Raw genomic sequence first — 141,482 nt, forward strand, 5'->3', positions numbered from 1 at the left:
TTTCAGTTTTTCAATGCTATATACTGTTATCCTTGGTAACTTTGGGGTAAAATATTAAGCGCATTAGGCCGAAAGAACAGTGACAAAGCCCAATGAGGAAGTTTGAAATGCTCCTGCCTAAACTAATGTGGCAATGACCCAATACATAAGGTTGAAAACATATGACCATACAAGTTCATGTGAAAACACATAATCTATAATTTATTATTAGATAATTAATATTTATCGGAGGTGAGTTGGTTACACAGCACATTTAAGAGAAAGAGTTAATAAAAATAAAAGTTCTCATTTTAGCCTTCTTTATTCTGTTTGTTTTTTACTTATTTATTTTAGTCCTCCTTAGTTTATGTTATTGCAATTACATGACTAAGACAGTAAGACTCCTGAGATTATGACACAGGGAATTAATTAAGGGGTAATTTTGTGATTTTCTTGAGGAAGAATTACACCGTTGAAGTCACATCATAACGAACAGTATTCCATTCCCGCGTAATGGCTTACTCTCTAAGCTTTCCCGTTACGGTGTATCTTAAACATGGCAGCCGTATGGTCCTTCACAATTTGAACCGTCTATCTATTCTGACGCGCAACCGTCTTTAAATATCAACCGTTAAAAACATATTCAAAATGAGCAGGAGAGAATTCGAGCCTTTTAATTGGCGCTGCTATTTGCCGTTTAAAATATGAACACTTTCTCTCCCATTCCAAAAGCTGATTCCCTTTCTATATTTTATCATCCCGGTACAATCAATAATATTCAGATTCGCTTATTGTGGTTGCATAATCGAATCTGTTACTATACAAAAATTGAAATTCTCTGATCGCTTTTCATTTCATTTCACGGTGGAACTGCATCGAATCCTTTTATGTCGCATCCAGTACTTTTTGGATTTCTATAAATACCTCAAAACATAAGAGCTGAAGTTTGCGCTGCGATCGAAACATAAATTTCGGTATGCTTTCCTTCTCTAATCATCAATATCTGGGGTATTTTGATTCATGATTAAACTTTGTTGTTGAGTTTTATTTTGATTATGTCTGCAAAACAAATATCTCTGTCATCTACATAAATATATGGTAAAATTTTGAGATGTATATCATTGCTTAATTCGGTTATACTCTTGTTAGTGAATAGAACGCCTTATTGGATTTTGATTTTGGAGGCAGGTTTCTCTTTGTACGATCCAGCGTCATACTTTGGGCAGCTACACCTTGATTCGATATGGGTTATACCAGCAATGTATGTTGCTGCTCCATTTTTTTTTTAACATGGTTATTCGTGGTCTGATTATATCTGGTTTCTTAACTATTTTACCAGTATTCTCCTACTAGAATCTAGTGGATTGACGTTATTATTGCATTTATTTATCTCTAATCTTATATCTTTTGTGATAATACAGGGTTCTGATGAAAATAATCAGCAAACTGATATTGGTATGTTGATGCTTTTGCTTGGAAAGTTTGTTGCTTGGTTCTATATAGTTGTTTCTTTAATTATGACAGTGATGGTTTTGGCATGGGTTAGGTTAGGTCAGGCACATATATTGGAAACTTAATCTACTCTCAAGATATAGATATTCTGGTCTGGTAATTCAGTTGGAAACTTGTAGGCTTGGTATATTCATGTTTGTGCGATACTGTTACTTGTTGTTGTTGAAAGCTCAAAATGTCCAGGATTAAAGAAGGAACTCGATGATAAGAGCAATATTTTATTAGCTTGCTGCTGTCATTCACTAAAGTGTGTCAATGTATTTCAACAGGATTTGTGGCTAACATTCCAGCTTTAAGAATACAATCTTTCAATTTAAGAGACAGTAGATAACTGGCTGAGAAGCTTAGATGATCCACATTTCTGTGTCACATCTATATTGATATTGAGAGTAAAACATATGATACATCAAAAGCTGCCAGATTAGATACACAATATGAGATTTGTGTTCTGGAGAAAAATAAATGATCTTTGTTTAATACTTGTTATGCTTTCGGATTTAATTTCAGGTGCAGTACTCCACAATGGACGTGAAATTCTTCTTCAGGTAAATTGGATAATGGTGGCCTGTCTTAATTTGTACAGAGAACATGAATGCTTTTGCAGATCCAATATATCTCTTCCTAAAATCTGACTAAAGATCCAGCTTGTGGATTATGGTTATATCAGAAGGGCATGATTATGTAAAAGTGTTCATACCATATCTCAAATTCAACTGCTGAATCCTGGATATAAGTGTAAGTGTCAAGTGTTCAGATCTGGCTGAAAATTTTCTCAACAGGGTTTTAACTGGGAGTCTCATAAACATGATTGGTGGAGAAATTTAGAAAGGAAAGTTCCTGACATTGCAAAATCTGGGTTTACATCTGTATGGTTACCACCAGCAACTCATTCCTTCTCCCCCGAAGGTTAGTGAGAAATGATTTCTTTGTGGTTTAAGTTAATGCTTGACCTATTTTTGTTTCTCTCTTTTACCTCTCTGTTTTCCCCTATGATAGGTTACTTACCACAGAACCTCTATTCCCTTAATTCTTCATATGGTTCTGAGCACCTTCTCAAATCTTTACTACAAAAAATGAAGCAGAGCAAAGTTAGGGCAATGGCTGACATAGTTATCAATCATCGTATTGGTACTGTCCAAGGTCATGGAGGAAAGTATAACCGTTATGATGGTATTCCATTAGCGTGGAGTGAGCATGCAGTTACATCTTGCACAGGTGGTTTGGTAAGGATGCTCGTAATAGGTTTATTTTTGTAACTCCATGATGCCTCATGTTTGGTCTTTGTGATGCATAAAACATCATTTGCCTATTTATTGTTCATAAGTTAGAAATTAGGCTAATTCACTTACTGTGAATAATATATATGAAAGGTTGCTGCAGAAATAGCTTTGGCCTCCAGATGATGCACGTGAAATTAAGTGCAAACTTTTTTTCCTATTAGTTTGAACTTTTTACCTCTTAACTTAAAGACCTTGCTTATGACTGATACGATGACGGAGTCATTACAACTATTTCCTAAAACAATGTCATGCATGACCTCTTAGTTTGCTGATGGGACTCAGAACTTCTGTGTTTTGCTTTCCTCTCTTTTTGGAAAATCATTGGCTAAATGGTCTCACCCATATGATTGGACTGTTTCAACATTTTTATTGCGTCTCATATTTACTTTTCTTATACTCTCTCCCCACCTATGTCCTTTTGTTTATGCTGTACTATTGTGAATAGGATGGGTGATCAGGGTAGTTATGTTTACCACTTTACATGACTTGGCCATAAATTTACATCTGACTTTTGCATATTATATTCTAGGGCAATAGAAGCACTGGGGACAACTTTCATGGCGTTCCAAATATTGATCATAGCCAGCATTTTGTACGGAAAGACATTATAGGATGGCTGAAGTGGGTGCGTAACACAGTTGGTTTCCAAGATTTCCGTTTTGATTTTGCACGAGGGTAATGTTATTCGGAACCTGTAAATTGCTGTTTGTTTTTTGTTTTTAATTACAGCTTCATATTTATGTTTCCACAATGCTCTGATTAGTTACTCAGCTAAATATGTAAAAGAATACATTGAAGGAGCAAAGCCCATGTTTTGTGTTGGGGAATACTGGGATTCTTGCAACTATAATGGTCAAGGCTTGGACTATAACCAAGGTATGCATCATTTATGTTTATCTTGCACCAAAAGGAGTATGTACTTCTTGGGACAGAGTCAGTTGAATTCTGGACTGAAATGTGATGATATATTTACATTTGAGAAATTGCATTTATAGAACTTTGTGCTATGTAAGTTGGATTCCTGCCGGGGAAGATTGGATCTTCTACTAATAGAAGCCCTGCTTCCTTGCGTAGCGAAGAAAATTACTCAACCATAGAAATTTTTTGCATAAACTAAATGGAGTATTAGAATATCCACTGTGCACTGTTCTTCACTTCACATACTTCTTTCTAGGAGATTTGGTGCTGATATTGATCTCTTGATCTGTAAATTCCATCTGCTGGATCTAATTTTTCACCATGACTTATCATGGCTCAGTTCAGTGTTAGTGCTTTATTTCTTCTTTCTTCTATTTAAAGATCACAAAAGATCTCAAATTTAGCTGCAAGCGAACTGTTTTATCATAAATATGTAGTCTATTGGTTAGTTTATGTCTGTTTCCATTTGTTCACAAAGCTCATTTGCAGATAGCCATAGACAACGGATTATCAATTGGATTGATGGAACTGGACAGCTTTCTGCTGCATTTGACTTCACCACAAAGGGAATTCTTCAGGTATTTTCCAAGGGACAATTTATATGTAGAATTACATAGAAAGGCATAGCAAACATTTCAAGCAATGTTCCTACCAGTCTCCTAAGAATAATTTTTTGTAATGTTTGCTGCCACATGGACTTACGCTCCTATGGAAAGCCAATAATCTGCTGATGCTTATTCATGATTGTCATGTAGGAAGCTGTTAAGGGGCAATTCTGGCGTCTGCGTGATTCTCAAGGGAAGCCCCCAGGTGTAATGGGATGGTGGCCTTCAAGGGCTGTCACATTCCTTGATAACCATGATACAGGCTCAACACAGGTACCACAAATTTGTTGGCATGCTTTTAGTAGACTCTGATGTTGCTTATTTGCATTCACTGCATATTTGCAAGGCAAAATAACCCAATTTCTGTGGTTCCCGCCTCTTTCTAGTTTGCAAGGGTGAATGACTAGAAATACCCACTGAAGTCAATACTTAACTGATTCTCTTTGCGTGAGTGGTTTAGGTTGGGACTAGCCACGGCATGAATTGTGGCATTCTATGTCCTAACAGTTGATATGAAAGCTGTGGCGAGTTAAAGTTTAATTGAAATTTTTCCTTCTCTAAACTTTTGTCTTTTTAATTGGTAAAAATTTGAACCTAAGGTCTACACTTTTCTTAAGTAAATACAAACAGGGGAGATTTGGATGGAATTTTGGGTCAACTATGAACTGATTCTTGACCATTTTAAATTCTTAATCTAAACTCTCTCTCATCTTTTAAAATAGGTTTGATATGTATTTGTAATGGAGGATCAATTATTTTTTATATCAAGCTTTTTGTGCTTTAAATAAGAATATAAAGTCAACTTACTCTATAATTGCATCTTTTTTGCAGGCCCATTGGCCGTTCCCCTCGAATCATATCATGGAGGTACATGACATTCTTGTCTTCATGTAATTTGTTGGTAAAAGTTTGAATGGTATTCATTCCAAGGATTTGTCTCAAGTATAGTTTTTGTATCTCATCATAAGGCTGGTAGAAATATACCGTGCCAAATTACGGTTTGGTACTTACATATTTTCTGTCGTTTATTTACTTCTTTCGAAAAACTAATTGTCATATTCATCCCAATAAGCATCAATTGCACATTGAAAATAATTTCTTAAGTAAAATTATTAACACCTCGTCTCTGTATTTTCCTGCAGGGTTACACATACATACTCACACATCCAGGGATCCCAACAGTGTTTTATGACCATTTTTATGATTGGGGTGACCCCATTCACGACCAAATTGTTAAATTGGTATGCTGCAGAGCTTTGTTCGTCAATAAAATCTATCTTATGAGATAAAATTCTCTCGTAATATTTCTTAAACTTGGATGTAGATGAACGTTCGTCGGCATCAAGGAATCCACTCTCGATCATCTATTAAGATTCTGGAGGCCCAACCAAATCTTTACTCAGCAATAATTGGGGAGAAATTGTGCATGAAGATTGGCGATGGTTCATGGTGCCCTGCTGGCAAAGAATGGACACTAGCCACTTCTGGTCACAGATATGCAGTATGGCAAAAATAAGTGTTCCTTACCCAGGTTTATTATTATTATTAATTATTTTTCCCTTTTCCCTAAATATGTTCTTTGTGGTGATGTTACGCATTCAGGATGGGGCTGAATGCTCCCAACCAGTAGTCATGTTGTATTAATAAAGCTTCACTCCAATTTCCTATGGAACATTCATATTGATGAGTTTATGGTGCCAATTAATTGCAACGATGTCAGGACCATGGATAGAGGGGCTCACTTATACGACTATATTTAATTAAAAGACCCTACAAATGACAGGTAATAACCAAATTAGAGAGACGTACATAAGATTTTTGTGATCAAGCAATTATGGGTTTGTCAAAATTATGTCTCTCTCCAGGTGTATTTGGTATATCTTTTAATTTTCTGGTTTGGTTATAAAGGCAGCAGACTACCATTCAAGGCAAAACAAAAAAGTTGCTTCATATAAAGTCTTTTACCTCATAAACTATATTACTAATACATGTTGAAGTTAAATACCAGGAGAAAAGTAGACCTTTTTACTCTATAGTCAAAGCAGCTCATACAAACTATTTAAAGCACAGTTCAATCAAATAATGAAGGGCATTTAGATTTACTGTGTTAACATATTGATGATCAAGTGATTTATGGATTATGATATGAAGCGGGGCCTAAAAATTTGAAGGGTTTGATTGGCAATAATGGATATGACATGAACAGTTGCATGGCATGACACATTTGAAAATGCTGATTCAGGGTAATTGACAGAGAGAGAGTCATCACATGGCAGTAGAGCTGGAAAAGAGAGTCTCCCATCACCATCATAACAATCTTCGTCGGTCTCATCATTTGTGTTTTGAAACTCAGAACAAAACAAATACAAAAACACCTTCTCCTTCCCCTACGCCCTATGGATTCATATCATTCTTTGATTATTTAAATTTAAAAACTTTTTGGTCTGAGAGATGCTCGATCTTCTCTTGATCTCTGATTATTCTCTTGACAAACATTACATTACATGATCAAGATCCGATCTTCTCTCTCACGTGACTCACACTGCATTAAAATTTTAAAATATACAAACACAGTTACACTTGGCTGGTTGAAAGAGTTACAAACTTACAATCTTTCTTTTCGATCATCCTTTTCTTATTCTAAACTTCAATCATCATCCTTCTTTACCTTTATCTGCTGTCCCTTCTTGCCAGTGGCCTCTCTCTCTGTCTGTCACACTCACACTAACTCAATTATCTTTCTCTCTCTTGGGTCAAAACTCTTCTTTTTCTTTCTGTTTGTTTTCTATTTTGTGGTCAAAACCTCCTAGTTTTGAACTTACTCTCAGTTGTGGTCCGAAGGCGTAGCAGCAGCTGTTTTAGGTCTTTGCTTGTGATCTGCAGTTTTACCCAGATGCTTCATAAGATTCTATAACACAAAGGCAATGCATTTTAAGACGATGGATGGAATTGATTTGCTCATTTTTTAGGGTTTCGTTGCTTACTTCTTTAACCCTCATCATTAACGAAATTAAACAATACAATTTATTTGAAATGAAACTAAAAAGGAAGATTTAATGATGAGGTGCATGAGAGAGTTGGTCCGCATGCACAAAAAGTGAGAGTGCATGTTGGCTACAGCCATGATCATGAATGCATGGCGGCATTTATGCAATTCTTATTATACTCAACAACGGTAATTACCATTAATTAATTAAATATATACAGGTTGAAACTGTTAACTATAGCTTTTTGTTACTGTCAAGAAGTAGATGAGGGTTACACCTTGCACCATCTATCAACGGTTTTATTGATCACAAATATTAATTGGTGGTGTATCACTTTATTTTTCTCGTGTCACCACCTGTCTGCCACCACTACTACCCTTCAGAAATTCACTTATGTTAACAGTAAAAAGATTTCCATATCGAAGAAGATTAATGTCTCATTTCAGTTATCCAAAGAGTATTTATACGTTTTCTTTTTCCCAAAAGAAATTTATTTATTTCTTAGTAAATGTTAGCACAGAAATCTGCACCTACTAGAGCGATCCGATCAACCTTAGCGAGATTAGAATTGGTGTATGCGTGATTACGGATAACCAACAATGAATAGATAATGAATGCAGTAAAGTAAATGGCAAAAAAGATTTTAAAGTTGTTTGGCGAGATGAACTTTTGAGCCTACGTTCACTATTTTTTGTATTTGCTGTGAGAGTTTACAATAGTAATTCTAGGAATATTTTCCAACCCCTTCCTCGCCATTTGAGGGGGTTTATATACAAAGTTTGTACAAATGAAAGAGCGAAAATAAAGGGATTACAATTAAATTGAAATGCAACTTTGATATTCTCGCGGGTGATGTGATTGCACAAAGATTGTTGTCAATCTTATCATTCCCGAGATATCTGTGATCTGAAGTTATCTAGGAATTGGTTGAACGATCACTCGGATTATTCGCGACTAGCTTGTGCTGGGTTGAGCTATAGTTCGACGAGCTTATGCTAGGTCGGACAATCATGGAGTCGAGTTGGTTCTGGATCGAACTATATCCTTGCGATGCTCTGAGCTTGGTGGAAAAATCACACACAACATCTGTCCTGTAGTGTTCGATGCTCGTTTTGGGCTTTAAAAACTATCACTCGATTTGATATCAAGCTTGGCATCATCAGTAGGTCTCCAGACGCAAGTTCGGTCAAGCTTCAAGGGTCAAACCCATGCCCAGTCGATGTACTCCACATTTGGATCTTCTCTCTCCTGTGATACTTGACAAACATGGAATATGAATGGCTAGGACAATTATGTAAATTCCACGTGGTCATGCTGCATTAAATGCGACAACCTTTGGCAGTCACATTTCGTCGCCCATGGGCTACTACAGCTATCCACGTGCGAAGTTAAGGTAACGTGCGGCGACAGTTATAATTACAACAGTCAGATGGTTTGTCGCCCCTCGCAGTTGGTTGACCCGTGGCCATGACTAAGGGCTAGGATTGCTCGATAAATGGAGGGTTGAGATTCACTATAGATCCACGACTATGATCGAACCCAACCTTTTCGTTTCCCATGCAAGCTACTATAAAAACCAATGAAGTCGTTAGAAACTCACTCAACTTGTGAAAATTCTTTGACGTCTTTTGCTTATTCTGTTGCTGCTTTATCATCTCACGGTGCTTTTTCTGACAAATTCTTCCCATTCTCTTATTCTAGTAAGGCTTCTTTCCGTCTCTTTAGTTGCTTTCTCTGTTTTTGCGGCTAAGGGTGGCCATTATCGTGGCCACATTGAACCTTCTAAGGATTTACTAGGGTTTTTAAGCGTATCTCTGATGGTCTTGGGTTTAAGGAGGGTTTAACGCGGTGGCCGCCAAAATCCTAGATAAGTCACTTGCATTTGTCATCTGGCGCGAACTATCTCAGGTGCCTGAACTGAAAGCAAAGTGTGGATAGGTCGTTGAGTCTTTTGAGCTCTAACACATGTTCGCTTCTATTTCAAGTACCCAAAAGCGAGCTTTAATTATGTCTTCGTCCAGCAATCACATGATTGATAGCATGTTTGATTCACCCGCGGGTTCAGTAATCCTCAAGGGTATAATCCCCGAGGTTTCCAAGGAAATCGTCTAGCCAGACGACAAATGCACGTGACCTCAGTACAGTTGGTTCAATCCAAGCGGGCTCCAGTTCATAGGTTGTGGAAGGAACCACGATCCTCGATTAATGTCGAGGACCTAAAGCGCATAAGAGAGACTTATGCGCCGCAACTCAATTTGATGGTTCTCGGGGATTCTTCTCGGAAGAATCCCCCACCCAAATGGGTGGCAATCTTTGAGACCCTCTTCGCCTGAAATTGCTACAAGTACAGCAAAGAGAACTATTGTCAAGAACTGATGGAGTTCGCTTTAAGTCTTTTGTACCACCTTTTGGCATCCCCTACCATTGTGACTGCAAAGCAGCAGCACTTTGCTAGGTCACAAACCTGGTGCAGCTCCATCAAGTCATTGAAATTGTCAAGGTTTTCGCTAAGGTCTCCTCTCCCATCAAACTTACTCTCTGGCGCCCTGAATCCCTATGGAAGCGAGACTTGGCGAACCTCCTCTATGAAGGGGGAACTCATTATTTCTTTGGTCGCAACGTTCTGGCAGGCCCTTGGATCGTCAAACATTTTCTGCACACGATCCAAGTCTTCATTGTGATTGCCTTGGCTGGCTCTATTCAACCTTACCTCGAGCAAGTGAGTTTGCAAATCTGTCACTTGTGAACCCCCTGCATTATGCACATTGATGCGCGAGGTTGAATCATAATGGCTTGGTTGATAGATGCTATCATGCTCATCAATGCATTGCTCATGATGTTAGTTATAATCGGAACATCGATCATTGCCAAATTGGCGCAAATTTCTCGTCTTGCTAGCTTGCGAGGATTAAGCTTGTCTTGGGTGTGGGTTAAGGCCAGCACGTTGATCCTATGGATTTCGCCAAGTAGGTCAAGCATCTTGTGGGCAACCATTACCTTCACTTTCACCCACTGGTTGTTTCCCTGGCCGCCTCTCGGGGTTAGTTCGCTCGTGTGACTCATGCTCATGAGCGGAGGGCACCCTTTGATGTCGGGGGTGTTGGTCGCCCCTTGGAGCTGATGAGCCATACTGGTCCTCGACTGAAGTCTGACCAGTCAGGGTGGAATCAGTGAAGCACGACTAGTCAAGGTTATGGGCAATTGGTTATTGATTTCTCAACTCAGCCACGTTTTGTTGCATCGCATGTGCAACCATAGTTCTAATCATCTCCACCAGTTGGCCGTTTTCGGGGTTTGACATTCCTGCCCTCTGGTCATTTGTGGCATGCTGAGATGGTAGCAATGGTGGTTGACGCCTAGCGGCATCCTGTTGCACCTCCTGATGGGTGGTTTCCACATCGTCATGGTTTCTGGTGGTGGTTTTTTATCTTGTACGCACCATCGTGGGCCTGAAGTGGTTAGATCATTGTGGTTGTTTGACAGAATTTCTGAGATGTTGGCGGAGGCCCTCCTTTTAGCGCCAAAATGTTGATACAGAAATCGGCACCAACTAAAGCGATCTGATTGACCTTGGCAGGATCGAAACTGATGTGTGCGTGATTACGGATAACCAACAATGAATAGATAATGAATGCAATAAAGTAAATGGCAAAAAGGATTTTAAAGTGGTTCGGCAAGATGAACTCTTGAGCCTATGTCCGCTATTCTTTGTATTAACTGTGAGAGCTTACAATAGTAATTCTAGGAATATTTTTCAACCCCTTCCTCATTGTTTGAGGGGGTTTATATACAGAGTTTGTATAAAGGAAATAGCGAAAATAAAAGGATTACAATTAAATTGAAATGCAACTCCGATATTCTCGTGATTGGGCTCTGTGATTGCATAAATATTACTGTCAATCTGATCATTCCTGAGATATCTAGGATCTAAAGTTATCTGGGAATTGGTTGAACGATCACTCGGATTGTTTGCGACTAGTTTGTGCTGGGTTGAGCTATAGCTCGATAAGCTTATATTGGGTCGGACAATCGGTGGAGTCGAGCTGGTTTTCAATCGAACTATATCCTTGTGATATTCCAAGCTTGGTGGAAAAATCACACACAATAGTAAAGAATAAGGTTTTCTTTTAAATGTTATTTCTCAGTAATGCTAAACTATTGTCTATTGGATGAGTGGGTTTAATTAATGGATATGCAGGGATTGGATTATATTAAGAGATACGATGGTAATTAAATGCTGCTCAAGTCGAAACAATGGCAGTGATTCTGTCCGTCTGAGCAGCACCACGAACCATCATTGGCATATCTTTTATATAAAGTAGGAAACGCAATAATATTAAGTAAAGCTTTTGAAGCATTACGTGAGAGAGCAGCAGATCCACTTGAACCCCAATACCTAGCAATCATGAAAAAGGGTGGAGTTCCATGCATCGAGCTGTGCAATTAACAAAAGTCTCACCCACCTGTAGGTGATAAGTGATAACTCTTTCAGGCCTGCCCTCTCATTCTAAAGTTTGAACCACTAGTCAACCCCATTCAAACCCTTCATTAATGGTGTCCTTTGTTGAAGGATTATGAACCAAAACATAAATGCCAATGAAACTAAATATAATTAGTTTTTTTTTTATGTCCTTTGTTAATTATTAAAAAAAAAAAAAAAACATTGTCCCCACCATTGCACTCAAAAAAGCTCTTTCAGAAAGAAAACAAAAGTGTTCAAGGATAATAAAAGTTGACATTGAAGGTGCACAGAGGACAGGGAACAAAGCGCATGAACTTTTTTTCAGAGCTAGCTTAGATTGAGCCATTGAGGCATTAACAAAAAGAATGGAAAAGTTACTTCTGTATCTCATGTCAAATTTTAGATATGACGCTAGATTACAGTTGGATTTCTAATGGTGTTTCAGTAGAGGAGGTTCAACTAATAATTATCCTAGATTTCTTTTAAATCCTGCTCCTTTTTCCCTACAAAAAAAATCAATGGTAAAAGCAACTGGAATACTTCAAATATAGTGTTTAAGACTTCGTCGTTTCTGGCAAACTGGCAAAATCATTTCATTTCTCTTTACTAATTATCCAACGTCTTGTGAGTTGTGAATCTAATTACTTTTACCAGGACTCTCTCTCTCTCTCTGATATCAAAACGCACATTTATTCTTACCGGCCAAATTGCTATTTTTAACATTTTATTGTACCAATGATTCAATCATGGCTCTGACAGTTCTCACCATGACAACTGTTATGAACCTAAATGGACTAATGAGACGTACCGACGTATAGAGTTTAGAGAAGAAATCAAGTGTAACTTCATTGTGGGATCCTGATGCTCATAAGTCATATCTTCTGTGATGTTTTCAAACTTTAAACTGTACAATTAATTGGGTTTGGTTGGAGGTAGCTTTGAAGCAATAAATAAATTGGAGTATATGGGTTGTCTCATAAATACAGCATGTAGAAGTAAAGAGTTTGATCTAATTAATACTGTTGGGGGAAGTAGCTGGTGAATACTTTAATATTTTACTGAGAAGAGAAAGGGTGTGAAAAAGAAGAGTCGTCTCAAGATTTGAGGAGCATAGGTTGTGGGAGTGATGAGTGCGACGCATCAGTCGACAAAAGGGAAGATTTCATTTTTCTTTCTCCAAGTAATTTCTTTTTTGGTGTGTTTGTTTCTTCGTTTTTTGGGATGAAAATGGTACTCCAAATTCAGATTTTCAATCAAAACGGAAAAGTGATTTAATTAAAAAGGTTTGATTAAGCAGTATAATATTTCAAAGGATTGACCTATGCTTTTACCTTTTAATCTCATTTTCAACATGCCCTAATAGGTCAAAAAGCATTTTGGTTTGAATTTTGAAGCTTCTTCAACAGGAGCGGCGGTTTACCTTACCTAGGATTCCACACTTAGTGCTGCAATTTATTAGTAGGACCCATTAATGGGAATTAAATTGGCTCCTGCTTGGTGCTCACTTCAATTCTTAATACCCCACTTGGCAAAATCTGATTCAAGTGAGTAGTGAGTAGTGACCACCCAGATAGGGAAAATGAACCGTTGAGACGTTGAGTATACATTTGCTTCCATACCAGATGGTTACCATTGAAGATCAAGCTCTATATTTGCTTCCATATCATGCTGCAATCAGATTGGAGTTAGCTAGAAGATGCCATAGTGCTTAAAGACAATTGTACTAGTGATAAAATTTCCTAATGGTGAGACAAATTTTCAGATGTCCCGTCACTTCTATATTAAAGTATTCACTGTTCCCTCATTTATTTTGATAATGTCAACTTCCTGCCCATATAAAGAACCAGATGGTTAACGAAAAACCTAACTTTTACATAAATATTTTTACTGTTGTATTTAGAATCTTTTGTTTCACTCTTCTCACTCTCATTACTGCTCATGCAAAGCAGAAATTAGTTCACAGATAAGCTTAACGTAATCAGTGATGAAAGAATGAAAGAATTATTGAGATAGAATAATGTATTTGTGACTGTCTTCAAATGCTTTATGATTTCAAAACCCGTTTATTCAAGAGATGAAGTCATTTTGTCACGTTAAGAACGCGAGCAGATTAAAGGTTATTGCTTTTTCATGGTGCGAGGTGCAAGCCACATCGACTCAGAGAGAGAGAAGAGACGGTGACCAGACCACTCTTATCCTCTAATAGAAAAGATAAGTGTTACCGTCCCATTGATTTTATCGTCACTGCTTAAATGAGTTTTTGACTAGAGTGAAAAGCAATTATTCTAAAAATTGACGGTTAGTGAACCAACTATAATTGGGTTGTTGTTACAGCTAATTCCCTGTTTTAATCAGACGGATACCATTACTCACCCAACCAACTCAACGATCCAGATGAATAATGAATTGATGATAGCTTTGACCCCTAGTCATCTATCTGTCTCACAACAATGGCAGCGGTAGGTAAGGTAGCATCAAAAAGTTGAAAGCCAAAACAAAACTTAATTAGTTTCCTTGGTTAACCAGATTAATCAATCCCCTTTCTTTTTCTTCATATGCAGAGAGATAGAGAGAGTGTGGTGTGCGTGAGTGTGTTTCGTGAGAAACGAGGGAGGAACGCAAGAAAAGACTGAAGAAGAGGTGGTGGGTTTTCATCAGAAACGAGGGATATTGAAGAATAACTATGATGATTCTTTGATCCTCCTTCTGAAATATATATATAGGCAGCCTCCGTTCCCAATAGGAATGATATGTTCTATCTTATCCGATTTTATTTGTCCGTCTTTTCCACTCTGAAACAAACCGTCACTCCCTCTCTTTTAATTAATTACGCCCATGACCCATCGCAACTCTCTCTTTCTCTCACTCGCTTATTTACTGTTGTCTATTCATCTTCACATCTTAAATAGAACCCATCTGTCCTCTTTCCACTATCCTTATTTGTTATCTACTCTCTTCCTCGCCTCTTCTTTATGTGAGTTCGTTTATGGTGTGCTTCACAACGACAGTTCTTGGTTTCATGCGGGTTTAACAAAGGGCTTCTTACAGAGTTTATTGGCATTCTGTCCACCTCCCATCAATTGAAAAACATTCTCTCTCTTGGAGGTGGGCATACTGCCAACTGAGCTCTGTTGGTTTCTCTTTGTAAAACCCTCGTGATTTTTCCCTCCAGCTTTTCTCTGATGTTCTTCGATAAAGGTCAAGGTAAAGAGCACGCATATCCCATGATTGTCTTCATCTTTTCTTCCTTTATAATTTGTCTTATTTTCTTTGTGATGAATGATCATGCAGGTGGCTGTTCCTGGCTTTCCTGGTTATCTACTAGATGACCTCAACTTTACTAGTTGTTTTTCCGGAGGAAAAAAGAAAAAGAGCTAACAAAAATTATCACTTTTATCAGTACTTTCGTCTTTTTCATTTGTTTTTTTCTTTTTTCTCAGGGTTAGGAAGTAAACAACACGGTGAACAACTTTTTATTACTTGGGCAAGCGGTGGATCGCATAATATTGCTAATTTGAAACCCTAGTTTTTTCACTTTACTTTTCAATTGTCAAGTTTTCCACCAAGCAGTACTTGGAAGCTTCTCTTCTTCCCTTTCGAATTTCCGATCTAGGGTTTCCATCAGTCTTCTGTTTCGATCCTTTTTTCCTCATATCTAGGGCTTTAGTCCGAAAGATCTGTGAGGTTGAGAGATTAATCTTTATTCTGTACTTCATAGTACATTTAACGGAGAGGGAGAAAGAAAAAGAAAAGAGAAAACTTCTGTCAGAACTCATGAGGCCTAAATGATATCTCCATTGAAGAACTCTGAAACCAGATTTCGTGTTACTGTAAATAAATCTACATATTTGTGTAAATTGTGCACAATTAAAGGAAATAGATTTTTGGCTTCATGGCTTCATGCATGACTGCCACCATCTCTACCATGCCAGTCGTTTTATTAATTAATTAATTAATTAATTAACCCTTTTGTTTAGGGCAGCCCTAGTACTGAATACGTTTCTACACACTCCCAACTCATCTACGTAGCCTCATGATTGAAAACTGGCAATGCTATTAACAATGTTCAAACCTTGTCCTACTCGCACTTTATAGTGCATGGTTATTAATCTCCAACGAATTCTCTAGAAATTTCCACGAAACACCATGTTGTTGGGTCGTGAGCTCACGAACTCTTACGGCGAGTGGATGAGATTAGGTTTGGCGCCATTAAGGCGGCCCCACTGGGTACATCATGGGTTGAGCCCCAGCCCCATTGGGGTCCCTGATTAGTTGCGCTTGCTATTATTTCGTTGGAGTCAAATAGTCAACAGCATTTTGAACTTTCTCAAGTGTACGACTCAAGCTAGAACCAGAAGAATAAAGGAATGCCTTTTAATTCTCCGCTGCACTGTTTTCAAGTAGAAAAATGTATCATTACCCAGAAACGAAAAAAGGAAAAAAAAAAAAACAGAAAGAAACCATGAAAATCAAGAATAATCAAGAATAAGGATTGCTTTTGTATAATTTGTCTTTATAACACTAGCATTGTTGTTGTGGTTAATCCTCATTTCATAACAGAGGAAGGCATGGCCGAGTCTGGAACGTCACTCTTCATTCATTAAGACGAAGAAGCAAAAGGTTTACCAGAGTTGAGAATGAAACAGTAGTTAATGAAGTTGAGATTAGGTGAGTTATTATAGTTCAAGAATTTGTAAGAGATGGTGCTCATATACCTAGTTAGAGAACATCTTTCTAAGTTGTCTTCAAGAAATTAATCTCTTTTCCAACAGAGAAGCGCGTTAAAGCAAAATTAGCAATGGCTTATGAACCTCAGATAAATAATAATAAACGACGAAATTAGTGGAAGAAGTGAATTACGAAAGTTCTAGAAAGTGGGAGACTATCAGCTGATTAAGGGAAATCAACTCCTCTTCCACGGTTAATTTCACCAACTATAGTAATTAAGCCCTTCCTAAGTCATTAGATGAATGAAGAGATAAGCAATTCGTGAATATCTCCATGCACTGTCCAGAAAAGAATAAGAATGAAAGAAGTGAGAAGTAATGACAATGAGAAGCTACACACGACATGAATAAGTAATGGCTCCTTTTAAGCTTTATCTTCTACATAGCCTAAATATGAAGAGGCATTTATAAAAAAGACAGCCTTCTTCTTCATCCTAAAATTCACATGCATGCGTGGACAAATCCCCACAGGAAACCATGGCTTAAACTCTAGGCTCTGGCTCTTATACGGGACTCAAAAAATGACTGAAGGTGTTTTGGGTTCACTTGTTCTACCAGTTTTAATTAGGGATGGGCACGGGCCCCGACACCTGTCTCTGGCCCTGGCCCTGGCCCGAAAGCCCAAGGAGATTCTCCGGTCTCAGTCCGTAGCCTGAATGGGAAATTTGGACAATCCCCGTTTGGGGTTTTGCATTATAATTTTTTTTTATTTATAACGATAAAAAAAATTATAATGATTTATTGTAATAAAGAAAAATATCAAAATTATAATTATGATAGATTATACATATATGTAATTATATTATATATCAATGATATAATATTATGTATTGTTGTATTAAATAACAAATATTAACATATGATATTATGATTACGGATGATAGCATATTATATATAATATATAATTTTTGTTTTATAATATATTATGTATAATGTATAATATATAATATATTATAATAAATTCAAAATAAATTATACCATAGATATTATAATGTCTTAGTAATATTATAAATAATACATAACATTATACATAATGTATTACATATGATTCATTATACATATATATTATAATAAATTCTAAATAAATAACTACCATAATATAACAAGGGCAATTAGTTAATGAAATTGAAATAATGAAATTTATAATGATTTATTGATTTATTATAATCAATCAAAATATCAAATGATACATTATACAAGTATAACATATATAATGTATAATATATAACTTTTGTTTCACAGCATTAAATATATATGTATATATATATATTGTACAGGGTGGGGAGAGACCAATCTCGTCCTCGAAACCGCAATCGGGGACTGATTTTCAGCCCAGGCCCAATCCAAACCCCGAATAATTTGGGAAAACTTTGTCCCGTCTGGGGCAGGTCCGGACGGGTCCTCGTAGGGGCGGCTATTATGCCCATCCGTAGTTTTAATTATCTTGATCAAGGTCAACTCGATAATATCTCGGCAAATAAAACACAGATTCAAAATTTTAAGTTGTATCTTAATATTTTAAATATTTAAAAATGGGTTTGATATATAATTTTAAAATTTGTTTTCAAATTAAAAACTGAAAAATTCTGAAAACAATTTTCAATCATTTTCTAAATTTACATTAATTTTTAGGATTGTATTCAGAAACTCTTTTTTAAAACAATTATATTCATCTTTACCAAACAAGTTTTCATAAGATTTATTATATCTCTTATTTTCAAAAAAGAAGAAAAAAAAGGTATTTAAAGTATATATACAACGGACCCTAAAATTTTCGTTTAATTTGATCATACGGTTATTTAGATTTTAAATTGTTGAGTACTGTAGTTATGAAGCTGAAATATGAAACTCCTCGTGAACAGGAGCAAATCCTTGGAGTAAAGCTCTTGCTTTATCTCGATTGAACCACATTCTGTTAGGACTTTTCGAAATCAATCATCTATTTCTATGCAATGTGCTTTTTGCTGGATGTCATCCATCATATTACCCATTTCTGAAGGTGTTTTGGGTTGAACTTGAACCCAATTGAGTATCAAGTCAGTATTATTAAAGGTGGGTATTTTTGTCCAGTCGGCCGCATCATAACAAGGACAACAGATAAAAAGAGGCTGCGAATTCAAGTGCTATTCTATGATAGTGACAGAGCATCATTCTGGTTGGTCATGGTCTAAGAACAATCAGTAACTATATATACACTGTTTTATAATTTCCTAATTAAATGAAGTTGCTTTGAACACTACTTGAATAATGTTGAACGATCAATTTTATGCATTCTGTTTATAGTTTCAAAGGAATACATCGATCTATTCACCCGTTACCTCCCATAACTAGTCTCATGGAGAAAGTTACACATAACAATGGCCGGAACTACCAGTTAATTACAGCCAAAGATTGCCAGGAAAGTGCTGCTAAGCTGAAACAATGATTTGCCACTACCATTCATCGGTAATTAGAGACAGTCAATACCAGCTAACAATTAACCCAGAAAAAAAAAATGAAATAGAAGATACTAAGGTATCGTTTAGACACGAAGTACAGAATAAAGGAATATATACACCATCCTCCTTACTAGCCTTTACTACTTAACAGGCTCACAAAACCAGCTAAAGGAATTAAGTAATCTGAATTACCTCAGAAGCATTAACAGGTCATGTTCTTTACTCAGAATTAGAAAGTTAGCTTTTCTAATGCCTCGTCAAGTGGATCTCTTGGATTTCTCTTCTTTAGAGAGTGGCGCAACCCTCCACCAGGGCTTCTAATCATTTGCCTGGGAGAGTCTAATCCTAGTTTTCGAAATGGAGAGGTAGAAGGACTCTGTTGAATTAATAACGGGCTAGCTGATATTCCCTTTCGTGTGGGAACACTGCTGAGCCTTCCTTGGTCATATAGAGATGTAGACTCTGCTGCTGCACGTACACGTTGTTTTGTGGCATCATCCACATATAGGAGATCATCAATTCTAGCCATTATGTTGAAGGCTAAGCTCTCCATCACCCTAGAATAGCTCTCAAGGATTGATTGCCCTACATCCTGCATCACAGATGAAAAGATTTACAAACAGTTTTTCCCTGTTTCATTTAGCATACAACTGGTTTCTCTTTCTCTCTCACACACACGAGGGCTTAAACACAAGCATAAATGTCAGTTTCTGCATCTGAGCAATAGATGCTCTATTTGAATCATATATTTTTGGGTATACCCTCCTTGGCTCACAATATATCAACATATAATAAGGAAAATAAGCTAAATAAATTATCAGTTCAGATATGAAGATTAAACCTTCTAACACTTCAGTTTAGATATAAAGACAAACAACATGTTAGTTCTGGAGTAAAGAATAAATAGATAAAAGTCCTGGGTCTCAGCCATCTCTCCTCTAACAAAATAATGTTGCAAGCACAGTCAAGCGACGTCCAAGGCCTGGCACCAGGTCAGTTCAACTACCAGTATATCAGGACCCTGGACAGTTCAGCCAGCAAGAATTGCCAGGACCATCTACCTATTATTCAGCTAATGTACCAAGGCATCATATAGATCACATCCTTCAAATTCTACAAACATATAAATTAATCCATTCAAAATTCACTGGTTCAGATGTGCCACTACTTGTCTATTCTGGGATCAATATGAAATCAAATAAGTTTCAGTTGTGCATAATGTGATGATTCTTAATGTCGAAAGAAGAGTGTAAGTGCTAAATGAGGAAGTGGGAACAGTTTTGATGGGAATATACCTTGTTATATTGAATCTTGGTCATATCCAAAGAAGTCTGTGGGAGGTTAGGGAATCTTAGTCTCAAGTTCTGTAGTATGGTCTCAGCCCGATGTGCTAGAAGCTTACTTCGTTCTATGTCACCAACAAAGCTTTTGACCTTACCACCCCACCTACCAGACTTTCCATGAACTAAACGCCTTTTCTGGTACTTCTGTCTCCAAATATGCACAGAAGCCTCAATTCTGTTAGCTACTTCCAAAGTAGTATATTCTGATGACATCTCTAAGTATCCAAGAAGACTCTCTGGGGAAAACTGATCAGCAGTTATGTAATTATACATAATCTCACCTAAGCAATCTTTTCCACTCTGACAAATTTAGAAACCATAATAAATATTTATTAGGATAATAAATTATTGAAATGAAGAGACAAGAAAATAAACAAAATTGCTAGAGTAATAACATTTTTGGGAAAGGGGGGAAAGCTGAAATTCATAATAAATCAATGTGTGTCGATGGTAACAGATTTACTTACCCTCAAGATGCATACACCCTAAATAAGAAGATGCAACACTATGAATAGCAAATTCATAGTGTAATAAAGTAGCTGACAGAAGTGATTAGACAATTAAAAGACAGTAACTTATCAAAAAACAATTTAAAGCTTTCTTTGCCTCTCAATAACAAATGTTGAGCAGAAAACTAACCCACGACTTTGTGTGATGAATGGTGAAATAAATATGAAGAGATTAGCATTCTACATTCTTCTCCTCATACAAGTACTTATCAATTTTTACCAAACCAAGCACTTCACAATAAAAAATTGCATATGCCTATGAAACAGAGAAACTTATTCACTAATGGAGAAAAAGAAACGTTTTCCAAACAAGTTATGACCAATTCAAAAAATATAGGCTCTAGATACAGGAAAAACAGACTACTGCAAAGCACTTAGAAGCTGATATAGTGACAAAAGTTCTTTGCAATTCTATGGGGAAATATTTCACCTAGATGACCAATGGGAGAGAGAACATAGAGGTCCAATAACAAGCGCACATTTCTAAGAAAAGACAATGAGTGTATAGGTACTTTAGCAGTGACTATTGCAACATTGATTTTAGTTTAATCTTGTTTCCATCCAAGTTCATCCTGATGCAGAGCATCCAGTAAGCCCATATCATCTACTAGGGGCATGTGAAATCTCCCTTTTTGTTAGATTTGAATCCAATTATTGGAATGGGCAAAATAATTAACCAACTGCAGTCAAAGCCAAAGACTATTTTGTTCACTACAAAACTTCCACATCACTTGCCTACCAGGGCCCTAGTTCTCAAGACCACGACATTATTTAAACCTCCTTGTGGACCAGCCTATGCGAGTGAATGTACCATGAAATTATCCTTCATTTTAGGTCTCTTCTACAGTGACAAGCAGCAGATTAACTACTTTGACAGTATTCGATATGTTCAAATAATTTTTTTCAGCTGACAGTAGCAATCATCCAATTTTTAAACAAAAGCATACGTGTGCATTAGTGAGAATATAACACATTAATTTTTAACATTGTCATCAATTGCTTACTACTATCTATTTCCGATTTATCATACATAACAAAATCCCCATACCTTGGGCAAGCTCTCCAAGTAAGAGTTTGGGATTTCCATTTCAGCCAACACACTGCTATTGATTGCCATGGCAGCCTTAAGTATCTGATTTGTGCACTCCCTACACTGCTGTAATCTCTTCCTCATATTCTCAGACAACCCATCAGGAGGAACCTTAGGGAAAGGGAGCCACCACTTTTCTTCCTGCATAATTGAAGGCCTCCCAGATGACGAAGACAAAGGACATGTTTCAGTGCCATTGGCACCAGCAACAATTATCCCACGGTCGACATAACAAAACTCAGAATCTGTAAACCCATCAAGAATGCTAATTAGCATGGCATCAAGTTTCTTGAGGGCAGGAAGGTTTACGTAAAGATCGGAGCGTGGGCGCGTCACCATGACTTCAAATGTCCCACCACCTGGAAATTCTTGCAATGATGGAATAAGCTCCACTATTGAGTCACTTACACATAAAAGCCATTCCATTTCTCGGAGCCACATCAACTTCTTCTGCAGTGCTAGCGGCTCTAACTTCCACAATTCTCCAAACACAGAAGCTGCGATATTTAACCCATTATTAACATATTCAATTATGACCACTCTAAATCCCCTTAATTTGTCCCATATAATCAGGAATATTAGTTTATTAGATATAATGTGAGTGAATTTTTGCCTGTTGGGAATTAAACAGGTAAAAGGAAAAAGAAATTAAAATCTTAATTTGCTACCCTTTCCAACATATTTTGGCAATAACAGAATAAACTTGAACGTAAAAGTAAAGAAACAAAATCTAACAAGATGAAGAGCAATAACTAACCAGAAAGGTTGGTAATGGCATTGGAGATGGCGAGAGCTGTGCAAACTCCCTTTCCCCCTCCAGACATATCTTCTCCAAGCAGAAGTTTAGCAAAACGTTCTTTCATTAGTTCAACTTCTGCAACAGCATGAACCCGTCAGAATACACTTTAAATGTCCACGAAAAGGAATACAAAAGCAATGGTGAATGTGTGGGAAAGAATTTTCACTTTACGAGTCGTTTTGTGTCACTTGATACACATTACTTTCTTTGGCAAGAGTAATACACACACAAAAATCAAGGGTAAGGAGTGGTTAGCTTAAAGATTAACTGAGTTTCAGCCAATGAATATGCCCAGTCAAATTAAGTTTTCCGCTTTCGTAGCAACTGAAAAACAGAATATTATAACAGAAAATCGTGGGAGTTAACATTGATGTTCAATTCTTTTTCTACCTTTGTACAGCAACCAAACAGAACCTTAAGGAATCATAACAGTAAAGATAAAGAAAGGAAAAGATCCAAAGCAAAAAAATACATAACAAATGCCTGTAACTCAAAAAGGACAACTCACTAGATAAGTCAGTATCCGTTTTCTGCATCTTGGTCACGGGAATGACGACGTGTCTAGAACCTACCACCGGCAACATGATCGGAACCGGAGCTGAAGTACCGGTATAATTAGTATCCTCTGTTTCCACGAGTGAGGAAGAAGCCAAAGAAGTCAAAAAAGTGGAAGCGCCTTCGTTGTCATCCAAATGCCGACGTGAAAAGTCACTACTCGAACTCTCTGATTCACTCACGTCTGCACTCAAACTGTAGCTCTCGAACCGCTCACTCATTTCATCGAACTCGTCCTCCGACGAAACACTCTCCATCGATCAAGATCAAATAATACTATCTTCTCACACAATTTTTTATGCGGCGATGAATGATTATACTGAACAAATGAAGTGCAGAGTGATGAGAAAAAGAAAAGAAAAAAAGTGTATAAAAGCTTTCAGTGACTCAGTTTTTGCTCTCCACTCTCTCTCATATTCATGTGAGTGTGGGTTGCACAATATTGCCGTTGGCTTTGTGTAACAGTAGTCCCCACCACCGAGACACAGGAAGTTTTCTTTATAATTGCGCGGGGTTAAATGTCCACATGGAGATATGGAGTGTGACAAGCACGCACAGATTTCTGGTGAAGAATTGGACACGCACGCGCTGAGTTACGTTATTTGGTGTAATATAATATCCGTGTCAGCTTAGGTCAAAATGTTAATGCTACTTATACTGTTTAGGTTTGTATTGCAGTATTGGATGATTTCATTATTGTCGATATAAATGGTGCTGCCCTTCTATCAATCTGTCTGCTATTAGAAGGAAGTACCTTAGCCCAACATCGCTTTAAGTAAACGACTTTTTCTCACCCTCGTACTGGTCATGGTCTAATGATATTTTTTTCACCCGAAACGTTTTTAAAGTAATTCTAGTAATGGTATGTTACTCACGTCTACTAACCATCTTATTATCCTTTATAATATAACGTATATGGTATATAAGCTAGTACGAGTACTATATATAATTTTAACAAAGGTAGTAAAACGTTAGTAAAACTCGTGAGTAAACAATATTTTTGTTTTTGTTATATTTATTTAGTAATTTTTGTTAAATACAGTATTCATTGTGAAAAAAAAACAATAATACTATGTGCACTAACCATTTTATACTAATCCAAATACTAACGTTGAAAATTTAATTTTTTTGGAAGAATTTCAAATTTCAATGTTATATAGATTGGTACAAATAGTTGTGCACTAGCATTACCAAAAAAAATATCATTCTTATTTTTTCTTATTCTCTTCTTAGCCATCATGTCCAAAACCACCATCCACGGATTAGGCATGATCTAGCTCAATTCTGCATTACATAACCCGACACTCCATCAAACTCCTCACACCACACCATACCCCTCTCACTCTCACACCGATGCACCCTCCAATCACCTTGATGGCCACTATCCTTTTAGTGATTCCATCTTCAACCAGATTCGGATCGATTTTACCACCAAAATACCCTACCACCACTATTTGAACCCAATCCTCTCCTCAACAAAACCCATACACCCTGGCTATCCCTAGTCGTTGTTTGCTCCATGAACGCACTTGCCCCGCAGACATTCGCATTTTGCAACACCAAAAGTTGTTTGGAGTTGGTTTGACAGGAGATGGAGAGATTGTTGTGTGTATTGAGAAGTGTTGAATGGGTTGAGTTTGCAAGTGAATTTTCAGGTTTTTTCCCATCAACTTCCCGCAGCTTCCAAACCCAAGTGCACACCACCTGCTCGACAATTTGCCCTAACCAAAACCTAGGCCTCACAAACAACACTATCCCACTTGCTCGACCATTTGTCCCAACTAACCTTATCCACCATTTCAACCTCCGACCTCTCTTCAAAACCCCTCAACCCCAATACTTGATTATCATTGTTTTCTACATGAATCACCGCCCTCCTTCGTCTTCCTCTTTTTCAGCAAAGCAGAATTTTAAATTTTGATTTTTTATGCAAAATGTTAATTGATCATCTGTCCTAAAAACTTTTGAACTAGAGTTGGGCAGGGACTGGTCCCTTGCGACCCAGGCCTGGGCCCATTTGGAACTGGTCTCTCATGGGCCTGGGACGGTCCCAGGCCCGTGAGAAAAACCAGGACTCGGACCAGGCCTTGGCCTGGTCAGGACTGGTCCCATGGGCCTAGGACCGGTCCCATATTTTCCCCCTCATTTTTTTATATTTGGGGGCAAAACTAAATTTTATAGGGGGTTTTTAGTATTTTTTAGGGGTTGATTAGTATGTTTCTAAAAATTTAATTAATTTTAAAAAAATAAAAATAGTAATTTAATTTAATTTTAACATAAGTATATTCACATTCACACATTCAGCTTCACAAATAAACAATTAATAATTTTTTTAATAAATTATTCATCTTCATTCATCGTCAACACTAGTTACATTATTCAAATCTGTATCCAAAGAGTTCGAGTAGTTCGGGATCTTCAGGGTGCTGTTGTAGTCTTCTTTCTGCATGACTCCAATCCGAAACAGTTATACTTTAATCATCTCATGGTTAAAGACATCTTCTGTCTTCAACACACGACCACTCGGTGAAAATGTTGACTCGGATGCAATTGTAGAAACCGGCACAGATAAAATGTCACGTGCCATTTGGGATAATGGGGAATTGACTTTTTGTTGGTCCCACCATTGAAGAATATCCTGTCAAGTTGCTCCTTCATCGTCATAAAGGTCAAGTCCACATGTAGGTAGGAGTCATCTCATTTGGTTTAGTATGTACGAGTGGAGCTCTGCCACGTCCCACATACGCCCACTTGCTCGATCCTTTAGGGGGGGTACATCAAGGTCCGATCGCCTCTCCTAGACGTTCCACTTCCACTTCCACTTTTACCATTGTATTTGTTCTCATATAAAGAAAAAAACATGTCAATTTGTGCTTAAAGTCAGTCAAATAAGACGTACAATCAGTCCTAAATAATGACCTAACTCAGTAATTACACCGTAACTACGGATAATAAACCTAGGATCTAGAAAAAGGCCTAATCCATATAAGAATGGAATTCTAACCAATGTCTCTTATATTTCTTCTCCATACTTGAAACAATTTCACTTAAAATGTTATCATATCTATATTGATCAAAAGTTTTAGCAATTTGAACTAAATATCTAACACTAAATTAGTAGTTGGTATATAATACACAATGTATTTGTAGCTTGGGAACGCTCCGGAGCACAGGGCAACCCCGACGGCAGCACCATCCCCGCCTGCGGCGCCCACTCAACTAGGAACTGTCCCCCTCCTTAAGGGTTTTTCTTCGCCTCCCCACCACTCGAACAAGACCAAGAGGCTAAAGTATTTGGGAAGCATGGTGAGTACCATCAGGCTAGCTAGCTGATGTGTACTCACCATGCTTCCCAAATGACTTTAGCCCCTTGGTCTTGGGTTCGAGTGGTGGGGGAGGCGAGAATAAATCCCTTAAGGGGGGGGACAGTTCCTAGTGAGTGGGGCCGCCGGGGCTGTGTGCCGAATCCGGGGTTGCCACAATCATAAAAAATTTTAAGAAATGAATAACAAAGTTTACAAACCGCCCAATCATTATAGTTGACAACTTCCTCTGGATAGTTCTTCTGGTTGACGAAATCTGTAATTTGTTTCGCGGTTGGCAAAGCTTTTTCCAACATCAAGTAGGTAAAGTTCTAACGGATAGGCATGTCTGTACATAACTTAAAAGGTCGAACCGGTGGGTCCTCTTGCTTACAATATTTAACGTACTCCTACCATCTTTTATTGCTATCGCTGACGATAAATCCGATAGCTCTATACACCCTCTCCATCTTTGAATGTATAGCATCTAAACCTACTTTAACTATCAAATTGATGATGTGACAAGCACATCTCTGGTGATAAAATTTGCCTTCACCAAGCGGATCCAATTTCTTTTCAAATAAAGATATTGCCACGGTGTTAGCAGCTGCATTATCAAGCGTTAGTGCTACAACTCTATCAGTTAATAAATATTCTTGCAAAACTTCAAGAATGTAAAATAAATAGTTTCAGCACTATGTTTTTCATATAATGGTTTAAAACCTATCAATTTTTATTGTAAACCCCAATTATGATCTAAGAAATGTACTGTAACAGTTAAAAAATTGGTTTTTGATCTAAAAGCCCATATGTCTGATGTAAGTGCAATAGATATATTCCTAAAATTTTGAAATTCGTTTTTAAGTTTATTATTTATTTGTTATAAAGTTTATAGTATATCATTCTACTCGTAGTTCTACTGACAGGGGTATATGTTGGACAAAATGCAGTTTTAACCATATTAACAAAAAAGAATTTTCAGATAAACAAATGGGAGAGTCCGTAGCAACTATATATCTTACTATTTCCTCTCGTGCAACAGTGTATTGTATTGCCATGTTGAGAGAGTTGAGGATTGTGGATTAAATTAAATTGAATTTGAATTTGTCTACCTAATCCGCTTGAAGATGCATTTATTTGGGGATGCTTCTTCTCTACGTGTCGTCGCATCGCGAAGTCCCTTCTCAGCCCCAATAATGGTTCCACATAAATTACATATCCCACACGATTTTCCCCCTCCCATTTGTCTTTGGCCGTTTTGATTTGGTAAAGTATCGCCAGACATCGGACACGACCTCTTTGATGGTCGGGGGGTTGGGCTATGTCCGTGCCCGTTGACTCGCAGCTCACATGTGTTTGACTACACCTCGTCTCGACCGAATATGGTTGTGGAATTACAGCTGCATCTCTGGAGGAAATGGTGAAAATGGATTGAAGACTTCAATTTTTTTCATGGATGGAACGTAAAACTCATTTGGGGAAGACATATAAATTTATGATAAAATAATAAATAATTAAGATGAAAAGAAATTAAATAATAATATGAAATTATGATGATATTGAAAAATAGGAAAAAAATTGAAAATATAAATAAATTATAAATATAAATTGAATGAGAAATTGATTGGAGATTTAGAGTAGAGAGATTGAGAGAATGAAAGAATGAGAGATTGATTGGTGTAAAAAAAATTAAAGGTTTTAGGGTTATTTATAGTGTAGTTGTGGGGGCGAAAATGAAAAAAAAAACTTATAATTATATAAATATAACCGTTGGTGTCAGTTGACCGTTGGTAGCCAATGGTTATAAAAATTTTTATAACCGTTTTTTTTTTTTTTTTAATAAATTTAGTAAAATTTCATGTTAGTCCTTATAATTTATACTTATTTTAGGGGGTTTAATATAATTTTACAAAGGACTAAAATGATAAAAGGTAAAAAAAATTTGGGCCCAGGCCCGGGCCTTGGAGGAGGGCCCAGTGGAGGGCCCGGGCCCTCCTCCTTAGGCCTGGTCCCAAAAGGACCGGTCCTGCCAAGGACTGGTCCTAGGAACGGTTTTTTGAGCTGGGCTTTTGGGCCCGGTCCCAAATGTCCAGCTCTACTTTTGACCATCCTGCCTTTACTTTTAACCATCCTGGCCTTTTTTACAACAAAATTTACTAATGAATTTGTGTTGTGAGTAGTAAAGTTGTATTTTGAAATTTTTTTACTTGGTAAAATTTGGGTCTTGGAATTCGAGTATGGCTGGTGTGAGAGTTGCTTAAAGTTAAGAGCAAACGACCTTTTCCCACTTGAAAAATGACTTAATGACATTTTTCTACCTTTAGACTTTTTAAATACCACTTTAATACCCAAAGCACAATTCCGTCGATAAATTTCATTATGAAGAAGGATAGAATGATCAAAAGTCTGTTATAAATAAGGACATGATGGTCAAAAGAGCGGAATCAATCAAAATCTGGCTTGAAAAGAGACTAAGAAAGAGCAGCGCAAATTAGCAACATCATAGCCGGCGATTTTTGCCTTTTCCCATCCGATTCCGGTATCCAAAATCACTTTCAAGACTACCTATAGACTCTTCAGAACCTCATCTATAAAACCACACCTCTTTTCCCCTCCATATCTCATTTTTTCATCGGTTTTTGCTTTTTTTCCTTCCCTTAATCGCCACTTCCAAACCTAATTCTAGCCAACTTCGACCACCAAAGTCAAATCTATCATCGCCAAAAGACTCACCAGCCTCTCTACTACAAAACCCTAATAAGCCGAACCACACTCACTCACTGTTTGCCGTCAGCCAACCCTAGGGTTTCTTTTCGTTCTTTTTATGTTTGGGTTGCAAATGTTTTTTTTTTTATTTTTTATTTTTGGGAGTAGTTTTGGTGAAATTGGTGATTTCTTTGGAGTGTTAGAGGTGTTTGGTGTTTTGTTGAGAGTTTTCTCAACCGTTTTCACTTTCTCATAGGGTTATTCCACCTTTTTAAGCTAGGTGATTGCCAAGTGTCTGTGAAATAACTCCAACCATCCAAATACACGTTAGAGCACGGGCAGTTGGAAAATAGACAAAAGGCCAACGACAATTGCCAACAACCACAATGGAGATTAAGATGGGAAGAGAAGGAAGAGTAAAGGGTTTTTTTCGTCTTCACAATGAATATCAGTGTTTTAAATAAACTGTTAACGAATTGTATTATTTGGATATTAAAATAGTAATTTAAAAGTATGAGGGTGGCAAGTGGCATTAAACCATTTTTCGGGTGGGGAAAGTCGTTTACTCTAAAGTTAAGTGGTGATCTTGCCAGCCCACATGGCCCAAGCGGAGAGCGTAACAATTGGGACAAATTAATTAGAGAATCTTTGAAAATTACATTAGTTAAATTTTGGTGGTGCATATATTCAAATGATGACGCAGTTAGAAAGATACATGTTGCAATTCCAAAAAGCATGGCGACACAAATGACGACATCTGAAGGCCACAACCCACAAGCTCAACCGAAGAACAAGCCCAATCCAATCGTCGAAGAAACGGCGTGACCATGTACTTATACTCTCGCCACACGTGGTGTTTTAGTACTTTTCTACCACGATTTAACCACTGCCGCTTCCTTCAGGCACACGCAGCATTAAGCCCTTTATATTTGCCTCTTGAACGCAGCAAGCCCAAACCTAATTTTAAATTATTGTCATCAAGTCGTGCAATTATGGGCTCACTTTCTGCCATTGGCGAACGCTTGCAGTATCCGCCTGTTCGTAGAGATGAGTCTGTGGTCGATGATTACCATGGAGTTAAGATTGCTGATCCTTATCGATGGTAATTAACTGCAAAAATTCAACCTGCGAATGAATCTAATTTGAGCGAAATTGTTTTTGTTGGCCATTTCTTCTTATTCAATTTTACTTTGTTGTTTTGTTATGGATAGGCTTGAAGATCCAGATGCCGAAGAAGTAAAAGATTTTGTACAAAAGCAGGTGAAGTTGACGGACTCGGTGCTTGAGAAATGTGAATTAAGGGGAAAGTTTCACGAGAAGATGTCGAAGTTACTTGATCACCCACGCTACGACGCACCGGCTAAGCGAGCGAATAAGTATTTTTATTCCCATAATAGTGGACTTCAAGCGCAAAATGTGCTTTATGTTCAGGATAGTTTAGATGGAGAACCAAAGGTTTTGCTTGATCCAAATACGCTTAGTGAGGATGGAACGATTGCATTGTCCCAGATTGGGGTTAGTGAGGATGCTAAATATTTGGCATACTCGCTTAGTTCGAGTGGCAGTGATTGGACCAGTATCAAAGTAATGCGAATTGAGGATCAAAATGAAGAGCCTGATACTTTGTCTTGGGTCAGTTCGTTGCATTCATGTTTTTTAGATTTTCTAAATTGAGAATTAATTGATTTATGGCTTATGAATTGTATTGCTTTGTTGTTACAGGTTAAGTTTTCAGGTATTAACTGGACTCATGATAGCAAAGGTTTTTTCTACTCCCGCTACCCGGCTCCCAAGTAAGTGGTTAACATCTACTTATTTTATACGACGTACTTTTATCAGTTTATTTGAACCCAAAATTGGGGACTACTGTCTCGAAACTTACTGAGTACTGAGGAAACATGTGGGATGTCATTTGATCCATCTCTTGCGCTGTATACTTTGAAACAACTTACGGAAACTTAGTTGATTTTGATTTGTTTTATTATAATCATAATAGTTCGGAAGGAAAATTTTGGGAAAGTTTTAAATCATTAGAAAAGCTAATATGTGCCATTTGTCTGTAAATTCATGAATCAAATTTCTTACGTTTATCTTTTTATTTGAAGATCTAATTATGTAATGGTAATTTTATTCTGTAGAGAGGGAGAAGTAGATGCTGGGACCGAGACTGATGCTAACCTTTATCATGAGCTTTACTATCATTTCTTGGGAACTGAACAATCAGAAGATATTTTATGCTGGAGAGATCCTGAAAACCCCAAGTATACATTTTCAGGCAATGTTACGGAAGATGGGAAGGTAATCATCTTTTAATTAATTTAACCTCAAGATCTAGTTTGGATAGATAATGGTGTTTTGGATTACGTTCTTTTTTCTTTTTTTCCTTCTCTTTTCTACCCATGGCTTAAGGATTGTCCTTGAAATCTGTAAATTCAAACTGAAAGGTAAGGTCTGAGCTATCTGTTTCACTGTATGATTGTGTTCCTTGCGGCAATTCTATCCGTACGGATTCTCACTCTTACGAAAACATTGCAATGCTTCATTAATAATATCTTGATTATTGGATATTGTAATGATGTCTATGTTCTTGAAAATATGCAGTAGTGTTGACTTTTTAAGGTGCAAGTTGATCCGTTGCCTGTATAAAATTTATTTCTTTATTGTGAGTAATGAGGTTTCTTTTCTGTAGGAAGGTCTATGAAAGTTTATTGTTTGCATGTCTGAAAAAGGTCTAAATAGATTGGTTTTTATGGAAATTGAAAGTTTTGTATGGAATTCTTGCAAGTTGACTCTAATTTTATGTTCTTTTTTTGGTAGTATCTTCTCCTGTATATAACTGAGAGTTGTGACCCAGTCAACAAGCTATATTACTGTGACTTGTCTACTCTGCCGGGAGGCCTTGAGGGTTACAAGAAAACATCTGGCCTTCTCCCATTTGTTAAGCTTATTGATGGGTTTGATGCAGAGTATACAGCATTTGCAAATGACGAAAGTGTGTTTACTTTTCTCACAAATAAAGATGCTCCAAAATACAAATTAGTTAGAGTTGATCTCAAGGAACCAGGTACTTGGTCTGATGTTGTCCCAGAAGCTGAGAAAGATGTGCTTTCATCGGCTTGTGCTGCTAATGGAAATCAAATAATTGTGAGTTACTTAAGTGATGTGAAGTATGTTCTGCAGATAAGGGACTTGAAAACTGGTTCCTTCCTGCATCCATTACCAATTGATATTGGCACAGTTTATGACATATCTGCACGTCGTGAAGACAGTATGATTTTCATTCATTTTAGTGGCTTCCTCACTCCTGGCATCATATATCAATGTAACTTAGCTGAAGAGTCTCCGAAACTGAAGGTATTTCGTGAAATTAATGTTCATGGATTTGATCGCTCAGACTTCCATGTTGATCAGGTGGGTGATTGTTGATCTTTTACTCTTAGTGTGCCTCACTCTATAATTTGGTTGTTGTGCTTTTAGTATAATTTTGTTTTGTGCCACTTTTTTTGCTTTTGTTATGGACCTTTGTAAAAGATAGCATTTCCTTAAATAGTTGTCTAAGCTTCTATAACCTTCTTGCCAAACTCCATCTGTCTGATTGGGCATTTTTGTTTCCAGGTTTTCTATCCAAGTAAGGATGGTACCAAGATACCAATGTTCATTGTATCCAGAAAAAATATTACTTTAGATGGATCACACCCATGTTTGTTATATGGATATGGTGGATTTAACATTAGTCTCACACCCTCATTTAGTGTCGGTCGTACTGTGCTCACAAGACATCTTGGTGTTGTATTCTGCCTTGCCAACATTCGTGGTGGTGGAGAATATGGGGAAGAATGGCACAAAGCTGCCCAGCTTGCAAAAAAACAGAATTGCTTTGATGACTTCATTTCTGCTGCTGAGTACCTCATATCTGCTGGTTATACACAGCCCAAAAAGTTGTGTATTGAAGGGGGAAGCAATGGGGGGCTTCTTATTGGGGCTTGTATAAATCAGGTAAACTTTTTAGTTGTTTGGTTGTAAATTATGCTTGTATCTTTTGTCTTTGTCAAACTGAATTCATAAATTGCATAGCTAACCTTGTTAATTGCAGAGACCTGATCTTTTTGGTTGTGCTCTGCCCCTTGTTGGTGTGATGGACATGCTGCGGTTTCACAAATTTACCATAGGTTAGTTTAATTATTTGGCTTCTGCTATGCAACATTTTTTATTTTAGCATCATATTTATTGATGAAGACTTGCTTTGTAGGTCATGCATGGACTTCCGAATTTGGTTGTTCGGAAAAGGAGGAAGAGTTCCAATGGCTAATCAAGTGAGTAGCAGATGCTAAAAACATGATTTAATGTTGCTATTGATCACAAAGTATCAATTTGATCATAGTTCAGATTTATGTGTTTTAGATGAATTGTATGTTAAAAAATATTTAACCAAAATCTAAGCATTGCAGCTTAGCTCTTATCCTCATTATATCAGGCCTCTAGAAGTAACTAGTGTCTGACATACATTTTGAATGACAGTACAACTGTACTATCTGTTGGTGAATATTAATTTCTTTGATCTACCTAGGCACGGAAAGCTTTCTGAAAGTATACTTAAGATTTTATTTATAACAATTTTTCAAGTTAATAACATTTCCCGTCACCTTTTATTTCATTCTCTACCGAATGAGTGCCTTCTTGCACTAGAGAAGTATTAGATATTAGATTCTCTACCGAATGAGTGTCTTCTCAAACTAGAGGACCATTAGATGTTTAGATTGGGAGTCTAATTTTAGTATGTGTATTTCCTTTTCTCAAGGTATTCGCCATTACATAATGTCAGAAGACCATGGGAACAGCACCCGGATCAACTTTGCCAATACCCACCTACCATGCTGTTGACTGCCGATCATGATGACCGAGTAGTGCCACTGCACACATTGAAATATTTGGCGGTGAGTCCTTGATCATTAATATTATGTTTGTTTTATTTGTCATATTTTATTTGCTTTGATTTCTGTACTGCAAAAGAAATTGTCAACAACTTTTTAGCATTTTTGTGAGTGTGCAACTCCTCTATGCACTATCTGTCGAATGTCACATACCTTTCAACATTTCACATTTCTGTTAACACTGTGAGGAGACAAGTGCCTTTTTTGGATGTCATTAAAAATCAAACTAAGATCCTTGTCACCACAATAGTTACCCTGTGTAGCCATTGTGAATTTGGACATCACCGTGTCTAGTCCTCTCTCATGCTTCCCATTTTTTTTTTCCAACAGACAATGCAATATGTTCTGTGCACGAGCTTGGAGAATAGCCCTCAGACCAACCCAATTATTGGTCGCATCGAGTGTAAAGCTGGACATGGAGCAGGACGTCCAACACAGAAAATTGTAACCATTTCTTTTATGATTACTTGAGATTTGAGTCCTATATATATATTTTGTTTCAAGTATTTACCTTGACTTTCCTACTGCAGATCGATGAAGCAGCGGATCGATACGGCTTCATGGCAAAGATGTTAGGTGCTTCTTGGATTGAGTAGCTGATGTTGTTGCCACGCAAAACGAAGTTGTTATTGTTTAGTAAATAATTAAATGTCTAAATTGGACGAATCAACAACTTTTTATTTATTTATTTTTCTCTATATTCTTATTTATTGTTGAGTATACAAATAGAGTAGTCATCACATGTCGACACAATTTTAAAACTTCCTATTTATTCATTGAAGCATGAGAAGACAAGTTTGACCTGAAATTTGAACCCGTGCCATTACTCCCTTGGTTAAACAAGTTTTCTGATTTACCCCATGATAAATTTTTTATTTTTTATTTTTTGATGATTGGGGTGTTTGGGTAGTTTTAATGTGTCTTAACTAATCTTTAATATGGTAGGTGATTATTTTGTAAGACTCGAATACAAAACCTTTGAGTAATTTACTCATATAATTGAAGTTTTGCCATTTGGCCACAAGTCAAATGGTTACACCATATGTATGGAATATACACATTGATGTGCATTGATTACGTTTAAGATAGTTTACGGATTAAATTGTCAACGTTTCGTCCATTAAAAATTGTTAAAAACTATTGGAAAACTTGTACGCTTCGTTTAGTTTAGTTTTGGGAAAACTATTATTAATATTCTAAAAAAAGTTAAACAGTAAAATGTCATTATTTCCAAAATATTATTCTATATTTTTCAATTTCTTTTAAACTTCCTAAATTTGTTAATTTAACTAAACATCTCCAAATTTTTTTTTTTAGAAATTGCTAAAATACTCCGACCACCCTCCGGCGGTGGTGGCCGACTGTCCGTATTTAATAGGTGGGTTGGGGGTGTTTTTGTTAACTTTTAATATTTTATTATAGGGGTATTTAGTAAATAAACAAACATAGGAGATATTTTTATTAATTTCCAAATCCTACATTATAATACCCGCCCAATTTAACTTTTTTCAAAAGATTATTCTAAAAACTATCAGAATAATGAACCAAATGGAGCCATAATTTTTATTATTACCTAGCACTATTCTTCCCCTTGTTACTTTGAATAAATTATTCTGATGCCTGCATTCGTACCTTCATTTACTATGTTTGCAACTCTGATATCATATGCTATGAGTAGGGGTGAACGGTTTTAGGTACCTTGCGTTTTTCAGGAGAATCAGAATCGAAACCCCACAATGCAGGTTCCCAAAAAAGGAATCAGAATCGGAACCATACAGTACAAGTTCTTAAATTTAAGGAACAAGAACCTGAAATGCAGGTTTTAGGTTCCGATTCATTTCCCGGGTATCCTGTAAAAAATTAATTACCCCCTATCAGTTTAAAAAATGACAAAAATACCTTAGAAGTTTACAAATACACACCTAACAAATTTTGATTACTCATTCATTTGTGTCCAATGTGACTCATAAATTCTCTAATCTCTAGGCAACACTTGAATTTAATCAATTCATCACAATTCACATAAAATTCCTCAATCAAAACCAAAATACAAACAATTTATTAAATTAATTAAACAATCATACTATAAATTTATAATTTAATATTGTAATTAATTAAATTTCTAATCATTTAACTAAGTGTTGTGCTAATGTTTATAATGTAATATTATAATTAATTAAATTTCTAATTATTTAATTAAACATTGTGTTAATGTAATAAATTACTAAATGTCATTACTAATTAAGCAATCATTTAATTATGTAATGTTATAATTAATTATGTGATCATACTATTATGTAATGTTATAATGAATTAAATAATCATACTATAAATTTTTAATATAATATTATAATTATTTAAATTTCTAATCATTTAATTAAATATTGTACCAATGTTTATAATAAAACGTTATAATTAATTAAGTAATTACTTAATTATAATATAATATTATAATTGATTAACTAATCATTTAACTAGTAATATATTAATATTTATCAATTTATCATATATAATTAATTAATTACAGATATACTTAGAATTTGATAATTGAAGTAAATATATTATTATTCAATCAAATATATTATTTTATTTGAAAATAATTCTTTTAATAACATTAAAACACTTTTAATTGGTCATAATTCTAATTATACACTTAATTAATCAAAATTTTAATATTAATATATTAAAGTTTTTTATATGATGTAGTTTATATGTAATAAATATAATTGTACATTTATTTAATTAAGTTATTGTAAAAATTTAACTTTTTTTATTTTAAATTTTATATATATAAATTACAATAAATCTCCTATTCTTTATAGATATTTTATTTCAACCTAAGTTTCAAAATAGGTTGTAAACCGGATATTCGCTGCAAATTCCAAGCTAGATACCCACTTTAGGTTATCGGATATGGTGTGGCACTAGCTATGTGTGCATGACGATGTGTGCATGACGACAGTGAGATGACAAAAACAAAGTTATCAGATATGGTGTGGCAGTGGCAGTGGCAGTGGCACTAGCTGGGATAAGCTAAGGATTCAATTCTAAAATGGAATAAAGAACTCTTGACAGTTACATTACTCCAATGATACGGTAGCTTGAAAAGAAAGTAACCAAGATTCCACAAGCAAATGGCGACATAAACATGAAATAGCACAAAATGACGACATTTTAAACCCACGTAATCAACCTAAGTTATGAGCATGTCCTCATACTCTCAACACCCATGGGCTTTTAGTAATTTTTTCCGTTTTACGCGCTGGCGCTGCTTTAAATACAAGACCAAACCTCATTTGAAGTTTATTTTAAATTTACTCCATACATAATACATTTCAACAACAAAACCATGGGTTCCCTTTCTGTTATTGACGAACCTTTGCAGTATCCGGTTGCTCGTAGAGACGACTCTGTTATCGATGATTATCATGGAATCCAGATTCCTGATCCTTATCGATGGTAATCTAATAATTGCACATTTTGAATTTACTTTGACCGAAATTGTTTCTGTTGACCGTTTCCTTTCATTCAATATCAATTTGATGTTTTTGTATAATGGATATAGGCTTGAAGATCCTGACGCCGACGAAGTAAAAGACTTTGTACAAAAGCAGGTGAAATTGACAGAATCGGTGCTTGAGAAATGTGAAGTTAGGGAGAAGTTACGTGAGAAGATGACCGAGTTACTTGATCACCCTCGCTTCAACGCGCCGATGAAGCGACGAAATAGGTATTTTTATACGCAAAATAGTGGACTTCAAGCACAAAATGTGCTTTATGTTCAAGATGGTTTGGATGGAGAAGCAGAGGTTTTACTTGATCCAAACAGCCTCAGTGAGGATGGAACAGTTTCATTGTCCACTTTTTCAGTTAGCGAGGATGCTAAGTACTTGGCGTATGCGCTTAGTTTGAGTGGAAGCGATTGGCAGAAAATTCAAGTAATGCGAATCGAGGATAAAAAAGACGAGTCTGATACTTTATCTTGGGTCAGTTTATTACATTCATTTTTTTTTTTTTTTTTTTAATAAATGATGATTTATGCCTCATGATTCCTGCACTGTGCTGTTACAGGTTAAGTTTTCATATATTAGTTGGACTCATGATAACAAAGGATTTTTCTACAGCCGTTACCCAGCTCCCAGGTGAGTGATCACTGATCACCATCTGCATATTTTTAATACAATTTTTTTTTTTAATTTTTTAATTTTTTTTATTGTGGATTTAAAATTGAGCGCTAGCGTGGAGCTTACTTGAAAGTAAACGTTTCCGATGTTGGATATAATTCCTTGTAGGTGCCTCGAGGAGATTAGAATCTCCAGATTTTCTAGCGGGAAAAGAGTGTCATATCACCAAAGATGTTTGAAACAACTTAGGAGAACTTTATCGCTTTGATTTGTTTTATTATATTAGTAAAAATTCGGAAGGAAAATTATTAGAAAGGCTGATATTGAAGTTTCAGCTGTAAATTCATCAGAGAAACTTCTTGAATATTTCGTGAATTTTGAACTCCTGTAATAATTTTGAATTTGTTTTGGCGAGATGAATCCGTTTGTTACGTTTATTTTTTATTTTTGTTTTAAAATTTTGATTTCTGTAGAGAGGGAGAAAATATAGATGCTGGGACCGAGACTGATTCTAATTTATATCACGAGCTTTACTATCATTTCCTGGGTACTAATCAGTCGGAAGATATTTTATGCTGGAGAGATCCTGATAACCCCAAGTACAGGTTTTATGGCAGCGTTACAGAAGATGGGCAGGTAATTTGCTATTGATCAATTTTACATCAATGCCTGTTTAAGATAGATAATGGGTGTTAGATCAGCGGCCATTTTCTTCATATTCTTGGTTTAAGGGTTTGTCCTTAGAAACTGTAACTTCAGACAAAAAAATAAAGTCTGCGCTGCATTTTCTTTATATCACTGTGTTCCTTGCAAATATTCTATCCCCTTAGTATGAAATCTCTCTTTTTATACTACTACAATATTATTGGAATTCTAAATTAATCATAGTCTGGTTGTTGGAAATTGATTTGAAAAGGACCTTTAAATGGCAATTTGGTGGAGATTATAAAGATAATACTAATGCATTTATTCTATGTTCTACAAAATGCAAAGTAGCATTGAATTTGTAAGGTGAAAATTTTATTTCTGTATGTATAGTAGCAATTTGAGTAATTATTTTGAAGAACATAATAAGGATGAACGTTTGGTTGAGGTACGGCAATATAAATGTTCATTGCTTTTATGTCCCCAAAAAGTCTATTTTGATTTATTACTATGAAAAATGCAAGTTACACTTGTAATTCTTATGCAAGTTAACTCTTTTTTTTATGTTTCTTGTAGTATGTTCTCCTGAATATAGTTGAGACTTGTGACCCAGTGAACAAACTATACTACTGTGACATGTCTGCTTTGCCAGAAGGCCTTGATGGTTATAGGAAAAGAACTGGCCTTCTCCCATTCGTTAAGCTTATTGATGGATTTGATGCAGAGTATAGACCGATTGCGAATGATGAAACTGTGTTTACTTTTCTCACTAATAAGGATGCTCCAAAATATAAGTTAGTACGTGTAGATCTCAAGGAGCCAAGAAGTTGGTCTGATGTTGTCCCAGAGGCCGAGAAAGATGTGCTTGTATGGGCACGTGCTGCTAATGGTAGTCAAATGATTGTGAGTTACTTGAGTGATGTGAAGTATATTCTGCAGATAAGAGACTTGAATACCGGTTTTATGCAACATCAATTACCAATAGATATCGGCACAATCTTAGGATTATCAGCACGGCGTAATGACAATAATGTTTTTATTCATTTCAGTAGTTTCCTTACCCCAGGTATCATATATCAATGCAACTTAGAAGCAGAGGTTCCAAATATGAAGATATTTCGTGAAATTAGTGTACCTGGATTTGATCGGTCAGGCTTCAATGTTGATCAGGTAAGTGACTGTTGCTGATCTGTTAACACTTTGATGCTCACTCATTATTTGTTTCCTTCTAGTTAATGTTGACTTATTTTCCTGCTTTTTTCATTGATTCTTTATTAGAGATATCATTTCCTTTGAAGCAGATGTAACCTTCTTGCAAATTGCATCTGTTTGATTGGGAGTTTTCATTTCCAGGTTTTTTATCCAAGTAAGGATGGTACCAGGATACCAATGTTCATTGTATCCAGAAAAGATATTGCTCTAGATGGATCACACCCATGTTTGTTATTTGGTTATGGCGGATTTAACGTTAGTCTCACACCCTTCTTTAGTGTCATTCGTACTATACTCACAAGGCATCTTGGTGTTGTATTCTGCCTTGCCAACATTCGTGGTGGTGGAGAATATGGGAAGGAATGGCACAAAGCCGCCAAGCTTGCTAAAAAACAGACTTGCTTTGATGACTTCATTTCTGCTGCTGAGTACCTCATATCTGCTGGTTATACTCAGACCAAAAAGTTGTGTATTGAAGGGGGAAGCAATGGCGGGCTTCTTATCGGGGCTTGCATAAATCAGGTGGACTATTTGCTTTATTGTAATTTTTGGTTTTATTGTACTGAGTTCATAAATTGCATACCTAACTTTGTTTGGTCGCAGAGACCTGATCTTTTTGGTTGTGCTCTGCCCCTGGTTGGTGTGATGGACATGCTGCGGTTCCACAAGTTCACCATTGGTTAGTCTTAGTTATTTGGCTTTTGCTGTGCAGCATTTTTCTGTTTTAGTATCATGCAAGTATTGATTAAAAGCTACTTTGTAGGCCATACATGGACTTCTGAATTTGGTTGTTCTGAGAAGGAGGAAGACTTCCAGTGGCTAATCAAGTGAGAATTCAAGCAGTCCCATGTCTGAAAATTTATATTTCTGCTATAGATATTGTAGCTTTATAAAGATTGGTAAAACTTTTCATTTATAAGGATAGTAGCTTACCTCTTATCACCATTAAAATGGCTTGGATTATGTCTAACGTTCATATGTTTATTTCCTTCTCTTAAGGTACTCGCCACTACATAACGTTAGAAGACCATGGGAAGCACGCCCTGAATCTGATCAATCTTGCCAATGCCAGTACCCACCTACCATGCTTTTGACTGCTGATCATGATGATCGGGTAGTACCGCTGCACACGTTGAAATTATTAGCGGTAAGATGATAATTGTTAGCAGTATGTAAGTCTAGGTTTTCTATTAATCCAATGCGATAGATGATCTCTCCTGCTGATAATTTGCTTTCAGACAATGCAATATGTTCTGTGCACAAGCTTGGAGAATAGCCCTCAGACCAACCCAATTGTTGGACGCATCGAGTGTAAGGCTGGACATGGAGCAGGACGTCCCACACAGAAAATCGTAAACAACCATTTATTCTCTTGTCTAATTGAGTTCCTTCATTGTTGTATTTCCAATATTTACCTTGAACTTTCCTACTGCAGATCGAGGAAGCAGCTGATCGTTATAGCTTCATGGCAAAGATGTTAGGTGCTTCTTGGATTGAGTAGTTGAGTTTATTGCCACGCCAGAAAACGGGAGTTCCTACCGTTAATAAAATTATCTAATGTCTAATCTAATCGTACACGTATCACAATTTTTGTTTCTGTTTTTTCTTCCTTATGATCGATCACTAAGAATACAAATTAGACTAGTTACTACTTACTATGATCACAGGTCATGATTTTAAACATCCTTTTTTAAATACAGAATTAGAATACGGGTTTTATTGCCAATTGAATCTGTGCCGATGGTACTTACCTAGCTAAACTTGTATGTGAAATTTGCTAAAGCTTAAACCAATAATTCTAGCAAGATGTCTTAATGTCAGGTATCAACATAAACAAAAGCCATCTGACTGTATAATTGCTACCAACTAAAAAGAAATCTTGCCTAAAGTAATATGCAAAGATAATACAGTTTAGATACATTGGCTTTTCGGGGAAAATATGAGAAAACTAGGTCGCAAAAATAGGAAGGGCAGAAGATAACTTGATTATTCTTTTTTCTATATACAGTAAAACCTTTCTATAATGATACCCTATATAGGAATAAACTCTACATAGTCATAAAAAATTCTAGTCTTAATTTAGGATAATTATAAATAAAAATAAACTCCACATTGTAATAAGTTATAATTTTTCTAATTCCCTGTCTAAAGGAAAATTATCTCCATATAGTAATAATTATCTGTATATTACCAAAAAATATATGTTATATTACATTAAAGGTTTAAGATGAAATAAAATATTTGTTTAAAATTGTTTCGGACAATGATTTATATTTTAAAGTTGTTATCACATCTTTTACCTTACTAGTATATAATAACTTGCTCACATGGACACCTTCTTGTTGAAACCAAAATATTTTTAGCTTCTTAAACATGTTTAGAGCTTTATGACACGAAACTTCTTGTATTTCTGTACTATCATCCTTATGATTATTTCCTTTATCTTTTTGTCTAATTATAGCAATGATTTCTTCTTCGGTTAAAGCATACACGATTTGTTGCTCATTTAGATGATCAAAGAAGACATTAATATCCATTTGATTAGCGTAGTGAAATTGTCGAATCTGATCACTCAATTTTGCAATGACTCTTTTATTTTCCTCACCCATTTCATTTGTAACTTGCAATTTATCGAAATCAGGGGTTCTAATTTTGCAATGCTTAAAACCATTAGAAATTGTCTGTGGTTTCACATTAATTGACCATGCATCAACTGCATTTATAGTTCCATTAATGACACTTATCTTTGCTGGTTCCAAGACATGGTCTTCTATCCATTTCAAAAGTATGCAATTGAAGCGCTAAATTGAAATCCTAATATTGTACTACTAAAATATGAATTCAAAAATAAGAAATCAAAACTATAATTTTTGTAACTACACTTCCATTAAGTTATAACCTCCTTATAGTAATAAAATTAGTTAGTCCCACCATTATGACTATAGAAAGGTTTTACTGTATATAGATTGCTTCAAGAAATAGATAAGAACCTTTTACCATTTCAAGGCGTTAAATGCAAAGGCTGTGCGAAACTGATTTTGGAGCCCATGTTCACCTCATTCAGTCAGGAAACAATCCATTTTCACTTCTGTAACATCGAGTTGCAGTATCTCTGCTCTGCATCCCAGAATTGATCCAACACTGAAAGACAGGGAAAAAGGTCCAAATAATTAGAATTTCTCTGCTGATGTGAACATTATAATCACCAACAAATTTGATGCTCATATAGTCGTCATACAAGCAGAATACAGAATGATATGGGTAATATAACGCCGAAAAGGAAAAGAGAAAAAAACAACAATATAATTCAAACATTTTTTCAACTGATAAAATTTATTTTATCCATACCTTGGAGTGGTGCGCCCAAGATCCCCGTGAACAAATTCCTTAATATATGTTCCAGCCTGCAATTCAAATATCATCATTACTATTTCACCAGATATAGACTTACTTCAGTTTTTAGCACAGAAAGTACAAAATAGTCGAAGGCCTTCTATCTGTTTTGCCCTTTAACTAAAGTTCCTACTAGTATTATGCTTTAACAAAATGACTCATATTCTGTTACATGGGGATTGCATCAAAAAGCATGACTGTCAAGTTTGCAGCCATTTCCAGCTATCACAAAACTTGATATTTCTTTACCAGTCTCAGGGTTATCAACATTGTTTCTATCACACGTGCCAAGGATTGAAACCAAATGCCAAAATCATTAATTCATCAAATAGCTTTGCGTACATAAATTCAGTGACTAGATATAATGGTACACAGATAGAAATATAAAAAATATTACCTGAGTACACAGATGCAAAAGAAAATACTGAGAGCTTCCAGCAATCTTCTTGATTTTCATCCTAAAATTAAACATATAAGCTAAAATTATTCTAAACTGGTAAACCTCTACAGAGCTATAATATTGCAATTCTACATGATTGAAGAGGCTCAAACCAATGTATAATCTTTTCACGTTCTAATGGACTGCGACGGTGTAGCACTCTTATCGGGGTCCTCTGCAAAATTTGCTGCAGCACGACCAAAAAATGATTTGAGTTTTAATAAACAAATTACTTGCCAAAGCAGCAAACCCAATGTTTTTTATATAAAAAACTACTTGATGGAAACCCCATGAAAATAGACTGAATATCAGTATAGAGCCGCCTCGGGATCTTTCGCAATTGAACTTAGACTAAAATTGTATATATACTTTTCTTTATTGAACAGAACACGGCTGGCACCTCCCACAATAATAAGATGTTATTCAAAAAGCATGATAAATATCAAAACAGGAGTCATGTTAAATACCATAGACACACTATGCTATCATAGGAAAGTGGCAAACGAAAATTGTATAACAACTCACCATTTCCTTGAGAGAAGATAAAGTCTGCAAGTCTTCATCCTGAAGAGGGCGAGATATCCAAACTAATGCAGCATATTGCTTCTGCAGAACAATGGTCTTAAGTCAGCTTATTCAATAAATTCACAATTCAGAGAGACAATGAAAAGATGAACTACTACATTTAATTATAAAGGACAAATAACCTGCTTCTCTGCTTCTCCTTCACGCATCAGGTCCCAACCCTGACTACCTACTGCTTTAAGATTTTTCACCTTAACCTGCATCAGAAAGTAACTTGTCCAGTGAATGATGCTCACTGATAGCCAGAAGGGAAAGGAAAATCATCACAAACTTGGAATTGAACTTACTAATTTATTTTCCAAGTTATTTATCTTTGCTTCAATTTCTTTCACAAACAACTCAGATGGGACTTGGCGTGCATTTTGTACCTCAACCAGGAAAGGCCTACCTGAACCTAACATTCGAACCTGGAAGAGTAATTCCCTTGATCAGAACAAAATTTACTGATTTCAAACAAACATTAGTAAAGTAGAACTTCAGTACATCTATATCTTCTCTACCAGCTGCATGGAACTTGTAATTGTCACCCTGACACATAGGAAGAATGCTACCACCTATTATCTCCTGCGGAATAAGTGCTTAAAAAGTTAGCTTATCAACCTCATTTAACATGATATTGACCATCAGTAGTAGTAGATATACCTCAATAGATGCTTCTCCCATTCTTTCCTCATCAATGATCCAGCGTGTTTGACTCACATTTCTTGAGTACTGCAATACCAAAGAACAAAAGTAGATCTAAAGAAAGAGAAAATAGAATTGCAACACCAGGAGCATTATGTGTCTGCATACTCTAAGTTCAAATTTGGCATAAGAAATCTTCTTTGCATGTTAAATACAGTTCTAAACATACTATACTGTGATTTTGTATATATGAGATGTACAATTGTGAGAATAACATTCCTTATTCACATTCAAATTCACATGCATAGTGCTAGAAACAAGCATGAGGAGGTCATGGCATGTAAATCTTATAGAAGAACAACTGAATACCTTCAGGTATCTTCCACCAAAGAAGATAGGAGTCCTGCTGCAAAGACACTCCAGGCAGCAAGGTTCATTGACCTGGAGAGGTAGAAGGACCAAAACCTTAAAAACACTATGATATCAAACCCAATGAACAGCCAAATAAGCAACAGTCATCCAGAACACAACAATTTTTTATCAATAAAAATAACATAAATTGTTGCAATCAAACTTTCATTCATCCACTAATCTCAAAATGCCCACTGCCACATGAATTTCTTCGCACATAAGCTCAAAAGAGCAGCATTTTGAAATTTCCTTTCTAAAAATCATACCGGAATATTAATACTTAAAAGAGTTTGGCAACCATTGATTACAACAATGATAATCTTCAAGTTTCAAGACAAATCAAACTGGTGAAACATTGGCAATCAGACAAATCTTATCCAAGCAGAGAAACTGTAGGCTGAGACATGGAAAGATTTACCTTTTCTGGCAGGAAATCATAGGTGTTAGAAGATTCACCATCTTGCAAGCCATTAGAGGATCTTTCAGAGGCTGCATTTGCTTCAATAGTAGCACAAACAGAACTTTCAACACCATCAACCACTGACTCATGTTTGACAGTGTCCAAGCTGTTCTCAGTACCTAAATCACCAAATGAAAGCACATGGGTGTCAGAACTCTGAAATCAATTGACTCTCTTTACATGAAGAGATGGGATCATCAGGTTGTTCTGCTTTTTTCTTTAAATTTTCCTTTATCAATTAACTTAAATTAAATTAGTCAGAAATATAACTGTTAACTCTAACTGGCTAATTTTTCTTTTTATGCTAAGTGTCAATAATAAATTAATTTATAAACATTTAGTTTTTTGAAAGACATAACAGTGATGAACATATTCCAATTCAAAACCTATTGATATTATGTAATGTATCTATGATAAGTATTAGGTTCGCATGGTAAAATCCTTTTATAAAGTAAAACCTTAAAGACGTATAACCAGGAACTTTCTTTCATTCAGCACCTTTTAGTCTCACAGGGATAACCACTTCTGCTAAAATTAAGGAAGAATCTAAATCTAAATCACTTTGCTGCTGCTTTTAGTAGTCAGTTTATAACCACTACCTCCATCACACCTTATAGTTTGAATTCTGTAGGCCTACTTACACAAGAGAGCAAATTAAGACTATCATTCATATGCATGCATGAGATGAGGAGGGGGAAACCTGAGCAGCCAACTTCTCAACCCTGGCTCCCATCATAGAATCCATAAAACATTAACTAGTTTTTCAAATTTTGCACACATTGCACTATAAAAGGTCTGAATTTCTACGACAGATAAAATCTAAATGCTGAACATTTTTTTCCCACCTCAAACTAATATCTTTCTCTCTTCTGATATGTAAGAAATTGTTAACTTAGAAATACAGTGCAACAAGCTATGGGTCTTGTATCATATAATGACCATGACCTCTAAAGGCAAGGGAAGATAATAGTCATAAAACAGGACCAAAGGCAGCAAGACGGCATGTAGTAACTATAGACTTCAGAAAGACAAAACATATTTTAATTTCTGCAAAAACAACGTGACTTGCCTGTTTTCCTTCTTTTGCAGCCCTCGTTTTTCTCCACAGAACTCTGAACCATTTTTGATGCCTTTGCATTAGTGTATGTCAAACGGATTCGGAAAGAGCTTTGGCAGCATTTAACATCCTGCAAGACTTCAATTTAATGAAGGATTATTGGGAAAGATCTATTTAAATTTCTATACTTTTGTATAACACAGAAATGTTTGTCTATAGTTTAAACAAGTCCACCTCTTTCCAAACTATTTGTTCAGTCACTTATCTTAACATTTTACATAATATAATAACTTGTAATAGTTTATAAATTAATTATGTGATCATACTATTATGTAATGTTATAATGAATTAAATAATCATACTATAAATCTTAATTTAATATTATAATTATTTAAATTTCTAACGTTTAATTAACATTGTATTAATGTTTATAATAAATGATATAATTAATTAAGTAATTACTAATTATAATAATATTATAATTGATTATAATCATTTAACTGGTAATGTATTAATTCTTATCAATTTATCATATATAATTAATTAATTACAATTATTACGCTGTACTTAGAATTTGATAATTGAAGTAAATATATTATTATTCAATCAAATTGTTATTTTATTTGAAAATAATTCTTTTAATAACATTAAAACACTTTAATTGCGCATAATTCTAATTATACACTTAATTAATCAAATTTAATGTTAATATTATAAAGTTTCAATATGATGTAGTTTATACGTATAACATAAGTATAATTACACATTTATTTAATTAGGTTATTGTAAAATTTTAAATTGTTTCATTTTAATATTTTTACGTGTCCCGTTCTTCACAAGTATTTTTATTTTAGTAGGTTCCAAACAGGATATTCGTGAAATTCCAACTGATACCCACGTAGGTTATCGATATGGTGTGGCCCTACTGTGTGTGCATGACGATGTGTGCATGACGACGGTGAGATGACAAAAACAAAGTTTCAGATATGGTGTGGCAGCAGTGGCACTAGCTGGGATAAGCTAAGGATCCAATTCTAAAATGAAATAAAGAACTCTTGACAGTTACATTACTCCAATGATACGGTATGTTGAAAGAAGTAACCAGATTCCACAAGCAAATGGCGACATAAACATGAAATAGCACAAATGACGACATTTTAAACCCACGTAATCAACCTGTTTATGGACATGTCCTCATACTCTCAACACCCATGGGCTTTTAGTAATTTTTTCCGTTTTACGCGCTGGCGCTGCTTTAAATACAAGACCAAACCTCATTTGAAGTTTATTTTAAATTTACTCCATACATAATGCATTTCAACAACAAAACCATGGGTTCCCTTTCTGTTATTGACGAACCTTTGCAGTATCCGGTTGCTCGTAGAGACGACTCTGTTTCGATGATTATCATGGAATCCAGATTCCTGACCTTATCGATGGTAATCTATAATTGCACATTTTGATTTACTTTGACCGAAATTGTTTCTGTTGACCGTTTCCTTTCATTCAATATCAATTGATGTTTTTGTATAAGGATATAGGCTTGAAGATCCTGACGCCGACGAAGTAAAAGACTTTGTGCAAAAGCAGGTGAAATTGACAGAATCGGTGCTTGAGAAATGTGAAGTAAGGGAGAAGTTACGTGAGAAGATGACCGAGTTACTTGATCACCCTCGCTTCAACGCCCGATGAAGCGAGAAATAGGTATTTTTTATACGCAAAATAGTGGACTTCAAGCACAAAATGTGCTTTATGTTCAAGATGGTTTGGATGGAGAGCAAAGGTTTTACTTGATCCAAACAGCCTCAGTGAGGATGGAACAGTTTCATTGTCCACTTTTTCAGTTAGCGAGGATGCTATACTTGGCGTATGCGCTTAGTTTGATGTGAAGCGATTGGCAAAAATTCAAGTAATGCGAATCGAGGATAAAAAGACGATTCTGATACTTTATCTTGGGTCAGTTTATTACATTCTTTTTTTTTTTTTTTTTTTAATAAATGATGATTTATGCCTCATGATTCCTGCACTGTGCTGTTACAGGTTAAGTTTTCATATATTAGTTGGACTCATGATAACAAAGGATTTTTCTACAGCCGTTACCCGCTCCCAGGTGAGTGATCACTGATCACCATCTGCATATTTTTATTACAATTTTTTTTTATTGTGGATTTAAATTGAGCGCTACCGTGAGCTTACTTGAAAGAACGTTTCCATGTTGGTATAATTCCTTGTAGGTGCCTCGAGGAGATTAGAATCTCCAGATTTTCTAGCGGAAAAAAGTGTCATATGATATCACCAAGATGTTTGAAACAACTTAGAGAACTTTATCCTTTGATTTGTTTTATTATATAGTAAAAATTCGGAAGGAAATTATTAGAAAGGCTGATATTGAAGTTCCACTGTAAATTCACAAAGAAACTTCTGAATATTTCGTGAATTTTGAACTCCGTAATAATTTTGAATTTGTTTTGGCGAGATGAATCCGTTTGTTACGTTTATTTTTTATTTTTGTTTTGAAATTGATTATGAGATGTATTTATTCTGTAGAGGGGAGAAATATAGATGCTGGACCGAGACTGATTCAATTTATATCACAGCTTTACTATCATTTCCTGGGTACTAATCAGTCGAAGATATTTTATGCTGGAGAGATCTGATAACCCCAAGTACAGGTTTATGGCAGCGTTACAGAAGATGGGCAGTATTTGCTATTGATCAATTTTACATAAATGCCTGTTTAGATAGTAATGGGTGTTAGATCAGTGGCCATTTTCTTCATATCTTGGTTTAAGGGTTGTCCTTAGAACTGTAACTTCAGACAAAAAAATAAAGTCTGCGCTGCATTTTCTTATATCATTGTGTTCCTTGCAAATATTCTATCCCCTTAGTATGAATCTCTCTTTTTATACTACTACATAATATTGGAATTCTAAATTAATCATAGTCTGGTTTTGGAAATTGATTTGAAAGGCCCTTTAAGGCAATTTGTGGAGATTATAAAGATAATCTAATGCATTTATTCTATGTTCTACAAAATGCAAAGTAGCATTGAATTTGTAAGGTGAAATTTTATTTCTGTGTATTAGCAATTTGAGTAATTATTTTGAAGAACATAATAAGGATGAACGTTTGGTTGAGGTACGGCAATATAAATGTTCATTGCTTTTATGTCCCCAAAAGTCTATTTTGATTTATTACTATGAAAATGCAAGTTACACTTGTATTTCTTAGCAAGTTACCTTTTTTTTATGTTTCTTGTAGTATGTTCTCCTGATATAGTTGAGACTTGTGACCCGTGAACAAACTATACTACTGTGACTGTCTGCTTTGCCAGAAGGCCTTGATGGTTATAGGAAAAGAACTGGCCTTCTCCCATTCGTTAAGCTTATTGAGGATTTGATGCAGAGTATAGACGTTGCGAATGATGAAACTGTGTTTACTTTTCTCACTAATAAGGATGCTCCAAATATAAGTTAGTGTGTAGATCTCAAGGACCAGAAGTTGGTCTGATGTTGTCCCAGAGGCCGAGAAAGTTGTGCTTGTATGGGCACGTGCTGCTAATGGTAGTCAAATGATTGTGAGTTACTTGAGTGATGTGAAGTATTCTGCAGATAAGAGACTTGAATACCGGTTTTATGCAACATCAATTACCAATAGATATCGGCACAATCTTAGGATTATCAGCACGGCGAATGACATAATGTTTTTATTCATTTCATAGTTTCCTTACCCCAGGTATCATATATCAATGCAACTTAGAAGCAGAGGTTCCAAATATGAAGATATTTCGTGAAATTAGTGTACCTGGATTTGATCGTCAGGCTTCAATGTTGATCAGGTAAGTGACTGTTGCTGATCTGTTACACTTTGATGCTCACTCATTAGTTGTTTCCTTCTGTTAATGTTGACTTATTTCCTGCTTTTTTCATTGATTCTTTATTAGAGATCATCTTTGAAGCAGATAACCTTCTTGCAAATTGCATCTGTTTGATTGGGAGTTTTCATTTCCAGGTTTTTTATCCAAGTAAGGATGGTACCAGGATACCAATGTTCATTGTTCCAGAAAGAATATGCTCTAGATGGATCACACCCATGTTTGTTATTTGGTTATGGCGGTTTAACGTTAGTCTCACACCCTTCTTTAGTGTCATTCGTACTATACTCACAAGCATCTTGGTGTTGTATTCTGCCTTGCCAACATTCGTGGTGGTGGAGAATATGGGAAGGAATGGCACAAAGCCGCCAAGCTTGCTAAAAAACAGACTTGCTTTGATGACTTCTTTCTGCTGCCGAGTACCTCATATCTGCTGTTTATACTCAGACCAAAAAGTTGTGTATTGAAGGGGGAGCAATGGCGGGCTTCTTATCGGGGCTTGCATAATCAGGTGACTATTTGCTTATTGTAATTTTTGGTTTTATTGTACTGATTCTAAATTCATACCTAACTTTGTTTGGTCGCAGAGACCTGATCTTTTTGGTTGTGCTCTGCCCCTGGTTGGGTGATGGACATGCTGCGGTTCCACAAGTTCACCATTGGTTAGTCTTAGTTATTTGGCTTTTGCTGTGCAGCATTTTCTGTTTTAGTATCATGCAAGTATTGATTAAAAGCTACTTTGTAGGCCATACATGGACTTCTGAATTTGGTTGTTCTGAGAAGGAGGAAGACTTCCAGTGGCTACTAAGTGAGATACAACATCCCATTTCTGAAAATTTATATTTCTGCTATAGATATTGTAGCTTTATAAAGATTGGTAAACTTTTCATTTATAAGATAGTGCTTACCTCTTATCACCATTAAAATGGCTTGGATTAGTCTAACGTTCATATGTTTATTTCCTTCTCTTAAGGTACTCGCCACTATAACGTTAAAGACCATGGAAGCACGCCCGGATCTGCTCAATCTTGCCAATGCCAGTACCCACCTACCATGCTTTTGACTGCTGATCATGATGATCGGGTAGTACCGCTGCACACGTTGAAATTATTAGCGGTAAGATGATAATTGTTACAGTATAAGTCTGGTTTCTATTAATCCAATGCGAAGATGATCTCTCCTGCTGATAATTTGCTTTCAGACAATGCAATATGTTCTGTGCACAAGCTTGGAGAATAGCCCTCAGACCAACCCATTGTTGGACGCATCGAGTGAAGGCTGGACATGGAGCAGGACGTCCCACACAGAAAATCGTAAACAACCATTTATTCCTTGTCTAATTGAGTTCCTTCATTGTTATATTCCAATATTACCTTGGACTTTCCTACTGCAGATCGAGGAAGCAGCTGATCGTTATAGCTTCATGGCAAAGATGTTAGGTGCTTCTTGGATTGAGTAGTAGATTATTGCCACGCCAGAAAACGGGAGTTCCTACCTTTAATAAATTATCTAATGTCTAATCTAATCGTACACGTATCACAATTTTTGTTTCTGTTTTTTCTTCCTTATGATCGATCACTAAGAATACAAATTAGACTAGTTACTACTTACTATCACAGGTCATGATTTAAACATCCTTTTTAAATAAGAATTAGAAAGGGTTTATTTGCCAATTGAATCTGTGCCGATGGTACTTACCTAGCTAAACTTGTATGTGAAATTTGCTAAAGCTTAAACCAATAATTCAGCAAGATGTCTTATTGTCAGTATCAACATAAACAAAAGCCATCGACTGTAAATTGCTTCCAACTAAAAAAAAATCTTGCCTAAAGTAATATGCAAGGATAATACAGTTTAGATACATTGGCTTTTGGGGGAAAATGAGAAACTAGGTCGAAAAAAAGAGGCAAAATAACTTGATTATCTTTTTTCTACTACAATAGAACATTTCTATAGAGATACTCTATATAGGAATAAACTCTACATAGTCATAAAAAATTCTAGTCTAATTTGAAATATTATAAAAATAAACTCCATATTGTAATGTTATAATTTTTCTAATTCCCGTCTTAAGGAAATTCCTACATAATAATAATTATCTGTATATTACCAAAAAATATAGTTATATTACATTAAATGTTTAAGATGAAATAAATATTTTCTAAATTGTTTGGGACAATGATTTATATTTTAAAGTTGTTATCAATCTTTTACCTTACTAGTATAATAACTTGCTAGCATGGACACCTTTTTGTTGAAACCAAAATATTTTAGCTTCTTAACATGTTTGGAGCTTTATGGCACGAAACTTCTTGTATTTCTGTACTATCACTCTTTATGATTATTTCTTTTATCTTTCTCTAATTTAGCAATGATTTTCTTCTTCGATTAAAGCATACACGATTTGTTGCTCTTAGATGATCAGGAAGACATTATATCTATCCGATTAGTGTAGTGAATTGTCGAATCTGATCACTCATTTTACAATCTATTCTATTTCTTTGCTACATATTTGCAATAACTCTTTATTTTCCTCGTCTCTTCATTTGTAACTTGCAATTATCGAAATCAGGGGTCCTAATTTGCATGGAAATTATCTGTGTTCACATCAATTGACATGTATAACTGATTTTTAGTTTCATTAATAACACTTATCTTTGTTGGTTCCAAGACTGCCTCTATCCATTTCAAAAGTAGCAATTGAAGCGCTGAATTAAAATCCTAATACTACTAAATATGATTGAATTCAATATTATACACTAAACATGAATTAAAATAAAAAATTAAACTATAATTTTTATAACTACACTTCCATTAAGTTTAAACTTCCTTATAATATAAATTAGTTAGCCTACCATTATACTATAGAAAGTTTTACTTTATATAATTGCTTCAAGAAATAATAAGAACCTTTTCCATTTCAAGGCGTTAAATGCAAAGGCTGTGCGAAACTGATTTTGGAGCCCTGTTCACCTCATTCAGTCAGGAAACAATCCATTTTCACTTCGTAACATCGAGTTGCAGTATCTCTGCTCTGCATCCCAGAATTGATCCAACCTGAAAGACGGGGAAAAAGGTCCAAATAATTAGAATTTCTCTGCTGATTGAACATTATAATCACACAAATTTGATGCTCATATAGTCGTCATACAACAGAATACAGAATGAGGGTAATATAACGCCGAAAGGAAAGAGAAAAAAACAACAATATAATTCAAACATTTTTTCAACTGATAAAATTATTAATCCATACCTTGGAGTGGTGCGCCCAAGATCCCCGTGAACAAATTCCTTAATATATGTTCCACCTGCAATTCAAATATCATCATTACTATTTCACCAGATAGACTTACTTCAGTTTTTAGCACAGAAAGTACAAAATATTCGAAGGCCTTCTATCTGTTTTGCCCTTTAACTAAAGTTCCTACTAGTATTATGCTTTAACAAAATGATCTCTACTCTGTTACATGGGATTGCATCAAAAAGCATGACTGTCAAGTTTGCACATTTCCAGCTATCACAAAACTTGATATTTCTTTACCAGTCTCAGGGTTATCAACATTGTTTCTATCACACGTGCCAAGGATTGAAACCAATGCCAAATCATTATTCATCAAATAGCTTTGCGTACATAAATCAGTGACTAGATATAAGGGTACACAGATAGAAATAAAAAAAATTACCTGAGTACACAGATGCAAAGAAAATACTGAGAGCTCCAGCAATTCTCGTTTTTCATCCTAAAATTAAACATATAAGCTAAAATTATTCTAAACTGGTAAACCACTCCAGAGCTATAATATTGCAATCTACATGATTGAAGAGGCTCAAACCAATGTATAATCTTTCACGTTCTAATGGACTGCGACGGTGTAGCACCCCTTATCGGGGTCCTCTGCAAAATTTGCTGCAGAGACCAAAAAATGATTTGAGTTTTAATAAACAAATTACTTGCCAAGCAGAAAACCCAATGTTTTTTATATAAAAAACTACTTGATGGAAACCCCATGAAAATAGCTGAATACAGCATAAGAGCCGCCCGGATCTTTCGCAATTGAACTTAGACTAAATTGTATATATACTTTTCTTTATTGAACAGAACAGGCTGGCACCCCCCACAATAAAAAGATGTTATTCAAAAAGCATGATAAATATCAAAACAGGAGTCATGTTAAATACCATAGACACACTATCTATCATAGGAAAGTGGCAACGAAAATTGTATAACAACTCACCATTTCCTTGAGAGAAGATAAAGTCTGCAAGTCTTCATCCTGAAGAGGCGAATATCCAAACTAATGCGCATATTGCTTCTGCAGAACAATGGTCTTAAGTCAGCTTATTCAATAAATTCACAATTCAGAGAGACAATGAAAAGATGACTACTACATTTATTAAAAGGACAAATAACCTGCTTCTCTGCTTCTCCTTCACGCATCAGTCCCAACCCTGACTACCTACTGCTTTAAGATTTTTCACCTTAACCTGCATCAGAAAGTACCTTGTCCGTGAATGATGCTCACTGATAGCCAGAAGGGAAAGGAAAATCATCACAAACTTGGAATTGAACTTACTAATTTATTTTCCAAGTTATTTATCTTTGCTTCAATTTCTTTCACAAACAACTCAATGGGACTTGGCGTGCATTTTGTCCTCAGTACCTAGGCACGGAAAGCTTTCTGAAAGTATACTTAAGATTTTATTTATAACAATTTTTCAAGTAAATAACATTTCCCGTCACCTTTTATTTCATTCTCTACCGAATGAGTGCCTTCTTGCACTAGAGAAGTATTAGATATTAGATTCTCTACCGAATGAGTGTCTTCTCAAACTAGAGGACCATTAGATGTTTAGATTGGGAGTCTAATTTTAGTATGTGTATTTCCTTTTCTCAAGGTATTCGCCATTACATAATGTCAGAAGACCATGGGAACAGCACCCGGATCAACTTTGCCAATACCCACCTACCATGCTGTTGACTGCCGATCATGATGACCGAGTAGTGCCACTGCACACATTGAAATATTTGGCGGTGAGTCCTTGATCATTAATATTATGTTTGTCTTGTTTGTCATATTTTATTTGCTTTGATTTCTGTACTGCAAAAGAAATTGTCAACAACTGTTTAGCATTTTTGTGAGTGTGCAACTCCTTTATGCACTATCTGTCGAATGTCATATACCTTTCAACATTTCACATTTCTGTTAACACTGTGAGGAGACAAGTGCTTTTTTTGGATGTCATTAAAAATCAAACTAAGATCCTTGTCACCACAATAGTTACCCTGTGTAGCCATTGTGAATTTGGACATCACCGTGTCTAGTCCTCTCTCATGCTTCCCATTTTTTTTTTCCAACAGACAATGCAATATGTTCTGTGCACGAGCTTGGAGAATAGCCCTCAGACCAACCCAATTATTGGTCGCATCGAGTGTAAAGCTGGACATGGAGCAGGACGTCCAACACAGAAAATTGTAACCATTTCTTTTATGATTACTTGAGATTTGAGTCCTATATATATATTTTGTTTCAAGTATTTACCTTGACTTTCCTACTGCAGATCGATGAAGCAGCGGATCGATACGGCTTCATGGCAAAGATGTTAGGTGCTTCTTGGATTGAGTAGCTGATGTTGTTGCCACGCAAAACGAAGTTGTTATTGTTTAGTAAATAATTAAATGTCTAAATTGGACGAATCAACAACTTTTTATTTATTTATTTTTCTCTATATTCTTATTTATTGTTGAGTATACAAATAGAGTAGTCATCACATGTCGACACAATTTTAAACTTCCGATTATTAATTGAAGCATTAGAAGACAAGTTTTACCTGAAATGTGAACCCGTACCATTACTCCCTTGGTTAAACAAGTTTGCTGATTTAACCCATGATAAATATTTTATTTTCTTTTTTGATAATTGGGTTGTTCGGATAGCTTGTAAACTCCTCAACTAATTTTTAATATGATAAGTGATTATTTTGCGAGACTTGAATATAAAACCTTTGAGTAACCCGTCCATATAGTTGAAGTTTTGTCATTTGACCACAAGTCCAGTGGTTACACCATATGTATGGATTATGCACATTGATGTGCGTTGATTATGTTTACGATAGTTTACGGATTAAATTGTTAACATTTCGTCCATTAAAAATTGTTAAAACCTATTGGAAAACTTGTAATTTGTATTATTACCCAGCACTACTCTTCCCCTTGTTACTTCGAATAAATTATTCTGATTTCGTTGATGCCTGCATTCGTACCTTCATTTACTGTGTTTGCAACTCTGGTATCATATGCTATGAGTAGGGGTAAGCAGTTTCAGGTACCTTGTATTTTTCAAGAGAACTATAATCAAAACCGCACAATACAGGTTCCCAAAAAAAGGAATCGGAATCGTACAGTACATGTTCTTAAATTCAAGGAACATGAACCTAAAATGCAAGTTTTAGGTTCCGATTCCTTTCCTGGGTACCCTGTAAAAAATCAATTACCCCTATTGGTTTTAAAAATGACAAAAAAATACCTTAAAAGTTTACAAATACACCCCTAACAAATTTTGATTACTCATTTATTTGTGTCCAATGTGACTTATAAATCCTCTAATCTCTAGGCAACACTTGAATACAATCAATTCATCACAATTCACATAAAATTCCTCAATCAAAACCAAAACACAAACAATTAATTAAATTAATTAAACAATCATACTACAAATCTATAATTTAATATTATAATTAATTTAATTTCTAATAATTTAATTTAGTATTGTACTAATATTTATAATGGAATATTATAATTAATTAATAATCATACTATAAATCTATAATGTAATGTTATAATTAATTAAAGTTTTAATCATTTAATTAAATAATGTACTAATATAGTAAATTACTAATGTTTATAATGTAATGTTATAAATTTATAATTAATTAAGTAATAATTTAATTATGTAATGTTATAATTAATTAAGTTATTATAATATAATGTAATGTTGTAATTAATTAAGTTATCATACTATAAATTTATAATGTAATATTATAATTAATTAAATTTCTAATTATTTAATTAAACACTGTACTAACGTAGTAAATTACTGATGTTTATAATATAATGTCATTATTAATTAAGTAATCATTTAATTATGTAATGTTATAATTAATTATGTGATCATATTATTATGTAATGTTATAATGAATTAAATAATCATACTATAAATCTTTAATTTAATATTATAATTATTTAAATTTCTAACCGTTTAATTAAACATTGTATTAATGTTTATAATAGAATGATATAATTAATTAAGTAATTACCTAATTATAATATAATATTATAATTGATTAAGTAATCATTTAACTGGTAATGTATTAATGCTTATCAATTTATCATATATAATTAATTAATTACTAATTTATTACGGCTGTACTTAGAATTTGATAATTGAAGTAAATATATTATTATTCAATCAAATATGTTATTTTATTCGAAAATAATTCTTTTAATAACATTAAAACACTTTTAATTGCTCATAATTCTAATTATACACTTAATTAATGAAAACTTTAATGTTAATATATTAAAGTTTTCAATATGATGTAGTTTATACGTAATAACTAATAAGTATAATTACACATTTATTTAATTAGGTTATTGTAAAATTTTAAATTGTTTCATTTTAAATATTTTTACGTGTCCCGTTCTTCACAAGTATTTTATTTTAGTGTAGGTTCCAAACAGGATATTCGCTGAAAATTCCAAACTGGATACCCACGGTAGGTTATCAGATATGGTGTGGCACTAGCTGTGTGTGCATGACGATGTGTGCATGACGACTGTGAGATGACAAAAACAAAGTTATCAGATATGGTGTGGCAGTGGCACTAGCTGGGATAAGCTAAGGATCCAATTCTAAAATGAAATAAAGAACTCTTGACAGTTACATTACTCCAATGATACGGTAGCTTGAAAAGAAAGTAACCAAGATTCCACAAGCAAATGGCGACATAAACATGAAATAGCACAAAATGACGACATTTTAAACCCACGTAATCAACCTAAGTTATGAGCATGTCCTCATACTCTCAACACCCATGGGCTTTTAGTAATTTTTTCCGTTTTACGCGCTGGCGCTGCTTTAAATACAAGACCAAACCTCATTTGAAGTTTATTTTAAATTTACTCCATACATAATGCATTTCAACAACAAAACCATGGGTTCCCTTTCTGTTATTGACGAACCTTTGCAGTATCCGGTTGCTCGTAGAGACGACTCTGTTGTCGATGATTATCATGGAATCCAGATTCCTGATCCTTATCGATGGTAATCTAATAATTGCACATTTTGAATTTACTTTGACCGAAATTGTTTCTGTTGACCGTTTCCTTTCATTCAATATCAATTTGATGTTTTTGTATAACGGATATAGGCTTGAAGATCCTGACGCCGACGAAGTAAAAGACTTTGTGCAAAAGCAGGTGAAATTGACAGAATCGGTGCTTGAGAAATGTGAAGTAAGGGAGAAGTTACGTGAGAAGATGACCGAGTTACTTGATCACCCTCGCTTCAACGCGCCGATGAAGCGACGAAATAGGTATTTTTATACGCAAAATAGTGGACTTCAAGCACAAAATGTGCTTTATGTTCAAGATGGTTTGGATGGAGAAGCAAAGGTTTTACTTGATCCAAACAGCCTCAGTGAGGATGGAACAGTTTCATTGTCCACTTTTTCAGTTATCGAGATCTAATTTTTGGCTTATGCGCTTAGTTTGAGTGAAGCGATTGGCAGAAAATTCAAGTAATGCGAATCGAGGATAAAAAAGACGAGTCTGATACTTTATCTTGGTCAGTTTATTACATTCATTTTTTTTTTTTGTTTTTTTTTAATAATGATGATTTATGCCTCATGATTCCTGCACTGTGCTGTTACAGGTTAAGTTTTCATATATTAGTTGGACTCATGATACAAAGGATTTTTCTACAGCCGTTACCCAGCTCCCAGGTGAGTGATCACTGATCACCATCTGCATATTTTTAATACAATTTTTTTTTTAATTGTGGATTTAAACTTGAGCGCTACGTGGAGCTACTTGAAAGTAAACGTTTCCGATGTTGGATATAATTCCTTGTAGGTGCCTCGAGGAGATTAGAATCTCCAGATTTTCTAGCGGGAAAAAGTGTCATATTCACCAAAGATGTTTGAAACAACTTAGGAGAACTTATCGCTTTGATTTGTTTATATATATAGTAAAATTCGGAAGGAAAATTATTAGAAAGGCTGATATTGAAGTTTCAGCTGTAAATTCACAGAGAAACTTCTTGAATATTTCGTGAATTTTGAACTCCGTAATAATTTTGAATTTGTTTTGGCGAGATGAATCCGTTTTGTACGTTTATTTTTATTTTGTGTTTTGAATTTTGATTATGACGATTATTTTCTGTAGAGAGGGAGAAAATATAGATGCTGGGACCGAGACTGATTCAATTTATATCACGAGCTTTACTATCATTTCCTGGGTACTAATCAGTCAGAAGATATTTATGCTGGAGAGATCCTGATAACCCCAAGTACAGGTTTATGGGAGCGTTACAGAAGATGGGCAGGTAATTTGCTATTATCAATTTTACATCAATGCCTGTTTAAGATAGGTAATGGGTGTTAGATCAGGGCCATTTTCTTCATATTCTTGGTTTAAGGGTTGTCCTTAGAAACTGTAACTTCAGACAAAAAAATAAAGTCTGCGCTGCATTTTCTTTATATCATGTGTTCCTTGCAAATATTCTATCCCTTAGTATGAAATTCTCTTTTTATACTACTACATAATATTGGAATTCTAAATTAATCATAGTCTGGTTATTGGAAATTGATTTGAAAGGACCTTTAAGTGCAATTTGGTGGAGATTATAAAGATAATACTAATGCATTTATTCTATGTTCTACAAAATGCAAAGTAGCATTGAATTTGTAAGGTGCAAATTTTATTTCTGTAGTATAGTAGCAATTTGAGTAATTATTTTGAAGAACATAATAAGGATGAACGTTTGGTTGAGGTACGGCAATATAAATGTTCATTGCTTTTATGTCCCCAAAAAGTCTATTTTGATTTTACTATGAAAATGCAAGTTACACTTGTATTCTTAGCAAGTTAACTTTTTTTTTTTATGTTTCTTGTAGTATGTTCTCTGAATATAGTTGAGACTGTGACCCAGTGAACAAACTATACTACTGTGACATGTCTGCTTTGCCAGAAGGCCTTGATGTTATAGGAAAAGAACTGGCCTTCTCCCATTCGTTAAGCTTATTGACGGATTTGATGCAGAGTATAGACCGATTGCGAATGATGAAACTGTGTTTACTTTCTCACTAATAAGGATGCTCCAAAATATAGTTAGTACGTGTAGATCTCAAGGAGCCAAGAGTGGTCTGATGTTGTCCCAGAGGCCGAGAAAGATGTGCTTGTATGGGCACGTGCTGCTAATGGTAGTCAAATGATTGTGAGTTACTTGAGTGATGTGAAGTATATTCTGCAGATAAGAGACTTGAATACCGGTTTTATGCAACATCAATTACCAATAGATATCGGCACAATCTTAGGATTATCAGCACGGCGTAATGACAGTAATGTTTTTATCATTTCAGTAGCTTCCTTACCCCAGGTATCATATATCAATGCAACTTAGAAGCAGAGGTTCCAAATATGAAGATATTTCGTGAAATTAGTGTACCTGGATTTGATCGGTCAGGCTTCAATGTTGATCAGGTAAGTGACTGTTGCTGATCTGTTCACACTTTGATGCTCACTCATTAGTGTTTCCTTCTAGTTAATGTTGACTTATTTTCCTGCTTTTTTCATTGATTCTTTATTAGAGATATCATTCCTTTGAAGCAGATGTAACCTCTTGCAAATTGCATCTGTTTGATTGGGAGTTTCATTTCCAGGTTTTTTATCCAAGTAAGGATGGTACCAGGATACCAATGTTCATTGTATCCAGAAAAGATATTGCTCTAGATGGATCACACCCAGTTTGTTATTTGTTATGGCGGATTTAACATTAGTCTCACACCCTTCTTTAGTGTCATTCGTACTATACTCACAAGGCATCTTGGTGTTGTATTCTGCCTTGCCAACATTCGTGGTGGTGGAGAATATGGGAAGGAATGGCACAAAGCCGCCAAGCTTGCTAAAAACAGACTTGCTTTGATGACTTCATTTCTGCTGCCGAGTACCTCATATCTGCTGGTTATACTCAGACCAAAAGTTGTGTATTGAAGGGGGAAGCAATGGCGGGCTTCTTATCGGGGCTTGCATAAATCAGGTGGACTATTTCTTATTGTAATTTTGGTTTTATTGTACTGAATTCATAAATTGCATACCTAACTTTGTTTGGTCGCAGAGACCTGATCTTTTGGTTGTGCTCTGCCCCTGGTTGTGGTGATGGACATGCTGCGGTTCCACAAGTTCACCATTGGTTAGTCTTAGTTATTTGGCTTTTGCTGTGCAGCATTTTACTGTTTAGTATCATGCAAGTATTGATTAAAAGCTACTTTGTAGGCCATACATGGACTTCTGAATTTGGTTGTTCTGAGAAGGAGGAAGACTTCCAGTGGCTAATCAAGTGAGAATCAAGCAGTCCCATTCTGAAAATTATATTTCTGCTATAGATATTGTAGCTTTATAAGATTGGTAAAACTTTTCATTTATAAGGATAGTGCTTACCTCTTATCACCTTAAAATGGCTTGGATTATGTCTAACGTTCATATGTTTATTTCCTTCTCTTAAGGTACTCGCCACTAAATAACGTTACAAGACCATGGGAAGCACGCCCGGATCTGCCAATCTTGCCAATGCCAGTACCCACCTACCATGCTTTTGACTGCTGATCATGATGATCGGGTAGTACCGCTGCACACGTTGAAATTATTAGCGGTAAGATGATAATTGTTAACAGTATATAATCTTGGTTGTCTATTAATCCAATGCGATAGATGATCTCTCCTGCTGATAATTTGCTTTCAGACAATGCAATATGTTCTGTGCACAAGCTTGGAGAATAGCCCTCAGACCAACCCAATTGTTGGACGCATCGAGTGCAAGGCTGGACATGGAGCAGGACGTCCCACACAGAAAATCGTAAACAACCATTTATTCTCTTGTCTAATTGAGTTCCTTCATTGTTGTATTTCCAATATTTACCTTGAACTTTCCTACTGCAGATCGAGGAAGCAGCTGATCGTTATAGCTTCATGGCAAAGATGTTAGGTGCTTCTTGGATTGAGTAGTTGAGGTTATTGCCACGCCAGAAAACGGGAGTTCCTACCGTTAATGAAATTATCTAATGTCTAATCTAATCGTACACGTATCACAATTTTTGTTTCTGTTTTTTCTTCCTTATGATCGATCACTAAGAATACAAATTAGACTAGTTACTACTTACTATGATCACAGGTCATGATTTTAAACATCCTTTTTTAAATACAGAATTAGAATACGGGTTTTATTGCCAATTGAATCTGTGCCGATGGTACTTACCTAGCTAAACTTGTATGTGAAATTTGCTAAAGCTTAAACCAATAATTCTAGCAAGATGTCTTATTGTCAGGTATCAACATAAACAAAAGCCATCAGACTGTAAAATTGCTTCCAACTAAAAAACAAATCTTGCCTAAAGTAATATGCAAGGATAATACAGTTTAGATACATTGGCTTTTGGGGGAAAATATGAGAAAACTAGGTCGAAAAAAACGAAGGGCAAAATATAACTTGATTATTCTTTTTTCTACCTACAATAGAACATTTCTATAGAGATACTCTATATAGGAATAAACTCTACATAGTCATAAAAAATTCTAGTCCTAATTTGAAATAATTATAAATAAGAATAAACTCCATATTGTAATAAGTTATAATTTTTCTAATTCTCCGTCTTAAGGAAAATTGCCTTCACATAATAATAATTATCTGTATATTACCAAAAAATATATGTTATATTACATTAAATGTTTAAGATGAAATAAAATATTTATCTAAAGTTGTTTGGGACAATGATTTATATTTTAAAGTTGTTATCATATCTTTTACCTTACTAGTATGTAATAACTTGCTAGCATGGACACCTTTTTGTTGAAACCAAAATATTTTCAGCTTCTTAAGCATGTTTGGAGCTTTATGGCACGAAACTTATTGTATTTCTGTACTATCATCTTTATGATTATTTCTTTTATCTTCTTCTCTAATTGTAGCAATGATTTCTTCTTCGATTAAAGCATACACGATTTGTTGCTCATTTAGATGATCGAGGAAGACATTAATATCTATCCGATTAGTGTAGTGAAATTGTCGAATCTGATCACTCAATTTTACAATAACTATTCTATTTTCTTTTCGAATCTAATCACTCAATTTTGCAATAACTCTTTTATTTTCCTCGTCTACTTCATTTGTAACTTGCAATTCATCGAAATCAGGGGTCCTAATTTTGCAATGGAAATTATCTGTGGCTTCACATCAATTGATCATGTATTAACTGAATTTTATAGTTTCATTAATAACACTTATCTTTGTTGGTTCCAAGACATGGCCATCTATCCATTTCAAAAGTAAGCAATTGAAGCGCTGAATTAAAATCCTAATACTACTAAAATATGAATTGAAATCCTAATATTATACTACTAAAACATGAATTAAAAAATAAAAAATTAAAACTATAATTTTTATAACTACACTTCCATTAAGTTATAACTTCCTTATAATAATAAAATTAGTTAGCCCTACCATTATTACTATAGAAATGTTTTACTTTATATAAATTGCTTCAAGAAATAGATAAGAACCTTTTTCCATTTCAAGGCGTTAAATGCAAAGGCTGTGCGAAACTGATTTTGGAGCCCATGTTCACCTCATTCAGTCAGGAAACAATCCATTTTCACTTCAGTAACATCGAGTTGCAGTATCTCTGCTCTGCATCCCAGAATTGATCCAACGCTGAAAGACGGGGAAAAAGGTCCAAATAATTAGAATTTCTCTGCTGATGTGAACATTATAATCAGCAACAAATTTGATGCTCATATAGTCGTCATACAAGCAGAATACAGAATGATACGGGTAATATAACGCCGAAAAGGAAAAGAGAAAAAAACAACAATATAATTCAAACATTTTTTCAACTGATAAAATTTATTTAATCCATACCTTGGAGTGGTGCGCCCAAGATCCCCGTGAACAAATTCCTTAATATATGTTCCAGCCTGCAATTCAAATATCATCATTACTATTTCACCAGATATAGACTTACTTCAGTTTTTAGCACAGAAAGTACAAAATAGTCGAAGGCCTTCTATCTGTTTTGCCCTTTAACTAAAGTTCCTACTAGTATTATGCTTTAACAAAATGACTCATATTCTGTTACATGGGGATTGCATCAAAAAGCATGACTGTCAAGTTTGCAGCCATTTCCAGCTATCACAAAACTTGATATTTCTTTACCAGTCTCAGGGTTATCAACATTGTTTCTATCACAAGTGCCAAGGATTGAAACCAAATGCCAAATTCATTGATTCATCAAATAGCTTTGCGTACATAAATTCAGTGACTAGATATAATGGTACAAAGAAAGAAATATAAAAAATATTACCTGAGTACACAGATGCAAAAGAAAATACTGAGAGCTTCCAGCAATCTTCTTGATTTTCATCCTAAAATTAAACATATAAGCTAAAATTATTCTAAACTGGTAAACCGCTACAGAGCTATAATATTGCAATTCTACATGATTGAAGAGGCTCAAACCAATGTATAATCTTTTCACGTTCTAATGGACTGCGACGGTGTAGCACTCTTATCGGGGTCCTCTGCAAAATTTGCTGCAGCACGACCAAAAAATGATTTGAGTTTTAATAAACAAATTACTTGCCAAAGCAGCAAACCCAATGTTTTTTATATAAAAAACTACTTGATGGAAACCCCATGAAAATAGGCTGAATATCAGCATAGAGCCGCCCCGGGATCTTTCGCAATTGAACTTAGACTAAAATTGTATATATACTTTTCTTTATTGAACAGAACAAGGCTGGCACCTCCCACAATAAAAAGATGTTATTCAAAAAGCATGATAAATATCAAAACAGGAGTCATGTTAAATACCATAGACACACTATGCTATCATAGGAAAGTGGCAAACGAAAATTGTATAACAACTCACCATTTCCTTGAGAGAAGATAAAGTCTGCAAGTCTTCATCCTGAAGAGGGCGAGATATCCAAACTAATGCAGCATATTGCTTCTGCAGAACAATGGTCTTAAGTCAGCTTATTCAATAAATTCACAATTCAGAGAGACAATGAAAAGATGAACTACTACATTTAATTATAAAGGACAAATAACCTGCTTCTCTGCTTCTCCTTCACGCATCAGGTCCCAACCCTGACTACCTACTGCTTTAAGATTTTTCACCTTAACCTGCATCAGAAAGTAACTTGTCCAGTGAATGATGCTCACTGATAGCCAGAAGGGAAAGGAAAATCATCACAAACTTGGAATTGAACTTACTAATTTATTTTCCAAGTTATTTATCTTTGCTTCAATTTCTTTCACAAACAACTCAGATGGGACTTGGCGTGCATTTTGTACCTCAACCAGGAAAGGCCTACCTGAACCTAACATTCGAACCTGGAAGAGTAATTCCCTTGATCAGAACAAAATTTACTGATTTCAAACAAACATTAGTAAAGTAGAACTTCAGTACATCTATATCTTCTCTACCAGCTGCATGGAACTTGTAATTGTCACCCTGACACATAGGAAGAATGCTACCACCTATTATCTCCTGTGGAATAAGTGCTTAAAACGTTAGCTTATCAACCTCATTTAACATGATATTGACCATCAGTAGTAGTAGATATACCTCAATAGATGCTTCTCCCATTCTTTCCTCATCAATGATCCAGCGTGTTTGACTCACATTTCTTGAGTACTGCAATACCAAAGAACAAAAGTAGATCTAAAGAAAGAGAAAATAGAATTGCAACACCAGGAGCATTATGTGTCTGCATACTCTAAGTTCAAATTTGGCATAAGAAATCTTCTTTGCATGTTAAATACAGTTCTAAACATACTATACTGTGATTTTGTATATATGAGATGTACAATTGTGAGAATAACATTCCTTATTCACATTCAAATTCACATGCATAGTGCTAGAAACAAGCATGAGGAGGTCATGGCATGTAAATCTTATAGAAGAACAACTGAATACCTTCAGGTATCTTCCACCAAAGAAGATAGGAGTCCTGCTGCAAAGACACTCCAGGCAGCAAGGTTCATTGACCTGGAGAGGTAGAAGGACCAAAACCTTAAAAACACTATGATATCAAACCCAATGAACAGCCAAATAAGCAACAGTCATCCAGAACACAACAATTTTTTATCAATAAAAATAACATAAATTGTTGCAATCAAACTTTCATTCATCCACTAATCTCAAAATGCCCACTGCCACATGAATTTCTTCGCACATAAGCTCAAAAGAGCAGCATTTTGAAATTTCCTTTCTAAAAATCATACCGGAATATTAATACTTAAAAGAGTTTGGCAACCATTGATTACAACAATGATAATCTTCAAGTTTCAAGACAAATCAAACTGGTGAAACATTGGCAATCAGACAAATCTTATCCAAGCAGAGAAACTGTAGGCTGAGACATGGAAAGATTTACCTTTTCTGGCAGGAAATCATAGGTGTTAGAAGATTCACCATCTTGCAAGCCATTAGAGGATCTTTCAGAGGCTGCATTTGCTTCAATAGTAGCACAAACAGAACTTTCAACACCATCAACCACTGACTCATGTTTGACAGTGTCCAAGCTGTTCTCAGTACCTAAATCACCAAATGAAAGCACATGGGTGTCAGAACTCTGAAATCAATTGACTCTCTTTACATGAAGAGATGGGATCATCAGGTTGTTCTGCTTTTTTCTTTAAATTTTCCTTTATCAATTAACTTAAATTAAATTAGTCAGAAATATAACTGTTAACTCTAACTGGCTAATTTTTCTTTTTATGCTAAGTGTCAATAATAAATTAATTTATAAACATTTAGTTTTTTGAAAGACATAACAGTGATGAACATATTCCAATTCAAAACCTATTGATATTATGTAATGTATCTATGATAAGTATTAGGTTCGCATGGTAAAATCCTTTTATAAAGTAAAACCTTAAAGACGTATAACCAGGAACTTTCTTTCATTCAGCACCTTTTAGTCTCACAGGGATAACCACTTCTGCTAAAATTAAGGAAGAATCTAAATCTAAATCACTTTGCTGCTGCTTTTAGTAGTCAGTTTATAACCACTACCTCCATCACACCTTATAGTTTGAATTCTGTAGGCCTACTTACACAAGAGAGCAAATTAAGACTATCATTCATATGCATGCATGAGATGAGGAGGGGGAAACCTGAGCAGCCAACTTCTCAACCCTGGCTCCCATCATAGAATCCATAAAACATTAACTAGTTTTTCAAATTTTGCACACATTGCACTATAAAAGGTCTGAATTTCTACGACAGATAAAATCTAAATGCTGAACATTTTTTTCCCACCTCAAACTAATATCTTTCTCTCTTCTGATATGTAAGAAATTGTTAACTTAGAAATACAGTGCAACAAGCTATGGGTCTTGTATCATATAATGACCATGACCTCTAAAGGCAAGGGAAGATAATAGTCATAAAACAGGACCAAAGGCAGCAAGACGGCATGTAGTAACTATAGACTTCAGAAAGACAAAACATATTTTAATTTCTGCAAAAACAACGTGACTTGCCTGTTTTCCTTCTTTTGCAGCCCTCGTTTTTCTCCACAGAACTCTGAACCATTTTTGATGCCTTTGCATTAGTGTATGTCAAACGGATTCGGAAAGAGCTTTGGCAGCATTTAACATCCTGCAAGACTTCAATTTAATGAAGGATTATTGGGAAAGATCTATTTAAATTTCTATACTTTTGTATAACACAGAAATGTTTGTCTATAGTTTAAACAAGTCCACCTCTTTCCAAACTATTTGTTCAGTCACTTATCTTAACATTTTACATAATATAATAACTTGTAATAGTTAGAAATAGAAGTAATGATTTGAACAAGTGACATATACGTGCAAATCAACGAATGCAATATATAATTACCAAATGTTTGAAGAGGGTCTGAATAAGCAAATTTTAAGGCATCCTTTACAGAAATGCCCTCAGATATTGACTTTTCTTGGAACCAAAGTTCAGATCCATACTTCTTCTCACATACAACCTATAAATTTACAAAAAGAAAATATATTCCCAAGTTGTTGGTAGATAACATTGTATATTATGGTCAGAAAGAAACCTAAACGACTGAACAAGAACACAAATCTTGCAATAGATACTGCATTTAAGAACTCGTATATGTTAATTCACCAAATGCACACAAAAAAAATTTATAAGACCTGTAAATAACAACAAAATCAATCTTACCAGACCATGTTTTCATTCTCCAAAATTATAGGAGGTATCGACACTTCAAGAGAAAAACTATCAATCTGATGACCTTCTTTCTTTACTAAGTCAGAAATTGTTACAGCCAAATCTTTAGCATTCTCCATTTTCACAACATTGCTTTGTTGTCGCAATGAGCGAACTGCAGGATGCCTAAACAAATTCGGCAGATTTCGGTCAACATCCACCGTAATTTGTCTGATCAGCAGATTCTCCAAGAATATTACGCAAGACTGATCGTTGTGAATTTGATGAATAAGCAGGTAAGAGAATTCCAAATAGCCGAAAAATGCATCTCTACACACCTGCAACATAACCAATATTTTCAACATTTGACAAAAAGTTAATCAATTTCAATTATGAATAACGACCTTTAGAAATTGACTTTCAGTTACTTGTCAAATTACAACATGAGCAAGGACAGACCACCTCAATGAATATAACAGAGAAAAAGAAAACTAGAGATCAAAAGAAAAGTGATGGTTAGTTATATAAGTTCACGGACCTATTGCACAACAAGTCCTTTACGGCGTCAGCAGGCAAGGACTGAAGGCGTCGCTGAGAGAAGCTTTCACTCTTCATCGCGCTCCTCGTCGACGGAGATAACATGCGACGCCTCCTGGCCGTCGCTAACTTGCGCGTTCGACATTTCAAAACAACTCTCCACTTCGGTGATGGCGGCAGTCTCTCGCTAACAGTTTAACTCTTTAGTCTACTAAGGTAGCGGCGTAGCGCAGCGGAAAAAACTATCAGGTATATAAATAGAACACGGTAGCTTTGTCTTTACGCCTATGACAATCAAATTTATGGTTAAATGCTTTTTTTTCCCCCGTTTTGTAAGTGGAGCAACTGGCCTCCAAATCTTTCTTAAAATTAACGGAATATGAATGAAGTACTACAGTAACTACAGGAAGCTCAAAATAGATCTTTCTCTTTCGGTGCAATTTTTGTGTTGATTATATAGTATATTCAAGATGCTCTTAGACACTTCAAGAGAAGAACCATCAATTTGATGAACTTCTGTTGAGTCAACAGTTGTTACAGCCAAATATTTAGCATTCTCCTTTTTCACCAACATTTCTTTGTCGTCGCAATGAGTGAAATGCAGAATGCCTAAACAAATTTGGCATAAGTTTGACTCAACCTCCCTACCATATTTGTCTGATTCAGCTGAGTGGGTATGTGAATTCCAAATAGCCGAAAAATGCTTCTCATATCATACTCACCTTCAACATAACCAAATATTTTACAACACTTTCGTAAATAGTTAATTTGTTTGTCAAATTACAAAGCTGTGAAAGGGCAGACCGGTCACCAACTCAATTGAATTTAACAGAGAAAAAGAAAAAAAACCTAGGAATCAAAAGAATATGCTATGGTTGGTTGTATGTGCACAGACAAGTCCTTTACGGGCGTCAGTAGCCAAAGGACCGAACGGCGTCGCTGAGAAGCTTCATCTATTCAGCTTCACCAGTGACGTGGTGCTCCTTGTCAACGGAGATAACATGCCACGCCGACTGGCTGTTGCTAACTTGCGCGTTCGACATTTCAAAAGAACTCCACATTTTCAGTAATGGCGGCAGTCACTCGCTAACAGTTAACTCTAGACTACTGGAGTAAATGGCGTATGCAGAAACTATTATGTGTATGTATAGAACACGGTAGTTTTGTCTTTGTAAGTAAACTGACGTTTCAAATTGTTTCATACAGTAAATACCATTTATGTGATATGAAGCTCCTCAATCAATGGCTATAAAATTTACACAGTAAGGACTCCTAAAATGCCTTATTAGATAAGTTATTTCTCTGTAACAACAGCAACTAGATAAATTATTTAGATAATATAAAGAGAGCCCATGATGACCATATAAATTACAGTGACGAAGCTAAACGGTGGAGATCTACGTAGCCAGAAAGCACCGTTCGGTTACGTTCTTTAACCTTCACCTGATAAATAACCCTGCAGATTACAACACTAATCTCAGTTATCTGCTAATTGCACACTTATTAAATGCCAAATAATGAATTCATGCTCTCAACAACCACAGGCAAAGAAATTCTACCTCAAACCTTCAATCCACATCTCCGTAATCAAAGTTTCACCAGGGTAAACATGCAAAAGGAATCGGCCTGATATACTTTTCACCATGTTTGGATCCCCTCTACAAATACATTTGATGATTGCCCGAACTGCAAACCCAAGTGTGCACAGCCCATGCAATATTGGCCGAGAGAATCTTCATCACATGAGACATAAAAGAATCAGATCAACATAAAGATCCATGATATGGTAAACAAAATTTTGTGAAGAAATGCAGGCTTTAGCGTCACCACAACATTGGAACAAGCTACACGCCAAATTCAATTTTTTTTTTAAAAGTATACAGGGACATTTCAATTCCACAGAAGTTTAATCATGGAACCAGTAAAGGACAGAAACTAAAAATTGATCAATGAAGATTGTAATAATCGTTGTTTGACCAAAGCAAAAACATTGCATGGTGCTTAGCTCAAAAGACAGAAACAGACAAGATTTAGAATGACTACATAATCCGGTCCAGTAATGAGATAAATCAGTTTTCCACAAATACTAACCCTGCAACTTTTGCAATTTCAGGATCTGAATGCAGAGGATTATAATCACCAGATAGTCTATATAGCAATGCCTGCAGAAACAGTGACAAAGGTTCAATTTTTAAACTTCAAATGCAAAAGCATCCCACATACCCCCAAAGACTCAAAGTCGACTTTACTACAACTCATCTATTGTTTAAGCTACTCATCCATCCAAGTGAATCTCTTATAATAACAAGAAATTAAGCATATATTATCACGAACAAGAATTTAAGACAAGTGCTAAGTGATCAACCTTCTATACAAATAAATGAGAGAACACAGTTAAAAAGATCAAGACGTAAGACAAGTGGTCTAACACTTGATTTGACGAGCCAAGAAATATGGTAACACTGTCAAAAACTAGAAAACTGATGAGCTTTAGCATCCCTCTTCACGTTTCCAAATTTCATACTATACCTGATGAGCTTTAGCATATCAATTAAAATAAACAGTGGCCCAAATTAAGGAACATTCCATCACAAATTTCTAATCCAGAAATATTATGAATTCCATACTACGTGCCTGAGATGGTTGGGTACAATCCTCAAATACTGCAAAAGGTTGACCTTTTGGGATTTTCGCAGCTGAAGCCTGGTTGGTTGGATAGTTTGAGTAGGAAAAAGGTTGAGATGATTTTGAGAAGCCCCCAGCACCCCGCAAAAAAGCAGTCATCCTGCAGAGTAATACCTTAGCTGAGTAAGGAGCATGGGCACGATTAGATGAGACAGTTCCAAAAAGAACTTACCGATTCATGAATAATAGTTCACCAGATTCTGAATGAAAACATTTGGTTTCAATCTCAATAATAGCGGCTTTACCTGAAAATAAATCAACACAGGAAATAGAAAAACATCAAAATCGTGTCCATAATGCATCATTATCTCCCTCCTCTCTTTCCCTTCTTCATATACACATACAAACTAAAAAAATTGAGGAAACTTTGAAAGCCCCAGAAAATCACCTTTTTGTAAGCTTTACCTATATACTAATTTCATAAGACGGCAACAACATTCAAACCAAAATTTCCATCAAGGAGATGGGGTATTTCAAAAATTTCAAAAAAAAAAGAAAAAAAAAAAAACACTTTTGGTTGAGATAGCAATACAACCAACTTATCTGTACTAACTATAGGTTTAGTTAAAAACCACTCTGACATTCACCAAATACTCCCTTTATTTAAGTATATAAACTTGACAACACAAGTTGTTTAGTTGTAGTACCCTTATCATGCAATCCTGCAATACAAGCTTCAGTACGTACCTGCATCAATAATATAATTAATCAGAAAATTTATATCACACAAAAAAGAGAAGAATAAAAATGATAAACAATCAAAAAATGCTTCTGGTGAGAACCCTTACGGAAGCACTACAAGGCAATGGCTTGTATATTTCTATGTATTGTTGTCCATGCAGCAGAAGCCGTGGATCATATCTGGTATATTGCAACATAGAGTCAACAATTATCAAAACACCGGCAAAAAAAGTATGATTTTGTTCTTATGATATATTAACGCATTATGAGAAATAACATAGAAGACACAATGACTTAAAAAAATTCATGAAAACTAAATAAGCTTACTCCAATCCTGGAAGATGCAGACCACCTGTAGAGCTCATTCTAATTGAAAAAAGAGCAGAAAATGTTGGCAAGACCTACAAAATTGGGAGATACAATAGTAGATCAATAACTTGCCATCAGACAACAAAATTTATAGCCTTCCAGCATTGAGCACAAGCGCATAGAATTGGCAAAAATGGGAAACTTCATTTTAGTTTCCACAAATAGTATACACAGAGGCCATATTTGATTGTAGATTTAGGACTGATGGCTCATTGCTCAAAAGACCGGCAAGCAAATAAACCAATTCGTAATAAAAAAAAAAATTAAAAAAAAAAAAAATAGAATAAACTATAAAGTATACTTGGATGAACTGCTGCCCGTTTTCATGGTAAACATATTTGAGCTCATCGGCATCTACAGCATCCTTTCCACAAGCACCAACACCCAAGGCATAGATCACTGCATCTCTGTTCGCGAAAAGATGTATCATTAACATGACTAATTACAAACTAGGCTTCAAACGCCTATATGAACCAGAAAACTATTGTAGTACTGAATAAAAGTAATGGCACAAATAAGTCATAGGAAAGATTCAGCTTTTGTGGGCTTTGTACCTTTCAGTGTAAGTGTAAGTACTCTGCAATCCGTTGCATCCATGTATATGCAACAAACAAACGATAACAAACATTAAACAGAAATCCTCCATAAAATCTTAATTTATATATTCAATCTTCATTCCTCCTTAGTCAGCTTTCAAGAAATGGATTAAAGCACGATATATTCGATATGAATAAAAAACCATAACAAATGGAGAGAAAAAAAAAATACCTCAGGAAATTTATGAGAAACGAAGAGCTGTGGATCGAACTCTGAACTATTCGCCATCAAAGTTATTGAAGATTGATTCCTGCAGAAAGGACAGTTGAAAACTGGGAATCCCGTTATAGAAATTCAAAAGGAGAATCAAAGGTTTACCAGTACCAATTATTGGGAATCACCAAAAAGTGATAGAAAGAAATTGGATAAGTTTGAAAACAGATAATGATTTAAGGCATGGGCTGGCTGAAGACGGGAGTTACTGCTAGTAAGAGGAACTCTCTCGTTAAGGTACCATCTTTTATTCAATTTGGTTGTGTGTCTTGAAAAGTCAATCCATCACATAAACTTGCAAAACTTGGCGTTTAGTTGCTGCGTTTTTGTTTTTTTTTTAATTAGAGTCCACAGCTGGTGTTTTAACTAATTTTCGAGGTTTATTTCATATTTTACAAATTTAACAAATCAAGTAAATTACAATGTGATAAAGAGTTATTTTGCAGGACTCGAAAATTGCTGCCTATTGCCTACACAGACACCTTATTAAAAAGAAATCATAGATTTAGGTTAAATTTTTACTGTACTAATTTATAGTTTTTTATGAATTACAATTTAATAATTTAAAATGCAGTTCCAAAGTTAAAAAGTAGTAAAGTTGGATGAGAAATAATTCTCTTTAAGTCAATAGATCATCGTCGGTCGGTTCAGACCTCCACACCGTTCTCAGCCCATGAACTCAGAAAACAAAAATTATTTTATATTTTAGATTCAAGACTCTAGAAGAAGTAAACAGCCAAGTTTTAAGCATTGGCCATACCTATGAAAATTCCTGAATAACCACGTTATACGACAAAAGGTTTTCTTGTTTTGCTTGTCCTACCGAAACTGTTAGCGAGAATTTTACTTGCCGATGTTACGGTTTTTGGATAGAGACAAAGGAGCTCACAAATATGACAACAACTGAAAAAAATAAAGAATGATATTACTTTATTAATTGAATTTCGTAAAAACCCACCGATCAAGCCCAGACAGAGGATAATGAGGTAGCAGATAAATAAGATAATCAGGCAGTAACGAGGCAATTTGCATTTGGTGAAAATATAATAACATATCAATGGAGCATTGAAGAATTTGTCAAATCCAAAATTGCAGATCTACTCCAACTTCAACTTCAGAAAGTCTATTTCAAAATGTTGACAACCACCCTGATAACTTTTCAACCAAAAACTAAAACAGACAAAAAGTTTCTTCAATTCTCCAACTTAACCCCATTAAAATCCATCCTAGAAATACAATACTCGATCACACATCAAGAACCAAAAGTAGATGCACATTACAACAGATGTCCTTCTCGCTAAATAATCAGTCATCTTTACATTCTATCTTCTCTCCTCCTTGGGGCACAAGTGATGATTTCATCAACTCTAAGAATCATCTCAGCAGCCTCAGTTGCTGAGAGCAGAACAGCCTGCTTGACTTTGAATGCTTCGGAGATCCCCAACTCAGCCATGTCTCCAACCTGTCATTATTTCAGAAAATGGACAGCAACCAAAGTAAGGATTAAAGACTAATAATCAAGAACTGCTGAACTTGTAAATTGTAATAAGGATTTGAGTATCAAACGGTTGACAAAATCCATAACCAACAGCAAGTAGAAACTCAACACATGGACATAATTGGGTTGGCAATAATAAAACAAATTTTCCTCATTAACTCCTGTTTCGTTAGCTACCCCATCAATCAAGCTGATATTTCCAGATCATGGTAGGCATAAACTTCTTTATAGTAACATTTCTATAAACAATGTCTTTTTTCCTACATTATGAGCTCCAAACTCACTTTCTGTGAGAATGTCATAGTCAACCCAAACCCTTAAATTTTTGGATGATACTGATTAACAAAGAAAGAGAATGTCATAGTCCAGGTAGACAATGTCCAAGAAAGTGTCATACTATTCACAAAAGTCCCACAAGTGCAGTGTCCTTAAAAAAATTGCATACACCCCAAAGCATATTAAATTTAAACTACTTTGATTATGCTACTCACAGATCCAGTTATAACATCAATCCCTGCAGTGCATCCCTCTTTTTGGTGCTCTGCACGGAGCTGAGCTATCAACTCAGCACTGTCTAGACCAGCATTGTCAGCAATGGTTGATGGAATAGCTATAAGTGCCCGTGAAAAAGCATCAATGGCATGAGACTTCTTCCCAGGAGTCTTCCTTGCCAGCTCATCCACTTCCTTTGCCATCAACATCTCAGGCCATCCACCTCCGAGTAAAACCCTGCTGTCATTGACTGTCTGGGATAGCACACATAAGGCATCATGCAGAGATCTCTCAGCCTCATCAAGCACATGATGACTGCCAAAAAATAAAAATAAAAAAACTCAGGCTCCAATTTCCAGCATGAAATGTTAAGAAAAAGACAATACATATTAAGGATTTAGGAATTCTTATAATAGAATACAGCCATCCCAAAAAATAAAATAAAATAAAAAGGAGATATAACAAAGTGCCACTAGGTTAGTTGCACATTACAAAACATTTGACACAAGCAGATCATCCCAATCATCAGATTTAGTCAATGGTTGACAAAACGCTTGAAAGCAATCACAAACATGCACAAAAGATGTTTTTCACACATTTTACTAGCTTCACAGTAAAATAGGAAGAACATGATTTTATCAAATTACAGCCATTTTCAGCTTAATTCCCTGAGAAAAAAAACTATTTCCATGTCAGCTAAAATGGATATGGAACTTTCCGAATTATTTTTTGCAACATAAAGATTGCCATCTAAGAATGAGGTTTTTAACAGCGGACTTACAAGAGAAGCAAATATCTTATATCAGAGTACTTCAGTAAGTAAAACATTTACGGAAGAAAGAAGCCAATGGTGAATTTCACAACACATGATAAAAGACACATGCATACAATAAAAAAAGAGAGAGACAAAACAAGTGAAACAAAGTGCAAACTTATCTAATGACATGTGCATACACANGCGGACTTACAAGAGAAGCAAATATCTTATATCAGAGTACTTCAGTAAGTAAAACATTTATGGAAGAAAGAAGCCAATAGTGAATTTCACAACACATGATAAAAGACACATGCATACAATAAAAAAAGAGAGAGACAAAACAAGTGAAACAAAGTGCAAACTTATCTAATGACATGTGCATACACATAATATAGATCATTGCAGAAAAAAAATGCAAAAAATGAAACCTCATAAGCATGGAAAGACTACAAAAATATATGTTGAGATAATGTACCTTGAACCTCTCAATACTATGGTACAAGCCTGACCCATTTCAACACCAGAAAAGTGGATCAACTTGTCATCACCAATCATGATTTCCTCAATGAGCTTGCAGTGCCCAAGCTTAACTGACTCTGGATTGTCAAAGGTTGATGCAATTTCACCACCAGTTACTAGAGCCAGGCGCTCTATACCATCAAAATCAGCATGCTCAATTGCAAGTATACCAGCATCTGCAAAGAGTTCCTCTGGGAAATTGTAAATCAGCTGCCTATTAACAAAGCAGTTAATCCCATGACCTATTATCTTCTGCACCTTTTCTCTCATCTTTTGTTTCTCAGCACCTTCTATCTCAGCTGCCCTGGCCATTGAATCAACACGAACACGTGCCCCGTAAATCTTCACTTTATCTGTATCCATTGCAGTATTTGCCACCAATATCTTTGCATTTTCTATGCGTTTTGGTTGTCCAATGCCTATTTTCTTGTCAAGAATGAATCTGAAAGAGCAGATACTTCCACATTAAAATTAATAAGAGATCTACTAGCTGTTATGCAGAAATTCATGCAATGAATGAAATTACACCAAGGCATGCACATTTAAATGGTTTAAACTAGCTGTATCTATTGACACTATTTGATTTAGTAAAGCAAGTCAAACTTTAAACCATATTCATTAAAAAATCAAATAGGATCAGAGTAAGTTACACAAGATTTGCAGCATATATGCGAAATTCATTCAATTTCTAACCATATAACAACAGAGTCATAAGCTTTTTTAGTTTTTGTTCAGTTAGATCTGAGACTTATACCAGCTGCACAAAGTAATTATAAGTTTATGTATCCCACCCTTCATCTAGAAAGGAATCCTTAAGTGATCCTCCAGGCTTCTTGATAATTTGGATGGACTCTAAGTTTGTGCTGCCCTGAAATTTACAGCATCATTGTTAGATCAAATTAATATAATATAGATTTAAAAGAAAAGATCATACATGAAAATCTCTTCTAATAAAAGGTACATACAAAATAGTAATGAGCCAGTCCACAGTATGTAAAATAATTCATTGCGTCCAAAGTACATCATTAACTATAGTGGGGATAGGCACATTTTCGGGGTGGAAGCAAATAAAAGTACGAATGAAAATTGTCATTTTTTTTTATTCTTATTATTATAAGAAACAAAAATATCTATTATGATTTAAAATTGTAAACCAAATAATTTATTGGTTTGGGACACATGACACACAGGCATGTCATAACAAGAACTAAGCTTACATTATATCAAACCAAACAAATTTGTTTATCAGAAACGTTTTTCAGGCACTTGTATTCTCAATTAGTGCCACAAATGGCATGGAAGCATTTAAGAAAATGCTAAAATAAAAAATAAGATGTGTGCATGCATGTGTATGCATACAACACAAGTATGTATGTGTATCACCCTATTAGAACATCTCAAATTAAGCAATCAAGAGCAAGAAGATATTACTTAGCTTCAATTACAAGTGACTGACAAAACCAAACACCGGCAGGACATTTCAACTGAACCTTATTATGCAAATTACAATTACCTTAAGCCTCATAACAGCATCAACAGCCAATTGTGCAAAATGTTCCTTGTCCTGCGAGAGAATTTTGGAACTCAAAGTAGTCATTGCAATCTTCATCAAGTCTGATTTGAATTTTTCTGCATTATCCAGTATCGTCAAGCATTATGCACAAAATACATTAAAACTTTTAGCCATCATCAGCTAATGAGGACCTTCATAATATTTTGACAACAGAAATAACACCTAAAGAATCTAATCTCATGCACAATAAACATCTAGAAAAGTCCACACCAACAAGTAGACAGAAAAAAAGGAAAAAGGTAAATCAGCGTGAAACAAATGGCTTCTATGGCAAATAACCATTCATGAGTGAATATGTACATGCAGCACACACAAAGTCATCACCTGCATCCTCTTTATTATCCATGACCTTCCGCAACAAAGCATCACGAGCACATTCAGCGGCCATTCGGAACCCTACATAAAAAAAAATAATAATAATAAATAAATAAATATCAACATGAATACCTTGGAAAACAACCACAAATTATTTGCAATACAAAAAGCAAGATACACTGTTAATTCATGAGGAATGAATATTTGAAAAAGAAAACACAACACTTATTTGACCACATACAGTTAGTAAATATCATTATTTGACCTTATGTTAACAGAATGTTGAAAAAAAAAAAAAAAAAAATTTACTTCAATAAAAACATGTATAATAAACTTTACTAGAAGACCGAAAAGAATAAGCAGTTGACAATAAAAGCCTAGTGAAAACCTGATATAATAGTCATTGGGTGAATCTTAGCAGCCACCAGCTTTTCGGCCTCCCTTAGAAGCTCCCCAGCCAAAACGACAACAGAAGTTGTCCCATCACCAACTTCATCATCTTGAACTTTCGAAATGTCTGACTCTCGAGTTAAGGATTATTATTCAAAAAAGGAAGAAAATAATTCATATTAAGAGCCATAAGTAACAATTCCACAGGTATAGCAAATTGCAAAAGAGTTTTCTCAGATATATGCCTATACAGTATCCATAATCTTTCCAAAATAAAATAGAATAAAGAAACTCAACCCCCCATCAGGGCAAAAAATACTGTAGTTAGGATACCAATAAGCACTTTAGCCGCTGGGTTGTCAATATGTAGAGACTTAAGTATAGTGGCCCCATCATTTGTAACAGTGACTGCACGTCCTCTGCCTGTTGATTGTAAAATTTTATCCTGCACAGATAATTTATCAGCAAGAAGGTAAATAATTTGAGTAAAGGATAAGAGCAACTACTGTAGCATTCTAGTTTGCAGCACAGCAAGGCAGTAAGAGAGCTTACCATTCCTTTTGGCCCTAAGGTTGTCTTAACCAAGTCAGCAATTGCCATAGCACCAACGAATGATGCCTGGAGAAAACATAAATATGACCAATCATGAGAGCACAATGGAAAAGCAGGTAAAATTTAATCATCATTTTAGATAGATTTAGCTCTTTGTAACAAAACAGCAGTATCCACAACAGCCAAAATGCAATATCAGAGTTGTTAAACTCAGTAACAGCGCCATTAGAAAAGTTTAAACAGGTGGATATTAATATCTAAATAAAACTCGAATATTCATTACTTAAAACCCTAATATCCAAAGACTCACCATTCTGGCACGCTCTCCTTTCTCTTCACTGGCTTCATCTTTAAAAATCCTCTCGACCTAATAAGACATTCACAAAGTATATTATAAACAGATTTAAATAAAATTCAAACCGAAAAGTTCTCAGCAACCAACATACCGCCATCTAAAATAAACTGAAACCAAGATGCTCAAATAACACCCTGAAACAAGCAAATCGCGAACACAAATATCGTAAGCTAAGAACCACAACTAATCGGATCTTAAATACTTATGTAAATATACGAACATGTAACAGAAATGCATAGAAACAAAAAATATAATAAACAGTGCTAGGTTACCATTTTCCTCATTTTTTTTAATATTTCAAAAATAACATAAAGAAACCTTAAATGTTCAACTGTGAGATAAGAACTGAAACTCAACGAAACCCTAACAAGCGAGAGATGAGTAAGTTGTTACCTGATCTTAAAGATAGAGACGATCGACTGCTAGGTTTTACTACTTAAATCCCTTCCCACCAAAAATACGAGTTAAAGAGTGAGCAAGCGTGACTGCGTTATTAGGCTTTGGTCTCTAAAAGAACTATTATGATATGGTGTGTAGTGTGTATCGTAGTCTATGAGCTTTAGCTTTAATATTCACCTGATGTATTGACTTTATAAGTTAACAGTAATACTATACTTACCAACCCAAATACCGATTTTTACATACCGACCCAACTATCCAACAACCTAAATCTCAAAATTTGACTCAATTCACATGAGTCAGTATGTCAAATCGGTAATTGGGTCGGTAAGTCTAGCATTACTGATAAGTTAAAGGTCATCAACATTATGACTTGGAGTACCGACCGTTGGATTTAATTGGAACAAACAGTATAAACTATAATATCCTTATCTATTCTCCACAATTTCCTCGTATTTGTTTACCACCGAAGTCTCCCGAATTCAATGGAATGTACGTAAAAGCTAATAGCTTAATAGAGGATCAATTTTTTTTTTTTACCAAGTACTAAAAAATGTTTTGATCAAGGAATTGGCTTGAACTATTTATTGTTCTGTATTTTTCCTAAAATATTCATGATATAAAGTTTCAATAATTAACTTAATTTTAATTAAACTTGGGCATTCCGTACATTGATATTAATAAACGGGTCTGGATAGAATCACCTATATACATAATACATCACAACTTCAAATGTCATAGCAGCTCACCAATTAAGTGGGACAAATACAACTTCTGGCAGATATTAAACTTTTGTCAAGCTGTAATTTGGAGATTAAAGGCCTGTACTAACTCACACTTCATTTATTCAGGGCCGGCCCAAGGGTAGGTAGGTGAGGCAACTGCCTAGAGCTCCCCAAAAAAAAGCCTAAAAAAGAGGCCCAAATTTTTTTTAAATAGATTTATAGTAATATCGTTAGACCTAAAAAAGTTTATAATTTTTTATCCAAACCGGTTCAAAGGACCCCAAAAAAGCCAAAAAGGCCGAAATTCATTATAATTTTTTTACATAAATTTAAAAAAAAAAATCATGTTTCATATTTTTCATTCACACCCCCAAATTAATTAAACTAGTTATTTAAATGTCAAAAATTTCAAAATACCCATTCAATCCCTAAAATGATGAAAACATTGCATCTCCAACCCTCTACACCGCCATAGTGTCGCTGTCGGCGTTAAAGTGATGATTTCGGTTAATTTTCTCACCAAAATCGACCGGATTCATCACCTAATCATTTCCGAAACGTTTTTCTAGCCTTGACAACCCCCAATTTGGTCGATTTTTGCTGATTTTCGCAACCCATTTTCATTCTTCACGGCGTGCAGCAACCATTTCCAGCACGCATCTGCTGTCGTTGACCTTCCCCGACACCACCATCTTCGTTCCCTCAGCCCCCTCCCCATCTCTCGCCCTTACAAGAAAGATTAGATAATTTGACTATATTATCAATTCAAAAAGACTTGGTTTTTAAACTTGAATATAAAAATTTAATTAGTGATTTTACTTCTCAAAAGGTAAGAAAATTAATTTTAAATAATTTTTTAATATATGCTTATATTATTAAAAGACCTCAAAGTAACTCTTGTCTAGGGTCACAAATGTTCTAGAAACGACCGGCATTTATTAACTAGCAAAGATGGAAGAAGTAAAATATTATTCAAACATTTCTCATAAATGATTCTAACTTAGTTTCTTACATGAGGCTTCCATTTAATATGTTATTTTATCCTTATGTTCTATTTTCTCTCTGTTTCTCATACCAAAACACTGTATTGTGCAATGTAATCCAGGGCTCATTTTCAGTTGAATACATTCAATCACGTTTCTCCCATCAATTATAATACCAGAGCTTCAATTCAATATTTTGTAATGGTGTTAATTGTGGCAATTGCTTACTGAAGACGCCTGAGAGGGAAATAGCGGCCTCTGGTTTCATTTTAAAACAGTCAAAGAGTATTAATGATGAGAAAACCCATTAAGATGGGAGAGTACGTAGGGAAATAATGAAAGATCTGAAACATTGTGTAAAGAAATGATTAGCAAATGCACTATAATTTGATGATATTAGAAAGCATGAGCCAAACTTGATAGACTGGAGACCTGATTCATATATTTTAATATAATGGTATACAAGCTTCAACAACAATAACAATAACAGTAATGACAACCTTAATGGAAAAAGAATATGACCTCGAGCTGGGGTCATTTAGAGTTCTAATCATACATTACTTGCTTCTCACTTCAAATAAGCATAAATAACGAATTAAATATAAAGATTAGAAGGAAATCTCTACTCTAATCCACCCCAAGCTGGACAAGTTTTGCCTACTCGCAAGTGGATCCCATTATTTTATGCTAATTTAGAGAGGCCTTGTGTGTCGACCAGCTGCTTTTCCGCACAGAAGTGCATTCTTTGGAATTGGGAATTCATCTCTGAGTGAAGTCGATGACGTGTAAACACGCAAGTAAAATTGCTGTCCAAGGTACTGTCGAGCCCAAAACTCTGACCTCATGTTCCACATTCCTACATTGTCCAGTGCTATATAAATAGCAGTCCATGACTTGGGATACACCTGCATAATTAAACATTTAAAGTTACATTATCGGTTCATTTACAGTTGATTAATTTTGATTTTTAATCAACATTGTTATGTTACCTGAACAGTGCTGCGTGAAACTGCATCACGGAGATTGTATTGGTTTCTACTATTCGATGTCCACTGCCCTCCATCCATACTGCATAACAGTTCACAAAAGTTTTGATATCAAGAAATGAATCAGAAACCAAGCCTGTGGAAAGTGGAGTTCCTGGATTGTAAATGTATATTTATGTGCTTACCCAACAACCCAGAAAGAGTAGCCATCAAGGTGATAGCTCTGGATAATGTCCTCATCATTTTGGAAGACAAATTCAACAAAAGCCCTATAGTCAACTCGCATAACAGCTGTGTCTAGATAAATTCCTCCACCAGTAGGACTGTAAGAGATACTTCCAACACGGAAGACTCCATCGATTTTGAAGTAGTCAGCAAGCTTTAGGGGAGTGTCTGGAGCAACGTAGGAAACACTATTAAGTGCATATCTCTGCTTGCCATTAACTTGTCCAGCCGAACTTGAAATCTTGATAGTTTTGGTAGTGTTTATGAGACCATAGTGGTATGAGCCTTGTGGGTTAGGCCTTGGTCCACTTGCTGTAAGATTAGTCCTGAAATGAATCGTACAGAAATAGGTTGATATATGTCAACATTTTGCTAGCACAATAACGTACCATCTAGATATATTGGAGCAGGAAATACCTTATAGAGCGGGCTTGGTTGAGAGACCAGTCAATTTGGACGGTTGGTCCACCTGGGGGATCGCCTGAAACTGGGCCAGCAGAGTTACTGTAGTGAAGAACGCCAGTGGTGGTGAGGACTTGGGAGGTAAAGCGGCTAGAGACAACAATATAATAGTCCTGTCCAGGCTGATCAGCTGTAATTAATACTGAGTATGATTGGCCCACATGAACATCAAGCGAGGAGTAGGTGGTTTGGAGTGTGTGGGTTCCCTCAACTTCTACCAATTTCATTTTATGGTTTTGAATGCGGAAGTTGAGTGAATTTTGCAGTCCAACATTTGATATTCTGAGCCTGTAAGTTTTCCCTGTGGTGGATAATACAGTTAATTATCTATGACAAATATGAGAAGATTAATTTGGGTTTAACCATTGGATATATACCTTGCTCAACAGTTAAAGAGTAACCTTTCGGTCCACGTCCATTTATAAGAATTCCATCAGGGAAAGGTAGCTTATTTCCCCGGTCTAGAATGCTCTTCAAGCCCTGCACATCCACGTATAAAAATTCATTATCCGTGCAATTAGATTTGGCCTCAATAAGATAAAACGTGATTCAAATAAACAGTAAGGAATCCATTTTATAACATTGTTCGCAAATGGGGTTAGAAAATCATGAAACTTGTTTATACAGATGTCCGGTTTTGTAAGCTTCCATCAACCAACACACGCTGGCCCCAAGGCAAATGACAAGCCGTATGCATAAATAGATGACTTAATGCTTTTAAAAAGTATCGTGTTTCCTTTTGATTAATAATAATGAATAAAGTAGATGCTATTGTGACACAGAGACAGCAAAACTGGGACCAAACCCTATGGATAATTGGGACATATGCTCTGAAAGAAATTAAATCAAAAGGCCAAAACAGTAGTTATCCGGCACCCATACCGATGGAGCCATCTAATAAATGTTGATCTCATGGACTCTTGCTAGTTAATATGATACCTAGATTTAAGAGTCCAGAAATTTGACTTTATCATGATCTTGATTATGCTCAAGTGACTTAAAAATCTTCTAATCCAAAACTTTTTTTTTTTTTTTTTTTTTTTTAATCATTGATCATGGTGCAGACAAATCAAAAGACTCAAAACCAATTAATTTAAACGTGAGAAATAATCAATGATATGGATGGGACTGTTGTTTAGAATGTGCCTTCTTTACTCCAATTCATTCCAACCCCATCACTTAATAATTGTGCGTGGTGGACTCACAACCCAACAAAAAGTAAGGTTGAGAGATCCAACTCGCCTTAAACAGCTGACAGCTGTAAGCCACGAATAGTCAAAGGCTATCCTTTCGTTACCGACACAGCGACACTAACACATTATTTTATCAATTTCCCTTTACCAATTTTGGACCTCCATCAAATATTTTTCACACCACAAAATTAAGGGTGGGCCATAAGGCCCCATACCATATTTGAAAGACACTTCAATTTAGAAGAGCACAATGCAAGAACAAAAATAACGGGTGATTAGTGATTAGTAATATATTATTACCGTGTGATTTTTCTTGTACCAATCTCCAATAAGTACAGTATAATCGCCGGCAGGATCCGGGAAGGGTACTGGAATTCTGGGACGGCTAAGGATCCTTATCCCTCCGAAACCACCAGCAGCCTTGTGGAATGCAAGTGAAGGGAAGTAGTAAAAACTCCCAATTTGATCCTTCACTTGAAGAATGTATGTGAAGTTTTTCCCCGGAGGAATAGGACAAGTTGTTCCATTTACACCATCTTCGAAAGAATTCCTCCTCTGCTGAATTCCACTCCTGTAATAAATTTCAATTAGAAAAAGGAATTAAAAATACGTAGTAAAATCTTCAACTTCTCGAGGGCCAAAAATTTAATATTAATAGTGACCATTTTAATTGAGCACATGATCCTGTTTGGCCCGGGACTCCCGGCTAAAACTGAGTGAGCTGGATGCGGCATTACCTGCCTTAAACGAAGTGGCACCGGCACTGGCACATGATAGTTGACTATAATAAAACAACAATTAAGTCTCCATCCTCCTTCCCCTTTCTTTTAACTGATTCACTAAATTTTCTAGAGTGGAAGACAGCTACTAACTTGAAATGGACCACAACACAACCACAATGATGTAAATTAGTTAGATTATACATAACAGTATTTCATTATTTCTAATAATTAGTTTACTGTTTACCTATCACCATTAGTCGTTATCGTTAAACAATGGTTCAGTTCGTCCCAACAGGTGACATTAAAAAAACTCTGTATAATTCTTTTAATCCGAATATCTCGATCCAAACAGCCAGATCTAAGCACCATCACATTTTACGAAGAGAAAGAGAGAGGGGGCCCAGAAAGGTGATGTAAGCGTAATCAGAGCTGTCAGACATTCTTTAATGGTAAATCTAAATTCTCTGGTATTTTTTAGAAGAAAAATACGGATAATGGAAACAAACATGAGCGTATTATTGTACTGTTGTGCACCTCAACTCACGAAAACATATACCCATATATGCAATGTACTTAATAAGGAATGAATAGCGTAGATTTGTCTTTTAGGGAGACACATTGTGGGTAATCTTTAGTCACGGGAGAAACAAGCTAAAAGAGAGATGCTATTATTACCAGGAAATGAGAAAAGGCTCCTTGAGACTGTTGAAGACGTTGATAATAAGATTGTCATTTGTAACAGAGTGGATATCTGGGCCTGGGAATTGCCCGTTTATCAGTATACCCTGCAACACACGAGTACCATTGCGGCCATTAGATCGAACGAAGCCAATCCAGATCAACAAATTGATAAAAAAAAAAAATTAGTCAAAAATAATTAATAATTGGATTGTAAGCACAAACCTGTTGACGTACACCAAGCGGATAGATGTCTCCGTAAGTAACATTCCAGTTGAAGAACCTGTAAGGATCGTCAGCCTTGACAATGGCAAAAAGAGAAACGGTGAGACACAACAAGGCGCAAACTGAACTTTTCACCGCCAAATTAAGCGGCATTTTGAGGAAAGTAAAAACTATTGTTGTTTAGTGGAGACGAAATGGTAGAGACTAGAGACAGAGAGGAGGGAGAGAGAGAGAGAGGTTAGGAAAGAAGAATATGTAAGTGAATGATGACTGATGGCACGTATTTAAGTGCGGTACAGAAGAAATGCGTGTAAGGAGTTAAAACAAACGAATAAAAAAAAAAAGAGGGAAAATCAGAAGGAAAGTGAGAGAAAATTAGAAAAAGAAAGAAAATGAGTGTCGGTGGTGGGGTCTTAGATCATCTCACTATTTAGTATTTTAGCTGACTCGGTGTGTTTTTTTTTTTTTTCTTTTTTTTTTTTTCGTTTATGCTTTGTCTCCCACATGGGTTTTGTAGTACCTGTTGCAGTTGCGGCCTGTGACTGTGACCAAGCTAAGGCGAAGAGTGCTGAGTGCATGTGACGAATTTTAACACGTAGGTCCCTCGACTCACTATCCTTTTCCACTTCACTGGCGCAGTTTTGAATAATCCAAGCCATTGTTTGGTGCTTTTACGTTATACAAATACAAATACTACTCTTACTTACCTGAGTTATGTATTGCCTACAAATGGGAACTCACTTAAGTTTTGGACATAAATGGCCATCAAGTTGTTTGTTAGTGAGAATCTAAATTCTTACTCATGTATAGCTATGTGGATCATGCTGACACATGATTTCTTGCGACAAACTTGTTTAAATGGGGTTGTTAGGGCATCCACAATGGTGCTTTTTAATTTAAATAATATTTTTATTTATTTTTAAATATAAAGAACAAAATTTTTATTAAAATCCAATAGACTTTTTAAAGTTTAGGAGAGAAAATATGTTTTTTCAATAAAAAAACTTAATAGGAGAGATAAATCATAAATAAAATACATAAAAACTTATAATTTATTATTGAAAATTATGATAGAGAGTAAAATTTGACTCTCTAAATGTAGAGAGTCAAACTCACTCTTTAATTTATATTTAAAGAATAAAGAGTTTATTGGACTCTTATTTCTATAGATAAACTCTTTATAATAAAAAACAGTCATTTAGAGCATCTCCAAATTACTCTTTATATGACCTAAACTCTTTATTATAAAGAGTATATCCATAAAAACAAGAATCAACATGCTCTTTATCTTTAAAATATAAAATAGAGAGTGAGTTTGGCTCTCCACATTTAGAAAGTCAAAGTTCACTCTCTATCATAATTTTAATTAATAAACTACAAGTTCTTATACATTTTATTTATTAATTCTCTCTCTCATTAAATCTCTTTCTTAAAAAAATATATTTTCTCTCATAAAATTTAAAGAGTCTATTGGATTTGAATAAAAATTTTGTTCTTTATATTTAAAAATCAATGAAAATGTTCTTTATTTATATAAAAGATGCTCTTTAGAATAAATAATACTATTAAAGACGCTTTGAGCTTTGAAGGAATACAAATTAACTTACGGATATGCCATTAGTGCTTTTTCCATATGGGGTTAAGTGGGTTGTCAAAATATTGTTGTGGATGATGTGGGTATATTATTTTGTTGATTATTTATGTGACTGTAAATGTCATTTATTTCAGAAAGGTGTATCTCCTTGCCTTTGGTTTAAGCCTTTTTGTTCTGAAAAGTTGTACTGAAGAGAGATATGTTTTCATTATTTTTGGAAGTGAATTCTACGATTAGTTGGAGGTTATAAATGATGAATCCACAGAAATGGCGATGAATGTGGTATTTGAAGTATAGAAAAAGAATGGAAAATTAGGAAAAGGAGATGAAGAGCCATCCTCACGCATTACAATGTATTGAAAAAGCACATGCAGGATTTGATTGGTTTCGTGACATTTTGGCTTTGATCCACGATGCACAAGATGCCACATGAGTGTGAGGGATATATTCCCCTATTAATATTTTAATTTAATTTATTGGAACTTCGATGTTAAAATGTGAAAAATAAGAATAAGAAAATAAATTACACGCAGGACTCATCATTAAAATTTTGGCATTATTTGTTAACCTTGGTATTCAACTGGTTGACTCATTAACAGGGCGAAGAAATGGCGCCATTGTTTCTATTGTGCCAAAATTTAAACTAATACAGTATATATGCAAATTGCAATCACAATATACTATAAAGTAGACTCTATGGCTCACAACAGAAACTATCACATTCATATATTATAACCCAAATAGAAGGGTAATGTTAGCCTTACTCACTCCTCTATTCACTTCTCTTATTCACCTTTGTAAATATAAAGCATAATAAGGGTAGCATAAGTATAGTACGGATACCATATGTCATTTTAACAAATGTGAGTAAAAGAAGTGAGTAAAGAGAGTGAATAAGACTAACATTTTTTCAAATAGAATGCTTCATTGTTTACATGGTAATTACCTAGGTCCACAATCTTAAACAGTGTTTTTTTTTTTTTTTAATCGAAAGTGTTTGAACCAATCTGCGTGTACCTACTCTCCAACAACCGATAAAAATCAAACTTTTAATTAATACAAGAGTCCTTATCATTCTATCCAATCACCCAAGTGCCAAGGGTGGTTAGCAATCTTGAGCGTCCATGAATTGAAACTGATGAGCTGTGAGCCTGTGACGTTCAAATAAATTAGTCCTACTCTTTGATCATTATTTCATTTAATGAGCTCGTATTTTCATCTAAAATGATTAGACAAAAAAAAATCACCACCATACTCATCAAGCTGTCTCCTTTTTGTTTTGTCGTCATTTTGGAACGACCAAAGCTTTCTTTTGCAAGCTAGAACCATCCAGTCAAATGTCTCATGAGACCCATTTCACACCATCTCCAATCTCCATAACCCTTTAGACCCAAATGTCTTTGTCATTATGAGTGGAATCCAGCCAACACGGCAAGGGTTTAGAACTGAGACTAGAGATTAAAGTATTTAATTGGGAATATTAGTTACGGATCCTATAATCTTGACAACACAAAACTAATGGGATAAAATATCCAAGTGGTCAGAAGGGAATTGAAACCATTGACTTTTACTACTGAGCCCAACTCTTAGGTAAGGTGAATGGCTCAAATTAAATCCATGGAGCTGCAATTTTACTATTTTAATGACATAAATCCCAACGAATGTAACTTGCCGGTGGATTTAATTATTCTAAACTTTATTCAATGAATGTAACTTGCCGGTGGCAGCCATTAGATGTCATGGGTTGCCGAGCAGCGTCCCCACATTGAACTGTTTTGAGTCTTTACAGCACGTGCCATCATTGCAAACTAACATATTGAAGATTTGTCGTCTGATTCAAAAACAGCCTTAGTTTGGAGCCATATTACCTGCAACGCGGCACTTCGAATGGATGGCTGCCCGCCTGCCCCACTAATACAATGCTTTGTTTACGCGCCTTGAAATTAAAATTTCAAAAGCAATGCAACCTAAAACAAATGAAATGATAATTTGCGGCAGGTGTCAAGTTTAATACAAAAAAGTCTGCTGGTTAGTAGGGTCAATCATCCGCAATTGATGACCATGTTACACTCAAACCGTACAGGCAAGAGACTAGTAATCACATAATTGAGGTTTAGACAGCTCTTGAAGATAATTTTAATCACAATAGCACACCTGCAGGAATAGGCAACTCAATGTAGTTGTCAACACCAATTGAAGCTTTCATATTCCTGTCTTTATCTTATGTTACCCACATCATCATTCTATCTATGCCCCAAAAATTTTTCGATTCATTGACAAAGAATGACATAATATTCCTTTCTCATGAAATGAACACCATTTTTGTGACAACAGTAGATATACACACAGCAACAATTCACTAAACCTGAGCAAGTTTAAAACAACGCAAACACTAGTGACAGGTTTACCGCATCAATCTAAATGTTATAGACAATTATAAGTGGTGTGCTTAGAACAGTAAAATCATCCTTATAAAACTTAGATACCTTTGACACAGGTAAAAGAAAACTTACAAGCTTTAATCTATTAACCGTTCATAATAAAAGAATGGCTGAAAAATCCAGTACATGAACATTAGAGAGCCACTTGTCAAAACAGTTATTCGTGACTCTACATCCTATATTCATATTATTTTTGGAAATCTGTAAGATATCTAAAGCTTGTTTATAATCCAGCAAAGACTAGATGAGGTTAAAATGAAAACGTCAAACCGGTTATTTGTTGACCAGTCACTATGAAGAGGGATTTTATAGATCTCGCCCATCCCAATTTTGAATTTCTTCTCACCACATCAGTCAACCCCACTGGGCAAGATTGAGGTTGAGTATTAGCATCAGAAATAAAAATATGATTGAATGTTGTTCATCATCCAATCAGCCTGAGTACACTATAATCAATTATTCAATTAGTCAAAATCTTGCACAAGAGTCTCGTCAAGTAGGCAGGTAGTGCAGCAGACAGAAGAAAATTCCAGATGTGTCTCTAAGTTCATGTTGAAATCAACATTGGTCTAACAAAGGCAATAAACCAGCTATAGGGTTTATAGACCAAAATAAAAAATGGGTTTAAGAGTTCACCACAACAACCATTTAGTACCAAATCAAAATTATAAAAAGCAACAAAAGAACAGAAACCCTAAAATGCTCAACACAAACAAAACCATGATGCATAAGAAGCTCAAGACGGACTAATGACAATAGCATTATACAGTCAGAAAACCTATTCATTCATCTTATTTCTGATTTTTTTTTCATAAAACAGATTTTAGATAGACATTACCCCAAATGTTTCGGAGAATTACCAACTGACCAAACCAATATCGGAAATAAGTTTTACATCAAAACTTAAAACAGAAAATACATGTAAAAATCTTATACCTTTGTTTAGTTCAAAAGACGAAATAGGCAAAGGGACAGGGAGATTAGCTCCCCTGTTTGGTAGGAAATAAATAACATGAGAAAATGTACCCAGAGACCAACAAAACACAATCCTTCCACATATGAGAAATACGGATAACTGTAATTTACGCTTTATACTGATCGTAAATTAATATAATTTTTAATGTTTTCTCTGAAAGGGATACCAAAGAAATGGAAGGGACAACTTCTTCTCATATATAACCAAACGTACAGTAAACTTTCCTTTTTCCTCAGAATCTCAATACTTTCTTATCCTCCAATGACTGAGTGTAAATCTCTTCATACACAATCGTCAAACATTTCCTACTAATTTTCATCCCTCCAAGAACCCAAGCCCCAAAATAGAACAAGGAACGGGGTACTATTGAAATGACAATAGGGAGCACGAAACAGATACGAAATCATCAAAGCAGTTGATCAGTTCATACAAATTTGGTTTGTTTTAGTCCATATCACAATAGCAAGTTAAAAAATAACAACAACCAGGCGTATATCACTTCAAACGGTCACAAAACAAAACTCCTTCATTGCTAAACTCAAATAATAATAAAAACTCTAAAATCCATCTCTAGTTAATATAAAATTACATGAAACCACAAAATGACTCACAAATCTCTCCATTTGAATCAATTTTCCTCGCCGAAGAGAAGGCGCAGACGAGAAGCGAAACGGCTGGTCGATTCGAGAGAGGCTTCGTGGAGGAGGCTGCTCTTAATGTTGTTCATTCGATGAGTTAGGGATTCTTGCTCCTCTTTAAGAGCTGAAGTGTCCTCTTCAAGTTCATGGAGGTAATACTTCTGGCCCAATGATCTGAGGCTCAACAACAATATTCCGGACATCGCGAATAACTGGATGAAGCTGTGTTTGTGTTTTATTGCATTTTTTATAAATGGTAGTGATTTTTTAGGGTTTGGGCCCTTTGGGGCGGTGCTCCTGGGATTTGGCGGCGTACGCCATGATGAACGAGTGCGGGGGTGCCAAAATGACCGAAGTAGTATATTACCGAAACTAACGAGAAAATTTAGGTGCCCGTGTCCCCCAAGTATGTATTTAAGAAAATGGTCTTGAACTGTTCATCAAAATTTTATAATTTAAAGAGTTGATGTGGTATAGTTAGGATTATTAAACACGTAAAATGGGGTAAAATAAAAAGATAAACATTTGTGGGCCACAAACTATTCACGTCGCTTAATCGAAATTCATCAGTTGAAAACGTGATTTATTAACGAAAGGGAGACGCGATTTTTTTCCGATCCAACACCAATTGATTTGCACCCTAAATCAATTTCTTGAACCCTAAACCGATACAGTCGCGATTTTCGGCGATATAGTCGCGATTTTCGATCGATTTGTTGAACCCTAAATCGTTTTCTTCAACTATAAACGGAATCTGCGCGATTTCCGGCGATACAGCCCATATTTCCAATCCAAACTACAAATTTTCACACCAATTCAATCCAAAACCATGGCTGACTCACAATGACGCACAAACCCAACGCCACTTCGAATCCTAGATTCCGTGGTGCAAGCAGTTCAATGGCTACTCCGTGGATCTCTGACCATTGAAGGTGGTCCACACGTGAGGAGACGTCGCGGCACAAGAACAGAGGGAAGAACCAGCAAAGGGGTCTGAAGACGGAAGTCAGGCGAGAATTCAGCCCAGAAGGGGATCTCCGAGAGAATGCAGGCCAGGAGGTGGATCCGGCGATAATTCGGGCAGGAGGAGTCGCCGGAGGATCCAGGCACGAGGAGAAGGCCGGCGAAGATAGGGTACGTAATTTGGGAATCTTGCTTGTAATTTCGCTTAAGCGATCATTTGTATCCTTAAGCGATTATTCTGTTTTACTCGTGATCGCACAATGATCGCTTAAGCGATAAAAATGATCGCTTAGCGATTTGAGATCTGGGCAGATGATTCTGCCCGACCAAAGATCGCTTAGAGATCATGAGTGTTTACTCTTGGTCGCTTAAGGATCTTAGGTCTGGGCAGAATCACAATTAAGAGTTCTCAGTTAACTTTTGGTCGCTTAAGCGATCTTGCATGAGACAGTAAAGATCTCTTAGCGATCCGAGATCGCTTAAGCGACTACAGTGGTTTTGGTTTATTTTTGTTGATAACATTTTATTTATATCGATTGTGCAGATGGCGGACCGTAAGCTATGAGAGTACGTTGGAGCAAGTGAGAAGGTACCCTACTTCCCTGCAAGGTGACGGTGAGGTCGAGCTGGGAGGTTTTTGACAGAATAAGGGCCATTTTAGCTAAATAGGCACGTGAAAGAGATTTTGGTGACACTTGTTTCGGTCAGTTTTTAAGAATCGGAAAAAAAGTGGAAAAAGTCTTTTGGGGGCAGGGAGTTTACATGTTGATGCACTCAGTAAATGCAAGAAAAAAAATGAAATGTGGTTCGTGGTGGAGGGAAAGCCACTACGGTTTGGTATGATGGAGTATGCGTTGGTGACGGGCTTAGGATACGGGAAAGTGCCAACTAAGGCGGAGGCAGACGCAGTAAGGAAGAGTGCGGAGCCATAAACGTTTGTAAAAAGGTTTTGAAAGGGGCAAAGTCTATTACAGGAAAAGTTTTAGAGAAGGGCTATCTACAGTTCGGTTTAGTATGCAGAGAAGATAAAAGTGTGCTTGATATTGTTTTTACATTCTATCTTATTGGCTGGTGACTCAACAAAAGCTATTAGAAAGATTGGTTGCTGTTTGTAACGCCTTGGAGTTCTTTAATTCTTATCCGTGGACGATATCATTTGAGCGAACCATCAAGACCTGAAAAAACCAGACATGGCGTTAAAGCATGCCGAATGGGGCGGAAGGCTAAACCAAGCACGTATAATTTGTTTGGCTTCCATGGGCAATGCTGTAAATATAATAGCTCTATGTTATATTTTTATAATATGTGTGTTTGAATAATGACATGGACTGTTTTTTACAATGTAGGCTTGGATGTACGAGGCCATCCCTGTCTTCGCTAAGCGGGGGGGAGGAGCAACAATGTGAATGTGCACAACAAAATTTCCTAGGATGTTGCGGTGGCATGTCGAGAGCTGTAACCATTCGGATTATGGCCATTAGAGATTAGATTCAAGCAGCTGGGGTAAGATTGAAGGATTAAGCTTTGAATATGCAGTTGCTTTTTTATTTTGCTTCAATCTGATTGATTTTTATTTCTTATTGCAGGAGTCGTCCGTCCCTTTTTGACCCCTATTGGGTGAAGCGGAAGAGGACTATGTCACATCTTTCAGCAATGGAGATGAAACGGATGAACAGATAGACCGCCTGATGCGGGACCTAAAAGGGGTCACGCATGTGATGGCAGTTGCAGGGCCATTGCTTGACATGTCGTTGATGTTGAGATAATGAAGCTCGGGGGGCCGAGGATGAGGAGGAGAAGAGGAGGAAGAGGTTCGTATGCCTCACAAACCGGTACAACAAGTACCGCTTTGCTGAGACATCGGCGTAGGGAGAATGAGGTTGTTGACCTCATAAATGACCTTTTGAGAGTTTTACAATAGCCGTTTATGCAAAGCTTGAAAGATGGAAGAAACAATGAAAGGTGGAGAAGAAAGTGGATAAGGTGGGAGGGAAAGTAGCTACAATGGGGACGAAGTTGGTACAATGGAGGAGGAAGTTGGTGGAGAATTAAAGGCGTTGAAGTGCAAACTGGTTGAAAAGAGAAGCCGAAAGAGCAATTTGTGAAATCGCCTACATGGTAGTGACACAGGTAAAGAGAAGAAATGAGAGAAACAAATGGAGGAACACCAGAAAGAGAGGAGTTTGAGGAGGTTGGTGGTGGAAGTGGGCGGTGATAATGGAGGAGGGGGAGTGGGAGGCGAAGGAAGCGGGGATGTAAAATTGGAGGAAGGGAGGAAGTGGGGAAGGGAAATTGGACTCAATGTCGATTTGTAAGGCTAATAAGGAAGGAAAAAACTCTTTTATGCCTATTACAATGGATCGGGATTTGATGGCCATAAAAGTGTAAGACAGGGGATTATCCCCGGGAATGGTTTCAGAAGTTGTTGACGATCGAACGGGCTTAGGACTCGGTGATTTATTTTCACTTAATTTTCCTTATTTTTGCCTGTGTTTTCCATACTTATCTTGTTGTTTTTATTTGATGTAGCACATCGATGAGATATTGGCACTGATGAGGCTACGACAGACTAGTGATGTGACTGTTGTATCCCGACAGTGTTATCACAGATGTGGCGTTTGGGCAAACGTTTGTTTCAGCATATCGGTCTTTAATTAAAAATGCCGTTGCTAGTGGTGTAGCAAAAGAACCGAAGCGAAAACGATTGGCCCACCACAGTCGGATTGCATCCCTGTGATTTCCGTTTGATGATAGGATTATGCATTACGTAAGGGGATCACCCAAATATGGCCACGATTGGGCCTTTGTTAAAGAGTGTACTGCATCATCCTCGTCAACAGATGCATTGGATAGCAGTCGTTGTGCATCTAGAGGAGGGGTGTCTGAAGACCTTGACTGCAACCCAACCATTTGTCGAGACAAGCATTGGAGGTCGAGTTGGAGCCACTGTCTAGGTTGTTCCTGCGGCTGTTGCGTGACAGCGGGATGTTTGGGCAGTTGGGTGATCAGGTACTAACCGGAAAGTGGCGAATTCAGCGCTCTACCTGCCCAATAAATGAGTCAAGGTAAATTTTGTTTAAAACTAACTTACTAATACAATTGTTCTATAAGTTTATTATAATGCTAATGTCTTCTTCCTATTGTAGCGCTGAATGTGGGGCATATGCCCTGAAATTATTCAGTTCGATGACCAATAGCCCGATGGACACTGAATGACGAAACAATGGAGAATTTCGAGCGCTGGGCTGTCGACTGCTTCCATGGGCAGATGGATCCGTTTTGAGTGACCAGAACCCAATCAAAGGTATGAAAGATGGACGCTGAATTGTGTAGTTTATGTGATGTTGTGTTCATACTTGGGTTTTTTGAGTTAGTTTATGTGATACCTGTTATAATTATCAATAAGGTGTATATACATGTTCTTTCAATGGTGTTTTGATGTTTACTTTGTGTCAACTGCTTATTTAATTTGTTCTCATGGCTTGGCTATTTTCTAATTCATGCCTTTCTCATATTATGGTGTTTTACACTGCAGGTCACTAAGATGGAATGGTCAATCTCCACAAAGTCGCCGAGGCACCATATTAGCCGCCCTTGTAGATATCATCTTGAATTTGTTGATGCTAGTGCAGAGCCAGAAAGCATCGGGAAGAATGATGTCGTGGGCATCTTTTCAAGCATGGACTGCCCTGATACCATTCACTGTGGATTCAAACTGTTTGCATCAAAAACTAATTATAAATAATTTACTATGTATGGTGTGATCATTGAAGAATTGGATCTGATATTTGGGATATATTTTTGTTTGCATATAAGATAATTCATCAGCGTTTCAATTTACTAGTATGGTTTGTCCATATAAGATCATGGTCTTTAGTAATAATCGCTTAAGCGATACGAAAGGTCACTTAAGCGACATAGTCTGGGCAGATGTCATTCTGCCTCGGAAAAGAGCTTAAGCGTCATAAATCGCTTAAGCGATCATGCGTATTTTAGTAATATCGCTTAAGCGATACGAAAGTCGCTTAACCGATCATAGTCTGGCAGATGTCATTCTGCCTCGAAAAGATCGCTTAAGCGATCAAAATTGCTTAAGCGGTCATGCGTATTTTAGTAATAATCGCTTAAACGACAAAAGGTCGCTTAAGCGATCATAGTCTGGGCAGATGTCATTCTGCCTCGGAAAAGATCGCTTAAGCATCATAAATCGCTTAAGCGATCATCGTATTTTAGTAATAATCGCTTAAGCGATACAAAGGCGCTTAAGCGATCATAGCCTGGCAGATGTCCGTTATTACATTTATATTAAACATATAGTTCCTTTACACGTCAGTATGAAACCTATAGGTTACGATTCGTTCAGAGCACCTGTTCCGTTATTACATTTATATCAAACATATAGTTCCTTACACGTCAGTATGAAACCTATAGGGTTTACGATCGTTCAGAGCACTTGTTCCGTTTTACATTTATATCAAACATATTTTCCTTTACACGTCAGTATGAAACCTATAGTTTTACGATTCGTTCAGAGCACCTGTTTCCGTATTTACATTTATACAACATATGGTTCCTTACACGTCTAGAAACCTATAGGGTTTACGATTCGTTCAGAGCACTTGTTCCGTTATTACATTTATCAACATATAGTTCCTTTACACGTCAGTATGAAACCTATAGGTTTACGATCGTTCAAGCACTTGTTCCGTTATTACATTTATATCAAACATATAGTTCCTTTACACGTCAGTATGAAACCTATAGGGTTTACGATTTTTCGAGCACTTTTTCCGTTATTACATAATATCAAACATATAGTTCCTTTACACGTCAGTATAAACCTATAGGTTTAGCATTCGTTCAGAGCACTTGTTCCGTTATTACATTTATATCAAACATATAGTTCCTTTACACGTCAGTATGAAACCTATAGGGTTTACGATTCGTTCAGAGCACTTGTTCCGTTATTACTTATATCAAACATATAGTTCCTTTACACGTCAGTATGAAACATAGGGTTTACGATTCGTTCAGAGCACCTGTTCCGTTATTACATTTATATCAAACATATGGTTCCTTTACACTCAGTAATAAACCTATAAGGGTTTACGAATCGTTCAGAGCACTTGTTCCGTTATACATTTATATCAAACATATAGTCCTTTACACGTCAGTATGAAACCTATAGGGTTTACGATTCGTCAGAGACTTGTTCCGTTATTACATTTATATCAACATATAGCTCCTTTACACGTCAGTATGAAACCTATAGGTTTTTACGATTCTTCAAGCACCTGTTCCGTATTACATTTATATCAACATATGGTTCCTTTACACATCAGTATGAAACCTATAAGGGTTTACGAATCGTTCAGAGCACTTGTTCCGTTATTACATTTATATCAAACATATGGTTCCTTTACACTCAGTATGAAACCTATAGGGTTTACGATTCGTTCAGAGCACTTGTTCCGTTATTACATTTATATCAAACATATAGTTCCTTTACACTTCAGTATGAAACCTATAGGGTTTACGATTCGTTCAAGCACTTGTTCCGTTATTACTTTTATCAAACATAGGGTTTACGATCGTTCAGCATATTTTTATATTGGTTTGCTTAATTATTTAGGAAATATTAGTATATTTTTTAATTTTCGACCCATTAGTGAATTAATTTCATTAATACCAAGAAAAGTTTAAAAATTAACAAAAACACCCCCACCCACCCAACTTCCCAGATTCTAGCTACCGCCGACAGCAACGAACGACCAATGGCCGGTAATGGCCAGTTGTGACCTTTTCCGGCCATATCCACCGTCATGGACTTTCAATGAATGTCCGACTTTGACGGTCAACGACGCCAAATGTTGGCCATCGTTGACCGCACACGACGGCCATATATTTGGCTGTTACAGACGGCAAGCTCTGGAATTTTTCGTTCGTCTACGCCAGTTTTGGCGGATCGTGGGCTTTTCCGGCCACATCCGTGGTCGATCTGGCCGAAAAGGCTATATGAGGGCCCTATCGGCCAGATCCGACCACTGTGCATCGAAACGCCCTTTCCCGGTCAGATTCCGGCTCCGGTGGCAAGAATCTGTCACCATGGGTAGGTGGGGGTGTATCTGTTAATTTTAAAACCTTTTGCAGAAGAATCGGTTAAGCGATACAATGGATCGCTTAAGCGTCATGTGATTGGCAGAAGCAAATCTGCCCAGGTCCATGATCGCTTAAGCGATCAGTGTATCGCTTAAGGAATATTGCCTTTTCCCCTGGTCGATTAAGCGATCGTGGATCGCTTAAGCGATCAGCACCTGGGCAGAATCAATCAGTCCAGGTGCACGATCGCTTAAGCATCCTTATCGCTTAGCGATCCTTCTGCGAAAACACTTTGTCGCTTAAGCGATACACTTAGTCGCTTAAGCGATCGTGGGCAAATATAACATTTGCATCTTTTCTCCTAAATTTTGACAAACTAAAATTACCAACACGTATTAATTCCATACTTTTTCCTCAATTTGACAGCCTAATTCCAAACTAAATCACCAACAAATATTTAGACCATGTAATAAGAATACACAATTAAAGGTTTTTATTAAGGTAACAATAAAATTTAAACATCAATAATTTCATCCTTCTTCGAATCGACCCTAATTACTTCTGGCAACTGCTTCTCTTGTGACCAGTTGCTTGCAAATTGAGCACTTATTCATCTTCCGGGGAACCTCAAAGGCTGATGGAATACGCTTAACCCTTTTTCTCCCCTTTGGTGTCTTCTTCAATGGCGGCTGGAGGATATGTCAGCCCCCTCTGGCGGCACTCCCCACTGCTCTTCTGAGGCACCGGATATACGTTTCTGAATATGCTAGCATGTAGTGATCTGTCATATAGAAAGGGGAGCAAAGTTCCATGTAATTCTTGAACCAAAATCCGGCTTCCGTTGGTGTTTCAGTGCTGCTAGTGCATGAGGACAAGGTAAATGTTGTGTCAAGCACTTTACAGCTGCAAGTTTTTGTAACAAGGTTAACTAGGGCATCCGGACCATAGCCGCGCCAAGTAAACTCTTGAGCATTAAGAGATAGGCAAACAGTGCATTGACAGTTCCTATGTTCTCGCAATATTTTTCAGCTGACGGACAAGGGTTGTAGTAAAATATCTGACTCCATACGACGCTCATGGAACCACCGCGACAGTGTCCTTTGGATTGCATCAAAAGTGCAACTATTGGAAACTCTCTTTCTATTAACAACTTCGAATTTATGGACTCAGCTAGGTTCGTGGTCATGACATCAAACTTCTTCCAGGAAAGTAAGCTCTACTCCATCTCTCGAAACCAACATCATGCTCAGTATCTTAGCAACTCTAACATCCTTGATTCGGATTGCTGGAAGTGTTCCTCGAACTCATCAACCCGATAAGCTTTTGCTGCCATGTAGTATGTCTGAAGGAGGCCAGCACACTTAAACTTTTGTTTTATGTTCTCACCAAGGTGCCTCATACAGATCCGTGATGTGCTTGACGGTAAATAGTGGCAATCCCCTTCTTATAGTTGTGCTCTATCGGATATTATGCACAACTCGTCACTGTCAGGCACTATCGTACGTAACTGCTGAAAAAACCAAGTCCATGACTCGTCATTCTCAGATCAACCACACACCATGCAACAGGATATGTGTGATTCTCGCTGTCCTGTGTAGTGGCCACCAACAATGTACCTCCATACTTTCCCGTTAGAAACAACCATCAACAGCCAACACCTTTCTCATGTTTACAAACCCCTTATAGCAGCACCATAAGCAACAAAAAAATTTTAAACATCATATTCCTTGTCCACTCAAAGCCGTCTTGCTACCTTGGTTTGTCAACTCAAGCATATACGGTACGCTTCTAATACTGCGTACCCGTGCTCCGGCGTGCCCCTCACAAAATCTTGTGCATGTTGTCTACCTTTCCAGCATTTCCAGTATAACAGCACATCCCAACTCTGTGCGCAGAAGTCTCTGAATGTTTAGAGAGATAGACCTTTCCCTTCGACGAACCGACTTTGACAAATTGTCCAATAACAGTCGCGACGCTTGTCGATGCTCACCGAAATATGTCCCAACCACATGTGTGCTCACGGGTATATTGCTAAGAATAAACTTTTCCGACTCCGCCAACCTTCTACAATAAACCCGCCACTTGCACTTCGGTCACGACATGCAACCGTCACAGCCAATGAATTTGACTTTTTGGTGATGAACTCAAAATTACCTTTCACAGCAACAGTTTTAGCTTCCTCACCACTTCCTCTTTGTTGTCAAATAAATACCCTATGCGCAAGTCCGATCCATCCGTAAAGACAGAGCTGATCCACTACTCCCTCCAATTGCCCCCTTTGAACCTGCATAAACGACCATAGTTCTCTTCCTCACAATCACGCCTTCTGCATAATCTTTATTTAGGAATCTCTACATCTGTGGGAACATCTACGGGGTCCTCCTCCTCAACATTTTCATTCTGCCCCCCATCACCAACCCTTCTAGAGTGTCCTTCTCACCCCCAATTCACCGCTACTCTTGATTTTTCAGCTAACAAATCAATGGCCTCGTAGTTCAAATTACAACGCAGCAAACTCCCGCCTACATCCTCGTTACCCCTTCCTTGGAACCAACTTCCACGGTTTTTCACATAAGAAACCCTTAAAATCGGCCTCGAACCACTATCGCCATATCAATCATAATAAGTTCACACTTTCATCCGACTTTATACAGCAGAGGTACCTTATAATTTTCAGGAGCTCTGCTTAAACATACTTCACAACTATATCACTACGCGAGCAACCAAATTACCTCTTCTAATTTTTCATCAATCAACTCATCAAAACTAACCTCTGTGCTCACAGCAATTGGCATAACTTCTTTGCTCTTCCCAATCCACTTCCACCTACTTTCTTCCTCACCCACTCACCAAAATATTCAACACCCAAAACAACTTTTCCCATGTATAATAATAGCCAACTACCTGTAATGCAAGAAAACACATATTTCTAAATGATGTACTAAGGGTTCAAATATTTAAAAAGAATCTCACATTCGCATATTTGGTCTGATGTATCGCTTGAACGATCATGGTTATTTTACTGGATCGCTTAAGCATACAGTGATCGCTTAAGCGATTCAGTATAATAACCTTGATCGCTTAAGCGATCTTATGCGATTTACTGATCGCTTAAGCGATCTGCTCCATACAACAGACTTTAACAGGATCGCTTAAGCGATCTTATGCCACATACCTGATCGCTTAAGCGTCTATCTGCTGCATTACCAGACCTACCGAATCGCTTAACGTACACCGGATCGCTTAAGCGATCCATCGTGCCCAGAACACATTTTCAGTCATCTCCACCTACAATCGATCCATCATACCCAGAATAATACCCACAACAAATTTTCAACAAATTCACTCCTTTCAACCACATTACATCAAACACAACCAACAACCTAAACAACTAAATCAAAATCATAACCCAACCCCATCCATTATTAATCTTTGTAAATCTAAATATAAAATGTAAAAAGAGATACACTACTTAGGCGAAATGTCAGGAGGAGGAGGAGGGGATCTTTGCCGGAGAAGATGTTAATGGTGAGGAGAAGAAAGTGTTAATGGCGGAGGAACAAGAAGATATAGAGGATGAAGAAGAAGAAGAGTACAGAAGGAGGAAGAAAAAGATGCAGAGGAGAAGAAGATGTTGACGACGCCAGAGAAGAGAAAAGATGCAGGTAGAGATGCTTAATGCGGGAGGAAGAGAAGGTTTTTGGGTTTATTTGCAACAATTTCGGGTTTGTGGAAATATAGATAATTTTGAAAAGATTCATTAATCCTAATTAAGCACTATTACCCTTAATCAATAATATGGCTATTTAGTTAACATTTCAAAACTTGATAGCCTTTTAATTAAATGTAAACTTCAAATGTCTTTTTAATAACTTCCCCCGAAACTAACAGTCTACTTAATTGGACTCAGATGTTTATGTGGCAACATCAGAACCATCAATATATATATATATATCCGTTTGGATCGGGAGTATATAAGATAAGAGTAATGCTACAGTTACCAAAAGATGTGCACCGAATTTGTGCACCGAATAACGTAACACAATCCTAACCATTTATTCATTATCAGTTAATATTAATCAACGGTCAAGATTTTGCCACGTCATTCGGTGCACAGATTCGATGTGTATTTTCGGTGACTCTATCATTTTCCATAAGATAATGGGGCCATCTTTGTTTATTTTGTAAAATTTCGATGTTTGATTTGCAAATAATGAAATATTACGGTAATCTTTTATTACAAATAGTGTTTACTGTTGGTAATATGAGAATAATCTTATTACCTTGTTAAGAGCTGTTATTAAAACATTACTTGGATAATCTGATTTTTCTACCTATTTTACTCTTGATTAAAAATCATTTCTAATACAATTGCTTTCAAATATCTACCAAATAACAATTAACCCAATCCCTCTACATTTGAAAAATTAGTTAAAACACCCTAACCACAAAAAAGTTTAAAAGTTAACAAAATACCCCTAACCACCCAAGACCACCGTCGGTTGTGACTCACCACCACTGACCACTGACGTCATAGATTTGTGGCCGTGAAATGGCCATAGATTTGGTTGTTTTTCAACCATGGACATTTTCAGCTTTGTCGACGCACGATCGACCATATACGACCAGTTGTGACCATTCTATCGACAGTCAAAGGCAACCGGAGGTGGTGGTTGGTTGCCGACAGTGGCTTGGGATGGGTGGATGTGATTTTACTACAAATTAAAGTTTTATATGATTGGAGTATTTTAACAAAATTTCAAATATAGGGAGTTAAAAAAATTATTCAAAAAATAATAATAATAAATACTATTATATTAATATTTAAAAAAGACAGCAATTTAATAATCTACTCCCTCCGTTCCGAAATAAAAGTCGTTTTAAGCAGTTACACACTTTTTAATAAACTAATTTTTTAATGTAAATTTTTTTTCTCTCTCCTATTGTATCTCTTTTTAGCTCCTCCCTTGAAAGTGCCATGGGAAATGCAATGAAAAAAAAAAGCAATGATAGGAAAATTATGTTAAATGGCGTTTGAAAGAGAGAGAGAGAGAGAGAGGAGATGTCATAGACAAGATAACGACACTTAATTTGAAAAAAATTTAAACCCTCAAAACTCATTTATTAAAAAACAGAGACAGTATATAACATTCCCACCCATTTATCTTTCCAACTAAACATATTATTCACCAATTTATTCGAACCAACCAAACACATTTTCTAAACATTCTCAATGATCTTCAAGGTGATCTTTCTTTCTATTAATATAATATTCTCCTATAATAAAACATTATATGATCCAAATGCCCCTAAGAAATAAAAATTTGACAGTTGTGGAAATTGCAATCCAAAAAATAGCAGCCAAACATCCATAAGATTACATTGATTATGCAACAAGAATCGTCTATATAATTTATAAATACTGTTAAGTCTGTTATTTAACTGGCAATGCTGCTGAGAAATTGTTTGAGAGGCTGCTTCTCTATGTGAATTCCTCTCAGCTTCGTCCAAGACAAATCTCGTTTACATATCTTTTGTTTACTGCTGCTGCTGTCATTCAACTCAGCAAAAGAATATTTAAGTGAATTTCTCTAATTCGCTAGTTCATTTCCTTAATGTTATTGCTCTTCCTTGTCCTGGTAAACCAATTCCGTGCAATTAGTAATGGCATTATAGGAGGTGACGCATATGTTTGCCATCAGAAATCCAATGTTCCACACTGTTTGCTCTCTATACTCTTTGCTCCGCTAGTTTGTTTCGCGTCCTTTTTACGATCATTATTGAGGCCTTTATTCCGTCCTATGCCCAACTTAGGCAAACCTCGATTCAGTCCCTCCAGCAGGACGCAAGCTTTACACCATTTCTGTGCATGAAGCAGAAATGCAATGATAAGAATCATGGTCACAGAAACCTTGTGCATATAATCAGAAACATGGTTGTATTGCTAGAAATGCTTTAGTTAATCAGTGTACTTAATCATTCATTGTGCTGTATCAATTGCCTGTTCAAAATCTTCATACAGATAGAAGGCTTACCTGGCTAGAAATGTAGCCACAGCGTTCACAGGTACCCTGCTCTGGCATTTTTGTTGAAGTGGCTATTCTGAAATTCTCTCCTGATTTAATGATGTCAAGTATGGCCCTGGGCCTGCATTCAGAATCCATTAAATAGTGGTAACATTTAATATAGCTTATACGAGGTTTATTTGGAAAAAATTCAAACAAATTTGCTTCACTTTGTGTCAACTGAATCACCTTATTCTCTCCAAATCTTTAATGAACTCACGAGCAAAACCACGATAAGCATTTGGAGAATATATGCCTGCAATTACAATAACAGAACTTTAAAGAGATAAGGGACCAGTAAAACAACAAAATTTGTAGATTAAAGGTTAGAGGGAAAAAAATATTAAATGGGAATAAGAAATGAACAATTACATTCGGTAGAGAAGTAGTCTAGCCTCTTGAAATAAGCATACGTGAACATCTGGTTAAGGATTCACAGCTATTGCAGTAAATAGTACATGTCAATATATGCAAATCAAATAAGTCCACAAAAACCAAGCATTGCAACAAGAAGGATATATTACAATCTCCTTCTCATACGTGTACTTAAAAGGTTTGCATCTTGGAATTGGTCCATCTTCACCAGTTGTTATTGATGTACATCTACTCAATCTACACAAACACAGCCTGAACTTAGTTCCATGAAAAGGAAAGGATAAAACTGAAAGATAACCTCATTAAACAATTTGTTACCTAGCAATATCACCTCGTAAGATGTTCAAGAGAACTGTTTCTGCAATATCATCTGCATTATGTCCAGTAGCCAGCTTGTCCACTTCCAACAAAGAAGCACCTCGATCGAGGGCCTATAAAACATTGATCAATTAATCAAGTCATTCTATCCTAACCCTAAGATGACTAAAAAACTGCCAGAAGTGGTTAACTACACGTACAGCTGGTACCTAGTCTTAAGACAAAGACTCCTTAAGACAGAAATAAAGTGAGTAGTTTTGCATTTGTCTCAGAAATCAGAATCCTATGATTCAGTAAATTCTCTGTTATTTGATAAAATCCTTTTTAGCTGTATCATCTGAAAGGAGCAGGAGAGAGAAGAAATCCTCGAGTCCATTTCTTTAGAAGAGATGGAAATCAGAAAGACCATCAATTTTAGCCCCCATAGATTGCTGTTGGAGATGTTTTCTAAAATTCTACAATTTTCAATCTATAAATGTTTTGCAGCAGCCAAAGAGCTCTAACAAGAACATTTCCCCACATATACATTAAGGCAAACAACATAAAAAATATCTCCTAAAGCACAGAGATTAAAAAAGAAAACATATACCAATTTTACAAATCAAAATGATAGTGATTGTTTTGAAGAATTCCAATCTCAACCAATGAAGGGAAGGCAGCTCAAAATCTATAATGCCTATAACTTGCCAGAAGCAACAGCTATGGTAGAATTGTCAATAATAAGAAAAATAAAAAGCTGGTTTATATTATTTTAGAGAATATAATCCCTATACCTGACGACGGAAAACACCACAGAACGTGCAGTTATTCTTTAAACCAATCATCTTCACTATTTCATCCATTGTCCATCCATATAAATCCTTGTAAGAAACAATCCTTAGTGGCAGGCCATACTGGGGAGAGAGGGAAAAAAAAAAAAAGTGAGAGATAATATAAACGCATGAAGAAAATAATAAAACAAAGAGAAGCATAGAGTGATCTTATTGAATTTTTTTTCTTACAAATTCATAAGTCATAATTAGAAGAAACAATTCTTTAACGAAAGAAAAACATGAAAAATTTTGCACTTGGTCCTGATATGGTTTTGCTCATATGAGATAAAGAAAAAATCTGACCTGCATTTCATTTCTTTTGACAGTCTCCAGTGAGTCATCCCTGTAACCTGTAATGCCCTCATCAACTGACAAGAGGAAGAGGTCCAATCCGTAGTTGTGGCGCCGATTCAGCTCTGACAGTACATAAGCAAGAACGGTAGAATCTGCAGCAAACAGAAGCGGGAATGATGGTTAAAAGGGCAGCAGATGATTCAAAAGAGTTTAATACTTCAAATAATAATAATAATAAAAAGCATTCACCTTTTCCACCAGATGCGCCAATGGCAATACGCTCACCGGGCTTGAATAGCTGGTTGTCTACAATCACTTGGTGAATCTCCTCCTCAAAAACCTCATAGAAACACTCCCTGCATATCTTTACAAACCAAAAACTATGCTGGTAATTGCATCATAATAATAACAACAATAAAGTATTACGAAGATTATCATAACAAGGCAGCCCAATCCACTTTCTAAATTATTACAATCAAACTAATTTGAAATTTCATTTTTGAATTATAATTCATTAGTTTGAGGTGAGAAAATTTAAAAAAAAAAAAAATAGCACAGCTTTAACGGGAAACAAACAGGGGATAGAAAGAAAAAGTAAAGTTACCTGTTCTAGGGTTTTAGGTCTCTTCAGAGCAGCCCTTCTCTGGTTACAGATACAACAAAGGCGACCCCCAGCCTTTCTCAGCTTCGTGTCGGCTTCATCCATACCGAGTCCAAAGTCTTTAGCAGTAAAACTAACGGCACAGTGATATGAAATCGTTCCTCTAGGCCCGAATTGTTGTTGGCGGTGGAGATCCAAAGGCGGGCAATAGATTTTTACTTGTTTTAATTGTTGTTATTGGTGGTATTAATTAACATAATTGTCCGTATAATTTACCCTTTTTTTTTTTTTCTTAACTTTGACTGTCCGGAGTCTCTACTAATTTATGTTATTAATTCTCGATAAAATAATCTACACTGATGTCTGTTTTCATAAATTTTCTCTTACAATTTTAATGTTATAACTTGTAATTATCAATCATAATTTATCAGATGAAACCTATATAAAATCTATTATGAGCTGTTTAAGAAAAAATTTATAAAATGAAATTATGAGTGTAACCTCTCCTTCTCAAAAAAGACTAACACAAACCCTACTTACATCGCTAATGCTCAAATAAAAATACCGAACCTGAAACATGTTTCTCCTTATAATTTACCCGAGCTTGTAAAAATACAAGCTGGGCTTAAGTTATGATTTAGATTTACTATTTTCTTCCTGATGCTTATAATATATACCCCAATCTTAATATCCAATTATAACAAGTTTATTTGAATTTTTTTCTTTTTACTTTTTATTAATTGAGGATTATAACCAGGTTATTTGTTAAATCTCATTTAATAAAAATTTGTCCTTCTTGATTTCATCTGATGTGAACAAAACAAGTTTATATGATCGAAGCTCCCACAAGGACAAGGAACTTGTTATGTGTAAGTCAAGCAAACTCAAATCTTATTCTATTAAAGCGTAACTAGAAAAGAGAGATCATGTATGCCAAAACAAATTTGATTTTACTTGAAGCAAACTCAAATGTTATAGAATGTATTAATAAAAAAAAACAATAAATTGCTACAAAATGTGAAAAGTTATATACTCAATATGCAAATGAGCTATATTTTACGGGCCAATCAAGCCCCAAACCTAATTTTGTACAAGAATTTTTCAAAATATTTCCGTGTATCAGAAGAGGTACACGGTCTACAACACATAATGAAACCATTATCCCTTTCAACAACCAAAAAAAAAAAAAATAATAATAATTTAGCATTTGTCCCGGCAAGAGTCACCCTGAAGCCGTTGATGTATATCCTGCCGTAGGATCTCGATATATTCCTGCATGAGACCAAAGTTAGGAAAAAAAAAAAAAAAAAAAAAACTGTTAAGCTCCAGAACATCACAGTAACGATGAAATTTAAAGTGAATCATTGTGTGTGATACTTACATGTGCAAGACCTTCGTCACTGCACAACTCATCCACAAGGTCTCCAGGTATAGCTCCATTTTGCTGCAACACACTAGCATTCTCAACAACAGCACGGAAAACTTCTTCAGGAGGATCACAGTGTTCAATCCTCTGCGCCACTTGTTGAATTCCAATCTAGACACAGAAGCAGTTGAAACACAAACTTAGTAATTGAAAATACGTAATTCTTCTTCAGGATACACTTATAACATTCAACTCAAAAATTACAAGGATCACAATATTGGGAAAACAGCTTTAATTTCAAAACTAATTAGAGAAATTAAAAAAACGAGCCAAAAGATTAATGATTGAGGCCGAATACATGCATAGAATATGTACAAGAATGTAGGAAATGCTACAAAATCCTATGTTGCAGAGTTTTTATTATTTTATCCATTAGTAGGGTATACAAACCTCAAAGTTTTGATTATCTGAGTTGTCCACTCCAGTTGACCTCTCACCATGCTGAGCAGTAGAAAGCGGCTGATGGGCAGCAGACCCACGACCTAGAGCTTCAGAAACAACAGGCATCATCTGTTGGACCATCCTTGACAAATCAATGCCACCACCCTGCCCTCCTACTAATCCTGAAAACATGTTTCCAAGATCCTGGCCATCAATCTGCTGAGCAATTTGATTGACAGTACTCATGATTTGGGGGCTCTGAGTGAGCTGTTGCAACATATTTCTCAAGACATCTGGAGAACCAACCCCAGTTTCCTCTGAAAACCCTGACAATAAACCATTAATCTCAGGGCTACTTAGAACCTGAGACATGGCACTGGATGTGTCAAGTTGGCCATCGGTACTGGATGTGTCAAGTTGGCCATCGGTATCTTTCCCTCCTAACTGTCCACTCTCCTTGATCCTACCAACCAGGGGTAATTGACCAGAGGATGGGTCATTTGTATCTGTCCTACTCATTCCAGAGCTAGAAGGTGCGAGAGATCGCAAAAGCTGTTGGCCAAGAGCTCTAGAAGTATTCTGATCGAGAGGAGCACTGCTTGTTCCTCCATCACCACTCTTGACCGGCGTCTTTGAAGGCTTGAATCGCTTCTGATCACATCAAAAACACAGAATTATGAACAACCAGTTCAAAGAGGACAATTAAGAAAAGAAATTAGGAAGGAGAACATTTATAAACAGAAGTGCATGACAGATATAAACAACATAATATGGGAGTGTACAGCTAAAAATACGTCTCCAAAAGAACGGGAAAATGAATCAAACAGTCATCTGGCACAATCAAGAACATCCAGCCGAACAGAAAATACCAAATACATATTTGAGTAACATCTATTCATGCTTGCAAATGTATTGAGGATTTTCTCAGGATCTTATCCTGCATAAGGACCTAAGTGCATTTTCAAAGTGTATATTCCAATAAAGACCAGCAACAAAATGTCATACCACCTTGCGCTCTAGACCACCCAGCCCCAATCCAAGTGGGACAGTTTCAGCACCCTCCGGAAGGCATTGCTTTTCACTGGATCCAGAAGCATTTTCTGAAGTGTCTTCCAACTTCACTTCATTTAGAGAGCTTGAAGAGCCTTCTGCTGAACAAGTTGGTCCATCTTTTGTGATCAAGACACTCCATGCATCTTCATTATTCCTTACTTGATGGCATTCAGGTTGAACCTATTATCATTATTAGCATTGGTCAGAAGTAAACACAAAATTACTTCCATAAGAATCCTACATTGTATACCAAGCATACCTTCTGACCTTCACTTTCAGGAATGACCCCAGCCTGGGAAACACTAAGTTCACCAACTCTGTTTACTGGCATGCTATGAGGCTGCTCATTGCCAACATCATTACCTGTATTGTTTCCACCAGATACGTTCTGCACGGTTGACTCCCCTTCACCTGCAAACAGAAAGACCAGCATTGAGAACCATACAATCATTATAAAACTTATCATTATAACAATCATTTAAAGCATTTCATGTTGACCTACCCGATGAAACCTGGTTTTCTCCTTGCATGTTACCTACCAAATTTCTAATTTGCGAATTGACTTCATTAATAACTGAGGATAGCAAGACAGAGTTCGCAGGTTGCGGAGATACAGAAAATCCTAAACCAGGTTGTGTTCCAGTGGAAATTGCAATGCCAGCAGGACGTGATGGGACAGCTGCTGCAATGACGTTCCTGACAGGTAACATCCTCAATGGAACTGGACCAGATGAATCAGCAGAACCAGTATTATTGCTGCGTTCACCCTGCACTCCATCCCCGTTACTTCCCCTAGTACCAACAGCTGAAACAACAGGTGCCAATGCGGTGCCTGATAACAGACAATGTCAGATTCCTTAAAAGTAAAAAAAGCTGGTTAAGTCTAACCTCTACCTACCAGCATGTATATGAATATTTATGTTCCTTGGGGCATTTCCTACACCAACAGGACCAAGACTTGGAGTATTAGAAGGAGCAGAACCACCAAAGAGAGAACTCGTTTGAAGAGGAAAAGGCTGCAACAAAAACACAAAATCCATGCATGGTTAGGAAAACATGAAAGATAGATCCATGACTTAAAAACTACAAAATAAAGAGACAGTGACACAGGAGAACTTATAATTTATCCACAGCCAAAAGCATCTATTCAAGTCCATCGTTTAAAAAATACATTGTGAAGAAACATAAAACATCTAATGCCTTCCTCAATGTAAGACACAATTACTACGTGTGAATAATATGAACCATGCCGGTGTGAGTATGACACCCACATATGCCGTCAACAATTAGCCTCAAACGCAATATGTAGTAACAAGGTATATAATACCAAACACTTATTGACAAACCTGAACCATTATAGGATTGGGCCCTGATGGAGATATATAAACTGCAGGTCCAGCATTGACAGAAGATTCAGCCTGCGAGTTGCATAAAACAAGAGTCAAGATTTTTTATTCACAGACTGAATCAGAGGCAGAGAGAGGATTAGGCAGAGAGAGGATTATAACATACAGGAGATTGTCCCATACGCAGTGTTAGAATCACACGACCAAGCTCTAAAAGAAGAGAACCTAAATGTTGCATCGCAAGGCCTACTTGTGCAGATTCTGCCTGAATTTGCCCCCTAATAGTTGGATCTGAAGAAGCTCCCTCTTGTTCCAAGCGTCCTGCAATATGCTACAAAATTGCAGCAGATTATAAATAACACTTAATCAGATAGTAAAGTTGACCCAAAAACAGAAAAAGATAAAGATAAATTCATGTTTATGGAACTTCATATCCAACTATATGCTATTGCATTAAATCTTGATCCTAATTACAGTAAGACAGGTATCCTAACAACAATTGCTTAATAAGGCATTCATTTCCCCTAATCTGAACCATTCACAACTACAAGTAAAATCAATAAATTATTACAATCAGAGAAAGTAAAAAGAAAGTTGATACAACTAACTTATTAAGAAATACACTACCAAGATAGCAGCATCAAAATAACAGATTTAAACACAGAATGCAATGAGTAAAAAATACAATCACCAAAGTGAAAAAGTTTCAGAGAGAGAACAACTTCATTCAAAATGAACTGTAAGAAACAGTCTATTGGCTAAACTAACATAAAAGCATAGAAACAAACAAAACTGAATTTCAAACACAGATAAAATTCCACACAGAAATAAAAGGTGAAGAAAAGAAAAAGATAATGGAAGTGTTCTTGAAAAAGTATTTACAGATAGTGCTGCAGTAGTATGACCACTGAGAAGCCTCTGAGCATGCCGCAAAATAATGCTCAACGCTTCAGGTGTTGGCAACCCCCGTCCATTGGACGGAAGTTCTACTCTGGGTATACCTTCATCGCTTGTTGAAGATGTATTCGGTTGATAACCTACATATTGCAGAGCTGGTTATCACAGGCAGTTATTTTCAAGCCCAAAAGTAAAAAGATAATAACTTCTGTGTCATTACCATTTTGAGACAGCGTCTGCTCCATGCAGTTCATAAACTCGGAGAGAGTATTTAAAGAATCAGGAATTGGCTGAAACCCAAAATGGAAAGCATATTTAGAAAATAATGAGTGCCGATCACAAGTAAAACAAGAACAAGCAAATAATTTTCCTACCGTATGAAGTGAAGGAATCGGCACAGCTGCTGCAGTCAGGGGAATTTGAACAACCTGAGGTGATGATAGAAATGGTTGACCAGATGCCTGTCCAGATTGTGATCCTAATTGGCTTTGATTACCAACATTGCCCCTTATCCCATCTGTTTCATTTCCTTGTGGGGGCTGACCCAATGTATTTGACTGCAAATAATAAAAACAATGATTTAGCAGCACCTAAATCATGTTTATATAAAAGATTCGATATTTTTTTCTTTTAAGCAATTCTATTCGTACATGCTGTATGCTCAGTTCCCTTTACAGATCATTTCCCTCATTTCTGAAGGAATTTTCTGTAAAAATTTGTGAATTGGACAAAGTCAGAACCATGAAAGATATATTTTAGAATTAAAGAAAACACACAGACGATAAGCTGGCTCGGCTTCAGCAGGAGTCAATGTAGCCGAACATGATAGCCACAAGTGATTTGCAAATAAGATCATTCATTGAACCACAAACACTGCTAAATTAGGTATTCTTGGTTTAAGTACAAAGTCACTATAGAACTTTACACTAGAGCAAAACATAGAAAAAATACATGTGAAGACATGGGGTTTCTGACAATCCATAAAGCAGTTTCTTGTGCATGTCTTTACATTTCCAGAATATTTAACATGAAAAGAAAAGACAACTATATATATATATATATATATGACTCCAACAGCTACCCCCAATTAAGAGAATAAGAAAAATTGTACCTATCTCCAAATAAATAAACTGAGATCGTAAAATATATATTGTGTGTGTATGATGGAAATTTTCACAGACATGCATGACTTACCAAACCAGAGAATTGTACGCCATTATTACTGCCATTATTTGAGGACTGGCCACCTACTCCAAGAGAATTCATAACAGCCCCAATAACCTACAAGTAATATAACAAACGAGTAAATGCTTCTGGCAATAGCAACAAAATAATCCTACCCTTTTTTCCTTAGGGTAGCTATCCAGTTAAAAAACTCAAACAAAAACAGATTAAACCCACAAAATAAATAACAATAATACCCAAAAAAAAAAAAGAAAAACGAACCCGAGATAGGTCTGGAACAATGCCTTCACCTTGATCCCCAACATTGAAAGTACCAAGAACTACACTGTGTGAGATTTGCCCAACTCGGTTACGAGGGACACCAGCATTGACATCATTGCCTGCCAATTTAAAAAGAAAACAATAACTAATCAATTTATAGTAATCATTGTTGCTCTGGAAACTGCAGAAGCAACCCAGCGAATCAATACCTCGATTACCACTATTTCCATTTGTCTCCCCAGAGCTTGTATCAGATGAAGGCTGTGACTGAGTTGGCTGCCTTACAACCAAATGCAATGTATGCCCATTCTCCACATCTAAAAACAGTCAAAGGGTCCACAGTACAGCATGACCAGATGCATGGGCTTAGATGAATAAATAATCATATAAGAATTGAGAAAGATCAAAAAGAAAAAAAGGAAGAACCTAAAATAAAAAGAACATGGTGACATATAAGAAAACATGACAAAAATAAGGACAACTTCAAAGAAAAAAAATTAGAATCACATAAATTAGAGGATACGATATTCAGAAAGGGGGTGATCATCCTTTAACACCTTGCCCCTGAAAATCAGTCGTTGCTGACCAACTGGGACACCAATATCATTAGCTAGTTTCTCCTTGAATGATGAAACTGGCATCTGAAATTATTCAGAATGACACAACTAAGAAAACTGCTCAATGCAACACAATTTTTCTTTAAAAAAAATATATAGATAAGCATAATGTGCTAGTAAATTTCATTAACTTAAGCAGACCATTACATTAGGAACCATAGTAATATGACATGAAACCAAAAAAAGAACAAGAAAGACTTTACTTACATTTTTGTCCACCTGAAAACTATAAATCTGAGAATCTAATGTCTTGATATTGATCTCTACCATTGAATCCGAACTTTCCCCAGAAACATTGCTTGTACTAGGACCCTCACTGAGATGCTGATCCGCCATAATATTTCAGCCAATAAAGCTCAGACACAAATTCCTGTGCAAGTTCAAAGCCATGATTTATAAGTAAAAGAATTCATTTTTGTAAAATGTATGGGACTACCTATATTAAACTGCTCAAACACTTGCAGCCAAGAGCTACTTGTGTGCCCCAATTTATTTGAGCAGCTGTGATAACTTACTGCCCGGCAGTTTTTAAGCCAACCAGCTCAGCCATCAGCGAGTAGAAAGATATAGACACTCGATGACATACTAAATACTACAAAGATCACTGCAACCTATACTACGTGTGTACTTAATCATCTTTAGCAACTCAGCCCAACAAAATGTGTCATGAAAAGACATACAATTAACGCTTAGATTCAGTAGCAATTAATCGGCAGTCCACGAGATAAGCATCAACACAAATATTAACTCCAGAAAGTAAATAAGTGGTTTTCATTTCTTACTATATGAGTGATGACCAGAGTTAAATTTCTTCATTATACACGATATTTATGTATCTCATTGTAACTGTAACTCTGTAAGCGGTATATGTCATGGCACATAATTACAGAATCATAGAACATGACAACAGACAAATAACCTTAAAAGGAAAGGAGGATGCAAAGCAGCACAAAAGGTTTTAAAATGCCATGTCAAAATTTCCACATTAGTAAATGGTTATTCTTTCTCGTCTTAAATTGCAACAAAACAAAAGCCACACTCTACATTTTCTTTAAATGGAAATTTTGCGATCGATGCACTTATTCCCACCAAACATAGGTTATGGAGCAACTAGGCATTCGATTAGCCTAGACAAAGTTGAAGCCATCCGGCAACTCAAACCGAACATAAACATCATAATGAATATTCTATATCCCAACATACTACATTCTATAATTATCTTTCCAGAGACATATATATAAAGTTTAAAATCTTGTCCAACTAATCTCATGCCTCGACATCCGTTCCTCTTTCACCAAAATTTAAATCAAGGGAGTAGGCGAATACACAGAACCGTGCTTTAACTTCACTTGTTTAATTTATTCAATATTTTACTCTTTGAATTGCCAGTGGAGTTTGTCAAACCTAACATTGCTCAAATCTGAAAACACACTTCCTTGACAGTTTCGTCGATGCAAAACGTGGCAGATCGCAAACAATTACAACTCTCACAGATATATATAACATATACATATTACTATCGCCGATTAAAATTAATGAAATAAAATAAAAAAATCAGATAAAATCAATATCCACTCGATCAAAACTATCAGTCAAGATGCTAAAGTAGACTACAGATATCAAAACAGTTCTGCTTAGACTTTGCATGAACAAACTGCCAACGTATTCAATCAACAAAAACACAAGGCACCAAAATTTCACGGGGCCAAAACTTGGAGGAATATGAAACCGACCTTATAGGTGCAGGAAACCTGAAATTCGAGAGTCGAAGATGCGAGCGGCGAGTGTGTTGAATAGAGTTTGAAATCGTCGATGGATTGGCTTAGGTTTCGAGGAATGCCTTTGAGAGTAAGTAAGGATGTGCCTTTTTGGGTTCAAGAACACGAGTCGTACAAGCTGAGCCGAGTCAAGGTAATTTAGCTGTCATGAATTATACAAATGTACCACTTGAGCCGAAGAATCTAGAATGAGCAGGAAATGAGTTGTTCACATGGCTCTGCAAGGGAAATAAACTTAACGACGCCGTTTATTCTCGGTTTTGTTTTTAGGGTTGGGTTTTATCCATAAATGGGGCCTGTCAATGTCGAGCGTAACAGAAGTTCTCGTAGTACACCCACATAATTTCTGTATAAACCCTTCCTATGTAAGTTAACAAATTTCTTAAATAAATCACTGATATAAATTGATGTTTAATAATATGATAAATAATTTTAAATTTTATATATATATATATATATATTATTTAAATTAAAGTAGAAAACATGCCAAACATGTAACGCTATATTAATAATATAGGAAATGATTTGTTTAATTAATTAGTGTACAGAATTTTACTCTTATGACAGAGTGGAAGGTTTAGAAATAATTAGGGAGTAACTAGAAGCCTTGTGACAAAACTCTTTTTCTGGTCACTTAATGAGCCCAAACCAATAAACCATTTACTCAAGTGGGTTTAAACATTTTATACCATATACCCTTACAAGGAACACTTTAGTTGAGAAATGTTAGATGTAAAGACTCTTATAAAGAGTTTTTGTACAAGATTCCACATCACTAGTTTCCACATCACTGTCCTCTCTCTTTAGTCTTTTCTCTCTTTTTTTTTCCTTCTTTTTTTCATTTGTCTCAAACTTTTCTCTGTTTTGCAGGTCTTTTAAAAAAGAAAAAAAAAAACCTAATTTTTGTTTTCCTTTATGATTCATTTTTTAAATTTTTTTCTCACCATTCTTATCTCCTCTATCTTCTTTCTCTCCCGTCTCTTCTTCTATTTCTTTTTGCTTTTTTTTTTTTTCCTTATATTTTCTCATGGAAAATTCCCTCTCTAAATTTTTCCTACATTATGCTTCACATTTTCTTGGAAAATTCCATCTCTAAACAAACAATATAATGTTAGTAAGCAAGTTTGTTCATAACCAAATTCAAACTCTTTAATCATGGAAATACATCCCCCAAAAACCCAGGATTAGTCGTTGAAACATTAGCAAAGTTTGCTGAAAACTTCTGCAAGGTCGTTGCATTTGTTAAACTCACAGGAATCTCTCAAGACTCAACCCAACAGGAGTTGGGATAGGCCCACCCTGTTAGTTCTTCATCACCTCAAGTATAATCAGTGATGCGGTGGGAGAGTTCTTTTCATGCCCAGTGAACCGATTTGGATCTTGGTGATCCGATTCTCTCTTCCATCTCTACACTCAGCTTTTCTACATTGTTTGTTTAGTGATAATGTGAACTAGAATGTAGAAAAAAATTAGAGAGGGAATTTTCCATGAGAAAATATAAGGGGAAATAAAAGAAGGGAAAAAGGAAAAAGAAAAAAGAAATAGAAGGAGAGGAAGAAAAGACGGGAGAGAAAGAAGACAGAGGAGATAAGGAAGTGGGCTTAAACATTTTAGACCCAGATAAGGAACACTACTTTGGATATGAAGTGGATTTAAACATTTTATACCATTGACCCAGAGAAGGAACACTATCTTGGATATCAGAGTTGGGACTTTTTTTTTTGGCCAAACGACATACACATACCCAAGGTTTGGAGAAACAACAGACAGGTACCCAAAAGGTTTCAAAAAGACAAATTGATACCTTTTGTTATTGAAAAGAGTAAAATACCCTTAAAATAATATTAGTCTATTTTTTTAATTACATTTAAACCCCTTAAGTTTATTAATTTCATCAAATACCCCTAGAAAAGGTTTAAAAATTAACAAAAACACCTCTACCTACCCATACTTGCCAGATTCTGAGGGCCACCGCTGGTGGTTGCCGGAATCTGTCACAACGGTCTACGTCACACCGTAAATGACCGATAATTCACTGACCTAGCCTTTTTAGGCCAGATCCACAGTGGATCTGGCCGGAAAAGGCCAGATCTGACGTGAAAAGGCCAGATCTGGCCGGAAATTGACGGCCAAAGAAATGGCCGTCGTTGTCTGTCAACGATGGCCAATTGGCCATCGTTGACAGACAACGACGGCCATTTCTTTGGCCGTCAATTTCCGGCCAAATCTGGCCTTTTCCGGCCAGATCTGGCCTTTTCACGTCAGATCTGGCCGTTTCCGGCCAGATCCACTGTGGATCTGGCCGGAAAAGGTCATATCAACGCCTTACCCACCAGATCCGACCAATCTGTGGTGTAACACAACTTTCCGGCAGATTCCGGAGGTGGCGGCCGGAATCTGGCACGGCTAGTGGTGGGGGTGTTTTTGTCATTTTACAAAAATTTTATGTATTGGGGTATTTAGTTAAATTATCAAACCTAGGGGGTTTTTAAAATATTTACAAAACTAAAATATCAATTTTTAAGGGTATTTTAGTCTTTCTATTAACAAAAGGTACCAATTTGTCTTTTTGAAACTTTTGGGTACCAGTCTGTCGTTTCTCCAAACCTTGGGTATGTGTATGTCGTTTGGCCTTTTTTTTTTTATTCAATTGGGGTGTCCGGGCGGGGGTCTACCGAATATCATACTACAAATCTAATGGAACATAAGACCTCTCAGTAATCTACCGAAGTGAGTGACGTCTTACCATCCGGTTACAATGGTAGTTGTTGACTAGACCAGTTATTTGTTATTAGATTGGATGAAATTTAATTTAATTTAACATTATCATATGTTTTATGTTTAGTAAAATATCGGATTAAATAAAATTGAAAAGATTTGATTAATCTTTTTCGATTTTTTCCAATGAAATATTGTCGTCGAAGGCGTCTCCATCTACACCTTTGGGTAAATTACTAAAAGGTCTGAAGAAACTCATAGCCGCCAATTTATACTTTCCAATCCCTCAACCAAATGAAACCAAAGCGATTCTTTATTGGGAGGTTCACATATAAGTATTTAATATCCCACTAATGAAATTTATCAATCATTAAATTGAAGCGATTACATATCATATTATATAAAAGTTTTGTATGGTTACAAGTAATTTTAATATTAAACTTCTAATTTTTAATCACACTCGAATATCAAGTAACTTAACAGTGATTAGGGTAATCTTTCCCCTTATGGTTGGATGATAAACTCTTTAGTCATTGAGATAAACTATAGTGTTATATACAGAGGTTTTGTGTTTGAGTCTGAATGGTAAATTCTTTAGTCATTGGCCTAAACTATACCTAAGGGTTGAAGCCCTTTAGTTAAGGGTGATTGGTTTCGGGTACTTAACATTTTTTTAAGGAACCGAAACTGGCTGATTATTAAGATTTAGAATTGGAACTCAAACCGGTCAGTTCCGTTTCTTAGAAATCTGGAAATAGAACCTAAAACATAGTTTCTGGTTTCGGTTTTGGGTACATGAGTAAATTTCAATTACCTCATTTTTTTATATGACAAATACACCCCAAAAAATTACAAATACACCCTCAATAGTTTACAAAAATTATAATTTAGTCCCGATTCTTATATGGGTATTGTTAGAGTAGATGCCATTGTTAGAGTAGATGCCCTAGAGCCAATCAATTATTGTAGAATTGACTCTTTGTAATAATATTCATTAATCAATAAAAAACATTTTATTCTATATCGCGTAAATCATTATTATTGCAATATGTATTGATATATGTCCTTAGAATGGTAGAACCGTGACGAGAGTATCAAGTGTTTCAAATCTTGATAGTGAGAACCTTATGAGCACATATGATGGTAATTCTAGAAATGTCCGTAGCCCCAGTACTATTCTGAAGTAAGGGCACAGATAATACGGTAAGACTATCATAGTGTTGAACGACCCTGTCGAAAGGTAGTGACTGATCTCGCTTGTCAAGGTTGTTTGGTGATAACCTGGTGCAACACATGGGTGCTTGCTGTAGGCGAATACACCGCAGCAAGTTCACTGGACTGACCCACCAGAGGATTCCATATGGATGGTAACCCCAATGTCTATGGAACAAATCCTCTAACGAATGATTGTGTATGCGATCCTTAGACTTGAGATCACCAGAGCGCCTTGTGCACCGATTGGTGCAGTTTGACACTAGCCTAATGCAGTTCTATTCATAGCTGTCAATACGGTGGTGATTGGCTGCATCAAGGAGTGTATCAAGACTATGGTGGATAGACAAATGATTCATCACTCCCGGGTACGGGATAAGTTATCTCACGGCGCAATTTAGTATATGACAATGACACTAAAGCTGTTGCCACAGTGGGATTGAGTTGTTGCTTTATCCAGTTTACAATACATGTCATTGGTCCAGAAACTGAATACATAATATCGAGAGTAACCGAAGGTTGACACTATTTCTATGCCTTCGTCTCGTCGAGATAATGTATGATGAAAGGATCAAATTGTACGGTAACCATATCGTTGACAGGTAGCTACTTTGCTGAATCCGAATCTATCGGGTGGTCATGATGTCTTGCTAGGGGCCAATCTTGGTCTGTGTATTAGTGAGACGATTAATTGGTGTTAATCACGATATTATACAGTACCAGTATGATGAGGAGCCTATGGGTCACACACATAGAAGATAATTTAAGATTCAAGAAGTAAGAATGGTGTTTTCGTCTTTTTAGGCGAAAGGGTATTTTGGTAATTTTACAGTGTAATTAAATTTGCTGAGGTAGTAGTCTTTTATTTAATTTGTTAGAAAAATTAAATAATTGAAATTACATTTAAGTATGTGTTAGCATATATTTAAATAAATTATCATTATTGTTAAATGTTAATATATATATATTAATTGATTTTAATTGAGATAATGATGAATTAAAATAAATATCTAATTAGGAGTGTTTAAAAATATGGAGTGTTTGGGTTAGAGCCCAAGCCTATTCCATATGGGAATATGACAATTAAATTTTACTATAAAAGAAAAAGATTATTTGTAAAAGGTAAGAGTGAATTCATTCAACTCATTTTTCAGTGTAAAAGAGAAAACACACAGCCCCTTCTCCTCTCTCTCCCACGCCAAACTTGGCTTTGATTGAAAATCAAAATACTCTTCATTTCTTCTTGTTTCTTAAGGCTAAAGAGGGATGTAGCAAATTCCTCCTTAGTTCCTTGCGAATTACGATTATCTTCTTGTGGACTATGTTGGTTCGATCTTACACTTGGGTCGATAGCAAAATATATTCAAAAAAAACTTGGAGGAGCCTCCAAACGTGCATATGATTTCTTAAACTCTAGATTAATTTTTTACAGATTCTTGTTTGGTATAAGCTATAAAATTGTACCCTGATCTTGGTTCTATGGAACGATTCTTGTTATTATTGTTTTTGTTTTTCATTGCCTCAATGGATTGTTTCCTAATAGGTATTCGGACCTCGGTTTCGGTTCTTGTTTTGATTCCCAGTTCTAGCATTATACAAACCAGAACCGAATCTGAAAACTCCCAATTTCAATCTTCCAGAACCGGTGGGTGGATATTTGTTGGTTTCGATTTTACCTTTTACCTATACTCATTCCTACGCTTTAGTAACAGGATAGGCACTTACCACACTCACCTCAATTATTAAAAAAACAATAATTAGAATCTCCAAGCATGTGAATTGTACTTAATAAGATTCCTATAAATATTTTATGTTAATCATGGATCACGTATGTCATATTTTATGCAAATATGAGTGTGAGGCGAGAAAAATATCTTAATCTATCTATCTATCAAAGTGTATATTTATATTTAAATAATACTATACTCATAAATACTTTTATACATATTGATTTATAATGGATCAACTTATATCGTCCAATAGTTTAATAATGAATCCCGTATCGTAAATTGTCATATAAGGCTAGTAAAAGGTGTTACTGAGATATGTTTGTGATGACAGGGTTATTGTTTATATTTACACGAAATCATTTATTGGAATATCAAATCAATCAAATCAATGGTTTTATATTTTACATGAAATATTTATTTTATAATCTTATCATGAGATATAAAGTAACTCCAACGCAAGACTTACGTTGGGCATAGGGAATTAGGGATAAACAGGCTGGTGTGGTGATCATGAGCCATGATTATTGTCGTTGATTAACTTCTACATAATTCCATATTAGCCAGGATTAGCTTTCTCATCCACTGTTTTGAAGTGATAAACGTCTGAATATAAGAGAGTCAATACACCATAAATGCCTCCACCAATACATAGTAGACATTGTATTATTAATAAGCGAAATCGTCCTAGTCGCTTTAACAAAAACATTTGAATAAACAACTACCCACCTGACCTCTCCCTGATTTGGCAGGTAACATTGAATTTCTGAACGTATGTTATAGAGTCATATGATTATTCAAATCCATACGTCAGCATGCAGATTCTTGTAATTTGACGATACACAGCCACCACGCACAAAAGACAAAAACTCACGGTAGCCAAAGTTGTACACTTGCTTATTGACAGCGACTTAACAAGTGTCTTCCCCAACTGGGTAAACAATTATTAAAGATAACTACCCTTTAAAATTCACCCAGAGGTTGCAGCCATGGAAGAAGCAAGCAACCGCCGTTGACTTGTATATAATACAAGTTTCTATACTATAATAATTTTGATCAATAAGGTTATTAAAAGGGTAGTTAAAAGGAGACGTGATCTGATGATAATCAATAGGTGGAGCCGGCGAGGCATTGAAGTCAATAAAAAAAAAATGCTGATATAGTCCTCTTAGTTTGGCGGTCAGATTCACGTATTGAATAAAAAAAAAAACTCAAGTTGTCTCGTTTCTCCCTGCAACAGTTATCGCCATTGTCAGTTGCCAAAGAGGAAGCTAAGAGATCTCTATTTCTCTACTTTACGGCATGGATAGCGACAATTTGTCACGTACAACCGCAGGGAAGCCGATTCGATGCAGAGGTAGTTTTCATACTATCAGTTATATATTAGTGTTTTTCATATTTGTTTTCAAGACTACGAATTTGGCGTGCATTTTCATTTTATCCTCTCCTTATTAAAAAAAAAAAAAAAAAAAAATTGCAGCTGCCATTGCTCGCGTGCCAGGGGAGCCTCTAGTAATAGAAGAGATTCTAGTGGACCCGCCAAGTTCCCATGAAGTTCGGATTCGAATCATCTGTACAGGTCTCTGTTACAGCGATATTACTTTCTGGAAAATGAAGGTATCCCATTAAACACTTCACATTGTCTTTACTTCTTTCATGTTCTTATTTTTAATACGTTTTTTTTTTTTTTTTTCTCCTTTTGGCTTGAAGGATTATCCTGCTGTTTTTCCAAGAATTCTTGGTCATGAGGCCATCGGGTAAGACTGATATCTTTCATTTTCTTTTGGATTTGATTTCAATAGAAAAGAGCTCCTTTTCTGGTTTATTTTTTGGAAACCTTTCCATTAAAGGATTCAACTGGATTTACAATTTCGAGTTGTGAACAGAGTTGACTTTTGATTTATTAGCAGTTTCCAATGGCTTTTCAAAATATTGTTTCGATTTTGTTCTTTTCAGGAATTCTTAATATCACAATTAAGTATACCGTATAATCATGAATGAGTTAATTATTGAGTTTGTTGTTACGAAATGAACGTATGAGGGATCAAGATAAGCTGATATGTTGTCTAATCAATCGATGTTTGTTTTGCAGGAAGGTGGAAAGTGTGGGGGAGAATGTAAATGAAGTAGCAGAAGGAGATATTGTGATACCATATTTTCTAGCAGATTGTAGTGAATGTGTAGATTGCAAATCAAAGAAGAGCAACCTATGTTCAAAATTCCCCTTCAAGGTTTCTCCTTGGATGGCTAGATCCGAGACAAGCAGATTCACAGATCTCAAGGGACAAACTTTACATCATTTTTTATTTGTTTCAAGTTTTAGTGAGTATACTGTGGTAGACATTGCTAATTTTGTAAAAATTGACCCCGAGATCCCTCCAAATATGGCATGCCTCCTAAGTTGTGGAGTATCAACAGGTACTATTCACTGACTCTCATGTATTTGAAAATGTCACTGACAGTTTATGCTTGGAGTATGCTACTTTCTCATGTAATATTATAACTTCTGATAGCTTTTCTGTTCTCTCTTTTTTGGCTGTTGTGAGATCTCTGTTTTCTGCTGTTTTCAATTCTTCCATGATTCAATCAAATTTGGAATTGCCTTGGTCCATTGGTACCTCAGCTGCTTTATTGGAATTCTTTTAAAATTCTCAATGATCTCTTGAAAATTTAATTCTAGTTGGAAAAAAAGCACTTATTTTTGGTTTTTATATGCATGTTTATAAGTATACTGGTTGTTTGAATATGATAATATGTCTGCTCTGTGGGCTCTTTGACAGCTGAACCTACGAAAATTCCCTTATCACATTTTAAGGGATAATTTTCTTTCCATCTTTCTTGTGATGTAAGTAACATTCATCTAGCCAACTTCTGATCAAATCAAAGTTTATTGAATGCACTTTGTTGAAAGCTCTGTATTAAAGCTGTATGAATAGTGGGATTCCAGCATTTACTGTAGTTTGGGTTTTGTAGGGGTTGGAGCTGCTTGGAGAACAGCAAACGTGGAGGCTGGATCAACTGTTGTCATATTTGGGCTGGGATCAATTGGATTAGCTGTATGATTTAGTAGATTTTTCTGTTATAATATTCCTCATATCTGGCAATTCAAATATGGCACACTGATGGAAAAAGGCTTATAGATATATTTCGGTATTTAGGTTGCAGAGGGAGCAAGACTATGTGTTGCTACTAGAATTATTGGTGTCGACTTGATTCCAGAGAAATTTGAAATCGGTGAGTGAAATTTATATGCAGTTTTTGACTTAGGTTTTGGAGAATTGAGTATACTTTAAGTGATGAATGAATTGGACATGCTTACATATGATCTCAACCATTTTATTAACTGACAATTAATTTCTTGTGTGCTGGTTGACTTTATCTTTTCTCATCGATGTAGGAAAAAAGTTTGGAGTCACAGAATTTGTTAATGCTAAAAGTTGTGGGGATAAATCAGTAAGCCAGGTCTTCCTCTTAATCCATGATCTCTCTTTGTACTTCTGATTTTCAGTCAGAGCATTCATTGCCATGACAATGTATATCCTTTTGTCGATTAGATCTTGTGCTTCAAGTGGTTCTTCATAATATTTATTAAGGGAATATATTATGATTATCTAAGAGATCATCAAAAGTGGTTTTATGAAGTTGATCTTGAGTTTCACAGAAATGTTGAGATATAACTATTTTTACTCATGTTAAGCTGTGGTTTTTAATCAATTTGAGCAGGTAATCAATGAGATGACAGATGGAGGTGCAGATTACTGCTTTGAGTGTGTTGGTTCTTCATCCTTGGTGCAAGAAGCATATGCTTGCTGCCGAAAGGTCTGCCTCTTCACTCACTCACTCTCTCTCTCTCTTGCTCACAAGATGATCTAGAGAAAGAGACACCCAACAGTAGAATGATGGGTTGTTTACATCATAGAGATACACTTTACCATTCTAAAACTTGAGATTCGTTAGTTTGAATAATCTTTATCTTTCTTTTTTATGCAACTTTAGGGATGGGGTAAGACAATTGTGTTGGGAGTGGACAAGCCGGGAGCACAGGTGACCTTAAGCTCTTTTGATGTTCTTCATAGTGGAAAAATTCTGATAGGCTCATTGTTTGGAGGACTCAAAGCTAAAACCGATATTCCAATTCTGTTGAAACGTTACATGGACAAGGTAATTTTGACAGTTGCTCTGAGTTTCTTGCCTGGCTATCTTGATTGAGAAACCTAATGAATTTCTTTTCAGGAATTACAACTGGATGAATTTGTCACACATGAGATGAAGTTTGAAGACATCAATAAAGCCTTTGATTTACTTATTCAAGGAAAGTGTCTTCGATGTGTGATATGGATGGACGAATAAGGGAGTTTTTCCTTTGTTTCTTTTTTTGCGTGCCTCCAACATTTACTGCTTTTGTTTCAGTGAATTCCTTTTCAGTTCTCGTGCTTATGTATGTAAGATTCTCAATTGTTTGAATAATTGACACAATCTTCTGGACTTAGTTTCAAAAATCAATTTAATGTAATACAGTACTAGATTTATCAGCATATTAAAGTCATTACTGATACGAAGGCTCAGTAAATTTATACAACCCAAAATGCCTCAGTCGTTAATTATACCCTCAAGATTTACCAATGCTTGGAATTATAACATTTTTATCTCCAAAATATTTTAGCTAGAACTTATAATATATCATATTCCATTCTTCATGCGAACGCATGTGAAAGGACCATACTTCCAGCCCAGATAAAGTAAGGCCTACAAGAAGAACAAGGGGAACTTATAACTCTGAAAACTGAAGAAATCTACATGTGAAGAACNTCTTATTTCACATATTAATTTATTGTGCATATATATATATATATATTGCATGTGAAATATCTGAATGATACGGGTTATCAAAAGATCAAATCATTAAAGCATTCCCTATGTAAGTAATGTTAGTTGGACAATGACATTACATACTAGTAGACATGGACATTTGGAATATGACCGATTACGATGATATATTTGGAAATGTGGTCACCGATACATCTCAGAATTGTACTAGTGTACCATTGATCCTTAGACTTGAGACTTCATGGTTGGATTTGACATAAGATGCATACGGTTCATATGGTGTATAAGCATGAGACTAGTCATATCTTGTGCAAGAAGCTGGTTTGGTCATATGTTATTCATGTGTGAGGATAAGTGATGGTCAAGATGGAATCCATTGACTTAAAATAGTTTGATCTCAAGTTCCTAATTGAATGTCAATAAAAACTAGAAAAAAGAAATCTCTGGCCAGAGTATAAAATATCACATGTAAAATAGTTTCATGATGACATGTTCAATTGTATTGATTGACGATTCAATTATAGATTAATTTAAGGGTTTTGATGTACTATGAACTCATTCTTAATCGGGATTAGACGACGGAGGGATTTTACTACATGGAACATACGATTGAAAAAGGTTTATTGGATTTTAATTTCATTGTGGCTTAAGGTTATGGAGCATTGCTGGATGCCTACCATGACTGGTGGGAGTTTCGATCATAAAAAGTTATGACAAAATATATTGGAATGCGATATTGGGCCCACAGCTAGGTCACAATGAACCTAAGTGGTCGCATATTAAAAAAAAAAAATACGAGGAGAGAGTAATACATATCGTTAAAGGTTAACGACGTTTGGATGTAAACGTATGCATCCGAATTTATGTATTATTAGGGCCAAAAAATGTCCTCGGCCCAAATAGGCCCAAAGACAAAGACAACTTCAACAAAGCTCGGGACCAGGGCCCAATTTTGATTGGGCTCGCAACATAGTTTGCATATCAGGTCCGTTCGATACACCTACCCAGGTTCTCACGACTTGGACCCAATAGAGGCCTGATTCGTTTAAGCCTCCCTGCCAGTTTATCTAGGCCCAGGCCCTCTGATCCTAGACCATCTTTTGGACTTAGGATCTAATTGGAGCCCATGGTTGCCTACTTACCCCGGTACTACTTGAACTCTATCGAAGAGGTCCATCACTACCCTAATTCGTCTAAGATTCATGTCTTAGACCCATTGGGACTCCCTCTCCTACTAAGGTAAGGGAGCCAAAGGTTCTATTTTTTCACGAAACCTCAACTATAAGGACTCTTAGTCCTACCAAGATTCGAAGATCCTATAGTCGATATTTAAATAGAGGTCAACCCTCTCATAGAGGATACAAGCATTACACCTTTAGACCCCGCAGTTCTCACTCTCGAGAATTTCGCATCACTGCCGTAGTTGTGGTCTCCTACTAGGCTTCTGGTAACTTTCTCTCTCCCTAACCCTTACTAAATTAGCCTCACTCGGCCTTGCTAACTTGAGCGTCGGAGTGCTTATGGCAAACACCACCTCGGTGTTTCCTGTTCGCTTCACGCTTGCTTTCTTGCGTGTGTAGGTACAACAGATTGCTAGTGGCATCAACCTCATGGGATCAGACCCTATTTTCATAAAGGTAGATTTTTTGCATCTAAATGCATTAGTGAGAATGATTATTCATAGAAAGCTAGCACTTACCAAGGGCAATAAGGACATTTGGTCACTATTGGATTACATTCAATAATGGGCTAATATATAAAATGGGATTAAGTTATATGCCTTGGTTATAAATTTGTTCAAACCAAAGACTTACTATTAAATTGAAATTGTTTCAAGAACCTAGGAACAATAATGAAATTGTATTAAAGAGTTAATAACAATTTCAAATTGTTTGAATTGGTCCAAGTATATAAATGTTTAGAAATCTCATTTTAACGCAATTTTTGCAAGACTGTTTATTCTTGGCTCTCTCTCTCTCACTATTTGGGTTGATCACACTTAGAGGATTTTCATGCTCTTTTGAAGACCTTGGAACTCCATTTGAAGCTTCAAAGGTTGTAAAGCTAAAAAAGGTTCAATTTCTACCCTAATTAGTGTAAAGAACATGCATTATAAACCTTTTACCATATCTACCATCTTTCCACCATTTTTATCCCCCCCTTGTAATAACTGCTTTCTACTAGTATACTTTAGAACATATTCAATAAAAGCATACATAATTAGTATATGAAAATAGTTGGGCCCAAATTTTTCTTTACTTACAAAACATAATTCTTTACATATATCAAAATAACAAGTACAAAAAACTTAGCGATAGTGGACAGTAATGCCAATCCTCCCCACTTGTCGAAGTCCTTCCGACCGCTGCTCACCTATTTCCTGTAAAAATATGGAAAAACAACAGGTGAGCATAAAAATGCTCAGTAAGTAAATCCCTTAACTCTTTTCCTTCTTAGGTTCTTTCCTTACTTAATTCCTTCTCTTTTCTTTCACTGTTTCTTACTCTCACTGTTCTTTTCTTTCACTGTTTCTTACTCTCACTGTTCTTTTCTTTCTTTCTACTTCTCTTTGTTCTTTCTTTCTTATTCTTTCTATTCTTCCTAACCATGATGAAATTCATGGTAATATGCATGAATAAAATGCATATGCAGTAATGTGTAAAATGCTTTTTCTTTCTTATTTCTATTTTCTTGTTCTATTTCTTTCTATTCTTTCTTGTTTTTCTTTTATTTTCTTCTCTTGGCTTTTTCAAGCCTTCTCATTCTTTATTATTCTTATTATTTTTCGTTCTTTCTTAATCTTATTCTTATTCTTTTTCTTTCTCATTCTTATTCTTTGCCGATCGGACTCGGTTGATGTATGGATTTGAAACTTTGGCCGTGTGAGTGAGTATAGTTCTCATCTACATTCACTCTTGCGGACCGTACAACTTCTTCTTTCTTCTTAGGCCACTCAATTAAGGTGGCATGCATGTATGAATTCTTCTCGGTACAACCCTCATCCAATACACTCTTACGGGCCGTACAATTCTTTTTCTTCTTATCCCACTCAATTAAGGTGGCGTGTTTGTGGGAATTTCTTCTTAGCACTCACGGTTCCCCATCACAACAACCTATTCTTTTCTCTTCTTTAACACTCTTTAATTCTTTAATGCTTATTCTTCCTTTCTCTTTATTCTTTTGAGTGTTTTATTCTTTATTCTTTCTTAAGTTTCTACACATACACAATTATATGTATATGGATGGCTCATGCTTAAAATTTCTTACTTATATGCACTTATAAAATGCACATATGCAATGTTGCATAAAATTAAGGTTTCTACCCAACTCATACTTCACTTAAGAATTTCATCAAACAATAATTGTGCATGAACAAACCCTAATTTAATTATCATTCTATTGGTTTCTTAAACCACCAAAATTGAGAGAAAAACTTTCTTATATCATCACCATACCTACACGGCACAAACACTTCCAAAAGATTTCTCCAATTCTTCCCATTTCAACCCATCATCAAACCATCACATACACTCCTCATATTCAAATATATCCAACAACAAGCATAAATAATCATCAATCCCATCTCAATTTCTCAATAGTAATAACATATACATATTTAAAGGAAATCTCTACTCACTTGATTTTCTTAAACTTTAACTTGAGTTGGATTTTGAGTAGAATTTACTTACCTTATGCTTGAGTAGTCTCTCCTAAGCTCTCTACTCTTGTTGGATTCAAATCTTCTCTTAACCCTAAGCATAAACTTCATAAGACCTTATGCTTGAGTAGTCTCTCCTAAGCTCTCTACTCTTGTTGGATTCAAATCTTCTCTTAACCCTAAGCATAAACTTCATAAGAACTCAACTTTTACACAAATAAATTATAGATAAAGAGCATGAATTCTTACCTTTTGATGCCTAGAATCAAAACCCTATGAAAATCTACTCAAAAGCCCTCAAATTCCTTGGAGAAGTGAATGAAAATTTGAAAGAAAATGGAGGAGGAAGGGACGGTGAAATGAAGGAAATAAGGTTACAAACCCTTATCATCTTATTTATCAATATCTTCCCCCATTTTGCCCTTACACTTTTTAAAAATTTCATCCTTGTCCCTTAGTCAATTACCATAATGCCCTCATTTTTATTGTATCTTTATGAAATTCTATCTCTTTTCACTCCGCAACATTTAACTAATTTTGAGTGAAAATACTATTTTACCCTTAATACAAGTTTAAGGCATTTTCTTCATATTCTCTTAAAATAATTCTAACAAAAATTAACTCAGGGCTATAAAACATAATTTAATCAGTACCCCCATGTTAGGCATTACAACACACCCCCTCGCCCCTCTCCCCCCCCCCCCCCCCCCCCCCCAACCCAAAAAAAAGGCATATTCTTTGTCAACCTACATGGACCACACACTCTACCATAACACTAACACTCTCCTACAAAACATACACCCCTACAGCCATGGTCAAAGCTGCAACTGTAAACCCCTATAAAAGAACCCAAACTGCATTTATTTGCTGCTGTTGCACTACACAAACATATTACTTCACTTGAGAACTATGGAAAATGTAGTAGCCACGCTGTTGCTACTCCTCCAAAGATCCTACGCGACTTTTCTGAATAACCAACAGACACCACCAATTACAGCATTTTCAAGAGGCAACAATGATTATGGTTTGCTAGTTGCATTTTCCAACTAATCACCTGATGTAGGAGCATTGCTACAATCGTCAATAGCAACCTGAAAGCAAAGTGATCTACATAACAAATCAAGTGGGCTGGGTAATGAGATCGTGAAGCGAGCTTGAACAAGATAGGTCGTGCTTTAAGTAGCAAGGAGATACGGGTTAAGCTAAGAAGACTTAGAAAATAAATGTAAATGTTTTACTTTTGTTTTAATGTTCTAGAAAGGGACATGTGTACTGAGGAGGATCAAAGTAAAGGCATTTGTCATTAGGGTTGTCAGGATTGGAAAAAGTGCAGGATTTCAGGTAGGGTTTTTGTGCGTCTATTTTAGGGCACTGTTCACAATGTAATTGAGCTTTTTTGGAGAAATACAACGAAAAGTCCAAGAAACCTTTGTGGTCACTTTTTTAGAATCCTTTTGTGGGTTCCTGTCCTTAGTGGGCATTTATCAGTAAGTCCTTGGTTATAATCTATGTTGTGTTTCTGGTTTAACTTTAGGGTTGTGGAAAGACAATTGTGTTGGGATTTGACAAGCCAGATTCACAGTTGGGCCTTAACTCTTTGGATCTCATTCTTAGTGGAAAAACTCTGATAGGATCACCATTTGGCCATTTGGAGGAGTGAAAGCCAAATCTAATATTCCAAATCTGCTGAAACGTTACATGGACAAGGTAATTTAACAGTTTTATAATATTCTTTTTGGGAGTATTCTTGCATGGCTAGCTTGATTGAGAAGCTTATGTTGTATCCCGTGTTAGTTCATAATTAATTTGGTGAAAAATGCAGCCTTTTATACAAGTAATCTATATCTACTCAGAAGATGAGGCTCGTGCCTGTTGGAAATCTGAATCTGCTCTGATACCATATTGAAAATCAAAGGAGTAGAAAATAAAATAAAGAACAACACAAATATCACATACAAAGGCACACAATATTTTGCGTGATTTGGCATAACTTACTTACATCTACAGATGAGAGGGTTTTCACTATAATAATATGAATACGATACAAGTGTTTCATCACACTATCAACTTAGTACCTTTACTTAGGCGAGCATCTCGTTCCTATGGTTTTTAATACCTCTTGGTATTTACTCGATACATGTAGTATCCTTACATCAAAACCCCTTGTATCCTCACATTCTCTCTTTCTCTTATTCTTTCTCTCATAACCTTGAATTGGATCTAACTCCCCTATTTATAGGTAAAGTAGGACATTCTTATTCTACTATGATTCATATTCCTTTTTCTGATAGAACTCTTCTAATTTAAATCATTATCCTATTTTAACTTAAATAAAGTCTTAAACCAATTCTTTTTTCTTAATACATCTCACAATAGAAAAGGAAAACAATGATTCTTAGTTACAAATTCCTAAACTAGAAATTTGCCTAAAACTTAAATTCATTTTTCTTCTTGTTTGCCTTTTCTTCATCAATTACCAAAAAGTGTTCACATTCCAACACTCTTCCTTGAACCTTTTTGGCAATTCATCTTCTAAGTTTGTTCTTCATTCTCTTACTCCTCATTTCTTCTACAACTTCAACCTTCCACCCTTAGTGTTGGCTTCTTCTTTAGTCTATTATTGGCTTCTTCTTTAGCCTACTGTTGGCTTCTTCTTCTTTAGCCCATTGTTGGTTTCTTCTCTCCCAACTTGTGTTGTAGTCTCTTCTTTTCTTCCTCAAGTTCATTTTCTCAAGAACCTCATTCCTACCCAATGTGAGAATTTTGGAGTTGACCACCCTGCCTACCTTCTTCTGCTACGGGCGCTTAGCGTGACACTCTCTCCTACCTACATCTAATGACACCTTTGTCATCATGGCCACCCTGCCTACCACTCCCTTGTGGCACTTGGCGTGAGTCGGGTCTAGGATAGTTTGGCTCTGATAGGTCCCAAGTTTCATCTTTCACAAGTCCCTTAAGAAAATAAGCTTTGATACTATGTTGGAAATCTGAATCTGCTCTGATACCATGTTAAATATTGGAGGAGTAAAAAATAAAATAAAGAACAACACAAATATCACACAAAGGCACACGATATTTTATGTGGTTTGGCATAACTTGCCTACATCTACGGATGAGAGGGTTTTCACTATAATAATTGAATACGATATAATTGTTTCACCACACCATCAACCTAGTACTTTTACTTAGGCCGACATCTCGCTCCTATAATGTTTAATACATCTTGGTATTTACTTGATATATATAGTATCCTTATATCAAAACTCCTTGTATCCTCACATTCTCTTTTTTTTTTATTCCTTCTCTCATAACCTTGAATTGACTCTAACTCCTATATTTATAGGTAAAATATGACATTCTTATTATACTAGAATTCAAATTCATTTTCTTAATAGAACTCTTCTAATTTAAATATCATTCTCCTATTTTAACTTAAATAAGTCCTAAATCAATTATTATTTCCTAATACATCTCACAATAGAAAAGGAAAACAATTATTCTTAATTACAAATTCCTAAACTAAAAATTTGCCTAAAACTTAAATTCTTTTTTTCTTTTTGTTTACCTTTTCTTCTTGATTGCCTTTTCTTCATCAATTACCAAAAAGTGTTCACATTCCAGTAGTGCTACTATGAGAGAGTTAAGAGATATAGAGCTTGAAGAGTTGAGAAGGTTGCTTCAAGAAACCCAGTTGCAAAACGAGCAACTCCGACAGAGAGTATTACGATTGGAAAACATAGTTTTCTAAATGATTATGCGTTTACAAATCTTTATTTGGATATTATTTACTATGCTAGAATTCTTAGAGGCTAGTCTCTCACCCTGTTTTTTAAGTTTTGGTTTAATAAAGGTTTAAACAGTAGTGGGNTTTTTTTTTAAATCCGACTAAGTGATTGCTTCCAACGATTCCAAGGCTAATGCCCATGACAGCCCATCTTCCCAACCCTCTCACGAGTAAAGGCACTCCTCAAGTCACCCTGTCTGCTACGAGGGCCCATTATGCGTGGTGGTTGACTCTAATACCAATTGTTATTGTCCGCTATGAGGGCCTATTATGCATGGTGGTCGACTCTAATACCAATTGTTTTGAACCCATTAAGTAGAATTCACCGTAAAACCAGCTTGTGAGAGGAGGAAGCACAGTGTCATGTCCAGCCTGAATTCAAAGGTTCATTAGTTCCAATCTAGAGATTTTCTCTCCATCTCTTTTTCAGTGTACTTTATATTTTTTTGAGTTCTTTGTGTGTGTGCTTTCTAGCTTTATTTGAGCCAATTGCCATCGTTTAGGCTTTAAGGCCGCACAATTCAATGAGGCTGTGACACCATGGATTAACAAACCACCCACTAATCCTATGCTTAGTAGATGTGGGATCCTAACATCTTTGTATTTTTCGCAAACTTATATTAATTGACCACTGTTTCCCTCTTAGACTTGAAAAATAGCCCAATTTGAAGAGCTTGCACTCTATAGCCCTCCCTCCTCCCATTTTTGCATATGCCTATTTTTCAGGCATTTTAACAATCTAGAGTATGAATCATATATGAAAATTTGTATTTTAACCTAAACTAACTTGTAATTTTTATTGGCTTTTATAATTTTTGAATGAGTACTATACTGAACAACAATCACGTAAAATGAAGATAACAAATTGCTTATTAGATACAACAAAAATTGTCTACAATTAGCAATATTGAGATAAATATAATATTAGGGTAGAGGTGATCGGTTCTGGGTACCCTGCATTTTTTGAAGGAACCAAAACTGACTAGTTCTAATTCCTAGAAACCTGGAATCAAAACCTGAAACATAGGTTCTGGTTCTGATTCCAGGTACCCGAGTAAATTTTAATTGCCCCATACTTTTTGAAAAATGACAAATATACCCTAAAAGATTACAAATACACCCTCAATAGTTTACAAAAATTATAATTTAGTCATAATAACTACCTAGACCTTGGTTTTGGTTTCGATTTTCGTTCCAGCATTGTAGGAAACAGAACTGGACCCGGAAATTCTTGGTTCCAATTTTCCAGAACCAGAACCAGACCCTAATGGGGATAGTTTCGGTTCTACCCTTTACTCATGCTCACCCCTACCGTATGGTACAAAATAAAAAACATTTTATTCACTATGATATAGGACTTAATGTCTTATTTAGAATGCAATATGTAAGCTTCAATAAGTTACAACTTTCCATAATAGTAATCAATTTCAGTTGTGTTTTTCCATCACACCCTTTCTTTAAATCATCTACTTTCACTAAAACTCTAAATTAGGTTGCACTATTTGATTTAAGTTCCAAAATAAAATACATTTCTTTTATTTACACGTGACTTTTTTCACAACTCCCTTTTCAAATCATATATTATGTATAAAGTGATGTAAGTTTATGATATGATTTTTCATATTATCTATTTTTTCATTTCTGTATAAGATGTGTTTACACAAATTAGTTGTATGGTTATTTGTAAGGATTATTTCACATAACTAAAAATATTTTATTGAATTTAAAAATAAAAATGGTTTCAACACATGCACTTTAGTGGGATTGGGACAGGACAGAAGCACAGAGCTTTTGAATGAAAAATTGGAAAATTGGAAATGGGTGAGTTTGTGCAAAGAACACCTCTATTACCCAAAAAAAAAAAAAAAAAAAAAGAATTATTTCGTTGGTTTCGGTGGTCTATACTTGACGCTTCAAAGGATTGGATTTGGATTCTTCACTTCAAACTTGTTGCTTTATGGATTAATTAATTTTGTAACAGATCATTTGTCTTCAAAACTTCCCGTGCTGACTGTTTTTTAGGTTGTCAATAATTACAAAATATTCAGAAATAAAATTTCCCCGTCTTTTTCTCATTATTTTATAATAAAATTAAATTAATTTATGCAAGCTATATACATATATTTGTTAGAATTTAAAAAAGAAAATCAAAATATTAAAAACAAATGTTGTGAAATAAAAAGGCTATAGCATCACACTTAATTCACTAATAATAATCAGTAAAATCATACATACAGCTTGTACTAAAACACTCAAACAAAGTATTAACTACATAATACAGTAATCACTGCCGTCCATCTTCCATCACGTTTATCCAGGACCTCTCACGACTCTCATGCAGACGATTAATCATATAAAGAGCATTACTAGTAACTCTAGCCACGTTGGTGATCTTCTTCTTCACATCACTCTTAACCTTTCCATCAACATCTTCAAACCCATCAAGACACGTGTCCTCGTTTGTCAAAGCCGCACTCACCCATGTCTCCACATTACTCATCTGCCAACTGAACTTATCCCGTCTCAAATGCTTCAGTTCATTCAATGTCTTGCTCAACTCCTCCACCGACTCATATATCTGCTCCACACAATCACCGAGTGCGTTGCGTTCTTTCTTGTTCGTGTTGTTGCCCTTGTTGATGGTGGACGAGACTTGTGTGAGGTACGCAGACACTTTGCTCGCGCGGGAAAGGCTGACTTTCACGGCCGCTTGGGCTAAGTCACGAGGGGTCTTGGCGGGTCCCTTGTAGGCGGAGAGTGTGCGAACGCAGATGGTGGGGTAGCTGGCGTGTGCGCACGATAAACGGACAAGATCATGTGGAGCATCGTGGTCGCCTGCAGTGGCGGAGCAGGAGAGCGAGAGACAGAGAAAGAGGAGTGCCTGAAGTTGAAGCATTGTGTTTAAGAGATCTGAGAAACCTACTGTAAAGAAGAGTGTGAGTGATAGAGCGGAGTGTTGGTTTTATAAGGAAGAGAAGGGCAAATTTTTTAAAAGGTAAATTAATTTGGATACAGTGATGCTAGGCTTACCGACTCAGCCACAGATTTTACATATCGACTTGAGTTAAATTTTCAGATTTGAGTTGTTGGGTAGTGAGTCGGTATATAAAAATCAGTATTTAGGTTGGTAAATATAGTATTATTCATTTGGATATTTGGGTTTATGTGTGTTATGTTTACAGGTTCGATCGTGGTTTAGGTGATATGGTAAGGGTACTGTTGGGAAGTGAAAAGATGATAAAAAGTTGTAGCAGTAAATGCAATGGAGAATGGAGATAATTGAATAACGGCGGGTGGGGGAAGTTAAGTCAATAATGGTGAGAGGTGAAGGAGTGACTAGGAAAATTTATTAGCTGTCATGCGTGGCTCCGTCCATCGCGTGTCCAGCGGCTGGACGCAAAATATGAGCAAATAAACGAGTAATATTACACATACAATATTTCTCATATAATATTATAAGACAAGATATGATCAATTAATTTAAAGTTAAAATTAAATTTTAATCTAATCACATTTTACCACATAATATTGTATGAAAAATGTTGTATGTGTAATATTATTCTAAATAAATTTATTAGGATAGGAGGGAAATGCTATGCTATTATTTACCCCCATCTTTATCGTCGCGTTAACCATCGTTATGTACGATGCCAACCTACGTTTATTATCCACATTGTGTTTGTGAAAAGTCTCAATTCTCGAATTAATGCTTCAATGAAATTAAGCCTAAAAAATAACCCTTCCCTTTCAAAGAGTGTTCTTTTTTAGGTCCTTCAACATGTTTTTATAGTTTTATAGTTTTCTTCATGTTAGGCCTGCAAACGAACCGAACACCCTCGTTCAAAACTTGTTCGATAAGCTCCAAGGAGTGTTCGAACTCAAACGAACACAGAATGACTGTTCGAGTTCGTTCGATTAGCAAAACGATATGTTCTGATCGTTCGATTAACTCGTAAATAACTATTCGAATAACTCGTTCATACTTGTTCGAATAACTCATTCGAATAAAAAATATACACAAACTTTCCAATTCATGCTCTGAAAAACAAATGTACACCCATTTAATTCAGCATTTGAAGAAAATGTAGCTCGAGCTGAAGATAACTAAAACTGAATTTTTCTGTAGTGAATGAATAAATGTACAAAAACATAATAATATGTTCTTTTATAGACAAATAAAAAACTCACCGTTTAGTCACTACTTTTAGACTTCAAAAATTATAGGTTATATATATATATATATTAATCATAAATATTTTAAATGTCTACATATATATTTTGTATCAACATCTATAAATTCACAGTGGTATGAAAGTCTATTGTAATATATGATCAATACATACATGTGATTAATTTGTTATATATATATAAGAAAACAAAAGCATCATAATACTTTATTATTGATTACCTTTAAAAAAAAATCATCCAAACTAAAACAAGCATAATATAAAAAAGGAAAAAAAATAAATATATAATAATGTATACCATGTTTTTCGAACATAAACGAACGAATAATAGAACAGATTGTTCACGAACGGATGGATCAGTCAGTCCAACGTATTATGTTTATAAACATAATCGAACGAACATCTTATGTTCGAACTCGAATCGAACGAACATCGAGCTGTTCACGAACAGCTCGGTTCATTTGCAGCCCTAATTCATGTTTTGAGCATGTGAAAGGGGTTTGAGAGGGAGGAAAAATAAATGACGTTAGATCTCCAAAACAAACAGTTGTGAATGTGAAAAAGTGTGACATTGATCACTGGGTCCCTGTTTCAATAAATAATTGAATGCTAAGTGAAGAAAGGCATTGGTCCCAGCTCCCCAAAGCATTAGTTTTTGATTCACTGATTCCTGAAACAGAGCATGTGCAATCTCAGTGTTACAGAATGCAGAGGCCACTGCATGTCCCACCACACAACTCGAAATTAGCATTCCAAAACAGGGGACACCCACTAAAGCGGCCCGATAATATTAGCTAAGATCCAGAGATTCGCATTTTTTCTTTTTTATTGAAAAAAAAAAAAGAAGGTAGGTAGTCTGTACTCTAATATTTCCAAAAAATAAGATTGTAGCCATAGAATTGATGATGAAGAATTTGTTCACCTAATTCAAAGGCTTTTGCAGAAATTTATATGCAAGAAAGAAAATCAACAAGAAACTGGTTAGAGTTTCAGCAGGAATAGCTACCCCTACCACTCGGTAAAGCTAAAGCTTATCTTAGAATCCTTGACAGAAGAGAGTTCTATTCATAAGTTTTATATAGCCTAGTCTGAAGGAGTCTTTGTGAGTTGTGGTGTCTTCATTTTGGTTTTGATTTGTTAATGCGTTGATGTTGTTGATATCTTTTGGGTTATACATAATAATAAAGAATATATTAGTGAGTTGAATTAAGAGTAAACGACTATGTCCCACCCAAGGTTTGACATAATGACAATTTCCCACCCAAAAAGTTTCAAAATACCAAGGCTTCGTTTAGTTGTCAATTGGGAATACTACTTTTAGTATTCCTAAAAAAGTTAAACAGTAAAATACCAAAAAATCAGAGTTTTTGAGAATACTACTCTCAATATTATTCAATTTTTTTTAAACCCCTTAAATTTGTTAATTTAGTTAAATACCCCTAAATATTTTTTTAAAAATTGCAAAAACACCACAGTAATCCACATTTACCAGATCCGGCCACCACCGCCGGAAAATGGCCGGAATCTGGTAGGATGGAGCACTACTGGCTGAATCTGGCCGGTAGTGCGCTGATCTAGCCTTTTCTGGCCAGATCCACAGTGGATCTGGCCGGTCATGCGCCGATACGGCGACTTCGGCCACCCTTCGATGGTGGTGGCGGC

General features: G+C 35.8%; 15 protein-coding genes and 2 pseudogenes across 17 annotated transcripts; 7 read left to right on the plus strand and 10 right to left on the minus strand.

The window, feature by feature from the left end:
- The first annotated feature begins 772 nt into the window (after positions 1-772).
- LOC116119000 (probable alpha-amylase 2) lies at positions 773-5,990 on the plus strand. The gene is made up of 13 exons (XM_031404958.1): positions 773-953; positions 1,168-1,240; positions 1,401-1,434; positions 1,999-2,036; positions 2,271-2,397; positions 2,488-2,714; positions 3,301-3,446; positions 3,535-3,647; positions 4,179-4,267; positions 4,445-4,567; positions 5,126-5,161; positions 5,437-5,535; positions 5,619-5,990. The coding sequence occupies exons 2-13, from the start codon at positions 1,223-1,225 to the stop codon at positions 5,808-5,810; spliced, it is 1,242 nt and encodes a 413-aa protein (XP_031260818.1). The 5' UTR covers positions 773-953; positions 1,168-1,222; the 3' UTR covers positions 5,811-5,990.
- Positions 5,991-18,879: 12,889 nt separating this feature from the next.
- On the minus strand, positions 18,880-23,615 carry LOC116119014 (rop guanine nucleotide exchange factor 1-like). Its single transcript, XM_031404975.1, has 5 exons — positions 23,158-23,615; positions 22,608-22,724; positions 21,809-22,347; positions 20,204-20,551; positions 18,880-19,500 (listed from the first exon to the last, which is right to left on the minus strand). Exons 1-5 carry the CDS (start codon positions 23,459-23,461, stop codon positions 19,138-19,140), a joined length of 1,671 nt encoding a protein of 556 aa, XP_031260835.1. The 5' UTR covers positions 23,462-23,615; the 3' UTR covers positions 18,880-19,137.
- Positions 23,616-30,000: 6,385 nt separating this feature from the next.
- On the plus strand, positions 30,001-34,851 carry LOC116118987 (prolyl endopeptidase-like). Its single transcript, XM_031404944.1, has 11 exons — positions 30,001-30,314; positions 30,424-30,844; positions 30,935-31,005; positions 31,351-31,510; positions 32,030-32,623; positions 32,828-33,208; positions 33,306-33,381; positions 33,462-33,525; positions 34,011-34,146; positions 34,474-34,587; positions 34,674-34,851. Exons 1-11 carry the CDS (start codon positions 30,040-30,042, stop codon positions 34,737-34,739), a joined length of 2,358 nt encoding a protein of 785 aa, XP_031260804.1. The 5' UTR covers positions 30,001-30,039; the 3' UTR covers positions 34,740-34,851.
- A 2,615-nt stretch (positions 34,852-37,466) lies between these two features.
- LOC116118988 (prolyl endopeptidase-like) lies at positions 37,467-41,848 on the plus strand. The gene is made up of 11 exons (XM_031404945.1): positions 37,467-37,602; positions 37,709-38,129; positions 38,215-38,285; positions 38,741-38,903; positions 39,489-40,082; positions 40,266-40,646; positions 40,728-40,803; positions 40,888-40,951; positions 41,124-41,271; positions 41,363-41,476; positions 41,560-41,848. The coding sequence occupies exons 1-11, from the start codon at positions 37,493-37,495 to the stop codon at positions 41,623-41,625; spliced, it is 2,208 nt and encodes a 735-aa protein (XP_031260805.1). The 5' UTR covers positions 37,467-37,492; the 3' UTR covers positions 41,626-41,848.
- A 1,240-nt stretch (positions 41,849-43,088) lies between these two features.
- LOC116118990 (putative tRNA pseudouridine synthase Pus10) lies at positions 43,089-47,226 on the minus strand. Its single transcript, XM_031404946.1, has 12 exons — positions 47,106-47,226; positions 45,995-46,155; positions 45,535-45,606; positions 45,184-45,252; positions 45,025-45,105; positions 44,829-44,948; positions 44,664-44,738; positions 44,482-44,562; positions 44,070-44,143; positions 43,915-43,975; positions 43,473-43,528; positions 43,089-43,265 (listed from the first exon to the last, which is right to left on the minus strand). Exons 1-12 carry the CDS (start codon positions 47,155-47,157, stop codon positions 43,181-43,183), a joined length of 987 nt encoding a protein of 328 aa, XP_031260806.1. The 5' UTR covers positions 47,158-47,226; the 3' UTR covers positions 43,089-43,180.
- Positions 47,227-48,399: 1,173 nt separating this feature from the next.
- Positions 48,400-52,426, plus strand: LOC116118989 (annotated as a pseudogene).
- A 3,363-nt stretch (positions 52,427-55,789) lies between these two features.
- On the plus strand, positions 55,790-56,704 carry LOC116118991 (prolyl endopeptidase-like). Its single transcript, XM_031404947.1, has 3 exons — positions 55,790-55,999; positions 56,327-56,440; positions 56,527-56,704. Exons 1-3 carry the CDS (start codon positions 55,937-55,939, stop codon positions 56,590-56,592), a joined length of 243 nt encoding a protein of 80 aa, XP_031260807.1. The 5' UTR covers positions 55,790-55,936; the 3' UTR covers positions 56,593-56,704.
- Positions 56,705-59,137: 2,433 nt separating this feature from the next.
- Positions 59,138-63,470, plus strand: LOC116119010 (annotated as a pseudogene).
- Positions 63,471-64,695: 1,225 nt separating this feature from the next.
- LOC116118993 (putative tRNA pseudouridine synthase Pus10) lies at positions 64,696-68,910 on the minus strand. The gene is made up of 12 exons (XM_031404948.1): positions 68,790-68,910; positions 67,679-67,839; positions 67,219-67,290; positions 66,868-66,936; positions 66,709-66,789; positions 66,513-66,632; positions 66,348-66,422; positions 66,166-66,246; positions 65,754-65,827; positions 65,599-65,659; positions 65,157-65,212; positions 64,696-64,949 (listed from the first exon to the last, which is right to left on the minus strand). The coding sequence occupies exons 1-12, from the start codon at positions 68,839-68,841 to the stop codon at positions 64,865-64,867; spliced, it is 987 nt and encodes a 328-aa protein (XP_031260808.1). The 5' UTR covers positions 68,842-68,910; the 3' UTR covers positions 64,696-64,864.
- Positions 68,911-71,139: 2,229 nt separating this feature from the next.
- LOC116118994 (enoyl-CoA hydratase 2, peroxisomal) lies at positions 71,140-74,863 on the minus strand. The gene is made up of 12 exons (XM_031404949.1): positions 74,650-74,863; positions 74,497-74,575; positions 74,283-74,305; positions 74,030-74,135; positions 73,687-73,760; positions 73,467-73,539; positions 73,326-73,365; positions 72,851-72,923; positions 72,628-72,778; positions 72,085-72,155; positions 71,553-71,726; positions 71,140-71,449 (listed from the first exon to the last, which is right to left on the minus strand). Exons 2-12 carry the CDS (start codon positions 74,551-74,553, stop codon positions 71,362-71,364), a joined length of 930 nt encoding a protein of 309 aa, XP_031260809.1. The 5' UTR covers positions 74,554-74,575; positions 74,650-74,863; the 3' UTR covers positions 71,140-71,361.
- A 681-nt stretch (positions 74,864-75,544) lies between these two features.
- Positions 75,545-81,526, minus strand: LOC116118997 (T-complex protein 1 subunit beta). Its single transcript, XM_031404955.1, has 12 exons — positions 81,383-81,526; positions 81,081-81,123; positions 80,945-81,001; positions 80,635-80,700; positions 80,416-80,527; positions 80,081-80,209; positions 79,702-79,773; positions 79,318-79,433; positions 78,596-78,672; positions 77,761-78,246; positions 76,528-76,843; positions 75,545-76,000 (listed from the first exon to the last, which is right to left on the minus strand). The coding sequence occupies exons 2-12, from the start codon at positions 81,084-81,086 to the stop codon at positions 75,854-75,856; spliced, it is 1,584 nt and encodes a 527-aa protein (XP_031260815.1). The 5' UTR covers positions 81,087-81,123; positions 81,383-81,526; the 3' UTR covers positions 75,545-75,853.
- Positions 81,527-83,500: 1,974 nt separating this feature from the next.
- On the minus strand, positions 83,501-87,812 carry LOC116118998 (L-ascorbate oxidase homolog). The gene is made up of 8 exons (XM_031404956.1): positions 87,588-87,812; positions 87,360-87,469; positions 86,263-86,533; positions 85,147-85,249; positions 84,725-85,070; positions 84,268-84,633; positions 84,086-84,164; positions 83,501-84,001 (listed from the first exon to the last, which is right to left on the minus strand). The coding sequence occupies exons 1-8, from the start codon at positions 87,738-87,740 to the stop codon at positions 83,789-83,791; spliced, it is 1,641 nt and encodes a 546-aa protein (XP_031260816.1). The 5' UTR covers positions 87,741-87,812; the 3' UTR covers positions 83,501-83,788.
- Positions 87,813-93,021: 5,209 nt separating this feature from the next.
- LOC116118984 lies at positions 93,022-96,060 on the minus strand. The gene is made up of 2 exons (XM_031404940.1): positions 96,045-96,060; positions 93,022-93,669 (listed from the first exon to the last, which is right to left on the minus strand). The coding sequence occupies exons 1-2, from the start codon at positions 96,058-96,060 to the stop codon at positions 93,227-93,229; spliced, it is 459 nt and encodes a 152-aa protein (XP_031260800.1). The 3' UTR covers positions 93,022-93,226.
- A 9,588-nt stretch (positions 96,061-105,648) lies between these two features.
- Positions 105,649-108,991, minus strand: LOC116119001 (cytoplasmic tRNA 2-thiolation protein 1-like). Its single transcript, XM_031404960.1, has 10 exons — positions 108,767-108,991; positions 108,412-108,526; positions 108,172-108,314; positions 107,830-107,949; positions 107,057-107,169; positions 106,883-106,975; positions 106,736-106,776; positions 106,553-106,619; positions 106,334-106,445; positions 105,649-106,161 (listed from the first exon to the last, which is right to left on the minus strand). Exons 1-10 carry the CDS (start codon positions 108,866-108,868, stop codon positions 105,997-105,999), a joined length of 1,071 nt encoding a protein of 356 aa, XP_031260820.1. The 5' UTR covers positions 108,869-108,991; the 3' UTR covers positions 105,649-105,996.
- A 788-nt stretch (positions 108,992-109,779) lies between these two features.
- LOC116118995 (ubiquitin-like domain-containing protein CIP73) lies at positions 109,780-117,760 on the minus strand. Of its 2 annotated transcripts, none has more exons than XM_031404950.1 (18): positions 117,663-117,760; positions 116,137-116,299; positions 115,836-115,953; positions 115,522-115,629; positions 115,313-115,431; positions 115,061-115,147; positions 114,241-114,423; positions 114,087-114,156; positions 113,852-114,006; positions 113,136-113,300; positions 112,970-113,041; positions 112,522-112,639; positions 112,126-112,455; positions 111,883-112,034; positions 111,576-111,803; positions 110,580-111,221; positions 110,145-110,300; positions 109,780-110,035 (listed from the first exon to the last, which is right to left on the minus strand). In XM_031404950.1, exons 2-18 carry the CDS (start codon positions 116,263-116,265, stop codon positions 109,964-109,966), a joined length of 2,904 nt encoding a protein of 967 aa, XP_031260810.1. In that variant the 5' UTR covers positions 116,266-116,299; positions 117,663-117,760; the 3' UTR covers positions 109,780-109,963. The 2 variants fall into 2 exon arrangements, with proteins under 2 accessions (XP_031260810.1, XP_031260812.1); XM_031404952.1 differs by having other exon boundaries at positions 111,579-111,803; positions 117,663-117,759.
- Positions 117,761-124,536: 6,776 nt separating this feature from the next.
- Positions 124,537-127,893, plus strand: LOC116118996 (alcohol dehydrogenase-like 7). 2 transcript variants are annotated; one of them, XM_031404953.1, is made up of 10 exons: positions 124,537-124,721; positions 124,845-124,981; positions 125,075-125,121; positions 125,457-125,782; positions 126,338-126,420; positions 126,523-126,598; positions 126,762-126,826; positions 127,088-127,183; positions 127,361-127,525; positions 127,598-127,893. In XM_031404953.1, the coding sequence occupies exons 1-10, from the start codon at positions 124,667-124,669 to the stop codon at positions 127,712-127,714; spliced, it is 1,167 nt and encodes a 388-aa protein (XP_031260813.1). In that variant the 5' UTR covers positions 124,537-124,666; the 3' UTR covers positions 127,715-127,893. The 2 variants fall into 2 exon arrangements, with proteins under 2 accessions (XP_031260813.1, XP_031260814.1); XM_031404954.1 differs by having other exon boundaries at positions 124,866-124,981.
- Positions 127,894-137,786: 9,893 nt separating this feature from the next.
- On the minus strand, positions 137,787-138,555 carry LOC116119015 (pectinesterase inhibitor 3-like). Its single transcript, XM_031404976.1, has one exon. The coding sequence runs from the start codon at positions 138,527-138,529 to the stop codon at positions 137,918-137,920; it is 612 nt and encodes a 203-aa protein (XP_031260836.1). The 5' UTR covers positions 138,530-138,555; the 3' UTR covers positions 137,787-137,917.
- Positions 138,556-141,482: the final 2,927 nt, after the last annotated feature.

Source organism: Pistacia vera, unplaced genomic scaffold, assembly GCF_008641045.1.
Source record: "Pistacia vera cultivar Batoury unplaced genomic scaffold, PisVer_v2 Contig869, whole genome shotgun sequence".
Lineage (NCBI taxonomy): Eukaryota > Viridiplantae > Streptophyta > Magnoliopsida > Sapindales > Anacardiaceae > Pistacia > Pistacia vera.

Bases quoted from the DNA above. Each gene is read 5' to 3' on its own strand.
- LOC116119000 (XM_031404958.1), top strand. The intron at 2,037-2,270 runs GTAAATTGGATA...TTTTCTCAACAG, and splicing joins GACGTGAAATTCTTCTTCAG to GGTTTTAACTGGGAGTCTCA. The intron at 4,568-5,125 runs GTACCACAAATT...TCTTTTTTGCAG, and splicing joins ATGATACAGGCTCAACACAG to GCCCATTGGCCGTTCCCCTC.
- LOC116119014 (XM_031404975.1), bottom strand. From the start codon at position 23,461: ATGGAGAGTGTTTCGTCGGAGGACGAGTTCGATGAAATGAGTGAGCGG. The intron at 20,552-21,808 runs GTATGGGGATTT...TAAATTTGTCAG, and splicing joins ACTTGGAGAGCTTGCCCAAG to AGTGGAAAAGATTGCTTAGG. The intron at 19,501-20,203 runs GTATATTCCCAT...TCTGTGATGCAG, and splicing joins CCAAGATTCAATATAACAAG to GATGTAGGGCAATCAATCCT.
- LOC116118987 (XM_031404944.1), top strand. From the start codon at position 30,040: ATGTACTTATACTCTCGCCACACGTGGTGTTTTAGTACTTTTCTACCA. The intron at 31,006-31,350 runs GTAAGTGGTTAA...TTTATTCTGTAG, and splicing joins TCCCGCTACCCGGCTCCCAA to AGAGGGAGAAGTAGATGCTG. The intron at 33,209-33,305 runs GTAAACTTTTTA...TGTTAATTGCAG, and splicing joins TTGGGGCTTGTATAAATCAG to AGACCTGATCTTTTTGGTTG.
- LOC116118988 (XM_031404945.1), top strand. From the start codon at position 37,493: ATGGGTTCCCTTTCTGTTATTGACGAACCTTTGCAGTATCCGGTTGCT. The intron at 38,286-38,740 runs GTGAGTGATCAC...TGATTTCTGTAG, and splicing joins AGCCGTTACCCAGCTCCCAG to AGAGGGAGAAAATATAGATG. The intron at 41,272-41,362 runs GTAAGATGATAA...ATTTGCTTTCAG, and splicing joins ACACGTTGAAATTATTAGCG to ACAATGCAATATGTTCTGTG.
- LOC116118990 (XM_031404946.1), bottom strand. From the start codon at position 47,157: ATGGTTCAGAGTTCTGTGGAGAAAAACGAGGGCTGCAAAAGAAGGAAA. The intron at 45,253-45,534 runs GTATTCAGTTGT...TTGGTATTGCAG, and splicing joins TTGGTGGAAGATACCTGAAG to TACTCAAGAAATGTGAGTCA. The intron at 44,739-44,828 runs GTAAGTTCAATT...TTTCTGATGCAG, and splicing joins ATAACTTGGAAAATAAATTA to GTTAAGGTGAAAAATCTTAA.
- LOC116118991 (XM_031404947.1), top strand. From the start codon at position 55,937: ATGCTGTTGACTGCCGATCATGATGACCGAGTAGTGCCACTGCACACA. The intron at 56,000-56,326 runs GTGAGTCCTTGA...TTTTTCCAACAG, and splicing joins ACACATTGAAATATTTGGCG to ACAATGCAATATGTTCTGTG. The intron at 56,441-56,526 runs GTAACCATTTCT...TTCCTACTGCAG, and splicing joins GACGTCCAACACAGAAAATT to ATCGATGAAGCAGCGGATCG.
- LOC116118993 (XM_031404948.1), bottom strand. From the start codon at position 68,841: ATGGTTCAGAGTTCTGTGGAGAAAAACGAGGGCTGCAAAAGAAGGAAA. The intron at 66,790-66,867 runs GTATATCTACTA...CTTATTCCACAG, and splicing joins TGGGAGAAGCATCTATTGAG to GAGATAATAGGTGGTAGCAT. The intron at 65,660-65,753 runs GTTTGAGCCTCT...GTTTAATTTTAG, and splicing joins CGTGAAAAGATTATACATTG to GATGAAAATCAAGAAGATTG.
- LOC116118994 (XM_031404949.1), bottom strand. From the start codon at position 74,553: ATGGCGAATAGTTCAGAGTTCGATCCACAGCTCTTCGTTTCTCATAAA. The intron at 73,366-73,466 runs GTAAGGGTTCTC...TTATTGATGCAG, and splicing joins CATTGCCTTGTAGTGCTTCC to GTACGTACTGAAGCTTGTAT. The intron at 72,779-72,850 runs GTAAGTTCTTTT...ATTACTCTGCAG, and splicing joins GAACTATTATTCATGAATCG to GATGACTGCTTTTTTGCGGG.
- LOC116118997 (XM_031404955.1), bottom strand. The intron at 79,434-79,701 runs GTGATGACTTTG...TGGATAATGCAG, and splicing joins GGATAATAAAGAGGATGCAG to AAAAATTCAAATCAGACTTG. The intron at 76,844-77,760 runs GTACATTATCTC...ATTTTTTGGCAG, and splicing joins ATAGTATTGAGAGGTTCAAG to TCATCATGTGCTTGATGAGG.
- LOC116118998 (XM_031404956.1), bottom strand. From the start codon at position 87,740: ATGCCGCTTAATTTGGCGGTGAAAAGTTCAGTTTGCGCCTTGTTGTGT. The intron at 87,470-87,587 runs GTTTGTGCTTAC...CGTGTGTTGCAG, and splicing joins CGCTTGGTGTACGTCAACAG to GGTATACTGATAAACGGGCA. The intron at 84,165-84,267 runs GTAAGCACATAA...ACTGTTATGCAG, and splicing joins TACTCTTTCTGGGTTGTTGG to TATGGATGGAGGGCAGTGGA.
- LOC116119001 (XM_031404960.1), bottom strand. From the start codon at position 108,868: ATGGATGAAGCCGACACGAAGCTGAGAAAGGCTGGGGGTCGCCTTTGT. The intron at 108,527-108,766 runs GTAACTTTACTT...TGGTTTGTAAAG, and splicing joins GACCTAAAACCCTAGAACAG to ATATGCAGGGAGTGTTTCTA. The intron at 106,976-107,056 runs GTAACAAATTGT...GTGTTTGTGTAG, and splicing joins TTACGAGGTGATATTGCTAG to ATTGAGTAGATGTACATCAA.
- LOC116118995 (XM_031404950.1), bottom strand. From the start codon at position 116,265: ATGGCGGATCAGCATCTCAGTGAGGGTCCTAGTACAAGCAATGTTTCT. The intron at 115,630-115,835 runs GTATCCTCTAAT...GACTGTTTTTAG, and splicing joins TCACCCCCTTTCTGAATATC to ATGTGGAGAATGGGCATACA. The intron at 115,148-115,312 runs GTTCGTTTTTCT...TATTACTTGTAG, and splicing joins TTGTTCCAGACCTATCTCGG to GTTATTGGGGCTGTTATGAA.
- LOC116118996 (XM_031404953.1), top strand. From the start codon at position 124,667: ATGGATAGCGACAATTTGTCACGTACAACCGCAGGGAAGCCGATTCGA. The intron at 125,783-126,337 runs GTACTATTCACT...TGGGTTTTGTAG, and splicing joins AAGTTGTGGAGTATCAACAG to GGGTTGGAGCTGCTTGGAGA. The intron at 127,184-127,360 runs GTCTGCCTCTTC...ATGCAACTTTAG, and splicing joins CATATGCTTGCTGCCGAAAG to GGATGGGGTAAGACAATTGT.
- LOC116119015 (XM_031404976.1), bottom strand. From the start codon at position 138,529: ATGCTTCAACTTCAGGCACTCCTCTTTCTCTGTCTCTCGCTCTCCTGC.